Below are 144,179 nucleotides of genomic sequence, written 5' to 3' on the forward strand. Positions count from 1 at the left end.
GATACGACTGAAGACTTTCAGGCCAACATTGCCACTGAGAACCTCCAGGACCTATCACTTCAAATTACTTTTTAAAGAATGAGAACATGGACTGGAGGAGAGTAGCAGATGCAAAGTTTTAAACTTTTGATTCAAGCAAGCAGAAGAAAAGCTCACCATATGAAGAATCTGAGGAATACTTGGTCCTGTTTCTGTAGAAGAATTCAATTTTAAAGAAGCAAGTTTAGGAAAACTTAGTAGCGGTTCAGGTGAATGCTCATTGTCAACCCCAATGTCGAGAGACTTCTGCAGATGATCAGATCCACTCAGTCCATTGATGTCCAAACGTGGTGTCAAAGAAACCTCTGCATTTGGATGGTTATCTATTGCTGATAATCCCATATTATCACTGGAGATATTAGATGCATATTTTAAACTTTTGTAGTTTGAAGTTGTAAGATCAGCATTTGAGTTAGTCTCCAACAAATGATGATTCAAATTCTCCTGTGTATCATCAGATTTTTGGTTCCCCATAGAACCTGTGATTAAGGATGCATCTTGAACAGAGTTCCACTTCCTCCCACTATCACTGTCAATGGATCCAGAAGAATACCTACCAAACAACTGACTCTTCTTTGATGATCCATTATAGCCATCTTCAGAAGATGCTCCAACCATATCAGAAGGATCATATGAGAACTTGCCACGTCTCTCTTTCTTGCTTTGCAGAAAGTTCATGAGTTCTACCTCGATGCGAGGAGTATACTGCTTGAGGGCTCTTCTTAAGGAGTTCTGTTCTTGAACAGATAAGCTAAGAACGAAGTTCAATACCGCCACTGAATCAAAGTGAGTATAAACAGATATTATGCATGTTATAGCTGCTTCCTTCAGTTTTGTATTTTTGTCATGAACCAGTGGGGTTAATTTTGCAAGCCATAGCTTCAGGATGCCACTATTGACAGAACCTTCAGAATTTGAAGCATGCTTATTAAATGAGCCAATAGCAAACTCGATAACAGCCAATTTTGCCTTGGGAGACCGTTGTTCGTCCAATGAACGCAACAGAGCAGGTAGGAGAGAATCGGTACCATATGTTTTGCCAACAATATCCAGTGTAGTTGAGCAAGGTTGCCTCACTAATTCCTTAGGATCAATCAACCTAGAAAACACATGGGGTAGAATCCTCTCCATGTAACTTTCAAATGGCTTTCTGCAAGCTGGAATAAGATCTGCAAGAGTTGAAAGGGCTGCCTGTGCAACTTTGTGATGCGGGTCATCCAGGTGTTGGAAAAACAGCTTCATGACCTTCTCAAAACTCTGCATTACTTCTTGAATACCTCTTGGCCCTTGCTGCAGAAGAGAACGAATATAACTGAATGCAGCCACCCGTGCATTCCAATCTGAACTAGAACTGAGCCCTTCACTTAGAGCATCAGTAAGAGAAGCTGGGCTGTCTGAATAACTTGAGAGATCGCCCAGTGGGAGCTGACTGTCATCAAAGCTTCTCCTCCTGCCAGCAGACATTCGCCCAGCAGTATTCTTCCTTAGAAGTGGACGCTGGAAATTTGGTACGTGATTACTATGTGACTCCCTATAACTAGCATCTCTGTATTGTGTCTCTAAGTACTGCCTATCATGAAAATTCATATATCGCCTTGATTCTCTAAAATCCGAATTTTCTTCAGCAAATCCTCTATCATGTACCTTTTCTGGAGCTCTCTTGGCCAAGTAAGAAGAATGTGAAGACTGAAGCTCACTTCCCATGCTGTTATAATGTGATAGTTTACTTGACTCCTTAGAAGCCTGTATTTGTGTAATGATATCAGAAAGCACCAACCCTCCATTGCGATTGTTTCCTTTAGACATACCAGATACTGGATCTGTTAAAGAATTTGCAAGACTAGTTGATGCTGGAACAGCGAGGGGGAATGGTGGATCACGAGATGATGGAGGGTCAACTCCTGCACTAGGGGAAAGAAAATAAATAGCTAAACCATTCATAGTCATAGAAAGACTCTGGATAATTAGCATCAGCCATTCAAAAGGGACTAATATAATAGTACTGCAGGAGTGGAGCAATTTTTTTACAGTCAATATCGATACAAAAGAGGACCATATAAATTATAAGTCAAGATTGAGATAAGGGAACAAAACTAAGTACCTAGGTCCAAACTGGAGGATCGGCCTCTCTCTGATATATCCATGCCTCTCAGCATACTCTCTATGGCAGTAACCTTTTGTTTGCTTGAGTGCAACACACTTTCTAGGCTACGCTCTGCACCCTTGCCCATAGATTTTGCTTGAGATAGTAGTAGTCCAGAAGTAAGAGACGTCCCTGATGATTTACTACCACTTCTATCCATTGCAACTATTGCAGAAGTCCCGTAACCAGGTATAGTTGAAGGTGTGGATGTATGAGAGGAGAGTGACATGTTAGAACTTCTTTCACGAATGGAAGGTGAAGCATGTCTTCTATGCATTCCTCCATCTTCGTCGTTTATTACCTAGAACCAGATATTATTTCTCAGCTAATGGTTTCACAATAACTGAAGGGTTCAAATAAAAGCAGGAATACATGTGTACCCTTTGAACAACAGGATCGAAGGACATGAACAGACGCCGGGAGCGATCGGGCCAAGTTTTACCAAACATTCTGTAACAGGTCCTTGCAGTAGATCGCACCTATTATAGAAATGTAGCCCGTGAGATTAAAGTAAAGCATGCCTGCAGCTATTGTAAACCTGTGATATGAATGCTGATGCATGCTGATGCAAAGACGTAGTTCGAGGACACAAACCTCACTCATTGCATCAGCCACACAACATTTGATAAGGTCTTCATAGAGGTCAGCCGAGCGTTGTATTTCAGGTGCATCAGCCCAATATTCAAGTATAAGAAGTGCATAATCACAACACCTATTATAAGAAATCGAGGGATCAGTACAACCTACAAAAAATAGTTTTCTAAGAAAATAAGAAACCAGTACCTTCATACTTTGTACTGTATACAGAGTATAAGACAGCAGACTAGAAACTTAGAGAACAGAATAATACCTTGCACGGAGTATAGCATTGCGGTCATTCTTTGCAGAGTCCACAATCCGGGGAAGTACACGAGGAACTTTGCAATTGCGTAACATCTATAGATCAAAATATATTTCAAATATCAGAAGGATATTAAAATTATTTAATTAAAAAAAAACTAAAGACAACCTCACTACAACATTAAAGCATTACCGTCTTTATGCAGTTATCAGCTGACTCTGCAATTACAAGCACTGTTATGACAACAAGCTTGAAAAGCACCTAAATACAGGAAGGATATTGTGAGGCAAGATTAATTGTATCAACCATCATAATGTGTACAAAGAGCTGTTCTCACCGGAATAAACATCTCAGCGCATCCCTCAAAATCCCCCAACAGATCTTTAGATAAGAAGTTTAACAAATGGCATGCCTAGCAAATGGAAATTACAAAAGTGAAAAGACCGAATGGATAAAACTTCAGTCAACATTTAAAAAAATACAAAAAATTTTCAGGTATGCATTGGGAAAAAAACCATTGACTGATCATCCATAGGATGCATGTATTTGCATCTCAGAAATTCCTCGGAAAAGCCAGTAGTGAACATTTTAAAATTGAATGTCATGTTAAATGATCAGTAATTCATCATAGTCTCATTTTTTTTTAATGTAAATGCCAACACTCTTATAGAAAGAATGTCTAAGTGATCACATAGGGTCAAACCTGCTTCACAATGCTAGAGCGCCGATCAGATAATTGTGTGCTCAAAGGACCAATCAGCTGCTTGAGAAGTCCCTGGAAACCAGGGTAATCAGCTGCACCTGCTCAGTTAAAAAAGAATGGTAACCATTTCTGTAAATCCTAATCAACAAAATGATTTTACTTTGTCAAAATCATAATTATATGACAGCATTACTACAGCAGGAACTATTCACTTCTGTATCATAACATGAAATTATCTATTCCACATATTACGAGGCTGTACTCGTAGCATAAAGAATAAAGTTTTATATCTGAGACAATACTGGTTTTGATATAAAAAAAAAAGAATTGGCACCAGGGCTTGGATTATGGATTAGAAACGAACAAACCTCCAAGCACAAGGCCTTCGATTCTCTGCATGGCAGCAATACGTATAGACCAATCTTTTTCAGGCACTAAGGTAGAAACTATCTTCTCAAACTCCCTTACAAGCTCTTTTTCTGAATATACTTTAATAGGTTCGACAGGCTTTTCTGTGATGTCACCATCTCCTGCTCAGTGTCAAAAGAGACAAAAAGTTATCAAAAGTTGAAGTAGATATATATGTTGTCATTTATGTAAAAATGTAAAGTATAAAGAGAATGACTATGTTTCCCATTCTTGTAAACAGGTTTTATGGATAGCAATTTGTCTATACATAACCTCAGACATTTTAAGGCATACCTTCATATACTAAGAAAAATAACTAGATTATATTATAACACGTGATCTAAAGCTATGACTTACCAAATATTAAATTCTTTAAAAATAACAAGGAAGAATAGCTAGATGACTATGCATTGAAAAAATATTCTGTAGGTAAGAACTGTCATGAGTACTAACCTCCAAAGAGAGAAATCTCACGTGAAGTGTTTTTGGCCTTTGGGCTGCTTTTCTTTGGATTATGCATTGTAGGCTTAGTCTCGGTAGATGAGTAATTGCTTACAATAGCATCCGAAAAGTGAACCTTGGGCTCAATTCTTTCCAATCTGGCATTAATATCTCTTAACTGCAGCCAATGTGTGACAACAAAGCATTTAAGAAACCATTCAACCCTCTGTTTTCTTTAAAAGGGCTAATCAGTTAAAAAGGGGTTAAGGGTAACAAAAATGTTCTGTTTCATTCTATTGATTTAAAAAAACTGACCAACACATACCATTGGTGTGGGTAGATGATGCCGATTCAATTCTTCAAGGAACTGAGGCCCAGCCTGAGTATACATCTCCTGAGATTGTTCAAAAAATAGGAAATGTGGCTCTATAGCTCAGAAACTATACCACTAGGTAAGCAGGCGGTCAAGAGCAACAATACCGAAGAAAGCATCTAGAAATAGAATGGTACATATATATTTTTAAATGCAACAAATTCCTGAAGCAAGAGCTTCACGAAATCACATCACCCTGAATAAAAGGACTTTTTGACATAAGATAATTAGATATGATTACTTTTACAGCATATCACAATTCACAAAGAGCAAATTAAACACCACTCAATTCAAGCTAACAACACATTTAGTGCCCTAAACTTCTCCAAATTTCTATGAATGGTAAAGTAGTAAAGTAGTGAATTACTGAAAGAGTCTATGGTCAAACCACCAAAACTGCCAGCTAAAAAGGAAAGATTGTTAAGCACAATCGAAATTCATAAAATGATCACTATATTCATAACAATGTTCAGCTCAGCATTTGATAATAAGACAGATTGAACAGCTTCTCTGACACCAATTGCATAAAAACAAACAAATCAATTTAAATCAATTTCAATTAAAACATAATATGCTCCCTCCTTTTTCACAGGATACCACCCACAATGTCGTTGGTGTCAAACCTCTAGAAACCCGTCTCCACTATACAAGGAGCATAAGCATCAGTTATTGATTTTAAAGTTGGAGCCTTTTGTCAGTCTTATCTTATCTAGAGAGTAGAGAAATACTGCCTCTGCCTAAATCAAGGATCAGAAACTTTTTATTTTTTCTTCCATCTTGATTAGTTTTAGTGAAGTTTAAAGCACTAAAATGCATGGCATAACAAGCAAGAAAAACGTCCCAGCTAAGATGTTTAAACCCTAATTCGACTATTATATAATATTACAGTTACTTTTTTTGTAACTTTGTTCACTAATACTCCAGCCGTCCCAACTAAGATGACACATTTCTTGGTCGGCTAAGGGTTTCAGGAGTTATTGGTTAATGTGTTTAATTGGAGAGAAAAAAGGTGGGTGAGAGTATTAAAATGGGAGAGAAAGAAAGATGAATATTTTCATTGGAGAGAAAAAAATTGGTTTGGTGCATTAATTGGACCTTTATTTGCAATTAAATCACATTTACTATGGAGACGACGTGATATGCTTCAAATGCCGATATCTTGGCAACACACTCCTGAGCATTCGCCTTCCACTTTGTATCAAATGGCGTGGTGAGCGTGGAATGCCCGAAGACAAAAACTGAAGGATCGGGGAAGGCGGATGAGGTTGATCTCTAGATGGGCGTGCAGTCCTCTAGTCTGATATCCTCGAGTGCCTTGAAGCACGACTTCTGCGCCAACGTTCGCAGCCCAGCCCTTTCCCATCAAGATTTTAGTTGACGAGGCAGTGAGCACTCCTTTAACCTAGTCTACCGACATGGAGCCAACATCTCTGTTGCAGTCCAGCCCTCCGCTACCACCACAACCACAATTTAAGACATCCCTGGTGTCTCCCAATGTGGCACCAACATCACCTCTGCTTTCCAGCACCATATCATCACCACAACCACATCTAGTAAACCCTTTAAGTGGAATCACCAAGGTCTAGAGCATGTCAGAAGTAAAGAAGGTATCGGCTCTAAAAAGGCTTACTAAACGCAATAATGTGTTATTCTCTCCAATCAACCACCAATTGGTTACGGCTAGCGTTGACAAAACTTGGAGATCATGAGATGCAGAGACAAGTGAAGAATTGCTTCTCCAATAAGGTAATAGTAGGAGTGTATATGAATTCACTCATGACAGTTTGATGTGCAGTCTTTGGAGTTTCAATGATTCTCCACAGTTGTTCATGTTCTCAAGCTTGAGTATGAGCCTCCTCCGGACAGTGCAACGGGTTTAATTTTCAATCCTAGCCTTGAGGGAAGGTTGTTTCGACAAAGGGCAATTGATAGCAATTTCAGGAGAACATGGGGTAGGAACCTACATATATTTAGTTGTTTATTTGAGCATGAGAATGTTGAGCAGTTGAATACATGAACGTAGTTAACTGCTTGTCATTTTATATATCTACCACATGTACTAGACTACTAGTCTATTAGAGAAGAGGGGAATCATAATAGAAGTACTTTGAAAAAGGTTCCGGCAAGTGTCGAATCAAAAAAAGTGTAAGGACTCTCTTTATAGTTTTTCATCTATTATGTGATGTAGTTAAAGAAGGAAGTCCCTCTGAATATTGTCATGAATTCAAAGTATTGTTGAACCTGTTAATAAACATTTCAATCTCTTACAATCATTCCGTTGTATACCTTATTTGCAATTCAACCACATTTATTATGCCGATGGTGTGATATGCTTCATATGCTGATATCTTGGCAACAGTCTCCCAAGCATCCTCCTTTCACTCCGTATTACAAGGTGAATGACTTAATCGTATTTGCAGTGTTAATAAAATGACACTCTCAGATGTAAATAAATCAGGAATACAGCTAAGTTTATTTCCAGATCCTTGTCAGAGGAACATGCAGAACCAGATGGCAACCATCAGATAGTAGCTAACTAACTTGTATATCCCGTGTTCATGAGACAGAATTCAAAAGTAAAAAACAAGACGATTCAAGGACATAGCAAAAAGAATAACAGTGTATTCTGAATGTACTACATAGCTCAGCAAGAAATTGATATGTTCACACCTAACTGGCCTAGATAATCCAAAATGGATACACTTGGATTACAATCTATGTTCCGAAGTCCGAACCATGCTGAATGATTTTAATCTGAATATGTAGACACATATGACCATCTATATCTAAACTTAAAAATACCTTTATGTGAAATTAAAAGGAGTAAAGGCAGGGAAGATGGATAATTGGCTGCAACAACTAAATTTATGGACACTTTGAACTGAGAAACATCACCCTATTTATAGACTATACTAAACACTCCAACTATACATACTGAAACTAGGAAAGATAAACTACTAACTCAAGTCTCCTAAATATACTTAAACTATGAAAAGATAAGTACACATACTAAGACATAAACTTCAATAAATTTGCAGGATAAAGGTGGAACAAGATGCATATCATAAATGGATTCACACCTAAACGGTCTAGATACTCCAAAATGGATCCACCCGAAATACTATCTAGTATCTATATTCCAAACCCAGTAACATTATTTACTCTGAATATGTAAAACACCTATAATGTAAATTTAAATGAAAAAACACCTATATGTGAAATTGATTGTCCACAACCAAACGGCCTAGATACTTCAAAGTTCAAAATGGATAATACAACCTATTTTCTGAACTCAACAGCACTATTTTACTCTAAATATGTAAGACATCTATAACCATGTACATTTAAACTAAACAAAAGATATCTGGATTTAATAAACATTCATGCTTCAAAGCTTATGTGGTTGTGTCAGCAGTAAAAAAAAGCTATCATTGTTGGGAGTACAGGAGAGAAACAATACACAACAACTTTCCTAACCTCAATACATGAAGTTGCTGTTTCCCTAACACCAGGGTTTGGATCATTCAACATCTGCAAAATCTGATCCAAGAAGCACATTAGGTGATTCATTCTTTTCAACATAATCATGCAAAAAAAAAATTTAACCATGAGTAAGCTTCATTTAAAATGTAAGCCTACACCACTTAACAATGAATAGAGTCAACATACAGGAGGAAGAATGGCACGCTGAAGCGGCAGTTCTGTAGATGCAAAGAGACTAATCGCTGATGTGACTGTACGAGCAAACTCTTCTCGAATTCTCCAACTTCTGTGCATCCAAGCATAAGATCCTGCCCTTTCAACAATTATTGTTGGTGAAGAAACCTGCAGCAGAGTTGACACTCTCAATCTCAGAATGAATCTCATACAATCTATTGTTGTACATAGAATTCCTTACTTTAGTTCATTCAGAATAAAAATTAAGATATTTGTATGATGTGAAGTCATATCAGCACATTTTAATAAAACAACTCAAGAGGCTTTAATGCGAGAAACAATGTATGAGTAAGGTTAGTGAAGAACAATTGGTGATTCAGGTTCCATTAATATTGCTAAAAAGATAGAGAGTGAAATTGACCTTTTGTTAATCAAATAGGAATCCAAATTAACCTAGTTTGTAAACACTAGATGCGGATAATTTCTGCAATAGGTAGCAGGGGGAAATTAAGAAGGTATAAATCACACGGAATTGCGATTTTATTAAAACCCTAAGCAACGGAACCAATTAAGAAGAACCAAAAACAACAATTAAAGCCATTACCAAATGCACAAAATTTGAAAAGCAAAGCATAAGTGCAGTAACAGCTGATACCTCCATGAGAGTGAGCAGCAGCCTCCTGGCGGCATCCCTAACCGGCTGCTTGGCGTCTCCGAGCCGCTCGACCACGGCGGGAACAAGCGCATTGAAATGGAGCTTGAAGTGCTCGCCGGAGAGCACGGCGGCGGAGGCGAGCGCCTGCAAACCGCCCTGCGAGACACGGAAGTTGTTGTCCTTCAAGAGATCTAGGGAGACGTCGACGAGTGACGTCACCTCGGAAGGGGAGAGCGGCTTTCTAGAAGCTTCGAGGAGTTGGTGGAGGCGCTCGACGCCGGCCATTCGCTCCTTAGTGTCCTTGGCACGCGCCAGCTCCAGCGCCTCCTCCATTGATGCGGCGGCAGGGGCAGTTCGGTGATTTCGCAGGGAGGGAGCGATCGGATCTGCTCGGAGTTGGGGCGATGGGAGAGAGAGAGATGGATAAAATTATGTGTGTAATGAAAATCAGAAAATAAGTCGATAAAATTACGGTGGCAGTGACATTGACTCTGTGGCTACTGAGTGGGAAAGTAGGAGTATTCAAGGTTTTTTTTTTTTTTAAGAATACAACTTAAATTTCGTGTTCGTAGAGAACTTTTTTTTTTCTGGGTTTGGGAGAGACGCATGACCCTCCTGCGTCTCCTTTTAATGAAACGCATGACGGAGATGCGTCTTTTATCGAGACGCATGAGGGACATGCGTCGTTAAATTTTTTTTTTTCTTATTTTTTTTGAAAGACGCATAAGCGTCATGCGTCTTTCATTTTTTATTTATTTTATTTTATTTATTTTTAAAAAATGAAAGACGCATGACGCTTATGCGTCTTTGCCTGTGACGCATAGCGCTTATGCGTCTTTCAGAAAAAATAAAGAAAAAAAAATAAAAATTTAACGAAGCATGTCTTTCATGCGTCTCTATAAAAGACGCATCTCCATCATGCGTTTCATTAAAAGGAGATGCATGAGGGTCATGCGTCTCTCCCAAATGCGGAATAAAAAAGTTCAGTACACTCGAGGAATGTTATCCGTGGTCTAGAACAAAAAAAGAAAAAACCCAAGTATTCAACTTGTATTTTTAAATTCTAGGATTAAATATTTTAAGCTGACACGTATTTATGCTGACTAATTATGTTTTATTTATAATTCATAAAATAGAAATAAATAAAGAGAGGATTGATTTTTGGTAACAAAACGATAAAAATGAGATGGGACTTGGGAGTTCTATGTTTCATTAAAATGCTCAAAAGTAGGAAATGAATGGAAACTGAAATTTAAATATTGTTTAATAAAGTTCTGTGTATTTATGTAACGAGTGACATGTTACCCAAGTTCTATGTTTTATAAAAATGCTCAAAAGTAGGAAATGAATTGAAACTGAAATTTAAATATTGTTTAATAAAGTTCTGTGTATTTATGTCACGAGTGACATGTTAATTTGGTATCTAGTGAATGTTTTGTGAAAATAAGAACTATTTGAATTCGCTTGGGTGGTGTTCGGTTTTCAAGATAAAATAATACTTCATCTGTTTCATAGTAGTACAGTCATTTTGTTATTTTTGTACGTTCAATAGTAGTGGAGTCATTTCCCATTTTAGTAAAAGTCAACACATTTCTTCTCACTTACTTTACTCTCTCACTTTATTCTCTCTTCATCTCTCTATTTTCTTAATCTACGTGCCGAAATAAAATGTTCCCACTACTTATGGACGGAGGGAATACCAAGATATACTCTAGGATTGAGTTGTGAGATTATTTTAGTCATAGGAGGTGGTTAGCTATGACTAATTATCCCATAATTATTCATCTAGGATTGAGTTGTGGGGTTGAATCTCATGAACCAAACACACTACAAATTTAACCTCGAATACAATCTTGCAAACCGAATACCCTTGAGATATTTTTTTTATCTTTTATGATTATTTTTTTCTACCAATTTAGGACAACTTTGACCATTTTTGTTTATTATATCTTAGTCTTCTCTTAATCCTCTTTTATCATACTAGTATCATTTATCTCTTAATTTTGTTTCATACTAAAAGTCAACTTGTTTTCCATTGCAATAATGTTTTTATGTTTAGTTCCATGTCCAAAGTGATGCTTTGTTTTTCTATTTTATTAATCTTTGGGAAACATATAAATGTAATCGTGTAGCTAATTTATTTTTATAAATTTTCATAATTTTATATACAGATATACGTAGGGTTGTGATCAATCGTTAAGAAATTAGCAATCTCAAACTAAAACCAATTCTTAGTTATTAGAATAGGAGATCTATTGGTTGAAATCATGTCAAGTAGATTATATTTTAAATTTTAAAAATTATTAAACAGGGGAGCATTAGGGTACCACCATAGTTAGAGTGACAACGTACCACCAACCTCATGCTTTCACGTGGCACGCTATCCAGCAATATCAGCAGCGTATCCAGCAATATCATAGTAAGCGTTTTAGATGGATTTCTACAGATTGCATGATAGTATTACGTGGATTGCAGTTTAGAGTGCTGAGTATTGCATTATTGTCTATAATGCAAAATAACGGTATAAAAAGGCAATATGTCTATATATATACTGCAACTGAAACATTCTATGCCTATACTGCAATACTCAACAATTTACACTGCAATCCACATATTACTATCATGTGTAAACGCATACTAAATGAATATTGCCGGATACGCCTCTAATATTGCTGGATAATGTGTCATGTGGCAACAAGAGATTGGTGGTACGTTGTCACTTTAAAGAAGGGTTGTCATCTTAACATAATCATGACCCGATATACATATATATTAATTTTAAATATGTAAAAACGTAGTATTCCATAAGAAATTTTAGTTTTATTTTATCAAATTTGAACTATATACAGATTTATATCATCTAACATTATATACAATTTTGAACCATATAAAATAGGGGTGCGTTAAGGTGACATCTAGAGATGCCCACGGTTCGAAAACCGGCGGTTCCGGTTCGGAACCGCCGGTTCCGGTTTTGGCGGAAGCGGAACCGGAACCGGACCGTGAGGCTATTTCACGGTTCCGGTTCCGGTTCGAAAACCGGGCGGTTCCGGTTCCGGTTCGGAACCGCCGGTTTTCCGGCGGTTTTGGCGGTTCCGGTTTTTGAACCGGCGGTTTCGCCGGTTCAATTTTTTTTTTTTTTTTTTTTTTTTTTAAATTTGAAATTTGGCTTTATACAACAAATCGGAACAAGACAATGCATAATTCAAGCACAAATAAGACGAATAAGGAGAAAATGAAATAAATTTTATTGATTTTGAGTTGTAACGGACAACGATACATTACAATTTACAATACATAAGTATACAATACAACAACATACAACAATGTAATATAATTTACAAGTGTCGTCGGGCGTCGGCTCGTCGCCTCGTCGGACTCGGAAGGTAAATTTAAAAAAAAATGAAATGGGGGGGAAAAAGGAAAAATTGAAAAGGGCTTGAGATCAACTTAAACTTTCAAAGTTAAACTTTTCAAATTTAAGTTGAGTTGCCTACGTATCCACAATTTTATTGAGGAATCAAAGCCCACGTAGTTCTCTTACCTTGGGATCAACCCTTTTTTCTTGCAAAATGTTGCCCATTTTCTAAGCAAACACATATCAACACGCTATATACACATTGCTACATTTCTAATAGGGGCAATTTGATCTTCCAAAGCAATCAATGCAGCAATGTGTATATAGCGTGCTGATATGTGTTTGCTTAGAAAATGGGCAACATTTTGCAAGAAAAAAAGGTTGATTCCAAGGTAAGATTTCATAGATCATTCAGGATGCGGCTAAGTTGTACTTGAAGATCATTAAAATATATTCCGCATTTGATATTTATCAAATGGGGAATATATTTTAATGATCTTCAAGTACAACATAGCCGCATCCTGAATGATCTATGAAATAGGGGAAAAAAAAAAATTGAAAAGGGCTTGAGCTCAACTTAAACTTTCGAAGTTAAACTTTTCAAATTTAAGTTGAGGTGCCTACGTATCCACAATTTTATTGAGGAATCAAAGCCCACGTAGTTCTCTTACCTTGCTTACCTTTTTGGTCGGCAGTGCTCGCCGTTCACCGCCCCCGTCGACTCATTGCTAATGTTGAGTGCTATCGCTTCTGACCTCGTCATCGCCATCGGAAGAAAATTCTTCACCATCACTCTCTACACGGGAAGTCGAAATCCGGCTCTTGTGCTCTCATGTCCGCCTTTGCCCAATCGTCAAGTAACATAGTGGCTTCCATGTTCTTGGCGGAGAGATTGCTCCTTTTGTCGTCTAGGACACAACCGCCGACACTAAAAGCTTGTTCAACGGCGACGGTGGAAGCGGGAACGGCGAATATCTCCTTAGCCATGATGGAGAGTATCGGAAACTCTTTGTCATGTGTTCCCCACCAATTAAGGACGTCAATTTGTTGAGTAGGAGGACCTGCATCTTGCGGGAACAAGTATAACTGTATAAGTGTATAACAATGCGTAATAAGAGTAGCAATTGCGTAATTAAATGGAAGCACAATAGCACAAATGAGAAATTGGAGACAAAGAGAGAGAATTGAGAGATTGAAGAGAGAAACTCTTATTAACACAAGAGTGGGGTGAATGTAAATGAGGATAGAGGGGGGTATTTATAGAAAAAAATGAGGGGGAAAATGGAAGAATTCGAATTTGAAATTTAAAAAAAAAAAAAAATTTGAATTTTCACAAAACCGGCGGTTTTGGCGGAAAACCGCCGGAACCGGCGGAACCGCCGGTTTCCGGGCCAAAACCGCCGGTTTCCGGGCCAAAACCGCCGGTTCGGTCAACGAACCGTCTGCAAAAGCTGCTCCATTGTCGCCTCGTGCTCCGCGCCGCCTCGAAAGTCACTAAACCGGCGGTTAACCGCCGGTTTTTCCGGTTAACCGCCGGTTAACCGCCGAAAAACCGGCGGTTTCGACCGTTTTTCAGCGCCGGAACCGGCCCTCATCCACCTGCCTCGATTTCAGCGCCGGAACCGGCGGTTCCACGGTTAACCGCCGGTTCCGAACCGTCCCGAACCGCCGGTTCGGTGACGGTTCCGGTTCGAAATATCTTGAACCTGAACCGGACCGCGAACCGAATTGCGCCGGTTCCGGTTCGGGAATATTGCGCCGGTTCCGGTTCCGGTTCCGGAACCGCCGGTTCCGGTTCGGCGGTTAACCGCCGGAACCGGAACCGGTGGGCATGTCTAGTGACATCACTCTTAAAGTGACAACATGACAACAAGTACCATGCAATCTGCAATACATATGCAAGTAATATGTGATACATAGACAAGCAATATAAGATACGAAATCAGAGTACTACGGTGACACCTGACATCATAGTTGAAATGACAATCTAGGCAAACAATCAGCAATACATAAGCAAGCAATACGACATATGGTTTCAAGCAATCTGCGATATGAAATCAAAGATAATCAAACAACCTACTATACATAGACAAGCAAGTCTGTCACGTAGCAGACTAAGGTTGAATCTGCTCCTAAATCTAACGTCTGTCTTGGTGTTACAGTGTCATCTTAAATAGTGTTGTCATTTTAACACAAACCATATAAAAATATGTATAAAAATATTTTGGAAACTATAATAAGAGGGAGAAAAGAGAGGAGAAAAGAGCAGTGAGTGAAGAGAGAGAAATAAGAATAAATATAAATGGTCAAATTTTTCCTTTGTGGTTGAAAGGGGTATAATGAAAACAAATAGTCACATAAGGTGAAAAAGTAATTAAAATGAATTAAAATCTTAATACATAGTTTAATTTATTTTTGTGAAATACTGAAATATGCATTATGCATTCTTTAAAATCAAATTTGCAGTTCACTCTTATTTACATTTACTAGGTCTTTCAATTAAAAAATATATTCCTTAATGTATTAGGAGATTTATAAAGATATAGTAATAAAGAGAATCTTTTAAGTGAAGGCATACTGATCTTAAAAAGTTACTTCCTCCGTCCAAAATTAAAAGGGCAAATTGCCTTAAAAGTTTCAACCTTTTTCTATTTTCTAGTTTTTTCCATGAAATAAAAAATTGATGTATAATGTCATAAGTTTTATATTCTGTCACCATTTTCTCATGACGGATTTTCCGGCCATGAAGTAAGCTGACGTGTCTTTTTAAGCTAACGTGCTTGTGAGTGTATAAGTTGACGTGGCTACTGACGTATCAAACTGCCATAAAAGCCACAAACTATTCCTATTTTCTAGTTTTTCCCACAAACTAATTTTTTTTTAGCTGACGTGTCCTTTTATGCTGACGTGGTTGTTGAGTGTGTACTGACGTGTTAAAATTATGCTTACTCTTATTTTAACGCACAAAATCCTCAAATTTACCCTAATTCACTCTCCATTCTTACTCTAAATTCGCACCCCCAAATTCCCTTCACTTCACTCACAAATCGTCTGATGACGATGAGCACGGCGGCAGCAAAGGAGTCAATTTCTTGATTCTTAAATGCCGCCACGCTGACTGACTGCGACTTTTTCATGCTCTGCTTCCTACACTGTATAAATAATACTCTCTCCTTCCCTGAAATTTTGTCACATTTTTCCGTTTTCGTCCGTCCCACGAAGTTTGTCACATTTCCCCTCTTACAAATTTTGGTAATAGACCCCACATTCCGCTAACTTATTCTCACTCACATTTTATTATAAAACTAATACTTTAAAAGTAGGACCCACATCCTACCAACTTTTCAACTCACTTTACATTACATTTCTTAATATCCGTGCCCGGTCAAACTGTGACAATATTTAAGAGATGGAGGGAGTAGTAACAGTAAGAGAAACAACCCTATAATAGATCTAATTGCAATTCCCGCTATGGCACTGCCAGAGAGCTTCTTCTTTCCCCCTCCGCCGCCACTTGTGGCTCCAACGGCGACAATAGCCAGAGTTTCGGGGCACATGATGTCAAGAGTCTTCCCACAAAGAGAAGTGCCGAGAAATGATTCCTTTGATTTTCCCACAAGGCCTTTTAAGATGGTGCCATTTAAATTGTTGAAAGATACATTGAATTGGTCAAGATTTGAGAGTTAAGTGATTATTTTAAAATTTTAAAATTGAAATCAAAACCACATATTCAAACCAGAAAATTGGCTGAATTCGAACAAACCTAAAAATCACACATTCAGTTTGACTAAAAATCGATGCTTTGAAACAGTAAATATCACAATTAGATTACGGAAGAAATCACGACAGAAGGGAAAAGTAATCACGACAACAGAAAATGGGAAAAGTTTGTGGGAATAACCAAAAAATGGAAAAAGTTTGTAACTTTTAGGTTAATGAATTTCCAGCGTTTTCCATGTCAGATTTTAGGCTTGCCATGTGCACAAGATTTTGACTGAAAAACTTTATGGTCAGGTCAAATGGGAAATTCCAACAACCCGGTAAAGTCCATATATTTCAATATATCATTCACTGCATTCACAAAGCACAAACACTATGCATTTTTCATACATAGAAGCCCTGCTGTCACCATCTTTCCATTCGTTAAAGCTCATTTACCAGCAATGCTGCTACAGCCGTAGCTGTTTTATCTTTAGGGACGCCTCACCTAAACAAAACTACCGACAACAGTTTTTACATTTTGTCAGCAACAAAGAAAGACATTTAAATATAAATAACTATAAAATTAGAACTAGAGTTGTCATTGAACAATTGGTCCGGCGCAAAACTACCAAATAAGGGAAAAGGAGATGGTTAAAAATGAAAATTGATTATCTTTTCCAGTCGAAATATAAGGCACTTAGTTTAAGTAATGGTGAGTCGCCGCAGCCACACACATCAAAACTCAGTTACTTATGCCAGGGGGGAGAGATAACACACTCAGAATCACTTGTATATCATGTGTCTATGTCGTCGGTGTCTGCGTCTACCCCTTGTGGTTGCTCGAGGATTATATTACAAATGTTCATTGTACGAGCATCCAGAAGACCATGATTCCAGAGTTTAATCATAAATAATCTCCAGCACCTGCAAACGGTCAAAGAAACAGACTTGAATACAACGACCGGCAAAGAATAATGCTAAATAGCAGCAGAGGTAAATCATTGTTGCTACAGATGACCAGGTGTCAGTCTCGTACCAGATATAGAAGGAATAAATAAGATGGGGAATACAACAAACAACTCTAAACAGTTTTCTCATAAAAACTCAGCACAGTAGAAGAAGCTACCAAAGTAGTGCTGGTATCAGAACAAGGTCCTGTTTGTGCAATTCGGAGAAAGCCTCGCACGCCCAAGAAATATGACCATCCGCCAATACCCTGCCATCATGACAGAAAATACAAATGAAGTAAGAACAAATATTATGCAAGTGACAAAATAATTGGACACATGCATTTTTTGACACAAAAGATAAATCATGATGATCTACATGCTGTTGTACATGAGAAGTTTAATATAATGCAGCTAAAAAGTTCTTTGAATATCGAATGCTTGCTTCACTCAGCAAAAGTCAGGGTCCCCCTATTAAGAATAAAACTAACTAAAAGCAAACTGAATTGAGCAGTCGACAGCCCATCTTTGTGACCAAGAAAATTATATTACACCCACCATGAATTGGTTATACTAATACTTATGAGCTATCTGGAGTATGATTCTTTAAAAGCTCACTCAACCTTATTCAGTGAGACTCATTATCATAAACACAGCTCAAGCTTTAGTGACAACTCTTGGCTCATTAAGTCGTGAACAAGTTTGTCAATATATAGACAAGCTAGGTTGAATTCATAAAACTATTAGTATACTACTCCATCAGTCCACGAGGAGTACATAACAATTGCCTTATTTGGTGTCCACAAAGAGTATTATCACTTTCCTTTTTTTTAGGACATGACCCCACACTCTACTTTATATTTCAGCATTAAATACACCTTATTTATCAAACCCACACTTTTCCTACATAGTGAAATCTTAGTAATACCCTTTAGCCACTAAAAACACATCCACCAACTATTTTTTAAAACTTGTGCCGGCCAAATGTTATGTCCTCTTCGTAGATGGAGGGAGTATAACTTATATTATCATACTTATAGTAGTGACCAAGTAGGCAATGATCTAATCATCCTGTTCCGTTATAGAATAACTATGAATTTTAGTTGTACATGGAGTAATATTTTTGTTTGAGAAAAAATAATTTTCCTAAAATTATAAAAAAAATTGAATTGGAATATATACATTTTTACAAGGCTTGCTGAGCCTCAATTAAGCTTAAATGAACTCATGCCACATAAGAAAAATTAAACACATCTACACTCCACGGGTAGCAGCTAGTAAAAGAACTTGAATATCCATTTCTAAACCTATAAAATAACTGAATGGTAAGCAGAAAAGGTGAAGATTTTCAGTTGTTTCTAACCAAGATGATTAATGCAACAGAACAATAGAAATGCTCTTTCTATGAAAGATAATTTATCATTACTACATGGCAGTACATTAGTGCAGAGTCAATTAAAACATGCAGACATGTAGTGCCATACGTTTTTTGAACATGAATTATATTTGAATGCATGAATTGCCTCAACAAATTTGTGTCTGCATGCGAGCATAACATGGTATATGAGCAGATTCTATCGGGATGGTAAAATGGAAGAGATTAAAAAAGGTGCTGACCTTTGCTTCCTAACAAAAGAGTTCCAAAGATGCATCAACCGCTTCTCATCTTTTGTGACATCCATAAAGTCATCCAGCATCTGCTCCACATGAGTAAATCATATGCAAACTCAATGTGATGAATCTCAAAAAGAATAAACATGATATTACTTATGTAATGAAATTGGTATATAACCCATCTGGTTCCCTAGAATATTTTGCATCATGATCTTAGCAAAAAGAGTTAAACTGACGAAATACTTTGACTAGGTTATAGGTACTAAAAGCCGCAAAGGAAAAACTGAGGGACTTAAACTAGAATCAAATAAGTAAAGAATACAATTTCTGAGAACAAAATTTATTGCGGGATTAAAGAACCACCAGGCTGTTTTTTATATCTAATTTGACGTAGATCAGTAGATGTATTAAACCCCCAAAAAAATTCTGACCTCTTCAGATGAGATTTTTTTTTACAAATTCAACCAAGTTTTATTTATCAAGAACATATTTTATAGGTAGTTTCTCCCCAGAAAAAGATTCCTTACTCTATCTGGTCAGAAAATTAAAGGGTATATGTTATGACAAATACATGTACCCATAGGCAATAGTATCATGTTGACAGTCAATTTCACTAAATTAATTTGGCCATAAATTATTTTAGCATGTATATAATTATAAAGTAGTTCAGAGAAATTATATGTATCATGTCATCCTGCTGAAAGGTGCTGCAACGTTCACACAGACCAGATTGCTATAGTATTGCAACAGATCTTATACTTCTAACGTGAAAAGAACATTGAATTACATCAAGTGCAATCAGCTACACAGTGAGCCCCATAAACACAATTAAATTGTACTCCATATAATATTAATATCAAATGTAGATGGGACTGTTTAATAAGCTACAGTTAAAGTGTTCATTGCATATTTGCAAGTTTGATATCTCTCCGCACAAGTTTGTACTTCCTCCATTCCGCAGTAATAGAGGCGTTTCTTTTCGGCACGCGATTAAAAAAACTTGTGTTAAGTGAGTTAAGTAAAAAAAGAATAAAGTAGGAAATGAAAAAGGTAGAGAGATGAAGAGAGAATAAAGTAAGAGAGAGTAAAGTGAAAATAAATGTGATAATTTTTACTAAAAAGGGAAATAACTCCACTATTATAGAACGTACCAAAATGTCAAAATGACTCTCCACTACTATGGAACGGAGGGAGTACAAAATACATGAGCAAACTCACCATACATAGTAGACAAAACTACATGTTTGAGCAATTCAAGCCATTGTTGATTATACTAACTCCGTCTTTAAAGAGTAGAAACTTTTGAATCGGCACGAGTTTTAATGCACAATTGGTAGAGTGATAGAGGAAAAAATGGATAAAGTAAGAGAGATGAGAAAAAAATGGATAAAATAAGAGAGGAGAGGAGAAAAAGTAGTAGAATCACAGTATAAATTTATATTGTAATCACGGTAGATTATATCCCGTAATTATATTTATACATAGATTTTAGAATATTATTTAGATTTTATAATTTAAAAGTATATTAAAACCCATGTCATCCAGAAATGACCTATTTCTATGGGACGGATGAAGTATATTTTTGGTACATACCATAATTTACGGTATTGCCGCATTTGCGGATGAAAATTAATATTGTACCGAAAATCATGGTAATCATAAAATTTGGTATTTTCCGTATTTTTTAGTACGATGAGTCGATATTTTTCCCACCCCTTCTCAGACGTTGGAGTATTGACACAACCGTACAATCAAACAAGAGCAAATTGAACCACAAATAACAGTTCAATGGCAAAATATTCCGAGTAAGAAATAAGTATTTGTCAAAGAGCCTACATACCCTTCGGTCTTCAAGATCTACAACATCATCATCAACTTCATCCTCACTGTCGCGATCTGATAGGACTTGCGCCATGGCCATGGGCTGTAAAATTACCAAATCATCACTTCCAGATTTATTAAATTAAACTCTTGAAATTCTCTTAGCATAGCATATCACACTAGCTTTTCAATGCATTCATTGCTTTCAAAATGCACCACTGGATACCTTGAAGACATGCATAACCCAGCCTCAAAGTATAGAATAACTTTACATAGTAAACTTATCAAGTGAAGTCATTTGAAGACAGGTACAGCAACAGTGGCGCAACACAAATTTTAAGACTAAAGGATACAAAATACAGAACTGTACTGCATTGCCTGTGGTTAGAAACTGAAAAATATGACATGCACATTCATGTAGAAAGTTGATAAGATATAGAAATGATCATTGAGCCACTCACTTGGGCTCTGTGAGAGTGAAAGAACTTCCGCTTCTGCAAAAGTGCACGACTGTATCCGGAAAAAAGATAGAAATAATAAAATAATCAGTCAACTCACTTCTCTAAGTAGGGTAAAAGATCTGTCTTTAACGACTATGAAATATGAACTCTTTTAGTTGGCTAAATTTCAAGGCTTGATTAAAGATATGTATAAAGACAAACAGCTAAACCTCCAAAGTCTGAACTAAACGTATTAAAACAATTCAAAGAAAATATCATCCAATGATCCAAGTCACATGAAGATTGAGGTCTAATTCCATTTTTGTCTGTCCACCAAGAGTGTAGTGTTTCCGTTTCAGGAAATGTTGTTAAAATCGAGCTTTAGGCGCTGCTGCCATCGCCCCAAGGTGGGTGGGGCGAGCGAGATGCATGGGGCGCAGATGGGGTGCGTGGTGCAAGACTGGGGCGCCCTCATTTATGCCTATGCATTTTTACCTCTTTAAAATAACTGCACTCCTTAATTCATTTAACTCCCATCTCCCTTGACCCTCTCAATATCTCTCTCTTTCTCCATCTCTAACCAGTCAACAATATTTAGACGCACTTATGGAGCTTTATTGCTTCATTTTGGCCATTAAATATGTAATTGGTATTCCCTATGCTGATTCACAACTCTTGCACTTATACCTATTATTTTTTCTAATTTTCATCTTCCTTCATCGTTTTAATATATCTCTCTCCTACTGTAACTGGTTAACAACATTTAGGCTCATTAATAGTGCTGTACTACTTCATATTTCGTGATTAATGTGTCACAGGGACTCCCTATTCTCATTTATATATCTACACTAATATGCTTATTTTGCCCATTTAATTTCTTTCACTTCTCATCTTTCTTATTTATACCTCCACACATTAGGGCGCCCCAACTCATGGGACGAGCGGCTCGTCTCCATGTACCCCAGACTTTTACCTCAGCACCCCGCACCCCTAACAACACTGGTTTCAGGACATAACCTCCTCTTATATTTTTCCCTCGTTCACATTCAATACTTACAAAAGACCCACCACTTAATTTTACTTTTTTGCGAACCCAAAAACAACCTAACGAATACTTGTCCAACACCAATACCCTCTTATGGGACCCATCTCCACTTAAAATACATCTCTCAACATCTTTCTTAGAAATGTGCCCTCCCCTCGATACCACCCTCTGTGGAAAGGCGGAGTAAAAATGTAAAAAGCTTGGTAGCAAAAAAAGATAAGCCAGTCGAATCAAGCTAAAGGTAGCAAAGCAAGTGAAAATTGTTATTTATGAGTTGTGTGAGAATCTTTAAACTAAATCTGAGGACTTCACTTACTTTCTAGGATCAGAGAGTTCAACTGATAATTTCCTTGTCTTCGCAAACTGTAGTAATGCTGGAGGCGCAATGTTATTTCCAGGTAATGACTGGACACATTCAGGGTCCGCATATGAATGAGCAGTGGCAGATGAAGCTCTGGGACTGGATGCGTTGCAGTCAGCACTCTGTTCTACACCAACAAAAAAATGAGATGTGAGTTTCTTTTCAAGTCTATTAACAGACATATTCACATAATATTTTAAACATGATTATCTTAAGTTAATTAGCAATGCGTGACAGCTAAAATAAATGGTTACACAAAAATTTATCCTCATGTACAGCAATTTTCACCTTCATCTAAAGGCTATAACAAATATAAGGAGGCCAATGGCCAACCAGCGCAACCTAGAAAATTTATACATTTGAAACCCCTGTGCAATTAGATTTACAAGGACCAAATGCAAGAAACTGATCATCTTTTTGTTAAGCAGAAACCAATGCGGTTAGTCTTACACAATTCTTTCATAATTACACTAGTGTTCAGAGCATCTGGGCTTAGGCGACCAAATACAAGAAACTGATCACTTGTGAAGTTTAGAGTACAACCAACTGCTTTACACTTCAGCATGAAAACAAATAAAGAAAAAGATTAGCAATGATTCAATAACAAGGCTAATTTGTTGGAATAAATTATCGATGCTGTTAGTGCTGCAACCAATGCTTGATATGGTTAAATCTCCAAAGAAATTATCGATATACAAGAAATGGAATAAAAAAAGAAAATGAATAAATAACCAAGAAATATATTGCGTAAGTTACCAACAGTTTTTTCTCTAAGCTCAATAACTGATCCTGGCATTTCTGAATCTAAGACAAGAGGATGCACAAACTTCAGATTTTGCCTCGGGCTCTTCATTTTTCTATGCCGTGGTGCCTTTGAACTGTGTTGCACCCAAATTATTTAACAAAATTGAACTTTTATAAATCCCAAAGAGATTATTCTGAAAATATTTAGTCCATAAGGCATACCGAAGGAAAAACGTTTGTTCCTTAGGATCAACACCAGCTGCAACAGTCTGCACAAAGCAAAGTACAGGTGTTAGTTGAGTTCATTAATGCAATTGAGAGACATAAATTATACATTAAGATCTATTTCTCAGACTTGGGAGCGTCAATGCCCAAGGCAGATCCATGCGTATTATTATCATTTACTGCACAGAATTATGTAAGCACAAAAGTTACTAACAAACATGTGAAGTCAAAGACAGAGAAAAAAATAAACATACTGACCTCAGATCTCCATGTATCAGTCTTTACAGATATATTGACAGTTTGAAATTCCTCTGTTACCTACACATTTTCTTCATGAATCAGTGTAGTTCTTTACTTATATTGTAAAATTAATGACCTCGATTAAGTTTACCAACCCAAAATTCGAAGTTGAAAAGGTCATGGCAGGCGGGCAGATGATATTTGAGACCCTATGAAATAATCTTCAGGAATCAATACATGGTCCGGAGAGCAATTTTCATTAGAAAAAATATAGACAATCATATTTTACAGTACCTTAAAGCTTGCACATTTGACCAAACATAAAGGGTATGCAAAGTCCTCTGTTACTGTATATACATTTATAATGTCAGCCTTTTCACATGCAAATGCTCACACAAAGGTACATGTCAGAAATACTCTGAAGAATAATACTCCCTATGTTCCATAGTAGTAGAGACATTTCTTTCCGGCAAGGAGATTAAGAAAAAATTGTAATGTATTAAATAAAAAGATAATAAAGTAGGAGAGAGGAAAAAGTAGAGATAATAAAGTAAGAGAGAGGGAAAAGGAAAATGTGTTACTTTTTACTAAAAAAGGAAATGACTCTACTACTATGGAACACCAAAAATGGAAAAATTACTCTACTACTATGGAACAGAGAGAGTATACAATTTAGAATAGTCACTGAAACCAAACATGAGTTTATGTTGGGATTTGGATCTTATGAACAAACAGATATTTCCTTGAAACAAAGGCAAATCATGCAGGTAGAGAATCCAGAGGCACTTTTACAAGAATGGGGAACAATAGGAAGAACCTAATACCTTCAGTCCTCTGCAACTTGTTGTTATAGTATCTGTAGTTGAAAACAACATTTCCAGTCCTCAACCTGGATGGCAACCAATAGGATAGGTGAACCACCAAATTACCAAAAAGTAAAAAACATCTTGACCAAATTTTGTAAGGCAATGAGATAAGGATATGGAATGATGAATTTTCTTCAGGAAGGAGAAAGAAATTCAAATGAACATTTTATTTGTATTGTTTTAAGTCATGTTCCTTGTTAACTTGCTCAATATTATAATTGCAAATATGTAGTTCTCAATCCCAAATATTGGGAGATATACCCAAAGTTCACATGCCAAAAAGTAAAGAGAATAGGCAATCACATTCTTATCAATAATTACATTAAGCATTAACTTTGGCAATAATACATTTTTCAGGATGCAGAATATTATGGGAAACAAGAATTCATGATATTAATCATCAATTCTTTTTCATGACGAAAGAGGTTGCCTCAGTCATGCTGACATGTAAAATACCAAAGGCTCAGTATAGCAGTAGAGCAATATCCAGAAACTTAATAAGATAAGGAGAGTCCATAGTTATTGGTTATTGCAAGATTTTATAGTGAGATATCGTTTACAGGTGGTAACATGAATCACAAGAAAGCAAGCTGCATTTTATAGTGTGGTTGCTTAGGTTTTGGTTAGCTCAATACGTCTAAACATTCAAGCATTTGCTAGGACAACCCAGCTAAATTTGCAACGCTGAGAATAGGACCCAGGCCCCTTAAACAACCCATCTGCCCACCACCCCTTAGGCTGACATTTTAACTCAGTTTTAGGTAGTCCATGTGACGAATTGAAGTCAGAAAAAGAAACACCACGAGATGTTTGTCATGGTATATGGTAACAATGAGGTAAATTACTAATTGCTTTATACTGAGATGAGTGATGCCCAGTGGCTATTTTTGTCAGACAATGTGGATGGTGAGCGTTATATATTTGCATTGCGGTTATGCAAAGAATCTACCTGATAATCTGAGGCAAAGTAGAGGAAGGAACATCATTGTATGAGAATGAATCATAAGGAGATCTCTCTTTAAGCCCAACTTCTTCTGCTGCAACACGGACTTGCAGTTGTTGAGACAAAGCCTTTGGTAAAGCAGACAAACAAGTAACAGTTAACAAAAATGTTAACTAGGGCTTCTCTGGATATAAGAAAGTTGTCTCTGTAAGATGGGAAGATACCATAGCTCCAGCATGGGTACTATGAAATGAGAAGCATTTATCTTCTCCGAAACAGCCAGTCTGTGGAAAAGAACTATTCAGAAAAGGTGAAGAGAATAAAAATGAGGAATATGATTAAGGATGAGGATGACTAATTTACGAAGTTAAACATATTCATCCTTCTTTTTAGCCTCAATGATCCTGGGAACTGGGAGTCAGAGACAATTATAGTGAACAGAAATAGTTAACTATAAAGCACATGGCTCATAACAGACTTGATATGAATTGAGTATAAAACTACAGGTCTGAAGACCTCAAGAAGACATCTGCATTACATCAACATTAATAGGAGAAAATGGCAAAATGGGACAATTAATAGGCACTGGAGGGAGTAAAATGTGCCAGTAGGTAATTAAGGTGAAGATGATGAACTGGGTTGAAATTAAATATGTACAAGGGAGGAACAGTCTGCATAGGGAACAAATACATGAGAGAAAGAGTTGGGAGAGTGGTCGGGATAGAGGGAAAAAGAGGGTCAAGAGAGAGATAGAAGAAAAGGACAAAAAGGGGCATTTTTGTCTGGAAAAAAGACTTTCAATTATACATCCCCAATAGTTTTGGGACCATTTATGTAGTTTACTCATAAAAAAATGATGAATTAAAACAATGGAGTTGTGAAAGAAATTTGAAATCCTGATGCAGCCAGCACAGCTAAAAAGTGGAGTTGTGGCTGAAAATTTGGGACTGAGTTGTGGATGGCCTTAAGACACCTCCAATGTTCTAACAGGCACTAAGGCTATGCAGCACGCATGCAGCAAATTGGGGCCTAGCATCATCCTAGGGCAATAAAATGCTTCTATTTTTCTTTAAGGGAATGGGGGATGGATGGCCAAGGGCCACCAGAGGCCTTGGCAAGACCTATAGAACAACTGGAGACAATAACGAAACAGCACAAAATAAAGCTACTATTACAACAGGAAAAAAATAAAACATATATGTGAGAAAAATCACAAAACAAACATAATAACCATCCCATTCATGCTATTTTATCAATAGAAAATAACATATCTTAGCTTAGAAAGTCATACACAAGACAAAGGCATCCCAAGTTTGAACAGGTGTCCAGAACTTAGCAGACTCAATTCCACAGATTGGAAAAAAAACATATTTACAAGTTTTAGAAACATCGAGAAGTATAGATCACCATATTTAGTTTCATTATTTTTCAATGACATATGATGCAACCAAAAGAACTATCACTATTGCATACCTTCAGGACGCAGGAATGCAAGTCAACAGTCAACAGCATCTCAGCTCTCTCCCCACTGCTCAAGTTCATAGACTTTTCCCACGACAACTGAAGCAAATCCATTGGAATCTTACCCATGAAGCAGTGACCTCCAACATTAGCTATCATCATTAAGGAACACTTAGGCATGAAACCGAAAAAAACAGAAGGAAGAAACCAGAGGTGAAAGAGAAGATAGAAGAAGGAGAGGGCAGAACCTAAAGCCTCAATAGTAAGTTGCAATATAAAAGAAAATATAATACATAGTTTCTCTACCTCCTAAGATTCTAGTAAAAAAATCAAATTTTGCATTTTCAGATCATACAATTTCTTAAAAATCTGAAAACCAACCAAATTAGAGTTTAAGAGGGACCAGATTAAACTTTGATACTCCATTTCCAGTTGATATACTTGTTTTGTTTTTTTGGAAGAAGCGAAAACAAACACTAATGGCATCTCTCTGAACTCAACAGCTATATTACTGAAGCAGCCTAATCTAATAGAATACACCTATCAAGTATATTCTAACTCACCTGGAAATAATGGCGCATCCAGGTGCTCCTTAAACAATTCAGCTACAAGATAGCAGCAAAACATGAAAATTTGCAAACTTGTATAAGTTAATGTAGACGTCAAGTATGGAAAAAAGCATACCACAACTAACAAACAAAATTGTATTAGAGCCCGATTTGACTTCTGCTGATAGTTTATTAATCTCGGGAAGAATAAATTTTGCTTCATCCTGGTACACTGCATCATCTCCAGTACATTTAGTCAATATACATTCTCGACTAAATCGGTAAACTGCAGAATCCTGCATCAATAAGAAGTCAGGGAGAGAGAGAGCAACTGAAGGACATACCAGAAAATCTAATAAGTTCTACAGAACTCAACACTACCTCTACAAGTGCAGGACTATAAACGGGTCTAGCCAACATTATACACAAAGGTAATAGATTTTGAATTTGAGATTCATCATTTACAGTTGATGGTAGTGATATTGTCATTTCAATCCTACAAACAAAGAAATGCACATGTAAACTACATCAGTATTGCAAAAGAACAAAAAAATATATTAGGAAGCAAATGGATCAGCAGTGGTAAGTAATATTTAAGGGAGGACCAATGGAAGATCTTGCAAATATGTTTAGATTGCCCATTCTGATGGACCTTCAGACCCAATCAGTATTTTGGGGTAAAAAAGACAAAACATTATAGGCCCAACCAGTCCAAGATTCAGAAAAAATAAAATTGGAGGACACCATACAAAGCTTGTTATAAGAATATTATCACTCGTGGATAAAAATATAAATGGTTGAGCGATACGTGGAAGCGCTGTAAACATTTCCTATTATCATGGCATACAAAACATATGGTACGAAAGACATGATAAATAATGAAGAAGGTGCCGGAACAGGAAACAAAACAAATAAATGATAAACATTGCTCCTATGACTAAGAGGTCATTATCCTAAAAGGCCACAACATAAATAGCAGAACTAAACTTTAACCTTAAAACCAGACTTTATAAAAGATTCCAACTTGAATAAAAATCTAAAAGATAAACCTATCTCAAAGACTCACCAATGATGAGACTTTTGCCAGCAAGATTTAACTAAGTAACAATTAATAAACTAAAATTTACTGCTGCAGATCATTATCAATACCCCCCTTGTCGAAATAGCTTTGCCCACAAGGCTGGAATTGAAACCGGCTAAGAGGGGCTCATATTCATGCTTGAAGAGATGAGCAAATGTGCAGACTCACATAAACTCCAAAAAAGGCAAAAAATGAAAATTGCATGACAAGCCGAAGTGCAGTGGGTGTGAACAATTGGATGGAAAGAATTGGATACAATGGAGGCAGCGACAGATAGTGGTTGTGGCTCAACGAGGCACGACTTTACCAGAAACAAACAAGGTTACGTCTGGGGCGGAGACATAGGCGTGGACAACAGCTTAAGAGCCATCACAAACTGTGGTCGTGGCGGTGGTGGAGGGTTGGACTTCAGCGAGACGCTGGCGCAACATCGAAAGGTGGAACCACAAGAAATGGAACTTCCTGATGTTGAGGTGGTTGCAGTGGGGTGCTGGCGCACTCACTTAACCCATTAACCTGCAACTCGGCTTATTTTCCCAAAATGGTTCAGCCTATTTGACAAAAATCCAACCATTTACATATTTGAAATATGGTTTTAATATTTTTCAACTTTCACATTTATCACATTCAGATTTAGAACGCGAACTCTCTCTCTCTCAGCCCCATCTCCACTGCCCTAGCCCCGCTACCGCCCGCCACCTAGCTCCCCGCCGGCTTCCTAGAGAGCTTTATAGTGAATTGTTTATTTAATTTCACATTTAAACTTGAGGCAGATAGGAGGAAAACATACAGTACATACTTCAGCAAAATAATACTTCCTCCGTCCCACTATGAGGCATTCCTTTTGAGCATGGGATTTTAGAAAATGATGTTAAGAGAGTTAAGTGGATAGAGAATAAAGTAGAAACATGGACAACTCAGAGTGCGAAAACCCATTAGTGACAGACGGTAAGATAAAAGACCTTATCTCTTATGAACATATATTTGGCGCATGATGTTAACTATATGGACTGTATACATTTGATTCATGATGTTAGCAATTCATGACTAACATCTCATGGCTGCTGAAAATTAAAAATTAGGTGTAGAAAAACAAATCAAAAAAAGATTTAATATATTTAAGGAGTTCTACCTTTTCTTTTCTTTTGCTTGTATTTTGTACCGTAAACATCTCTGAAGAAAGGATGGCTGCAAAAGAACCTGTCTTTAGTTAGATTTCATTATCCAAAATACACTTCCCAACAAGCATATACATGAAAGATTGGAATGAAATGAAACAAAATTCATTGTAGGTGGATAGTTTATCAACGATAACCAAAAAGTCAATAAATAAGTATTAATATGTATATCAGTATATGTACATATTAATTCACCATTCATGTGCTGCTACCAAATGAAGTAACTTCCCAAGAAATAGCATTGGATATTTCCATCATCATATTCAGAAAGCTACTTAAATACTCCCTTCATCCCATAAAATATGTGCACTTTCCATTTTCATCCGTCCCACAAAAATATGTGCATTCCATTTTTAGAAAGTTATATCATTTAAATAATGTAGGTCCCACTATCCACTAACTCTACTTTAACTACCATTCTACTCCTTTCTCTTACTTTACCATATCATTCTTCTCCTCTCTCTTACTTTACCAATTTTGTCTTAATTCACGTGTCATCCCCAATGCCCATATTTTTATGGGACGGAGGGAGTATTTTTTTGGAAAAAAGAAATAACATGAAAAACTAAGACTCTGAAGAGGGCGCAGGCGCGCAGCAAAATAGAAGAACCTTACGTTTCTGGCAGCACGGCGCTGAAGAATGTTGTACAGCTCAACTGGCTTGCAATAAATTGAGAGGCTTTCCTCAGCTGCAATTTGCTCTTCTGGAGACAAATGCGCACGGGGATCTTGTCGACACATATGGTCCACACCTCCGGAGTAACTGCAGTTGCAAAAACAATTCCTGTTCCAAGATAAGATTACACTGATGATTATTCTGGCCAACTGCAGATACAATTCATGTTCCACGAACTAAAATGCAGAGAATATCCTAGTTGGCCTCTAACAATGACATTTCAAATGCAGTCAACTTGGTTGAAATTTAAGATGCCAAAATCTTGAATCTAACTGACATTCATCAAATTAAAGACGGGGAAAACGTATTTCCCGGTTCATAACCAAGACTATTTTTCGGGAAAGGAGGTAGTATCTTAATCAATGTTATACCCCGGACAGAAAATATAAAAAAGGGCAAAGAATGTAAACGCCAATTACAGAATCAGCCACTCAATGCACACATCGGAATAAACACTAACGCAGTTTCACGAGCCACAAGAGGAATGCCCGGCATCCGTTGCTAGGGCTGTTATAAACTTTAATCAAGACGACCGGAAAAGAGGCTGGAGCTCGGCTTGTGTAGTCCAAACCATCAAATTCTTCTTCCTCTTGCAAATGCCAACACAGCCACTTAAATGAAAGCGGCACTAAGTTAGTGCCGCTGATTCGCTGAATAGATGCTATAGTCTAGTCATACTCGCCAACTCCTCATCCTCCTCGCAACGAAAACATGTGATCTAACGGGGCTAATTCATCCGATCTTTGTGTTCAAATTTGGATCGATGGAGAGCGAAGCTCCTTGCTCGTAACCTTCAGTGCGAAGAATGGTGGAATGCGGTAAAATTGGAGTTCGAATTTTAGGATTTAGGGTTTATTTGCACGGTAAGTAGGAAACTAAAGAGCATTAAAACATTTAAATTAATGCTTGACTGTGATAAGGCCTATTTCATGCATCGGTTTAGGGGTAAAATGTATGCTACTAGATCAGTTTATCGCACAAAACGTGTTAATTTTGCAGGAATGCCGCTTGATCAATGCAACATGACCAAGCTGATCAAGTTGGTACAAAAGGCGAAAAAGGCCAAAAATCGGGGGAATGATCAAAGGGGGTGATCAAGCAGTTAGGCGGGGACCACTGCGTTCTAGAAGAAGGACACGTGAGGCTAATGAGCTGGATGATGATCATTCTGTTATCAAGGATGACGTTCTAGAAGGGGACACGTGCTGAAACGCAAGACGCAGGACGGAGCTGAGTCATCATTTTGTTATTGAGGAGCGACGTCATTCTAGAAGGAAGACACGTATCAATCGATGAGACGCTCGATCATAGCGTGAGCGAATATCCTCTTCCGAGATTGTTATCCAGCTGAAGGTCATTGCGGCGAACATATAAATAGAGGATGTGCCACCATAATGAAGGATCTTCTTTTTCAGCATCTTCCTTTTAATTTCTTTTATTTTTCTTTTTTCCGTTCTAAGTTGAGTTTAGTTTCCAGTTCCAAAGTTAAGCTTAGTTAGAGAAAGGTTCAATTAGAGAGAGAGAGCGCGACAGAAAGGGAGCGCGACAGAATACTCAATATCTGTTCGGCGTCTTCTCGAAGTTTCCGACCGAGAACTTCTCGGCTTTACTCGCTTTCTTATTTTCAGAAGTTCGTAGCTTAGTTTAATTCGTAGTTAAAGAAACGATGTTTTTGTATTCCGCATGTTCACGGCACTATTATGAGCTTTGGGTATAAAAGTCGAAGTTGTTTTGTTTTCGTCATCTTGTTTACTGTTCCAGTTCAGTTTCGCTTTCAAGTCTTCGATCAAGTGTCCGAATATTTATTATGTTGAATGACAAAGTGTTTGTGTGTTTGCGTAGCGTGCCTAGGTAGTTAAGTCCTTATTTTAGCCTGTCGCTTACTTGATCCATTAAATTTTGTCAGCATGATGAGTAGTTTGATCAAGTAGTTAGTTTACATTCTGCCTAAGGTAAATCTAGTAGTTAAAAAACTCTCAAATTAAAGCGTGGCAGCAGCCGAACCCTGTTCACTACTCACACACTCGATACACCGGTTTCTCTGTGGGATCGACCTCGTACTTGCCGCTTTACTATTAAAGTAGTGCGAGTTTGGGAGTTATAAATTACATTGGTGGCGAGCGAGAGCGAGAACGCCTTGATCAAGTGGCAAAGACATTTGCTAACTGATCCATCCGATCGGTTATCTTCTATATAACTTGATCAATCCAAATCACTCCGCGTCCGTTCCACCAAAAATGGCGCTGTTGCTGGGGAAGCATGGTGTTATTTCATGGATGTGTTTAGTGCATAGGTGTAAATAGTTTTATTACTTTCTTTTCTAATATGTTTTTCTTTTGGTTCATAAGAAGGTACCACCACGGCGGACACTGGAATCATCCTCTTATGGGGTGCCACGAGCCATTATCTCTGATCAGGGAACTCACTTCGTCAACAGAACCATCAAAGCCTTAATGAGAACGTATGGAGTCCACCAACGCCTATCCACACCTTACCACCCGCAGTCCAATGGCCAAGCTGAAATATCGAACAGATAAATCAAGGCGTTCTTAGAAAAAACGGTTAACCCCACAAGAAAGGATTTGAGCCGTCGTCTAGAGGATGCGGTCTGGGCTTACAGGACCGCTTTTAAGACGCCGATCAGAATGTCCCCATACCGGCTGGTATTTGGGAAGATGTGCCATCTGCTGGTGGGAGTCAAGCATCAGGCTTTCTAGGCAATTAAAGAAATGAACCTAAATGCCGAGTCGGGTGCTGAAGAGAGGGGAATGCAACTGCAAGAGCTTGAAGAGCTCCACCTTGATACCTATGATTCGGCCATGTGGTATAAAGAGAAGACAAAGATGTGGCATGACAAGAACCTTCGCAAGAAGGAACTCAAGGTGGGCCAGAGAGTGCTTCTTTTCCAGTCAAGACTCAAATTGATGCCCGAGAAGTTGCGGTCAAGGTGGATAGGCCCTTATACCATCGTCTCCATCAGAGCTAATGGAGCAATCGAACTCCAGGGGAGCGATCCTGACTCGCCTTCCTTTATAGTGAATGGACACTGGGTGAATCCATGCAGAGATGGAATGGAGGCATCTGTGGTGGACGACATTCCACTACTCGTGCCTAACTCTCGTCAGTACGCAGGTAAAAGGAGTGACCGGGTACTCTTGGGTAGTCTGCTTGATCAAACAACAAATTTCTTAATCTATAAAACTGATCAAGTGACGTCCTAAGGGAACTCAGTCAAGTCCTTGGTAGTTAGTGTAAATATTTTTCATGTGTTAGTTTTTAAGCTTAGGTTTTAAACAGTTAAGAAGTGAGGAAGAAACTGATCAAGTGGTACTATTTGAGTTTTCATCTGGAATTTATTGTCCACTTGATCAGTTGAAATTTGAATTTAATTTGTGGGCTACAGTGGTTGAATTGATCAGGGTAGGGTGATGACAGGACGTGTACACTCATTGAAAGGGTGCCAGAGAGTACTAACTGCTGCATTAGAAAATATGTACTGGAGAAAAGAAGCGTATCGGGGAAGCTAGGCCAACTGTCACTCTGAAAAGGCGCGTATGTACGCGAAGCGTCGCAGGGATCTCAACCGTCGGGATCTCGGTATAAAAGGCAGCTTTCTGATCCGTATTTCACTTTTATCCAAACCGCCTACAGTACATTCTATTTGCTCTCATCCGTTTTCTCCTAAGATTCAAAACCCTCCCAAATTATCATCTTCTCCACGAAATCACCCACATCCATCACCGAAAATGCAGATCACTCAACTGAGCACTTCATCCTCATCCTCCAGTGCCGGCGCCAACAGTGGTGACTGGAGAACCTCACCCCAATCCCAAGTCCCAGAAGCCCCCCCCGGCCCTTCCACGCCGACCACCGCAGTCCCTCCACCACAAACTAGCGCCTTCGCTCCACTTCCTGAAGTGGACCCAGAGGCCATGAGGCTCCTAGAGAGAATCCTCCGTTGTGTACCTGCCGAGATGGACACCGCGGTGGTTTACGCCACCCTTAAGGCCCAGTTCGGAATTACCCGGTCTGCTAATCCCTCGCCGACTCTCGTACCTCAAAATCCTCCATCCTCTCTCCCCAAAACACCTACACCTACTCACTCTCCCGCTCCTACACCTGCTCCATTTTTCCCGCTGGTACAATACAGCGGAGACGACTCCGACAAAGAAGAAGGAGGAGCGCAACCTGACGTCGCTCCGGTCGAAGAAGCGGAGTTCGTACCGCCACCACCAGCAGAGGGCATACCTGCCCCCGACATCCCGTCACCAGCAAGCAGTGGCGGTTCAACTGCTGCCCACGGGCCACAACCGATAGAAGTCGTCGAAATAGACGACGATGATATGGAGGATTTTCAGCCGCTTCCTGGCGACATTCTACTTCAGCAGAGGGAGGCTGACTGGAATATCCTCCGAGGTGTGGAGGACGAACCAGAGGGGGTAGAGGAGCAGCCACTGCACCGCCGGACGCGACGAATGAATATGGAACGGCTGCTAGAGGAAATAGAGGCCAGTCGGCCGAGGTGGAGGAGGAGCCGGAGCAGAGGCCCCGCGTAGTGCGGCGGCTGGTGGACGAGGAAAAGCTAGTAAACCAAGGGGCAGGTAAGGCCGTTGATGACAGTGAGGATGTTGAGGACAGCCGCCTGAGAGCAGAGAGGAAGCGAAAGGGGAAGAAGAGTGTTCTTCCCCCTCCTAAGAAGATACGCCCTGCCAGCCAGGGTATTGCGATCACCGACGCCCATCAACCTGCCTCCCCACAAGAGGGAGATGAGGGCAACGATACTAAGGATAGGGAACTCCAATGGACGCGAACGCCCCACAGGCAACAAGGAAGGCCTGCAACACCCCCCACCGCCGACTACTCCAAATCAACCGTGGCATTGACCGCAGACCTCCTTCAGCAGATGCTGGAATTCGACAACCCTAAAGGGCAGGAGGAGGTCCACCAGAGAGTGACAGGCCAGAAGCGGCTAAAGGCCGGAAAGAAACTCCACCAACCAGCCATGGAGAAGATCTGGGTTGAGGAGAAATTTGCCGATTACATTACCGGCATTGGTTTTGACTGGTTGTTGGAGATTGATGAGACTTCCGTGCTAGAGGCCCTGGCCAAGGAGTTTTTTCACGACATTCCAGTTTACCGGAAATACAGACTTGGATGCCAGGAGTGTCTCCTTCACGGTGTTTGGCCGTGGGCAGAAGATGAGCTTGAACGAGTTCTCCGTGAGGATGAGAGACTCTACACAAACGCCCAGGTCGCCAGCGGGGAGTGGTTCGGGCGTGACATCGGCCTTCCTCACAGGAAGCCGGACTTCGATCAGCAGGCCGTCTGGCAGGCCTTATGCAATGGACGTGCCCCCACTTTCAAAGCCTCTGAATCCAGAGGACATCACATTGCTGAATCAGCCCTCCACCTCGCCCAAGTCTACCTCGGCTGCAACCTCCTTGGTCAAGCCAACATAATGGCAATCATAACTTTGGTCGAGCTCTACTTTATGTGGAGCATGAGGGAGCAGAGGAAGATGCACCTTGGCTTCTGGCTGGCTTACTCGATAAATCAAATTGCCACTTGCCCTGCACGCCACCTGAACGTCTGCCACCTTCTTGGAGCCTACCTACGGCGAAATTGGACCCTGGTGTTCCAGGAGCATGTAGAGCACCCCAGCCGCTGCCCTAAACCAGAATTATTTGACCTGGATTTCTTTGTAAGATTACATGTACTTGAACGGACGCGCGGGGGGAAACTTCGCTTCTACACTACAGCTCAGAAGGACCAGCAGAAGGAAAGGCAGGAGGAGAGGAGGAGGACAGCTGATCACCCGGCGAGCCCTGGTTGGCAACAGGGGCCTGGACTGGATTTGGTGCCCACTCCGAGGACGGAGCAAGAGGAGGCTGCACAAGGAGACAATGGATGGAAGCTCTGCGTGGAGCAAATGTTGCAGCAGCTGGTGGAGAATTCCCAAGCTCAACTGGTCTTGCTGACCAGGTTGCTGGAGGCAACCCTCAATCAGCAACCACCACCTCCCTCTACAGGCTCCCCTCCATTCCGACGCACCTCATCCTGGCATCCTTCGGCATCCCCCGGTCAACCATCACGTAAGCACTAGTATACTCCCCCCTGAACTCAACTCTTATTTTTGGTCTGTAAATATAACTGGTATTCTGTCCCACTTTCACACTTAGACCTTTGACGGGTCTAATTGTGAGAAGTTATGCATGTTTTTATTGGTTTTGACTGCCTATATGTTTTGGGTTATTGTTTTTTATGTTTTGATTGGCATGCTTTGATTGTTGGCACCATCTCCTACTTAGCCCAGTGTCTGGTCTAAGTGTGAGAAGTTTTTCTTGGCTTGTCTGTGTCGTTGCCTAACCCTTTTTTCACTGCATCAAGTCCCTCGAGGACGAGTTCATATGCAGTGGGGGGAAGGGTTAGCCTCAATTTAATCATTCATGCCGATTTATAAAAATGCAAAATAACAGTTAGTAATAATTAGGGCAGTATGCATGTAATTGGATAAATGAAAGACTTGATTGCTTTGGGAAGAGTAAGAAAAACGACTCAGTATGTTCACATGTAGAAACTTGATTGCTAAACTTGATCAGTTTGAACGATGCAAGTATGATGGAAATGCTCAATTCTAAAATCATCTGTGAAGTCTCTCTATATGTGAGTTATAAGCCAAAGTAGAAATTTTTTACTATTTTTACAATGAAAAAATTACGAGAGGCTGTTTTTTAATATTTAGATGAAAATTGCACAAGCAGTAAGGACTAAAGGCATTAGGACTTAACCATTTGAGCCTTTTCTTCGTTTCACAAACCCGCCTCATCAAATAAGGCACCCCCTAGTTAACCACGTTGAGACATATACACTCTTACCCGTTCTTTTGAAACCGAAACCCACATCCTTAAACTTTTTTTACAAACACGTGAGGAAAAGAGGTCGAGAGATGAATCATTTCAAAAGACAGGGGGATAACGATAGAAAATCGAAATAAAAGGGTAGCCAGGTTGATCAAGTCAAGAATCAAGTTGTTAAAAAAATGTTGGAAATATCAGAAAAAGAAAGTTTGAGAAAAAGAGGGCAGGAAAGAGTTATAACCTGACCCAGTAAGTCGAAAGTTAGGGAATAAGCCAAAAATTAAAGGCTAAAAGTCGCAACTTGACCCAGTGAGATATCCAGTGAAAAAATAAATAGTTCAACCTGATCCAGCAAGTTTATTCAGATCTTTGGTCCCTTGACTCATGTGTTTTCCTTTTTTCTTTTTACAGTTTATATCTTAAACTTAGAACCCCCATGACCCTACCCTAACACATTACTCCCCTTAAGCCACATTACAACCAAAACAAAGACCTTAAGGAACCATCTTGTGCAGTCCGATTCGAGGTATTAAACTTGTGGCAATACCGAGTGAACAGTCCTAACATCTCTGGTGAGAAATGAGTGACTGAGTGAATCCAACAGTTGGTTTTCAATTGAGAAATCTTGACAAACTGACACCTTGATCAAGTGATGCAAAAAGGGAAGAAACATAAGCTGCTGGCAAATGGATTGACCTCGACCTCGGGTATGATTGTTGAAAGTTTTTCGGTCTAATGCGTCTATGTGAATATGTGTTTTTGTTTTGAGTCTTGTTTTGTCTTTTCATTTTCTTTTACTTTCTTGGAATGAGTAAACCATGCCTGAAATTTGCCTTATCTTTTCTTTTTCTTTATACTTGGGGACAAATAAGTTTTAAGTGTGAGCAGTTTGATAAGGCCTATTTCATGCATCGGTTTAGGGGTAAAATGTATGCTACTTGATCAGTTTATCGCGCAAAGCAAGTGTTAATTGTGCAGGAATGCGGTTTGACCAAGGCAACAAGGAAAAGCTGATCAAGTTGGTACAAAAGGAGAAAAAGGCCAAAATCGGGGGGAATGATCAAAGGGGGTGATCAAGCAGTTAGGCGGGGATCACTGCGTTCTAGAAGAAGAACACGTGAGGCTAATGAGCTGGATGATGATCATTCTGTTATCAAGGACGACGTTCTAGAAGGGGACACGAGCTGAAACGCAAGACCCAAGGACGAAGCTGAGTCATCATTCTGTTATTGAGGAGCGACGTCATTCTAGAAGGAAGGCACGTATCAATCGATGAGACGCTCGATCATAGCGTGAGCGAATATCCTCTTCCGAGATCGTTATCCAGCTGGAGGTCATTGCGGCGAACTTATAAATAGAGGATGTGCCACCCTAATGAAGAATCTTCTTTTCCAGCATCTTCCTTTTAGTTTCTTTTATTTTCCTTTTTTCCGTTTTAAGTTGAGTTCCAGTTCCAAAGTTAAGCTTAGTTAGAGAAAGGTTCAACTAGAGAGAGAGAGCGCGACAGAATACTCAATATCTGTTCGGCACTATTATGAGCTTTGGGTATAAAAGTAAAGTTGTTTTGTTTTCGTCATCTTGTTTACTGTTCCAGTTCAGTTTCACTTTCAAGTCTTCGATCAAGTGTCCGAATATTTATTATGTTGAATGGCAAAGTGTTTGTGTTTTGCGTAGCGTACCTAGGTAGTTAATTCCTTATTTCAGCCCGTCACTTACTTGATCCATTAAATTGTGTCAGCATGATGAGTAGCTTGATCAAGTAGTTAGTTTACATTCTGCCTAAGGTAAATCCAGTAGTTAAAAAACTCCCAAATTAAAGCGTGGCAGCAGCCGAACCCTGTTCACTACTCACACACTCGATACACCGGTTTCTCTGTGGGATCGACCTCGTACTTGCCGCTTTACTATTAAAGTAGTGCGAGTTTGGGAGTTATAAATTACATTGGTGGCGAGCGAGAGCGAGAACGCCTTGATCAAGTGGCAAAGACATTTGCTAACTGATCCATCCGATCGATTATCTTCTATATAACTTGATCAATCCAAATCACTCCGCGTTCGTTCCACCACTAAGCCTTAATACTACTAATATTAACGGCCAATTTATCGAAGCATGATTTCAAAAAATAACTGGATTTCAAAAATAACTGAAAATATACTCCTAGATGAATCACTTCATTTTTACTTTATCCAAAATTACACTTTTTTTTGGTTTTATTAGTGTTGAGACATTTTTTAGAGCCAAAATTAATAAATAAATGTTTTAACTTGTTTTGAGTCTTAGTTTAAGTAGTCAATTTTATTTTGTTTGAAGTAGTTTGTGTTGGTTTTAGCTTTTGGTTTGGGTTTTACTTTAATAATCAGAAGGACCTAAAGAGCATGATACATAACATAGAACATAGAATTCATGTGTTTTAGGGGCTTAGACTGAATTGCTTATGATGTTAAAAAAATTTCATAGTAGTTCTTTTGGCTAATGATTTAAAAAGTTATTGTAAAAAAAATGTGCTACTAGTACATGAGTAATGAATTTATTGTTTGTTATGCTTAAGACCACACCTAACTATACATCAAATACCATTTTTTGGTGTAAAAAAGTTCTCCAACCATACACCATACCTAAATCTATTTTTGGTTTTTTAATGAATCAACACCAGATTTAGAGTAAACGCCAAAATTGAGTATCTAATAAAAAAAATTTGAGATATTACATAATAGTCCTTATTATTTTGAGATAGTTGATTTAGCCTGCCATAATTTGCACATATTGAGTAAGGTTAGGGTTGTACTAGGAAATCTATTTACACATAAATATTCATGGAATTTGCAAACATTTTTCCATTGAGAAATAATTAAGGAATTAGCAAGTAGAGGCTATCATAATATAATAAATTGTGTTTCTTTTTGCAAATAATAACTAATAAATTTATTAATATAGGAACGAATATTGTCTAAAAAATCATGTTATTATTGCTTACCGTTACAATTATGTATTGATAGTTTAGAAGTTGTTTGAGCTATTTTTTTATGTTTATCGTGATATGTTTTATATAATTACGATATCTTTAAATGTATTTCAATTTATATTTGAATTTTATTATAGTATGTTTAGTGTATTTTAATTTTAAAAGTAGTGTAATTTTTTTAATATAGAGTATATTTAATACATAAATATATTAATAAGAAAATTTTGTATAGATATTTAAGTTACATAAATTATTGATAAAATATTGTGGGATTAATATGTAATTTAAATAAGTATGTAGGTATAATTGAAAAGGTATAAAAAGTAGGTAAATATGAAATATTCTTTTGGGTTTGAGTTTTGAGTAAATGATTGGAGTAAAATTATTTTTTAGCGTAACTCATACTCAAAAATGGATTTGAGTTTAGTATAAATGGTTGGAGATCGTAATACCTTGTGAGATTTGAACCTTTAATTCTTTTTTGTGTTGCTGCATTTATGTACATTTTCAAAACATGCTCCTTGTATGCTTAAATCTACATACATATTTTAATGATAAAAGATGAAATTATGTCACCCTTCTTAGCTATGTTATATCCATAATAATGATTTTTATTTCATGAATTCCTTAGCTAACTACTTTGACCCTATTACATCTTATTATTTGCGAGTTACTTTTTCCGTCCCACATAAGTGGGCACGGAGTTTTAAGAAATGTGGCGTGGGCACGATTTAAATCTACATTTGGTGTGTGCACGAGTTTTAAGAAATGTAAAGAATAGTGAGTTGAAAAGGTTAGTGGAATATGGGGTCCACTTTTTACATTGATTTTATAATAGAATGTGAGATAAGTGAATTAGTGGAATTTGAGACCTATTTACCATATATGGTAAAAGTGAAGTGTGACTCTTAGTGGTACGGACCGAAATGACAAAATGTGACTCTTATCGTGGGACGAATGAGGGGGTAATTAAAGGGCATATTCAAACACTCTTGGGAAGTATAGATTACATCATGTTACATCATGTTATCAGAGTTGGCATATTCAAACACTCTTGGGAAGTATAGATTACATCATGTTACATCATGTTAACAGAGTTGGAGGGATAAAGTAAAAAAGGGAAAAAGAAAAGTAATGTTGTGTACTGTTGTAATTTTTAGAGTGTAAATTAAGTTCACAAAAAAAGTTATAAATCCCTAAAAAAACCACTTCTAAAAGTTTACAGACGTGCATGTATTACAAAAGGTGTCAAACCTACAGAAATGAGATTAATTGCTAAAACTAATTAAAACTACTAAAAAGCGGTATATTTATGGTTTTATAGGTTTAGACAAAGGACTCAAGCAAAAAAGATCGAGAAAGTAAACCTTGAGAATAACACAACAAAGAATAATAACTACTCCTAATTTGGTTCGGATTGATTTTACAATCGCTATCATATCTCCTAAGTTCTACTACTTTCTAACATATCACTCCTACAAGGCGAATATTAAGCATTAGATTAGCTTCTATTCTAGCGCGAAAAGTTCTTTATCTTTATTTGCTCCTTATTCTATGTTAAAGAGACTTTAGAATTAAGACAATTCCCAAATTAAATTTTATTGCTAAACTCAACACAGATAAAATAATCACCAAAGACAAGAACTATTAAGAAAAGAAAATCATAACTAAATTAAAGAAGTTCACGTTCAACAACCCTACTACAAATTAATAGTAATCCCAAACTCTAGCAACCCAGGGTTGACATCTTGACTCCAATTTTTGTGCCTTGTATTTTGAACCTATTTTATGTTTTTTTTGTTATAAAAACTATGGAATTGCAAATAATCAATTTATAGGAATATAGAAATATCAAGCTAAAATCAAACACTATTAAATCTTATTAAGTCTAACCCCTAAAATTGTATAGTGAAAATTGGCCAGAGGAAATTTGGACAAAAACGTAACTTTTCATTGTTAATCTACGAAATAATTTCGGCTGCCAAACACTTTTCTATTTTTATCTTGTTTTTATTCTTGCTGGCTTAACAACAAAACATAAACCAACAATAATAATCTTCATTTTAATTTTGCGGCCCATGACAATTTAATATTAACATTTATCTCATTCATATCTTAGTTAAAAACTTGGACAACAACACAGAGACAAGTAAAGACAAACAAGACATAAACTAAGGACTCGTTCAGTTAGCTATTTTTTTTATTGACCACAGGTGTTCTGAATCTGTCTTCGGCGGAATCGGATTAATCCTGCTCGGCCGGGCTTGCGGATTAAGGTGAAAGTCTCCCAGCGGGTGGTGGGGTTTGAACCCGTGACCTCAAGGTCACCACAGCTCTGCGCTGCCGACTGCGCTATAACCCGTTAGTCTGTTAGCCATTTTTTATTTTGGCAAGATATATAACTTGTGCAATTTTTTCGCAGAATTGGAGAGGGCATGGCCCACCATTGTTGAAACGAATCAGTTGTTCAGTGAGCCAGTTTTCCATCCTATTTGGGCCTCCTCAATGACGGTAAAAGACCATAAACCCCTCCTTTTTTTTCCTTATTCCAATTGCTACCCTCCGATTTGTAGTTGTCGGAGAATACGAAGGTGGAGTTCGGTTGCCATGACTAATATCATGAGACTATTCATTTAAGATTAAGTTGTGAGATTATTTTAGTTGGAGGGGGAGACTATGACTAATTATCATCCATCTAGGATTAAGTTGTGGGGTTCAATCTTATGAACCAAACATGATACATATTTAATCATGAGATTTAATCTTGTCAACCGAACACCCCAGAGTATATTTCTTAGAGTGTTTTGACTTGAATCTATCTCTATCCTATTCACCCCACAAAATACCACCGAAAAAGGCAATTTCATTTTCCACTTTCTTCATCCCTTCATAATTACCAACGACTACATTACAGCATCCGCAGTGGTGCAGATGTCCCGGCGGACATCCCCACGGACATCCCAAAAACACCTCCTGCCACGTCATACGGACTTCCCACTGCGGATGCCACGTCATACGGACATCCCACTGCACAGTGGCGGACATCCCGACAGACTTCCCACATTAAAAAAAATCACAAATTCACAAATTTAACAATTTACGGAATTAAGCAATTTACGGAAGAAAAATTCGTAACGAATACGGAATAAAAATTTCATTAATTAAAAAATAAGAAAAGTAGATTTCACCAAAATAAAAAAATACATTTCAACAATTAAAAACTCCATCAACGACGACCCCTCCGCTGCCATACTTCTTCAATTATATCGTTCTGGAGTCGAACATGAGCTTGTTTTTGGCGCATGTCGGCGAATGCACGGACTCGCTCGATATCGTCATGGGGTATCCCCATGCGTACATTGCCAGTGGCTACGCCGTGGCTTGGACCCGCAGCCGTAGCATCATCGTTGGCCCAATCGGTCAGCGCTAGGCCTTCATCTTCGACGATCATGTTGTGCATGATAATACATGCGTACATGCTGGCGGCGATGCTGTCAACATACCACAGCCGTGATGGATTCTTTACTGCCGCCCATTGAGACTAGAGCACACCAAATGCTCGCTCCACATCCTTGCGCGCTGCCTCCTGACGTTGCGCAAAATATATCTTCTTTTCATCCATTGGGCATCTGATCGTCTTCACAAAGACGGGCCACATCGGGTATATCCCATCCGCCAAATAATAGCCCATACTGCGCTGGTTGCCGTTGGCGACGAAACTGACGGCCGGACCGACGCCCATGCACTGGTCGTTGAAGAGGGGCGACGACTGGAGGACGTTGATGTCATTGTTAGACCCGACTACTCCAAAATAGGCATGCCAAATCCACAGCCGGTAGTCAGCTACTGCTTCAAGGATCATCGTAGGATTCTTGGCCTTGAAACCAGTAGTGTACATCCCTTTCCAGGCAGCGGGGCAGTTCTTCCATTCCCAGTGCATACAATCTATGCTGCCTAACATCCCCGGAAACCCGTGCTGATTCTCGTGCATATCCAGCAGAGCCTGACAATCTTCGGGGGTAGGCTTCCGAAGATACCTATCCCCGAACATCTCCCTAATGCCCTGACAAAAATACTTCAGGCAGTCGCGGGCAGTCGTCTCGCCGATGTGGAGGTACTCGTCGAACATGTCGTCCGCACCTCCGTATGCCAACCGCCTAATTGCGGCAGTGCACTTTTGAATCGGCGTGTGGCCGGTTTTACCAGCCGCATCCTCCCGCACCCAAAAATACCCGTATCGACGCTCCAAAGCGCCCACGATACGCAGAAAGAGCGAATGATGCATCCTAAACCGTCGCCGGAATAGGTTCTCCCCAAATCGTGGCTCTGGCGCAAAGTAATCCTCATACAACCGACTGTGGACAGCGAGGTGATCCCGTGGCACTATAGTGCGACGATGGATGGGTCGAGGCACCGCCTGCGCCGAGGCAGCTTGTTCCTCCATCTCCGCGGCCTCCCGCACACGTGCGTGTATCATCCGCATCATGTGTTCATAATGCCCACCACCACCACCACTACCAGACATTACGGAAATATAAAAGAAATTTAGAGAGAGAGAAACTTGTTAAAACAAGTGGTGCGAATGAAATGAAATGCAACGAGACGTATTTATAGAATTTTTTCAGAAAATAATAATGCAAAAATTGGAAATTCCGCACCGACGTCCGTGGGAGTCAACGCAATGGCGGACGTCCCGACGGATGCCAGCGAAAAGGCGCGGAGATGCGGTGTCCGTATCGGACGTCCGTATCCGCTGAACAGTTGCACAATGGCGGACGTCCCGCGCGGACGTCGCGTACGCCGGTCTGACATCCGCGCGGAAGTCCGCCATTGCGGATGCTCTTACACTAACTCAACTCTCTTTATCTCTCTCTGGTTGGAGAGAGCTCATTGAAAAGCAAAACCCAGCCTATTGATTTGTTTTTTCAATTTCCCAGCTAATCCAGACTGAGTTGATTGGATTCGAATAGTTTTTGGTCGTTAACTTCGTAAAGTTTATTCCCCCAAACATCGTCCTCGGCGCCATATGTCGGAGGATATCATGAATTCAACGGTGTTGTGGTGTAAGTTACCACTGAGATTGTCGAAATAGAGGTCGTCGTTCGTGTTCACGTTGATGTTGGTGTCTTGTATGTGAGAGAGTAGGGTTCTAGGTGTGTACAAAAAAAATGAATTGAATTTGGGGATGAATAATGGCAGAGATGAAGAGGTCATTTCGACTTAGAATCAGCCATTACTTGAGTTATCAGATTTGTATATCACCAATTATTCAAGAAATATATCTAGGCTTAAATGATCGAAACAGTGTGAGCCGGCACATTTTTCTTGGCTTTTCTGTTTTGAATCTCATAAACTGAACGTCTGATATTGAGCTGTTTAGAGTTCAACATATGTCTCACTGTATGCTATCGTTGCATCTTTTGGTGCATTGTGCATTTCTATTTTTACAGTAAAACCTCAAGTGATCTATCAACTGCATAAAGATCTCTTGTCTCCATCTCTTCTTGCAAAAGGTTAAACCCCAACCCCAAGAACCCCTCAAATCTCGGCAGTATTGTGAGGGGTGTTCAACCAGGGTAAGCAGTGGGCCGCTAAGTGGGAGGGTCGTAAACCTACTGTCCTGCCAGAAGCCCACCTCCCAAAACAACTACACAGCAATAGTGAGAATCGATTCGTGTCCTTTCTTGCAACTCTGCCCCTCCGCAACCAACTGCGCTGCCCGTGCGGACTCTTGTCTCCCTCTCATCATATTATAATAGGGGCATTGTAGAGGAATTTATCTAGAGATAGAGAGACTACGGTGAAGGATCCAAACTCACAACCAGTGACATTTATGCTTTATAACACATCATATTTCTACCAGTTATACAAATAATATACCCCTTCCGTCCCATAATAAGAGTCACATTTTACTTTTTACCATAAATAGTAAGTAGGTCTCACATTCCGCTAACTCACTTCACTCACATTTTATTATAAAACCAATATTAAAAAATGGGCACCATATACCACTAACCTTTTTAATTCACTATTCTTTACTTTTCTTAAAACCCGTGCCTACAATTCGACCATCCCTATCGGTGACTTTGAGACGGTGGGCAAACACATAAGACAAAATAGAAAGAAAAAAATTAAGTAAAAATTAAATAACCCAACCCAACCTCCAATTTGGGGTCTTGTCAGCCGGCCCAACATAAAGTGGAGGGCAAATGACACATATCTATTTTTTATTGGCTCAATGTATTATTATTTTTAATTTTTTTATTTACTATTAATTATTGATTAATCACTACTTTATTTATGTACATGTTTTAGAATTGTATACTATAAATATGAAATCTAAATATTTTAGATAATCACATTTTGAATATTTTGAACATTGTGAATTTATAATATTTTTATTACTTTTAGTTATTAATTTAATTTAGTATTATATTGTGATTTAATTATTTGAATATCTAACATTTTCTATTTTAAATTTGAATCATATACCTTTTTATTATAATTTTTAGACATTATTTAATATATTTAAATTAATTATAAATCAAAATATTAATATAAAATATATGAAAAAGAAAATATTTAATTGGGCTAGGTTGGAGTCACTGATGAAAGTAAAAAAGTTGATTAGGGTTGAATTGAGTGAGGGTTGTGTATGTGAAGGATAAATAAATGAATATTTCATTAAAAAGTTGATTGGGGTTAGGTTGGATGATGGTTACGGATGGAGATAGCCTTAGAGTGACTCAAGACCGAATGAGTAGGTCATATTATGGGATCATATGCATATAGGGGACAAGTTGCATCACTTAACTAAACAATTGGAGATGGGGTGGGGGGACCATTCTCGTTTGAAACAAATAATAATAATAATAATAATAATAATAATAATAATAATAATAATAATAATAATAATAATAATAATAATAATAATAATAATAAGTGCGCATAAATACATTGCTAAAAGAATAAAAACGCATCGTCACTCTCTACCTGTCAATTCAACCACTGCCTCCTGCACAATCTCTTCCAGCAACTCCACTTCAATTTCCTTACCCAAATTATCCATCTCCAATCTCAAATGATCTACCCACCCACTGTCCACCACCTCCTTCCTCATGACCCTATCAGCCACCATGTTGTTGCCCCCGTCACCGCACTCGACATCACCACTAAACCAGCCACTCATCCGAACCCACACCTCATCCAACACCGTTGGCGATGCACTGTCCAGCATGTTAGTGTTGGACTTGATGCTTGGAGTGGCTCGTTGGGTGGGACCAGGCCCGTATCCTGCTACGTCCACTAACACTGCATTTACGCAATCAAACACAAGCTTTTGCATTGATCTCTTTTGCCTCCTCTTGGCCTCTTGCAGTGTGTCCTTCTCGTTTAGATCAATGTACTTGTCTCTCAACGATGGATTCAGAGGGCTTTCCAGCGAGTGCCATCTTGCCAGAAATGATTCTGATTGCACCTCACCCTGCAACCCAGCTACAGAGAGTAATGTCTCAACTAGAAGAACCCATTCTCGCTCTCCTTCCTCAGTTCCTTGGGCAATTGAGGATTCCTTGACGGGGTATGATGAAGCTGTGTCCATGCACGAGTCGTCCCATGATAGGGTACGAGCAATAGAACCAATAGGTGGTGATTTATCAATTAAGTTTGAACTAATTGCATGTGGCAACTCATATCCTGAAAAAAGATGGTCGGATAAAACAATTAACAACCAATACTATCAAAGAAGGAAAACTGCAGCAATTGCAAAATTCAAGCAACATCGACTGTACCATGTTGATCGGGCTTGCCATAATGGGAGAACACTTTCTTCGTGTTATCACAATCCTCAAAGAGTGGATCTAAGACGGATACTGGACTAGGCTGGTCCTGATTTTCAGTGAAATTTGCAAATACAATTGGTTCTGATACAGACAACTCTGCCTGCAAATGTTGGAACGTATAATAAGTGTACAGTTGGCAGTTTAGAAAAAAAAAATCCTTAGTCAAAACCTATAAGATAATAAGAGTATATTCCTGCAATATAAAGTACTCGGTCACAAGAATAAAGCGCACAGCAATTATTTTGTCTGAAACAAACAAATTTGCATGTGTCCAATAAGCCAAAGCTCTAGGAAAACTTAATAAACAATCATCACAAGTTACTAATTCTGTGTATTTCTTTCCTCACTAGCTATATCTCTATTGCCTCTGTAAGCAATTTTCCACCTCATCGGTCCCCTACCCATGATCCTTTAGTTTCTCAATCATGATCAAACTTCATAATAGCAAAGCCAGTTGGAGTTTTGCAACAACACTATCTGTTCTCTCATAAAAACAGTACAATTATCATCTTGGTGGAAGCCATAAGAATTTCTTCAAGATTTTAGGAGAAATTCATAGAAAACAGGTGTAAAAAGTTTTAAGAAGCACTTAAGCATGATTGATGATACAACTGCATCTGCTAAAACTTTGAAACATATTTCATGTAACTAATCTTGCACCTGTAAACACACAGTAAGAATCACGTGGATAAACAGTTGAAGCAATCATGCATATTACATGATAAAATTACCTCCGGAGATATCAGGCCCTTCTTGAAGATAGGATTTGAAGAAGAAGCCTTAATTGATGACCCCAGCAGATCAGCTGGCTCAGAGTCATGCCCTTTGCCAACAAGACTTTCAGTTTTACCGCTGATAATGTCTGCAGGACAAGAGGGGCATTCATCTTTGGTGTCAGATACAAGGAAATTTTCTTTACTACTCTTTTTGTTCCTCGAGGAGAAAAAACTTGAAACTTTCCCTTTCAATGATGATTTCGAACTACTTATTTTCCTGTCCTCCGAAATTTCCAGTTTATCCTTCTGAGAAACTGAAACTAAGGCATGTAGCCTGGTTCCCAACTTATTAGATGATACAGGCAGAGACTTTGACCTGGTGAGATTTATTGTTGAACTATTCACATTTCTGTTTGTCCTCTGTTCACTGAGTAAGAGATAATTTGCATCCTTTGATTCTTGATTGGAACTGCCTCCTTCCTCAGGTGAAGCTACCTTCTTTGTCTCAGACAGAGCAAGCATTTCACCCAATGTACTCGAGCTTCTCCGTACATGTCTTTGTTCTTGACAGCTCCCACTAGATGCCATCATGACCCACCTTTCAGAAAGACGTTTCTTTGCTTCTCTGCAAACTGACGATTCTGGAGAATAAGATGCTCTACTAAAAGAGGAGGACGAGAATGGACTACCAAGCCTATTGATATAATCCCAGGAGTGCCTAGACAAAGGTGACACAGCTTCTGAATCACTACTATTACCAGCTGGATACTCAATTTCTGATCTATTGAATGAACTTTCATCAGCGACATAGCCATTAGAAAAAACTGACGAAATCAAGGTTTCATCTCGGTGGTGCCTACCAAGTTTTTCATGCATTTGCTGAGTAACTGCTTTTGCAATTTCTCTGGATTCCTGATTATCATTGTCTTCTTCTTCGCCAAAAAACTCTTCACCATGCACCCTTGCTGACTGGGATTGTAGAGAGCCCACAGCCTTATCATCAAGAATTTTTCCAAGACTTGGTTTTAGAACAACTATTCTAGTCGGTTGGGTAGGAGTTTCATAATTCTTCCAACTTGCAGAAGGGGAATTCCCCAGATGGCCTTTTTCCAAGCCATTCAGATGAACAAAGGCACACTTATCCGTTTGTTTTTCTTCTCTGTTCCCAGCAGCAACATCATGATTCCCAGCCATCTTTGAAGGTCTAAGAACAGTGATACGCTTTGTGTCAGGAGGAGGAATTGAATGCAAATCGTAAAGTTGATGTGAAATTGCAAAATTCGGTTCCTGCAGACACTTAAGAAATAAGTCTTTATTGGAATTCAAAACTTCTAACGCATCTTGGAATTGCTTAGACTGGCGAAGATTTCCATCCATGGAAAGGCATTTTGCTTCAACAAATTTCTGACGGACAAAAGCCAGCTTTGTGTCCTTTGTAGTTTCATCATGTCTTCCCTTCCGTGTTGATTTCTTTGATTGCTGCCATATTTCATAAACATCTTTGAATTCATCTGGCTCTACATAATGAGAAAGTCCATTCTGTTGTTCCCAGTTACTCATAGGTATCTCTGAATGACATCGAGGGTAACCTTTAGAGTGGTTTCTTTGCGTTGCTGCGCCAGGTTCATGTTGTGGAATGGGATCAAGCCCCATCAACTTTGCAACTAAATTAGGTGGCCTGTTTCTGGAGTCTACTTCTTTACACATCTCTTGCGCAATGAGCTTCTTCACAGGTGTCGTATTTGTTTTTTTGTTTGAAATTGTGTCCAGATATTCAGATACTATCTGCAATCCACACACAAGAATAAAATATATCGTCCATGTAAAATCTGGAAAACATTGCGAAGAAAATATTTTCCATATAATTACATAGTAATAGTCCTGTTACCACTTTTTCTTCAATTTGATCAAGAGAATGGCCCATGCTTGATACATCTGATCTGCTTCTTGAGACAGGTGAACCTGCAAATAGGTTGAAATTATGCAATTCAGCAAGATCAGATTATGGTCTGCTAAAGGAGAAATGCTACAAAATATGAAACTTCAATTCAATGGCCCCTTAATAAAAGAAGAAAAATTAAGTTAAGGGTGGCCCACGAAGAGAGGTGTATTATTAGAAATTTGTCTTCACCACTTATATAGATTTCTTCACCAAGTCGATGTGGGACAAGATTTAAGAGTTTTAACATGCCCCCTCACGTGTGGGCCGGAATGACACATCAGACTTCCATCACGTGGGTAGGCAAGAGAAGAGATAAAGAGATATAATCCATCATCTACTTGGGCCCGCTCTAATACCATATTAGAAATGGGCCACTCACCCCTTAAAAGGCCTTATAAGGGGGATGGTTATCCACACTTATACAGATTAGATGATGTATCGCCCAGAAAATTAGATCGGCAGATTGTGCAGAGCAAATAAGAATTAGGTATTCAAATTATGAGATTCAACCAGCAACAAATTTAAAACCCAGCAACCATTTATAAAATACTAGGTAGACCAAAAGAAAAGTAACAGACAACCACATTTAGAGGCTAATAAAAGATAACTCTGCAATAGATATAATCCATCTAGTTATTTTAATCATATATAATGGCCTCTTAGAATGTATATATCACATGCATGAGAACTCTAGAATTCAGTATAAAACATAACAGAACTTTCAAGTAGATAGAGTGTGCACCATCTCCATGTGGTTTATCAGTTAGAAGTCTGTCTGCAGATACACCAATGTTCAACTCGAACAGGTTCACCATTCTCCCTAAGTATCCTGGATGTGTCTTTTCAAAGTTTCTAGTTTTGCCATTGTTTGAAATACTATTCATGTCAATACCTGGTAAAAATAATATCTAAACCATATAACATAGACTGAAACGGTGGACCTCCCTGCTAAATACATAAAGCAAGAAAGTAATACCCAGAAAAAGGTAGATGTCCAGCAAGGGAAGGACTTCAGAATCTGCAGTTTTTAATCTGAAAACAGAAAAGCAACTTTAGAAAAATATAACCACCGCCGCAACAGAAACCCCCCATCACCCAGAAAATTAAAAAAAAAGCATAAGAAAAAAAAATTGGCTGACAAATTAAACTGTAATTGAATGATTTCCCTAAAAAATTGGCAATGTTAAAGAGAAAGGGAAGAGGGCAAATTGAGGGTAATAAAGAAAAAAGTAAGGCTTATTGCTCTGAAACAGAAAACTACGAAATGTTAACATTACCACACTTTTTCACCCACACAAAAAGATAAGAAAAAGAGTTAACCAAAAAAACTTGAAATACAACTAAGAATACCAATTTCCCTTACTTTAACTGATCAATATTTTTAGAAAGCTCACATTTGAGCTTAATTCATAAGCTTTCCATAACAAATTTAGGCAAAAGGCAAACTCGGATGCAAAAAGTAAGCCCGAGGAACACCACATTCAGTGGTAAAGCAAGTTAATTATTCAGGGGAAAGGTAAATTGAAGAAATTGAACATTACTTCAAAAAAACAGAAGTCCATGAATTTATTCATAAATCATAGGAGAAAGCTGCACCAAGAGAAAAAAAACAGAACAAAACGATAGAATCGGATTCGGCTCATTTCTTCACCTCCGGGAATCAAGATCCGACAAGTACAAAACCGTAAATGAAGCACCGGAGAGACTCCGATAACGATAAACGTGAACGCCTCAAACTACAACTCTTCCAACGCCAAGCTCCAACAATGCGAAAAATCAATCACGCAAATTAAAGTAGCGGTTTTAGATGTGAACAGAAGCAGGACACTCTAAATAAGAGACACGCCACGATGGAAGAAATCGGTGAAATCGCCGGATTTTTACATACCGGAAAAATGTCGCCGGAGAAAGAGAGAGCGAGTTTTGTTTGTATGTGTTCAGTAAGGTTCGCTTTTTTTGTTCTCCCCCGACTCGACCCGCTTATGTTTACTGACGCAACTAATCAAAATGCTAAACTTGAGTGATAAAATAGGTTAAATTTGTAATTAATTCCAAACTATTTGCTAATTACTAGCTACCACCAATCTTATATCACCAGCTTTCAGCGTCTAATGGTCTATAATCTGCCAATAGAATTTTACAGCTAATTTTTTTAATATGTACATTACATACTTCATTTTGTAATATTATAAGTAGGGATATCAATCGGGCCAGCCCATCGGGTTTCGGGCCAACCTTATTCAGGTTGCGGGTCAATCGAGTGCGTGCTAATCGGGTTGTGATTTTTCCGGGTTATAAAAGTTCAACCTTAACCCTAAAAGCTCGGGTTTCGGGTTAGCCCATCGAGTTAATCGGGTTGCTACCAATAAAATTAACATGCGATCAATCCAATAAATAATGGTAGAAATTAGTTATATTTATAAAATGTAAAATATTTAATTATGATAAATTTGAGATATATGCTTAAACTCAAACATAAATATGATCAAATACTAATATTTGAGATTTATGCAAAATAAAACATAAATATCAAGAAATTTTAAAGCATGTTTCGAAATTTAAATATATTTTTTAGTGAATTTGAAGTTTCTAATTCATTTATCTATTATTATTTTAATAATAACTTAATATATAATTTATATATTTAATATATAAAATGATTCAGTTATCTATTATTATATTAATAAAAACTTAATATATAATTTATATATTTAATATATAAAATGGAAAGTTATTTTTTCAGTAATCTATATTATAAAATAATCAATGAAGTGTCGAATTAGAGTCAAACAAATAGAACAATAGAAATTTTATCGGGTTTCCGGGCCAGCCCATCGGATTTTCGGGTCTGGCCCTAATGAGTTGCGATTTAATCGGGTGCGGGCTAATCGGGCTGCAATTTTATCGGGTTGAAAATTTTCAGCCCTATCCCTATAAATTTGGCGGACTATTCGGCCAATCCATGTGTTGCGGGCTAAATTGACATCGTTAATTATAAGTAACTATGTAATCTCTCCCATAATCTACGATCAATTTCTCCCATAACTTTTTATCTTTATTTTATTTTATTTTATTTTATTTTATTTTATTTTATTTTATTTTATTTTATTAGCTTGTAATAAAATTCTTATCGTCTATGATAAGATAACTTTTCATGGACGGAAATAGTAATTGAGAAGGAATAACAAGAGAGGGGAGTGGGAATAATTGAAGGGAAAAATGAGGTCAGTGCTCCATTTACATATTAATTCTGTACTTTTGGTATAGTTTTAGAAATCTTTCAGTGATTCAGCATTGCCAAATTTATTAGTAGTATTTCTGAATTAGACAATTTAATCAGTATTAAGTGCTTAAGAGCATCCACAATAGTGGATGAGCGATCAGCGAGCCGCTCGTCCGTCGCGCTCGTTCACTATTGTGACCGGCGAGCGGTCGGCGGACGACCCCTCATACGTCGGATAAGGCGCTCGTCCGTCCCGCTGTCCGTCGGCTCGTCCGCTATTGTGGGCACCCGACGGATGACCGAATTTTTCAATTTTTTTTAAAACTCTATATATACAGCTCGTTCCAGTTCATTTTCATTCGCACCACTTGTATTAATGAGTTTCTCTTCTTTCTCTCTACATTTCTCGAAATCTCGAAATGGCTAGTGGTAGTGGTAGTGGTGGGGTGGCAGTGGCCGGGATGATGAAGTATCGCGACGCATCCGCGAAGAGATACGAGCCTATACGTCCACTGAGATAAATCGTCTGATGAGGGAGGCCTTGCAGCAGCAGCAGCCGACGGTACCTCGCCCTATCCAGCATCGAGTTGTAGTACACCGCGACCACGTCGCTGCATACCAACAGTTGTTTGACGACTATTTCGCTGAGCAGCCGCACTTTGGGGACAACTTCTTCCGGCGGCGTTTTAGGATGCACCGGGATCTATTTATGCGTATCGTGAACGCTTTAGGCGTCGGTACAAGTACTTCCGATTCATGGAGGATGCGAGTGGCAGACCCGGTCACTCGCCTATACAGAAGTGCACTGCTGCAATTAGGCAGTTGGCCTACGGAGGCGCAGCCGACATGTTCGACGAGTACCTCCACATCGGTGAGACGACTGCCCGCGAATGTCTCAAGTATTTTTGTCAGGGCGTCATTCAAATATTAAGGGAGAGGTACATGCGGAAGCCTAACCCCCAAGACTGCCAGGATCTGATGGATATGCACGGGACGGTGCATGGGTTTCCCTGGATTTTGGGCAGTATAGATTGCATGCATTGGAAGTGCAAAAACTGCCCCACCGCCTAGAAGGGGGCACTACACAACCGACTTCAAAGGCAAGAATCCCACGACGATCCTCGAAGCCGTAGCCGACTACCGGTTGTGGATTTGACATGCATATTTTGGGGTAGCCGGGTCGGACAACGACATCAACGTCCTCCAGTCGTCTCCCCTTTTCAATGAGCAGTGCATGGGCATTGGTCCGGCCATCAGTTTTGTCGCCAACGGCAACCAGCATGATATGAGCTACTATTTGTCGGATGAGATATACCCTAGGTTGCCCGTCTTTGTGAAGAAGATCAGATGTCTAATCGAAGAAAAGAAGGTCTACTTTGCGAGCCGACAGGAGGTAGCGTGCAAGGATGTGGAGTGGACATTTGGTGTGCTCCAGGTTCGATGGGCGGCGGTGAAGGGTCCAACCCGTTTGTGGTATGACGACTGCATTGCTGATGTCATATACGCATGTATCATCATGCACAACATGATCGTTGAACAAGAAGGTCCAGAACTGACTGATTGGACCAATGAAGATGACGTCGGGCCAAGCCACGGCGTGACCACCGCCAGTGTATGAATGGGGATACCTCATGATGACGTCGGACGACTCCAAACACATGCCGACATGCGTCAACAAGAAGCCCATATTCAACTCCAACAAGATATAATTGAAGAGTTGTGGGCGCGGAGGAGTGCACGTTGATATTTATAATGTAATTTATTGAAATTATTTTTTTTAATTGTACTTTTTTATGTTTTTAGTTTAATGAAATTATGATTGCAATTTCTCCGTATTCGTGTCGAAATTTTAATTCCGTATTATTAAAATGTGAATTTATTTGTTGGGATGTCCTAGTGCTTGTCCACTATTGTGCAGTGGGATGTCCTAGTGATGTGACAGTGGGATGGGAAGTCCTAGTGACATGATAGAAGGTGTTTTTAGGAAGTCCTAGTGCTAGTCCGTGGGGAAGTCATTCCTATGGTGGATACTCTAACCAATGGAGTACATGAGAGTATAGTAGTATGACAAATACAGGTAACTTGGTTGTGGGCACCACCTGCCCATCATGTGGGACCTTGTCACAGCGTCACCTTATATAAATTAAATTAAGAAATCCATATTATACTCTTAATTTTTTTTTCAGGTCGATTGGGCTTTACTTCATCAAACTTATTTAGGAAATATATTGGGCCCAACCCAATCACTATCACAACTCTATTATCACAATGCACTAAGGGTGAATGAACATCGACGGAGGTATTTTATAATGCTAATTTTTTTAAAAATAGTTTATCAATGCAATGTATTAAAAATGTCGACACGATCATATTAAATGTTAACATAAAAGAAAATTTATGTTGATATTTTAATATGATCGTGTTGATATTTTTAGAGTAAAAGTAAAAAATGGTCTCAAACATATGATGATTTTATATGTTCACCCCCTAGCTTCGTGTAGCCGACTTCGTGTAGCCGACTTCGAGTAGCCGACTTCGTGCCCTAGCTTCACCCCCTTCTCTCGAGCAACTTGAGCGGCGACGCTCATGGACGCCACTCGTCGTGGCTGCGTGTATCCGACCATTCCTCGCTGCTTGTATCTCCCGGAGCCGGTTTCTCCCAAATCTACTTGAGTTCTTCAAAAAAAGATGAACTAAGAAAGAAGAAGAATCAACAGACAATATGTTCCTTTTAATTTAATTTGATTTTTTAGTATAATAGCTTTTTATTATTTTAGAAAAAAATAAAAATTTCTAATCTAAATCCATAATTTGGTCAAATTGACTAAACAACCGTTGACTGTTAATGTTAAACTGCACTGTCCAAAAAGGACTAAATCCGACTCATTTTCAATAGTGGTGGACGAAATAATTCAAAAGATAATGTTCTGGGCCAAAATCGTAAAATCGTCATATGATCAGGACCACTTTTGACATTTACTCATATTTTTAATACACTGCGTTGATATGCTAACTTGTGTTGAAATTTTAAATATTAATGTCAACATAGTGTATTACAATATCAACTAAGTTAATGTTGACATTTCAATGTCATAGTGTTGACATTTTTAATACACTGCATTGACGAGTTAGCAAAGTTAGCAACTTAAAAAAGTTAGCAACATATCTCACCTCCATCGATTGATATTTGAAGAACAAATTATTTTGACGTCAAAATATCTATCGTGTTTCTTATATTAAATCAGAATAATCTTCCACTTGTTTTTTTTCTACATAATACTCCATTCGTCCCACAAGAGTATGCACTCTTTCTATTTTAATCCGTCTCACAAGAGTATGCATTTTCTAATTTTGTGGACTTTTTCTATCTATTGAGGCGAGATTCATTCTCTACTGGTCATACTTTAATTACTTTTTTCTTTGTATCTCTCTTTTATTACCAATTGTGTATTAAAACTCATGCTCAACCAAAAGTGCATACTCTTGTGGGATGGAGAGAGTAGAAATTAAAAAAAAATTATTTATATATTGTATCTCTACAAATTCTGTAAGCATGATGGACACCTGAGAGGTGTTTCCCTTGTGTAATTGTACTCCCTAGTTTACATTGAGAGCATTCACAATAAATGTGTCGATCGTCAGCCCAATTGATCGGTGGTCCGATTAGCGCCCATTGTGACCAATCCGCCAATCGGCGACCTCCTCCGCCTGGCCCGAAACTCGATCAGTGCCTAGACCGGCGGTCAATCGGCGCCCATTGTGGCGCACAACCGTCGATCGCAATGTCGAAATTTTTTCAACCCATTATAAACTTAGATGTTCCATTCGCTGCACCAAAGATTGTGATCTTAAACCTCATTATATAATCACCCACGTCCTATACAAAAAGGCCATTTAAGATTGACACGCGTTTAATGCATGATTGATAAAGTAAGAGAGAATGAGAAAAAGTAGTTGAAATTATGTAGTGGGTGGTGGGACGCATAAATGATAAAGTAAAAGAGTAGGATAAAAAGGTTTCCATAAATGAATATTTTCTATTGGACGTACGAAAAAAAAGAAATATGGTCAAAATGCATATTCTTTGGAGACGGAGGGAGTATGTTTTAGACGATAGTACGACCAAAACTACAACTTACTCGGAATGAAATTATTCCAACATAGTTTATCTATGTGCGTACAGTTGGCAAAATCTAAAATTGGACGAACTAACTCTCACATAGGTTAAAAAAAAAAAACTTTCACATAGGTTGGTCCAATTCTTGCATTAGTTTAGTATCAGCCTCAAGAAGCAAAATCTCAACCTAACTTCACTTAAAAACAAAAGATGAAGATCAAAACAACATATAATCCCATTATATACTCCTTCTATCCCATTAAAAATGAAACATTTTTCTTTTTGGATTATCTCATTAAAAATGAAATGTTTCCTAAAATGGAAACAACTCTATCTCTACTTTTTCATATCTCTTACTTTACTTTCTCTTCATTAACTTACAAAACAACACTACATAAAATCCCGTGTCGATTCCCAAATATTTCATATTTAATGGGACGAAGGGAGTATATAAAATGAAAAGGTGAATTTGAGATATTTTTACACAAACAATGAGTAACTCCAATTTCTATAGGATCTACTACCATGTACCATGTTAAAGCTTGTGTTCAATTTATACTCACTCCGCCGTTATTCCATACATCACACTAGATAGATATCATATTCATAGAATAGGATGCACTTTCAAGATGCCTTGGTGGTGAAATGGTAGACACGCGAGACTCAAAATCTCGTGCTAAAGAGCGTGGAGGTTCGAGTCCTCTTCAAGGCATAATATTGAGAATGCTCATTGAATAAGCAATTCAATAAGAGACCTCGGATCAAATCGGTATTGATATACCGACCTGCACCCACCCCAGAGTATATGCTTCAACAGGAATCACACAAGGGTAGATTAGAAACCTCGGGTAAAATATCTACCTTTAACCCAGCGGATAAATTACATTACATAGTCCATGGATTGACGACTTACCTATTCAGTGGCTTTGGCACCAGACATTCGCAAAATAAGTACTATCATTTCGGGTCAATTCAATAATAGACGCCTGTTGGCATTCCACCCTTCCTTCTCCTTTAGAGCATCCGCAGTGGTGAGCAGCGGGTCGTCCGTCCGTCCGTGCCAGCGACACGACACCGCCTGCTCGCCGCTGCACTCTTGCCGCTGGCGCGGCGCATCTCTTATCTAAGAGCACGTCCGTGCCAGCGAGCAGCTGACGTGGCGCTCTTGATTGGCCAACGGAATTTCCATTGGAAATTCATTTTTTAAAATAAAAAATAATACCAAAAATTAAAAAAAAAAATTCAGATTCCCAAAAATATGGCCGTTTTTTTACCGTTTTTCTAGTATTTTTTTGCTTTTTTTTATTCCCAAAATCATCTATAAATACACACATTCATCATCCATTATTCACATCAAATCATCTCCCATTCATCTCTCATTCATATTTTTTCATACAACTTATCTGCATCTTCCTCTCTCACTCAAACCCTCTCAAATAGATTTCACTCATCTCATTGCGGAAGCGGGGCGCGAAGAACAAGAATACTATGAACAATATCGTGCTGCCTATGAAGCATAAGTCGCCGCGAATACCCCGCCCCTCCTCCTCGACCAACTAGATCAACTCGCTGCTACATCCACCGTGACCGGGAGGGAGCCAAGGAAAGGCTCGTTGCCGACTATTTTTCCGACCAGCCGCGGTTTCCGAAAGATTACTTTCTGCACCTTTTTAGCATGTCAAAATGCTTGTTTATGTGTATTGTCAACACATTATCCCCCGTGTTGAATACTTTCAAACAAGTACAGACGCAACCGGTCGGGAAAGTCTCTCAGCGTTGCAGAAGTGTACGTGTGCCATCCGACAACTTGCTAATGGGCAAACGACTGACCTCTTCGACGAGTATTTGCATGTCGGTGAGTCAACTGGAATCATTTGTCTTAAAAAATTTTGCGACGGCGTTCGTTCAGCTTTCGGTGAGGAATTCCTTCGGGCACCCACCACCGATGATTGTCAACGGTTGCTCCGTCTTCACGAAACAGTCCATGGTTTTCCCGGTATGCTTGGCAGCATTGAATGCATGCATTGGAGGTGGAAGAATTGTCGGACTGCTTGGAGGGGGCAACACCTAAGCGGCCACAAAGGCGGCGACCCAACACTCATCCTTAAAGCGGTCGCCGACTATCGCCTATGGATTTGGCATGCATATTTTGGTATTGCCGGATCCAACAACGACTTGAACGTGCTCTATTCTTCACCATTGTTCAATGATGTTTTGAATGGTGTAGCACCGGCGATCGACTTCACCGTCAACGGAAATGCATACCACATGGGCTACTATCTCGACGATGGTATCTACCCAAGATGGTCGACTTTCGTGAAGACGCTCAGCAACCCGCAAGACCCGAGACGGGTTCTTTTTGCGCAGCGTCAAGAGTCCGCTCGGAAAGACATCGAAAGAGCTTTTTGGGTCCTTCAAGCCCGATTCAACATTGTGAAGGCCCCGTCTCGGCTGTGGTACGTGAAAAATATCGCCGACATCATGTACACGTGTATTATCTTGCACAACATGATTATAGCTGACGAAGGACCGATGACGGCTAGCTTTTACGACGAGGATGAAGCCGGAAGCTCAACCGCGAGGTCTCCCCCACACCGAGGTGTGCATACGACGGTGGGCGAGAGGATCGAAACAAGGAACACAATGCGCGATACCCGATCCCACATTGTGTTACAAGAAAACCTAATCAAACACATTTTGTAATTTGTAATAGTATTCCGGATATTTTTAATACATTTTAATTTTATGGAAATGTTTTTATTTAAATTGAATAATAGAATGGTAGGACCCTTGAGCTTGTCTTTGCGGAAGAGCACGGATGTGAGTGTTGTGCTCTTGCCTAAGAGTATGGAGTAAAAGTGGGTTCGGACCCACATCCGTGCTCATTGGCAAGAGCACGAATGGGGATGCTCTTAGGGCCTAATCATGTTACTTGAAGCATTTCTTTAGAGCATGGATTTAAGAAAGTTGTGCTTAGTAAGTTAAATAGAGATAAAATATCATGTTACTTGAAGCATTTATTTGGAGCATGGATTTGAGAAAGTTGAGTATAGTAAGTCAATCTAGATAATGCAAGAGAATCCATGAAAATGACTCTAGGAACTTAGAATAATATGCAAATGAAAAGTAACTTGGAATAGAAGAACTACAAGTATTTTCCACTCAAGTGACTTCAAAGTAACTTGGAATAGAAGAACTAAAGTAACTTGGAATAGAAGAACTACAAGTATTTTCCACTCAAGTGTATAAAGTCAAATACAATCAAACTGCGTACAACCTATCAACATTCCTTTTCACTATATATTTATAAAGCATGAACGACTTACAATTACACGAGGATGGTAATCCTCAACCACCTCGGATAAGGCATATATTACTAATCTAAAAAAAAGAATTTGGCCAGACAAAAACCATACAAAAGCACCAAGGCATTTTGTTACAGATTGAATGAATTTCCCTGCCCCTAATGCGGAGAAACTTTGAACAAACTAAAAAACAACAAATAAAGAATAACTTTTTGTAATTTGTAGAAACAAAATTTGAAAATGAATTTACAGTATGTGATATCCAACCCACCGTCATGTTGCCTCAGTTGTGTAAAAATTGAAAGGCGGGATGCTCAAGAAGTTCCGGTGCTGGGTTCACATCTATGAAATCCTTCACTTCAATTGAGTTGGAAAGATCGTCAACCGAGAACGGGATGCTGCATTAAACATACATAGCCAGTTGGTTTAATTAGCACACAAGGAAAACAAAAGTTAACCAGAGCAGCATAACAACTTTATCTGAAAGAACCCTCATCCAAAACCACAGTATATATATATAAAATGTCAGCGATTAATTTCATTATTTTGTCAATTAGCAGCAATGACAAATTTTTTGGCAACTTTATTTTTAAAAGTTCATAGATTTCAGGACAAGGCTCATCATATTTTCTTTAATCCTTTGGCTTAATGAATAATGGATAATATTAAGAGTTTATCTGGATAACCATCACCAGATTCTATTAAAAGTTTTATGTACAGAACCTGAATCAAGTAATGAATAACCAACCACTAATTTTTCATAAAAACAAACTGTGAGATATATGTACATTTTAACTTTTAGAAACACATGGCCCTTGATTATCAAGCTAATAAAATAATAGGAAATACCTGGAACTATCATCCAACAGAAATGAGCTGCTACTTGCAGAGCTCGACTCCTCTGTCATTAGCACCCTCATACTGGCTATAACCTGTTGTTGGAGTCAGGAAACAAATTTACTCAATAAATTTATTTTTAATCAGAATGACAGCAAGATAATAGAGCATATAGTAGAGATTGAAAATTTACTTACTTCAGGGGACACACTACGAGTGTTATAGTTGTCATCCCAGTATAATGTACATATTCTGTGGAGCTGTTGAACACTCAAAATCTGAGATACCAATGACATTCGATGTGAGATAATATTGATGATATTTCCTATATCATAATAGTATTAATTCAAAGTAAAATTATCAGGAGGAATTTTTTGTTAAGAACCAATGGCAGTCCAATTTAGTTAAGGTTCATTTTGTTCGGTTCATTTTATTGTATACTGAAATAGAAGCAGATGCTGATGACTTACAGGACATAAATCATTAGTGATTTCATCATAAGATATTCTGTACTTCTGATGTATAACCTGCAGATAGGATTGAACAGAAAGGTTGGATAAGCAAATTTCAAAAGTGGTACACATTAAAAGATTAATAGACCTAACAAAAAACATATTCCTTCCGCACAAATAAACTTACCAGGAACCCAACAGCTTGTCTTATGTGTTTTAGTTCATCCCAAGCTGAACCTGCATACTGAGAAGCAGGAACAGTTCAGCAAGGTAATAGGATAGCAAATTGTTACTTTTAGCCCAAAAACTAGACGTTATTAATTTCACATCCATGTGGAGTACCTCTTCTTTAGCTTGGCAGCACCATAACTCTAGCTCTGCCAGTCCAGCTTTAACATATTCCCCATTGCTGAATGTACAACACTCACGGCGTAGTAGAAGGCTACGGGTAATATATATTCGGACAAAATTCGTGATTCATAGTAACAAAAGAAGTATACAAGGGGTTAAGTAATAAAGGACTCCATAATCACCTGTTAAACAATTGGACATTTATGGATGAAAATGTTTGAGCATATATCTTCTGGATGAGAACAGGAGGAACCTGTAATGGTAAATAATTGTCAGCATAACAAATTTTGCATAAAATAAGTGTTCAAATTCAATAAAACTGAAGACGTACAAAATTTTCTTTCAGGATTATCAAAAGGGAGTTTAGGCAATCGATAATCCCCTGCCAGTGATTTGTTTGGGAATCTTTGCCAAAGGATCGCCCAGATCTTAGTGCATTTCCCTTAGAGGTTCTTGGAGCCTGAGTAAGAAGAGAGAACAATGAAAGACACTAAATATTGCATTATCAACTTTCAAGTAAACCTCAAACATTATTCGATGCTCTAAATATACCTGAATGCATAAAGCAAGCAGTGAACTTAACTCCTTCTTCAAGTTGTCTCGAATAATTCCATATATCTTCTCAACATATGCAGTGAGCTGCTGCTTGAACAGGAGAGCAGGATACTTGGCTTCAACTTGGCGCACTGTTTCCAGTGCTGCTGCAGCACCAGCAAGGCTGACAGTTGAAGGTGAAGAACGGAAACCCTGTAAACAAACACATTTATATTATTCATGGCATCCCACAGAAGAATCACTTATAAGGCAAACTAAAAAAGAATATGAATACCATGGCCATCCTCCCAAACAGAGAGGTGGGCTTAACAGGAGTTGCAGCAACTGAACCAGCAGGTTTTAGACTTTTTTGGAGTAAGAACAGCAAAGTTGAGGTGTTTGACAACCAGTAAGCCATATGGTCATTGCTGTCTTGATCCTGCAGTCAGTTCTTGCTGAATTATTTCATAACTGAAAGAAGCTAATGATACTAGAAGAAACTATTTTCAAAAAAATTTCTAATAATTTTCATGAAGCTAGTCAAATTTGCTTCTTAATAAAGCAGACAGTTAACAGCCAGGTCATCCACACCCCTCTTGAGGACAAGAGAATACCATTAATATTATCAAATCTACAATTCCTTACACAATACTATAGAAAGCTAGAAGTTAAACCATTTCTCTAATTGATACATGTAACAGAACAACAGAACGAACATAAAACTTTAATCCAAATAACACCCCACTGCATCAGTGCATTGGAGCCTGTCTTGACTACTACATATTTATGCCAAATTCAAGCAAAATGATCACCCCCATTCAAATGAATATATCACGGAAAACAAGATCAATTACCTCAATAGCTGAACCGATCATCTGAATGAGACGATCAAACACACTAGTCCGGTCTGCTTCAAATGATCTCCAGTGTAAAAGAGATTTGTATATAGTGAAAGCAGCAACAGGTTTTCCTTGACTGAACCCAACATCTTTTGTTACACATTCCATGAGAGTATCAGCATCCTCCTGCATCAATTTTTGCAATTATTTAAACCCATCAACATTTTAAAATGGATGAAGTTAAGAAGAACATCTCAAAGTTCTAGTAGCAGTAGCACACACATGCTGTTGACGATCAGTTGGTGGTCTCCTTGGTTTGCTGTCAGGGGTTTCATATGCTTTTACTGGGGTATGTGGTATATCCTGCAACAAATTATGTTACATTCAAGATAAAGTACACATAACAACATAGGCACAGGGTGAGCTCATGCTCTATCAAATTCCATATTATTTTTCAGAAAAGGAACAGTACATTGGTTCTAATTGTTTCGCTGGCATGGTGCCCATTTTCCAATACCTGCACATAAGTTAATGAAACAGTCTGAGATTAAGCATGCAGAACAGAGAAATCCAACTAGCCCAAAAAATCAACCAACCTTGTCACCAAATTCTGATTGAAGTCCAGGCTTGGAAGTGGTCAACAAGGTTTGATGCCGAAGAATTTTGGTCTCAGTTTCCATGTCAGAGATTTTCTCTTGAAGACTGCACAGGTAAGTAAAAAACATAATTTTGCAACTAATTTATGTGTGCAAATATGAGTACAGGGCAATTTGCAGCAAAAGAATACAAAAATGAACCAAATAATATCTAACTTAGACACAAATATAACCTTTAAAAGATATTTAAAAAAATACTAACATGTGCATATTAGTCTTCAATTTCACTATCATTGATTCTGCATCCATGGCTTGCTTCAACCTCTCCTCACTAAGTTTGTTTGTCTCTTCATATTTCTTCTCTGTTTCAACTATTTTGGTTTCCAGGGAGCTAACCAGGGCCTACAAGAGATACAACCATAAAACAGTACATCACCTCAAGATTCATCAGTTATGACTGAACAGCACAAGGTTAATCCAGCTTACCTTAAGCTTTTCATTTTCAGCACTGAGTTTATCCATCATTTCATGGTCAATGATCGGAATCTCCTGAATTACAGGGATTTTCTCAGCAGCCCTTTTTGAAACTTCTTTTTCCTTCAACAACATGTCTTTAGTTTCTTTGAACTGTAGCTGAAGATCTTTCAGAGCTGTTTGCAATTTTGTATTCTCTTGTGTTTTTGCCTCTTCTAGGTCAGTCTACAGACATAGAATGCATATGAAAAAAAATCATTAAATGGGTTGACCTTCAAATTTTCAAAAGAAAAAAAAGAAAACATGTCATACAAGTATAACATACTCTCATTCGTTTCTCTAGCTGCAGTCTCCAAGTCAATTCTTCAACTTGCTTCTCTAATTTGTTCTTGGCAGCTTGCAGAGCACCAGTTTCTCTTGCAGCCTGTGTATAAGATTAATTAAGAAATAAAAATACAGCACATACATGGAGATTACAATTAGCACATTTATGATTATTGTGGTTTTTTTGTTATCACTATCACCGTATCACGGTTCTAGGAAAACAAAACCACACGTCGCAATTTATCAATGTAAAAGGGAGCAAGTTCCTCAACATTAGTTTCATTTTCTCTTTCAGTTTTATCATATGTTTAAGTTTAATTTTTGGTAAAGGGGTTACTGATTACCATCTTCAGTTTACGCAGTTCACCACGAGCAACCTTTGACCTCCATGCACATTGCGTGGTGATTGCAGCTTTTTTCAGCTTCGTATATTCTAAACGAGCTAAGAGCTTGCGACAATGACTCTGCAGTCATTCATATAATCCATCATAACCAAATTTGGAATGAACAAATAGCTTTACCCAAACAAATTGAAAATAACAAGAACAAAGTCATCTCAGGTGATTTATCATGAATTAAGATACCTGGATCATAATTGCAGCTCTCGTCTTCCATCTAAACCGGAGCTCATTACGAGCAGCCATGCCACGCATCCCAGTTTGAATGCAAACAGCAGACGAGCATAGCTCTAGGTATGTTTTCCTGGCAAGATGCATACGCAAATCTCTCTGAATCCTAAGACAAGCCACTTCTTGACGCATGCTTTCATATATTTTCCGAGTAAGTTCTCCTGGGGTAATAAATATAGAATTTCACAATTACGATATCAGATATCATGATTTTCTATACTTGTGTCAACTTAGAAAGCAAAAATAAAAGGTTACCTCGGCATACAGATTGAATAAGTATTGCAGATCGACGAACTAATGTGAAACTTTTTCGAGCCATATAAGAACGGACTTTCCGCTGTATTATGCTTGCTGATCTTCCCAACACCTCAGTCCTTCGAGCGTCCAGCTCGGCCATCTGCCCAGCTCTCAGAAACACTTTTGTTTTACCAATCTACAAGAGCAAGCTGAATTAGATATGCTTGCATTCCAAATTGAGAATTACATTTAACAATAATAAAAGCAATTGCAGATGCCAGAGGTATTTATCATGTGTCCTAAAAACCGGAAATGAGCATGCAAGAATGAGATATGTTGAAGTCCATATGGCACATTTTTATAGAAGCTCCACTCAAAAACATAAGAACAAGAGCTAGATATACACATTTGTTACAAATTGGGTGCATACTAAAAAATAGCGGTGTGCATGATAAATCAGAGATATTTCCATATGACACAATTTTATGGTCAAATAACTTAATAGAGACATGTTTTCATGGATAGTGCATACTCCAATGTGACATTATGGTACATGTTTTATGCTCAAGGTGATGCTAACACAAGAGGCTTAATTACAGGTGCAGAAGCAGGCATCAAAAATAAGAAGGGCACTTGAGTGCAGCGCTGACAATAATATTTTTGGTTGGAGATTATTTACATTTACGTCTCTTTTTATATTGCCCTACTTATCAAGATGGCTTTATATGATTGGTAGAATTTTATCATTAGAATTGGACTGAACCTAGTATCAACTCCCTTTCTGTGTAGTGGAGTCTTTGTACTTGCGTTGTACTGATAGGGTCTCATGCCTTTTCCCCAAGTTTCTCCACATCTATTAATATTATTTGATTTAGCATATCTTTTATTTTAGTGAGCTATATTTAGGCAATAAAGTATTAAACTTATTCGCATTACTGTTTTGGGCGGAAATTACCCCTAGAACTCCAACTAGGGTGTATCTTCTTCGTCTTCTTCTTCTCACTACAAATCGTTGGTGCTCTACAACCTCTTTTATATTGAGTTAGGAGTTACACAAGCTGAAGCCAAAAGGAACTACAAAAAATTAAATTTTTTCTAAGGCATACATAATGGACAATAAAGGATCCACAAAAAAATCTTCTTAGTCATTTTCTTGCTAAAATAACCAAGTTATACAGCATAATATATATTATCAAACAAAAACTGATCAATCAAAAATGCTGCTTACTGCCTTACAAGTTTTCATCAGGTGAATGGGATATTAATGAGTATAAGTACCCAAGATCTAGAGCAAAACTAAAACATGATAAGATACTAGCAGAAAAGTGAAGAACTTTTCAACCCAAAAAGTTTATAAAACTCTATATTGGAGAAACGGTTCATCACCTGATATCCTTCAAGTCCTACTTTCCCAAGAAGCTTCTTGCAAACAGCAACCTCATCAGTACTATCATAAATCCAATGTAAGTGAAAAGACCAACATCCCAGGCTATGATGGGGCAAAGGAAAAATCAAGGAAACACCTATAATACCTTCCATTTAGAACTTCAGGCGCAAGGATGCCAAAACGGTCTATAAATTCGTAGAATGGTCGTTTAGTAGGATATCCAGCACAGCTGATCCTAATTGCTTCCATAACACCCTGGATAAAGAGCAAGTATATTATATACATATATTAAACCATGTTTGCACGAGCCAAGAAACCAACAAATAGAACGAAAATAAGCATTACCCCACAGCGCAGTTGTTGCAGGACATTATGATTCTCAAATATTGCAGGCTTAAGAAGATTGTTTGGCTTCACACAGCGAATATAATGAGGTTCAGTTGAACTCAGAGTTTCTAGAAGAGATTGCAGTTGTTGCTGCAAGAAGAAGCAACAGAAGAAAACTTAGCACCTTTGTGTAACAACTAACAAACAGAAAGGATGAGACAAAAAATTGAAAAAGTAAAATAAAAATTAAAGCAATTCTATACTTTGAATCTTGAGCCAATGGAAGAGAATTTGGACTGTTTAGAGGACTCCTCATCTGATACTGGGAACAGACCAGAAACAAAGGAGCATTCAGAAGCATTCAGGAGTGCCTGATGCTCCCCAATTACATAATCCTTGTTTTTGTCCAGAAACAACTCAGTTTGATAAGTTACCTGATAAAAGAAACTTTTTCGTAAACCAAAAGTGCAGCAGTCTCACTTAGTAAATCCACACACATTTTCATGCAAAATGCATAGGAACATATAACTGAAACTCACGTCACCAGCGTAATGGCAAATGGTAAAATCAGAACGAGCCAGCTTGGGCTTGCTGAAGCGTTTATGGTTCTTAAACTCCCGGTAAAGACTTTCGGCAAATGTTTCATGGGTTGAACGCGGAAGCATGCTGCAGGACAAAGAAGGAATTATTAGTACCTGTAGTAGGAAGCCAATGGATTTAATAGAATCCCTACAAGATGAGAAGCATACCAGGCTTGATCAAGAAGAGCGATAATACCACCCCGCTTCTGCAAAATTCAAAGAATATTTATGCATATTAGAGAGAGCGAGTTTAGGTAAACAGGGTCAACAAGGGGAAAGTGTATAGATTAGAGTTGGCATCAGTAATATCACAATTGCTATTTTAAATGGAAGAGATTTCCAAACAATAGAAACCATTGTAGACATTCCCTTTCAAGCCTTGTGAAATACTTTTATAGTTTCTTTTTATATATAAAACATCGTTCTAACTCGCCGCAATAGTCCAGCATCAATAACAACATATTTAACAACTTCCTGGAGAAAACCACAAGGAAGAACAGTTAGTTGTAGCAAAATCAACTCAACCTTCTCAATCATATCTAAAATATCTTGATTGTCAATGAACTCAATGTAGCTCCAATCAATTTCTTCTCTTGTATACTCTTCTTGCTCCATTTTGAAAACATGCTGAAAAGTAAGATGGTTAAACACTTACACAAAAAATAGGTACCAGTGTTGTAAAAAACGCGCCCGGGGCGCGCTCGGGGCGCGGGTCGCCATGATCGAGGCCGGCTTCGCCCCAACATGGGTGAGCCGAGCGAGATACGTGGGGCGCCGTCGGGGCGCGCTCTGGGCGGTCGGGGCGACTGGAGCGAGAGACGGAACTAGCGACGGGGGCTTACCTGTTTACCGTCCGCCCTGCAGATTTTTTGTTTTACACAGAAAAAAGAAGAGGGAGGGGAGACGGAGACAGGATAGAGAGAGAGAGTTTACATTGGGAAACGAAATTGCTTTTTGACTTATTCATGTAGTACTCCATCAATTATTGTTTATTTTTATTTTTATTATTTGTATAAGTAACATATTTTATTAATTCCTTATATTTTAGGTTTATATAAAGCTAATTAAGTAATCTTTAGAACATCACAATCTCTATTTATGGAGCTTTTCATTTTACCTAATTTTGTTTTATGAATTAAATGAAGAGAAATAAAATAATAATTATATGTTTATTTGATAATTTGTTTTATGATTAAATGAAGAGATTTAAAATAATAATTATGTTTATTTAAATGAAGATAAATAAAATAATAATTTATTATTTCTTCCAATCTTTCATCTTTTTCCAACATGACTCTATTATAAAATCCATTAATTAAATATTATAATAAGTAAATTGATTATAATTCCTCCAATAATTCTTTTCTACCCAATGTCAAAATTGAACTTTAAAAATATTTTTTTCATTTTATGTAAATATAAGTATTTATATTATAGTGAATTATCTTTAATCATTATTATTACTAATATATAAATAATAAATAATGCGCCCCGATTCGTGGGTCCCTCGCCCCGGCGCCCCATCGCCCCGCTGGGGTCCAGCCTCATCGCCCCGGACCGACCCGCGACCCTAACAACACTTATAGGTACTAACAGATAAATAGTAAATGAAATAGTAAAAAACAAGCAAGATTAAAAGGATTAAGTACCTGATTAAAGTGCTGCTGAAGCTTCTCATTAGTCAAGTTTATGCAAAATTGTTCAAAGCTGAGGAGGTACAAAAGTTTATATTTAGAATTCAATGCAGAGAAAATGGTTGTACTTAATCATATTATTGGTCAGAGAAACACTACATTTAAGCAATTATTTAAAGGTTCTAAAGTCTAGACTAGGCATCATCTAATCAACATATTGTGGTCTTCACCACTACCTGGTAAAGCCTACAAGAAAACACAAGTAAATTCTCACCAAACAACTTACTGACTAATACATACTTTAATGAGATAAAATGAGTCCAGAACACACTTTCTGCAGACACTCACGAGTAGTATATTCAGTTTGGCTTATAGATTAAGTTAGGAGTTGAAAAATTGCAACCCAGCTACAAGTAATACAAGGAAACAGTTCATACTGCTGGATTACGGGTTCCATATTTTCAGTAGAAACTGGGAGTTCAAATAAATAAGTTAGAAACAAAGGCCTTGTTTGATTTCGGTTGAAAATACTTACTCTAACTGAAAATACTCCCAAATGTCTCAACCCACTCTTACTCAAAAGTTAAAACAAATGCTACTTCAATTTCGGACCCCCCATTAAAATCCTATATCACATTATCATTCATGTTTCATCATAGCTCAAACATATCGCATCACTCTATTGAATCCACCACTAACACCTTTATTCTTTATTTCTTACCACAAAGTTAAAATGAGGCCCACATAGAAAGAAAAGAAAAGATATAACAAAGTCTTGTTTTCAAAAGCTGAAAATGAAAACAGCAAGGCTACAAATTACAAAGGCACTTCAGTCGGTACTCAACTTAAAAACTATGGTATTCGGCTAGTGAGTAAACCTTAGTGCAGCTGAACAAATGGAACCGACCAGATCAATAATGAATACACAGCGTACCGGTTAAGCACCTGTTAGTCTTGAAACTCTCAAATCCATAGATATCCAGGACCCCTATTAAATACTTCGAATTTGGATCTTGACCAATTGAATTATTAATGTTGTCCACAAGCCTGCAAATAATCATGGTCAACAAAATCTGAGTAAGAAGGACAACCCCATTCATGTAAGGATTCTTATTGATGCTCGTCTCGTTAATAAACAGAGGCGGCACTTACCAGTCAAATAGCCTTGAGTAGACAACTTTGGCTAGAGCATCCCTCCTAGAAGCAGCAGTTTTTGGATCCACATCCGTGATTATGGACTCATCACGAGTCGTAATAACCTTTTTGCAGAGCGAGCCCTCCAAGGATTTTGCATCACACCTACAAAATGCCGATGCTTAAAAGAAGAAAATTTCTAACGGACAATAAAGATCAAAGTGACAACTCATCCTGTCAGTTAAAGCAGCTGCTGGCTAAAGGAAATTACATGAAAAGCTCAGCAGCTGTTCTTAAATGAAACCAAGATTTTTCATCTTTAGGCATGGATGAGTCAATTTCTTTTCCTTTTGCAAATTCAATGTTTCCAAGGTGGAGAATTGCAGCAATGACTCGAAATATGGCATCCTGTAATATTAATTTATGAGAATAAGGAAATAACAGAGTTAAAAATAGAAGACCTTAAATGGTATGTCATCTTAAAACACTCAAGTTAGTACCTGCTCCTGAACACTGATTCCCACAGTATCCATTGCTTTCCTTGTTGCTATATATTCTTTGGCATCATCAACTCCGTCAAGCTCATAGCAATTCGTCTGGTTCAAATAATGAAATGTTCTTGAGTTTCCCAACTTGTACTTTTGAACTTCCTACAATGATTGGAAGCAAATGGTATCCAAACATTAAAAATTTTGAACTCCAAGTGATTGTCAATAACATATACGTACAACTTATTGAGAAATACAAGCTTTGCAAGCTTTACATTTTAGTACAAAATCATGAAACATGGCAAGGGGAACTAACAGCAATCATAATGCAGAAGTGCAGATTTCCACTATCTGAAATAAAATGGGCCAGTTACCTCTTGGGGTGCAGCACAGAGCATATAGAAGCAGTGATAGTTTCTTTCAGGATCTGACAGTTGACAAACACGAGATCTTTCAAGCAAGTATGTTCTGACGGCAGCCCCAGAGATCCTACCCCTTTGATCAAACTGAAGCTCGACAAACTTACCGAAACGACTACATTTAACATCATGGGTGCATTAGCTGCATTGATGCATGAAATAGAGTACCAAATAAATTGCGCATAATATGCACACAATAGAGGCCAATAGAATCTTAGTACCTTGAATTATTATTTCTCACTGTCTTTGCATTACCAAATGCCTCAAGAACAGGATTTGACTGCAAGAAAGAGAAAAATATATAAAACAATCATAAGGTGATATGCTCAGACACCAAAACCAGAATCAACACCATTATTGGTTCATCGAACATGATGAAGCAGTTATTACCTCAAGAACTTGTTGCTCGACTGACCTTCCTTCTCCTGCAGATCTTCCTCCCATGTAAGCAAGGTATCTCATAAGCAACTTTGTGCTTTCTGTTTTACCTGCCCCACTCTCACCGCTAACCAAAATTGCCTGACTCTTTCCGTCATTCATCATAAGCCTGTTAAAAAAAGGGTCTCTTTAATAACAAAATACATCTATGGAAAAGTTTTAATCAATTGAAGCATTGCACACCTGTAAGCAGCATCTGCAACAGCGAATGGATGTGGACTCAGCTCACCAAAGGCTGCTCCTTTATATTGTTCCATCATATGACTATCATAGAGATGAGGCAATCTTTGAAAAGGATTGACAGCAATCAATATACTACCAGTGTAAGTCTGATGAGTGAGAAAATTAGTTAGAGTTATATTGGGCAAGGATTGCCAAAGATACAATTAAAGTGCAAAAATGTATCATAAGGTGAACAAATAGACTAAACTCACATATATCTCGTTAATATCATATCTAGATTTTAAATTCTGTAGAACTCCAGGTTCATGCAAATATGCTAACTTGGTCATATCATCCACCCCACAAGATGGAGCATCAGCATCCTTGGGATAGACATTAGAACACCTAGCAACAACCTGCAGAAAAAGTAAACAATGACCTTTTATAAAAATCATTAATTGGTTGATAGAGAAAAACCCAGTGTTATAATAAAAACAAGACGAGTTTATATGCGCTACTGCACAAAAAAGCAATATGGACAGAAATAATGTGTCTTCAAACAAAAAGAAAAATGGTTGGTAATAGAAACTGAAAAGCATGATAAAAAAATTTCCAGACACCAACATTTTTAGATGAAAAAAATTCTAATGATGGCTGACCGTGTTCCCTGATGTACAAAGGACTGTGATGTCTTCACCATTGACTGCAACAACTTCTCCATCTACCCAGGCTTCATTAGGATCCTCCACCCAAACAAGAGAGCCAACAACTGTAGCAGATGAAGCAACCTACAGCATTGAGCAGCATTCAGCCTTCACAATGACTCTCACATGACACACCAGAACAGGAGTCCTTTGACTTATTTAGAATTTTAGTATACAGTTGAAACATCACAGCAAGCTATGAAAGTCCATGTTTTATTTCGATAGGCTGTTACCGGACTCCTTAATTTCTGATTTACTAGTTGCTAGAGCACAAATATAGACCATGAAGTCCATATGTAATTTTAAATCACCTGTTCTAGACTCATGAAAAAATTTAGGTTACAAGCTGCGTGCAGCATAAACATCTTGCTCTAAAATGGACAATGTTTCATTCTAGTCAACTACATATTGTATAAGTGCTTATTTAGGGTAATATGAATGTCAATCTTCGAAGAGTTGACAAGTCAATTTACAAAACGAAGCTGTTTCTAGAGAATATAAATTAACAAATACTTTTGATTGCTTAACAAACAAAAACTTCTTTCAGTTGGCTGTAAAATTACTCAGAATTGGAAAGAGAAGCATTCCCACCTTTAGAATTAAGGTGAGCAGCAAAAATGTTCAAAAGATGAAACTAATTACGAAATTTCAAAAATAAACAAAAATCAGTGGGGATCACACACATTCATTCCATCTTCACTTGGCTATCTGCAAAAGATTCAAGCTTACACTACTAAATCATAAATTATAATCAAACACAAATGCAACAATAAGGCAGCATACAGACTGGCATTATGAGCATGAACAACGGATCATCCGTCGCATTCAGTTAACTAGCCAAGTCCATCAACAGGAAAACCAAACACAAAAGGAAACAAAAAGATCACATAAACACCAGATCAAGTAAAATTCTAAGAACAAGAGGTATCCACCAAAAAAAAACCCAACAAATCAGAAAAGATCAACAAAACAAAAAAGATATTGACTCATTACCATTGTGCTGCAACAACTTCAACCAGATCAGAAACTCCAGTTCCACCTCAATCAGCGCAGCCAATCCTCAACCAAAACTCAATAATAAAAATTAAACAACACTGCACAAAAACAGATCAACCCCACCGCTGCACTCACAACTCAATCAAATGCAGAAATGTAACACCAAATCACTTCAATCTACAAAACTCTATCCAACAAATTTTCGCTGCAATCGTATGCACAAGCTCTTCAATTCATTCACATATGCCAACAAAAAATACTAATGTAGAAGAAATCTAGCATATGACAGCAAAATGAGCTCTGTTTAATCGCCGCTCCGATTTTGAAGTTGAAATGTAGAAAATCGGAAGAGGCGTTCAGCTTGGAATGTGAACGATTAAACGACAAAGAGAGAGAATGATATAACCAGTAAAACTTTAATTAAACCCTTGTTTTTACATTGCGTAGTAAACGTAAAGTAATTTTTTTTATTTTTCCTTTTTTTTCAGAGGAAAGTCTTTCTCCTCTAGCGCTCGTTGCGGGATTTGGTCTTTTTCTTTTTATTCTTTTATTTTCTTTTAATTACTGATTTATTAACAGCAGTAAGCTTAGTTAATTTAAGGGGAGAATTATGTAAATGCCCTCGCTTATATTAATATATTTCTGTGGGGTCAACCCTTTGGAATGACACCGTCTATGTTTTTCTTTTTTCATTTCTCGGACTTTCGATTTAAATTGCAATAAATAAACGTTCAAAGTTCATAAGTTTACAAATTATCAATTCACAAAAAATACACCTAATCTAGTAAAGGGTAGAAAATTAATTTAATTTTTCGTATTGTAAAATTTTGTTTTCTTGCTTTTTATTGTTTTTTCAAAAAGTGAACTGAAAAACTAATACCCAGAAAATAGGATTTTACACATTTTTGGTACCTAATATTTATAAAATCACATTTTCAGTAAAAAATTCCAAATTCAGTCCTGGTTATTACTATTCTCTCTTTCAGCCCGTGAGGAGTATATTTGTCCATTAGCTTGATTTGAGTGAGTTAGTTAGAGCACCAAACTTGTAATTTTTGAATATTTTTGTACTTTTATTGTGATTTTTTAAGGACCAAAAAACTTCATGGTATTTATAAATCTTTGTATATTATCTCAAAATAAATTATTTAAATCTTTGTAATGTTATCTAAAAATGAATTGTTAATTTTTTAATATTATTTAAATTATTGCATTATAATCGGAAAATTAATATTTATTTGTATTGTTATTTAGAAAATACTGAATGGTTTATTTTGAAAGCATTCATTTTAGTTTAATGTTTGATTGCAACAACAATTTAAATAAAGTATATGAATTAAATAAACTACAACTCAATTCAATTTAAGTCAAAATAAACTAAAAATGAATGCTTTCAAAATAAATCATTCAATATTTACTAAATAGTAATACTACAAATACATTAATTTTCCGATTGTAATGCAATAATTTAAATAATGCTACAAATATTTTTAAATAACACTACAAAGATTTTATCACTATGCTTATTTAATTTTACAAATAGTTGGAATTACAATGTCCAAGTTTATAACAATTCAACAGCGTATCCAATAATGTAAAACCTCCCCTCCTCTTCTCCACCCAACCTTCTTGTTACATCATCTGTCTCCTTCCACTACATCCCCTCCTCTTTATTATAGACAACTACCACTTAGGTTTTCTATTTGGCTTGCTAGTTTTGGAAGAGTTGTGGCAGATGAGCGATGAAGCTAGAATGTGCATGGCGGTAGGTGACTAAGCATTTTCTTCTAAAACCTTTTAGGCGATGAAATGATAATACTCCTATTAAGTAGACGTATCTCAAACTCGTATAGACCGATGAACTTGACGCCGAGTCGAACCAAGCAAAATAATGCTAAAATGCAAGCACTATTAAACAATAGTTAAGCTAATGGTGGTTAAAAATAATGACAAGTCAAAAGAAATGGAATGCCAAAAAGGTGAGTACATTGAAATTAGAAATGGTTTACATAAATGTTAAATAAAAAAAGATTAAATTCATAAAAAAAACCTTCGTTGTAAAATTCAAAGAAGATTATGGATTCCATTAACGTTTTTTTATATTGTTTATAAAACCTTTTCACTCTTCTAATTTTATTAAAAAATCCATAATGATACTCTTATTATTTTAAAAAATATTTTCACTTCCACCCTCCTTAATTATTATTATAAAATAAACAAAAATCATTTCCTTAATTTTATTAAAAAAAATACATAATGATTTTCTTGTTATTTTCTTCAAACCTCTATTTATTTTATGTATAGATGGAGAAATGATCCAAACAAAAATGCATCTAAATCTAGAATTGCAACCCAAAGTGGCCTAGGATTAGAACTAATGGTCAATAATTGACTAAAAACACGAAAGTTCTGATTAATCAGTTTTAGGTTATTTTACAAAATCTAGGTTAGATGTAATTTTTAGTTCATTTTAGGTCATCCATTATTAAAATGACCTAGAAATACACTAACATGACTTAAACATGTCCTCCGTATGAATTTGTTATGCGTTTTTGTATTAAGATCTGGTTTTGCATAAATCAAAACCTATACAGATGTATAGATCTGGATGAACAAAGTGAGACATCCAAAATAAATTGTATGCTAGCCTAAAAATCCGATTGTTAGTTAATTAGATTTTCAATAAACAAAATATAACTAATAAACATTAGATATTCCATCCATTTCTATTTTTGGTAACTTTCTTTCACCAATTAATACACTTAACCATTTTCTTTTTCTCTCCAATTGGATATTCAACTATCTTTTTCTCTTCATTTGGTGTCCCATCTCCGGAGCTGTAACATCCACCTTTTCCACTTATCTTTTAAACCAATAGGGAGAAATTGAAATGTAAACGCATGTCGTTCTAAGATTTTCTTTTGGAGCTTAATTAGATGATTGTTCACCCTGTCTTCTTATGCTTGACCTAATATTTAAGTATCGATATACCAACAACTATGATTTAAAGATTTGTCTAAGGACGTATACATGATAAAGGAATATCTTTAACAAATGAATGAAGTACATGATTAAGGAGCAGCGAGCTACTTTATGAACAAATAGAACCAATGTGTTATTCATAAGTTGCTACATATATGTAAGCTTATGGAGTAGAATCGTTTAAGTTACAAATATACTTTTGGACTTCTTCCTCGCAACTCAAAAGAGCCCACTGCTTCGGCCATCCACACCTGGCCTGTTAGGCCCACGGGCAGACAGCCCCTCACAAATAATTCGTCACCACCCCAACCCATTCTATAAGCAGACCTGGAAAATGAAAACAAATATCATCAATTCCCTTAAGGGTTTGAGTTGTTTTTGGGGATTTCATTTTTTGGAAAGAAAAGAAGAGTAGGCCGACGGATAGGAATATAAGTGAATTGGGCCTCTTCTTTTAAAATTTGACTTGGGCTTTCCTTCTTTTCAACAAAAAAAAGAATTTGGGCCACTGCACATATTTAGCTGGGCCGGGATTTAATTCTTTCGGGCCATCAAATCAAATTCATGTGGGCCACTAATTTTAATTCATTTGGGAACTTTGACTTTTAATTCATTTGGACCATACTATATATTGGTCATGGTAGGATTGAACCAACAATTAATTTAATTGGACCTTACTAATTTAATCCCATTTTATATTTAAGAGAATTAATTAAGGATGGACTAATGATAAAATAAATCATAGAATGGGCTACCAATTAAAATACAAGCATGACTAAAAGCCTAATTTAGTCGATAAGTTTCCCTAATGAAGTCGATTAAATAATGGATAGCCGCTACGTAACTTCGCGACGTTAAAATTTATTTCCGGAATTTAACTAATGTTCGCAAGAATTAGAAATTCCCAATTAAACTAAATCGCTTGTTTTAATTAATACTTAAGGACTTTTTTATGGAATTAGAAAAAAAAGAAAGAAAGATGATCACACGCTTAGGAATGCATGTACGCTAAGTAAATAATTTCTTAAGTCTAATTTAAGTAAACTTATTGTTTCTAAAGGGGCGTCGTCGCACGTCAAGTGAGACCAAGTCGAGGGAAGCTCATTTGAGAGTTAAAGCAAACGAGGTGAACTTTTCTTTCAAAACGTGATTTTATGTGAAAACGTGAATATATTTTAATGAGTTGTCATGCCACGTTTTGTTTTATGATTACCTATCTGCTTGGCTACGCCAAACATGTTAAATCGAATTCGGGTCCTAGTAGGGCCGCAAACCCTAGTTAAAGTGGAAGGAGGGTAAAGTAAGAGAGAGAATAATGTAGAGAAAAGTCTTAACTAAATTATTCTCTCATCTCTTACTTTACACTCTCTCCACTCTAACTATTTATTATTTTTACAAAACGAGTACATAAAAGAAGTGTGACAAACTTTCAGGGACGAATGGAGTAGTAATTAAAATTAAAAAGTAAAATTAATAATTGAACAAGATGGAGCCTCACACATCCTATACATTTTTAGCTATTCAATGAAATATTTTTCCTATTTTTTCACTTTTTTAGAAAGTATGTATATGTACGTTTTTAATAATTTAATCAATTCATATTATTTATGAGAAAAATAATCTGAAAAATGTAAAAATGTCTTCATTCTGAAAAATTCGTATAACTCGACCTCATAATCCGAAAGGTCAGTAAATTTAATCTCAAATTCTAAAAGATGAACAAATTTAATCATTTTTTTTCTAAAATCTCAATATGGAGTAATGAATTTCATCTCCCATTCTATTCAAGATGTCAGATTTTTTTTAGTTTGTCAAAATTAAGACGTCTTTTCCCTCCTTTTAATAAAACGTGTTTCTATCCACACATTAGAATATTCAACTACATATTTCTATATATTATGAAAATAGTGCAATCTTGAAGTAGCTAAACTTAGAAAAGATTAGTTGCGTTGTAATAAATGTAAGGCTGGCCCTTGATAGTGTGAGGATTGAAGGCCTGTGCTAATTGTTATTTGTTGCAAGTGTTCAAGTCATTGAAGTGAAATACTTCATCTGCTGGCTACTATCGACTTAGTTTATGGCTTTGATTTAGTTATCCAATGACACAAGGTGTCAATTGTCAAGTATGTTCTCTTGATTCTTTCGATTTATAGTCATTTAAACTTTGTTGAGGATTTTAGGTGTGGCTTAGATTCGCTTTTGTTATTTGGTTATGTTGTGCGATTGTGGGAGGTCCTCTTGCCATGGGCGGACCCATGTGAATTTAGGGTGGGGCTAAAATCCTTAATAAAAATATTTTTTATACATTCTTCTTTTATTAATTTTTGAAATTCATTACACATGATCTAAAACCCCCAAAAATATAACTTTAGAACAAAGTTTAGAAATCACAGCTCTTATTCATATTTTTTCTTGCGCCTGCCCCTGCCTCTTGCTATGATGGATTTATTCGGTTTTTCTTTTATTCATGCATAGATAGTGTTATGTACATGTACCTTCGTCATTCTTTATTGTTGTATTTTGTCAGATTTGCAATTTATTATCGTTGGATCATTGTATCGCTATAAATATATGACTTTTAGCAATTTTTTGTTAAATTAAAAAACTCTTCGCCATAGACATATAACTTATGCATCTTAAAATGAGAATATTTATTAAACCATTTTCTTTTTTTACTGCATTCAAATCTATATTCATTGGAGTATCTGTAAGCACAGGATCTATATTGCACCGGCTATCGATTTAGGGAGATAACATAATACTAGTATGAAAATGGTTGAAAACTACTACTCCTACTATTAGAAAATGATAGTAATTATTTTTCGTTCGACTTCAAAATTTAAGAAAATGAAACTGAGTTCAGATAGGTGTGTTTAGTTGAATCATTGTTTTGAATTTGTTTCAAATCAAGACCTCTTTTGATGTGTACCAATAGTCACAGTCTCCCTGTGGTCACAAAAGCCATTTAATCCCCCGTTAATAATAAATTAATAATAATAATAATTTATTTAATCACCTCCAAATATTATATGCTTTGATATAATTACATTCATTGTGTTAATATACGAACAAAAGGGCCCCACCATGCATGTGCAACAGCCCTCATCCATATATGATACCCTCCCTCCTTATATATTTGTGTTTAATTAATTGCCATTGTAAATGCTATTATCATGATTTCACAAAAATAATGTTATTGTCATAATAATTACCACTAGATTAAACATCGATCATTAATATGAACCTACGAAAGTTAGTGGCTGCCATATGAAGTTATTTCGTAATCATATGTCAATTTTTGTCCCAGCCCTTTTCATCCTCAACATTTAACAATGTCTATTTTTGACAAATAAAATATGTAGATAAATGAGATAGTCACAATAGATGACATATTCCCTTCGTCCCATCCCATTAAATCATAACTTTAGGATGATACGAGTTTTAATGCAAAATTATTAAAGTAAGATAGAAAAAAATTAAAATATTATTAATGATAAAAATAATTCATCTCACAAGAGATAAATATTTACTAAAAAATAAAAGTAAACTAATTTTATAACAAAAGAAGATTATTATTTAAAGATGGAGGGTAATAGTAAAACATAAGAACTAGAGAGAGAATTGATTAGACTCAATTCTCCAACCTTTCTCTCTCTCAAACACATATAGTGAACAATAATAGTGAGGAGGGGATGTAATTTCACATGGTATCCATGATTCTCCCACTTTGGTTAGCCAAATTAGTGACACTCCACTCTTTTTATTTTAATCTCTTCTCACATGTTTGCATGTGAAATTCAGGAATTTTATGCTTTTATTCCAACTTGATCAATAACCAACCTTCATTTCTTCTTTTTTATTGGGGAAAATTTGTTCTTCTTGTCTGCATTTAAGTAGGATCTTTGTCATTCTTGGAAGCTGCATCATCTGCACAAATGATTTTTACATATGTTCCATTTGCCATTCCTTAATTACCATCAAAATATGAGACACACACATCTATGCATTACGGCAATTATATACTCCGTCTGTCTCATATTATTTGCACTTTTCTGTTTCGGCTCGTCCCAAATTACTTACACTATTTATATTTTAAGTAAAAATTAGGATATTTAATTAATAAATTATTGTTTATTAAGTACTTTCTTATTAAATGATTTTTCATTGAACTTAAAATACTAATTCAATTATACTAAAAAATCAATCCCAAATTTAAGACCTAGAAAGAAAAATGTGAATAACATAAGATAAGATGGAGAGAGTGCTTAGCATTTTGATTAACAAAGTCTGATTAAAAGATCCCATGTCAAAATTATGGAATCTTGATTGAAATTCTAATTAACCTGTTCGTTAACTATAATCATGATTAGTATATACTGTATATTTATCTCTATCCTAAACTTAAAATACAACATTCATATATTATTGACCTATGAATTATAGTAATAATAATTATGTCACAAAACCACTCCTAACTGAAAGTTAAATTAAACACACAACTTCATGCCTTTACTGGACTTGATTTTGTGTCATAATCTTGCAGTGAAAAAGTTACCTAGATTGTGTCATAATCTTGCAGTGAAAAAGTTACTAAATCTAGGTAAATTCGTCCACGTTAATTGTACTTTACACTATAAAATGAAGAAACAGCAAGTTTGACTGCCAATAATTAATATCCCCAAAAAAACACTAGAAGTTACAGCAAGAACAACACATTCTTTCCATGTTTCATGTAGGAAGAAAAGCCAAAATTTCTTGTCACTTTTAACAGCCTGTTGCAGAACCCAAGATCTCACGAGGTTGTAACAAAACTAAATAAAAAATTAAATAATCCCATGTTACATAAAGTGATGAAGAAGATGAGAAATTCAATGATTTGATCACTCTCTTGTTCATATAGAGCAAGTGCAACAAAATGATGAAAAAGTGATTCAAATCAAAATCAAAATCAAAATCAAAATCAACATGATCAAATCAAAACACAAGCTCTTGCTACCACTCTTTCTCTTCTTCTCTTTTAACTATATCTCCTCCTTCTCCACCAACAATGAAGCATCCCTTCTTCTCGACATTAAATCTACTCTCATTGATCCACTGGATAATCTAAGAGACTGGAAATTACCCGAAAACGACGTCGTCTCATCCCACTGCAGATGGAGTGGAGTGGGTTGCAGCAGCTACAATGGCATTGTTGAGAGTCTCAATCTCTCCAACATGAATCTCTCCGGTAATCTCCCTGACTCAATCCAGGGACTAACCGGCTTACGACATCTCACTCTCAGCTGCAACGACTTCGCGTTGCCATTGCAAATTTCATTCTCCAATCTTAGTGCTCTCGAGACCATCGACCTGAGCCAGAACTACTTCACTGGCGCATTTCCGCCCGGCCTTGGGCTGGCGCGGAGGCTGGCGTCCGTGAATGCCTCGGGGAACAACTTCTCGGGCCCTCTCCCGGACGACATTGGCAATTCCACGTCGCTGGTGAGCCTCGACCTCAGAGGGAACTTCTTCCAGGGCTCCATTCCTCGAAGCTACGGGAAGCTGGCGAGCTTGACGTTCCTCGGCCTGTCCGGGAATAATCTCACCGGGATGATACCAGCCGAGCTAGGACAGCTGCCCTGGCTCGAAACCATGATCCTTGGCTACAACGCTTTTGATGGCACAATTCCTCCAGAATTCGGAAATCTGACTAGTCTCAGATATTTAGACGTCGCCATTGCCAACTTAAGCGGCTCGATTCCACCGGAACTCGGGCGGTTGATCAACCTCACCACAGCATTCCTGTACCAGAACAATCTGGAAGGGGAGATTCCAGTTGAGCTGGCTAGATTGGGAGGAATTCAGTTGCTAGACATGTCTGAGAACATGTTGTCAGGAGAGATTCCGGACGAGATCGCGCAGCTGAAGAATCTGCAGCTGCTGAATCTGATGGGGAACGAGCTATCCGGCCCTGTTCCACCCGGCATGGCCAGGTTGGATCAGCTCCAAGTGCTTGAGCTCTGGAACAACTCACTCTCTGGTGCTCTTCCACCAAATCTCGGGGAAAGGGCACCTCTCGAGTGGCTCGACCTCTCGTCTAATATGTTCTCGGGTCCAATCCCGGCCTCCCTATGCAATGCAGGCAAACTGAGGAAGCTCATTCTGTTCAACAACGAATTCTCGGGTCCCATCCCCGACACTCTGGCCAGGTGCGCGTCGCTGGTTCGTGTCAGGATGCATAACAACCGCTTCAATGGATCCATCCCGGCTGGCTTCGGGAGACTAGCCAGGCTGCAGAGGCTGGAGCTTGCCAACAACAGCCTCATCGGCCTGATTCCGCCCGATCTCTCTGCTTCCTCTTCGCTCTCCTTCATTGATCTCTCCAGAAACCAACTCCGATCCCCTGTTCAATCTTCCATTCTCGCAATCCCAACGCTCCAAAGCTTTATCGCGTCGCGCAACAGCTTGTTTGGAGAGATCCCGAATCTGTTCCAAGACTGCCATGAATTATCAGTCCTGGATCTTTCCTTCAACGGTTTCACCGGGGACATTCCCATAAGCATTGCCTCGTGCGAGAAGCTGGTGACTCTGAACCTCCGGAACAATCGCCTCACGGGCCCCATCCCGCACCAGATTGCATCCATGCCTACCTTATCAGTGCTCGATCTATCAAACAATTCTCTCACCGGAGGAATCCCCGATAATCTCGGGAACTCACCGGCTCTAGAGTCGATGAATCTGTCCTACAACAAGCTCGAGGGCGTTGTTCCATCCAGTGGCATGCTCAGAACGATCAGCCCTGGCGATCTGGCAGGCAACCCCGGCCTTTGCGGTGGCGTGCTCCCTCCCTGCTCGCACGCCATGGCGAGCAGGGAGCGAGGCGTTCGTGCAAAGCATATTGTCGGAGGATGGATGATTGGAATTTCGACGTTTTTCCTGTTGGTAATGGCAGGAGTGGGAGCTCGGTATTCGTATCGAAAATGGCGGGAAGGGAACTGTTTTTATGATGAGGAGGAGAAAAGAAGCAGTGGGGAATGGCCTTGGAGGCTGATGGCATTCCAGAGGGTGGGATTCAACAGCAGCGACATCCTCTCCTGCATCCGCGAGTGCAATGTGGTAGGGATGGGGGCGGCGGGGACGGTGTACAGGGCCGAGATACCGAGGCTGAGCACGACGGTGGCGGTGAAGAAGCTGTGGATGGGAGGGGGGGAGGGCGTGGTCGGGGAGGTGAGCGTGCTGGCGAGGCTGAGGCACAGGAACATCGTGAGGCTGGTGGGGTTCCTCCACAACGACAGCGACGCGATGATAATCTGCGAGTTTGCGAAGAATGGGAGCCTGGGGGAGGCGTTGCACGGGAAGCAGGCGGGGATGCTGGTGGATTGGGTGGCGAGGTACAACGTGGCGCTTGGGGTGGCCCAGGGGCTGGCGTACCTCCACCACGACTGCCGCCCGCCCTTGATCCACCGCGATGTGAAGTCGAGCAACATCCTTCTGGACGAGCACCTGGAGGCCAGGGTGGCTGACTTCGGGCTGGCTAAGATGGTCTTGGCAAAGAATGAGACGGTCTCCATGGTCGCAGGGTCGTACGGTTACATCGCCCCAGGTTGGTTAGTTAGTTTGATCACGGATTCTATGTGATATGATAAGTTGATAACTGACAACTATGTCAACAATTTACGTATATATGTCAACACGAAGACATTTGTATGTCAACTATATGTATTTGACATACATACGTCTTTTTCTGTTGACATCTATACTTACATGTCAACAAAAGATATACATGTTGACAACTATAACGTAGATTGTTAACATAGTTGTCAGGTATTAACACTCTAGATTCTAGTATATAACTGATTGAAGCTAACTTTGTCATGTGTGTGTTAGAATATGGATGCACGTTGAAAGTGGACGAGAAGAGCGATGTGTACAGCTACGGAGTGGTTCTGATGGAGCTGGTGACGGGGAAGAGGCCGTTAGAGGCGGAGTTTGGAGAAGCGGTGGATATTGTGGGATGGATGAGAGGGAAGCAGAGGTTAGAGGAGGCTCTGGATCCGAGCGTGGGGAATACGAAGCACGTTCAAGAGGAGATGATGTTAGTGCTACGAATCGCTCTTCTTTGCACGGCAAAGCTTCCCAAGGACAGGCCTACCATGAGAGATGTGGTGAGCATGCTGGCAGAGGCCAAGCCTCGGAGGAAAAGCTCAGGGGGTAACAAGGAAAATCCAATCTTCACCACCACATCACCTCACCTGTAGATGGACTGGACTGTACTGTTTCACCTTTTCACTTAGTACTAGTATTTTTTATTTTTTTTAATTCTACTCGTCTATATCTTTATGGTGGAAGGAAAGGAAGGGGGGAATGACAATGACAAGAATCATGTATGTTTTTCTCAAAATAGGAATTAGCCTCCCGAAATTGAGGCTTTTAAAAAACTTACTACAAAATTGGATAAATGCAAATTCCAAATGCAATTTTGGAACAAAGTATATTTCATCTTCTCTTCATTCGATTTTCGCTGCTTTTTTTTTTATCTTCGGTGAATTGATTTGTTTAAATTAATTTTCAAATTATTGATTAAAATAATGATAAGATTTATGTACACGATGACCTATAGATTTTACTATAGTAATTTATAAAGAAAGTCAGTTGTCAGTTAAAATTCTACTCCCTCCATCCAATAAATATGAAACATGTGATTTCCACAAATGTGATTTTATATGTAATGTTATTTAATGAGTTAATGAAAAGAGAGAAAAAGTAAAGACACTATTATTTCTATTTTAGAAAACATTTCATTTTTAATGGAAAAACAAAAAAAAAACATTTTACTTTTAATTGGACAAAAGGAATATATTACTATTTTAAATGCCTCTACGAAATAGCATATCAATTGGAGGAGATAAGATGGGAAATGGTAGCAAGCGCATATAATGGAGCAATCAATTTGTGTGTGAACTATTACCACTGGTTTTCATGTTAAATATAACGAAAAAGATGAGGTAGATAGAAAACTTGGAGCTTTCAGGTAACTTACAAATACTGATAAAAACGTACCTAAGGCGCACCGGTGCATCCGTCTCAATTCCTACACCGGGGAACATTTTCTTACTCTGGCACTGATTAGATCATCTCGATCAATATTTCTCATTACTGGTACAAAATGGACACACACCCGCCCAAAATTGGAAGATGAAAAGCAACCAAGGGACGAAAACAAACCCATAAATATGAGAAAATTTGAACCCGAAGGCCACTCATAGATCTCTTAAAATAAGTTCACTTGAAAAAAACAGGACACCAACCAAAAGGAAGCATTTGCTTCAGCAATAAAACTGGAAGTCATGTCAACACACAATCACTGCTACATCATGTGCACCGGAGCCACCAGTTCCAACTCTTCTCTTTTAATATCGGTGGCACTTTGCTCACCTACCAGAACTCCTTCCCCCACGCCCACCTCTTCCTCGTAGCCCGCTCCCTGAATAAGAAAATTTTAATCCAGGAATAGTGTCAGCAAGGGACAAGTTGAAGAGGGAAAATGGAGGAAGAAGGAAAGACTGGGAACACGATTATAAAATAAAAGCAATTAGGGGCATATCAACTTTGTAGTTAAAAGTAGCAGGGAGAGATGTATACTTCCACCACGAGCAGCGCCACTGTTTGGTCTTCTCTCCTCAACATATACTTTCCTTCCACCCAATTGAATAGGAGAAGCCTGCCAAAAATAATTTCAAAAGACAAGATACACAGTTAATTCAAACTAATCGGAAACAGAGTGTTAACCACATTTCTATTTTTTTATTAGGTTACAGAAAAGTCAGGCTCATGTAAGGATACCAGCATAATAAAGTTATGCTACAACCAGAAACAGATTATATTTTTATTTGAAGTTGCAAATTTTAACCAAATTAAATTTCAAACACATCCAAAAGCAAAACACCTCCTAACAGTAATAATGACAGTTATAGCATGGTAACAGTCTACATGCCTTTGGTACTTCTTTAAGCCCCACGTTCCCCATATATATAGCTTAAAAAATCTAATTTGTCAAACACTGATTGCTAAGTAGGGGGGCGCTTGCTAAAATGCCCTCAAATTGCATGATTGAAAAAATTTGCACCTTGATCGCCATATACTGGATGAATGAGTTTGTTCTATTATTCTTCTTCAAAATTCAAAAGTAATAAATTATATACCTTGAGAGCATTTCGAACACTCTGAATATCTTCAAACTCAACAAACGCATAGCACACACCAGTATCCTGTACACCAAGATATCTTCAGGGATTCCACAACTAAATTAAGTTAAATACAATATTATAGGAAAGGAAGAATACCATGCGGTTCCTCAAGAAGATTCCATCATGCTTGATTCTCCCAAAATTCTCAAACTCTTGCTGAAGATCAAGACTTGTTACTGAAGATGGCAAATTTCTGACATATACAGATTTTGGTTCTTCTGACAAAGTAAATGACATCAAATTGGATGAGCTAGGGAATCAATTCAAAAGATAAACAGTCCAAACATTCATAATGAATTTTTTTTAGCAAATATTATAAGCCATATTGCCTGGTCGATCATCCATCAATGCACCTCCTAGTTTAGATATTTAGGCTTTTGGTATGTACGTATGGTTTTATTAGCGCTAATAAAACGAAATTTCCAGCTCTGACCTTCTTGTACCGGTAAGGATTCTTCTGTTACGTCCACACCAGATGAAGGAGGAGTTGAGATTCGCTGCTGCACCACAGGCTGTGAAATATGGTTCCAGTCTGCAACAGGTGGTCTTGGTGTGTAAGCTGGTTGCAAAATTGATGGTGGTTGAGCTCTTCCTTTAACCCGTAACTTATAATCCAAATAATGGTCAACAATTAGAAAGAGTTAATACAAGAAACTGAATTAAAAGATGGAAGCAGGAAAATTTTGAACAAGAACATTTACTAGAAAAAATAATTACACTGTAAATGGATGTATATGTTAAGCCTCAATTCGAAAAATGAGAAAACCGCCAGAAGGTGAAGAAGATTGACATATACTCCCTCCGTCCCACTCAAGATGGCCACATTCTCGAGTGGCACGGGATTTTAGGAAGTGTTTTAGGTAGAATAAAGTAGAGAGAAAAAAAGGTAGTTGAATATTTTAATGAGGAGAGGGGAGAGAGGAGATTATTTCCAAAATTGGAAGTGACCATCTTGATTGGGACAAAAAAAAAGGAAAGGTGGTCATCTTGAATGGGAAGGATGGAGTATCAAATTTATAAGCTTAAAATAAGCAAAGATTAGTGTCACCTGACTGAGATACAAAAAGTGCTCAAGTGTACAATTGTAAAGTTGTTCTTATTAGACACGCAGGAACAGTAAGTGTGGAACACAGCCACATAAACCAAGTGTAAGCTGATCTTACTCAATGCTCGACTAATGCCTAGTTTTCGTGGTCAATAAACGTGTAGCAATTTCACATTAAAGATTTGTGTCCAAGTTTCTATCAGGTAGGACAACTCAGTCACATTCTTGGACCGTTGATGCTAAGGAAATTTAAGATGGCTTAAATATAGCATTTGACTATGATTTAGATGTATCTAAGCAACAACAGAACGTACTATAGAAGCATAGGTGAGTTTCTCTGGTTCTCCAATAGGATCCTCCACAGAAAGCTGAGGTTCTTGCACAGTAGTTAGTGGATTTTGAAGAACATGACGTGTTTCTTCAAAATGAGATTCCTCTTCAAGTCTGTCAACTTCAAGCTCTGGCCCCTGCTCCAGCTCTGGCTCCAGTTCTTGAGCAGTATCCTGTCGAAGATGCTCCTCGTAACTGTACTCTAGAGCTGGCTCAACTCCTTCAACATGAACAGAGTTGCCGTAATCGCCTATCTCCTCCTCCAATGCATAATCAGAAACTGTTGTAGTTGTTGAACACATTGTATCAGACTATTGATAACACATCTAGACTTTCTCATCATGAAGTCCAGAAGTTTCCATATACTGTATAATCAATGTAATGAGAAACAAGACCACATGGAGTAACTGATTTAAAAAGCTTACTGATTTTCAGAATTAAGACTTTTACGTCATGTATCAAATCTAACACCTACTTCAGGGAGAGAACTGCGAGTACATGTGAACATCAATCTTTGGGCCAATGTAGCATTAGTCTAGGCTAAAATTGAACATGCATCTGCATCTAATTCAAATAATGTATTGAGTTTCAGTTCGAACACCAACTATACAAATTTAACAAACAAAAGAACCTCTGCTTGTGCCACTTAGTGATAAGGATGATATTTAAAAAATTAAAAGACCATGTGCAGTCAATTATACCAGGTGGGTCAGGAAGATGAGATGAAATAGTTGGGTGATAATCAACATGATGTTCCTGTACTGGAGCTGAAGGTTGGTGCGTCACCTCATCATCGGCAAAATGGAACATATCATTCAAAACAAAGTAACCTTTCTCTTGAGGAGCAAGGAAAAAAGTCTGCACAAACTTTCTCCAGTAATTGAAGTCTCTTGACTTCACAGAGCCAGTAACAACTACAAGAACACCTCCATTCCATGATTCAAGTGACTTTATTGTCTTTATCTCAATTCCAGAAAAATTAAGAGACATAAGCACTTCATGAATTGTCTGCAGGAAGAGAGACACACTTTTGCATTAGTAATTAATAAACTAGACACAGATCATGTAATCATTGATTGACATCCAGAAAAGCTCCAGCTAGGGCTGCAAATTCGGGTAGTGACACGAATAAAAAGGGTAGCCGAACCCAAAAACTCCAAAATATACCACCTGATACCCGACCCGCATATGATCCGGGTACCCTAATACCAGATGTGGGCGCCCAAACCCGACTAATCATGTAACAGTATAACCTTAATTAATTTTTTTTCATTTTTTTTGTTATATAAGCTAAATTGTGATGAGTATAATACTTATGAAAATTAACAAAATACTTGTGGAGCAAACTTCAATATTAATTAGTGCTTTAATTTTCTCAATTGTATGATAGTATTGACCAAACATATATACTAACAACAGACACTCGATAATATTCAAATAAAGAGGTTAAGTTTTTTTTTATATTACTAGTATTTGTTATGATTATGTACTGATTAATTACATTTGAACATGAAAAAAATACAAGCTTCTATCGTTACCCAATAAAACAGAACGAAACAATTCTTCGTGCACCCTAGATAAAACACACTTATAAGCACAAGCCCATAGTCGGGTACCCGAAACCCAAAAATCTCTCGCACCAATTACCCAAACACGTAATTTAGGGTTTTGGATCCGACGAGCATTGGGTCGGGATCGGGTAAACCCAAAACCCGACAACCGAATTTGCAGCCCTAGCTCCAAGAGACAAATCCAAAGCATAAATATTAAAAAGAGTGAAACAAATAGTCAACAGCAAAGAGTGAAAATGTTTTTTTTTCTCTCAAAATAGAAGAAACTTAAAAATAGGGCAGAGAAAACGTTCAATTGCTTTTCACATAACAAATTGCACCAAGCGGCTTAAGCCACAGCGAAGAAGCACATAAGAATGAAGAACCACTGGATCTGTTTCAGCCTGATGCTTCGAAATAAAAAATCAATGATCTTATGGAATGAGATCCACATCACAGTATCATGATAGAAATGTATAACGGAAAGGAGAAAAATTACTTTTGTAGCTAATAAACAATTAAGCAGATTTAATCGCTCGCAAAATAGATTGAGATCTTGCGTGGCGTAAAAACGGCGCATACCATCACATCAGAAGCAGACTCGCTGATTTCTCCATCAACTCGCATCATGGAGCTCGAATCATTGTAAAACTGGTGCACACACTCCCGCTGGTGCTGAAACACCTGATAGTACTGCTGAACGAAGTACGAACCGACCTGAGGAATTCCGGAAAAAGCGATTAAATCAAAAGGCTAAAAAAAAGTGAAGAGACGAAGTCACAATTACTCGCGAAGCATGCAAAAAGAAATTCGAAAAGCGAAAGTTGGAAGTACCTGCGATGCAGTAACCTGAGCTGAGTACTGGTTCACCATTCTCCGATTGAATCGGCCGACGGCGATGCTAAACCCTAGATCGAGGTTTTACGATTAGAGGTGCTAGCGTTTATTTGAATAAATAAAAGGAATTTATCCCGCTGCTTCTGTCTGTAGGAGAACGGCTTTTCGGAAAAGTGACGATAAATTCTTTTATATGTACATTTTTATTTTTATTTCTATTTCTCGAAGTATTTTGTTTTTTGTTTTTTTTTTTAAAATTTTTCTTTGTGGTAGTTTAGACAAATTTGTGTAAAATATTAAAATTTGGCCAAAGTTTATTGTCTTAGAAACCAATATCTCTATTTAAAACTATAATATTTGATGCATTCAAGGTTATTATTATTGATTATTTCATTTATAGTACTCATAAAATTCTTTTGTGTGTAGGTATTGCATTGATGTCTATTCAAGATTCAACAAATTAATCAATCTCCATTATTTGTTGAAATTTAGAAGATATTGAAGACTTGTCATGGGACTTCATTTTGGATTTACTATAATATGATGAAACTATTGAATACTTACATTGGATTTATTTTGCTATAATATGTTGTGGATTTAGTAACTATCATAAAACTTCATTAGTTCATTTTGGTTGACATTTTTTTTATGAATCAATGAATGGAATATAAACACGAAAAGTAAAGTACAAGCAAGACACGGGCATACCCGAGGGATACATGCCTAAGAGCCGAAGCTAAGTAGGCCGATGGGGGTGGGAGTAGACTCAAGGGAAAAGGTACCCATAAAGTCGGTATTACAATCTATAGAACATACATAACAGTACACATGTAAGATCAAACAAGTAACTTCACATCGGTTAGAGTCTTGACGGTGTCGTCTACTCGAAATGCTGCGGTACTTCCTTCCATCACTATGTGCTTGTACTCGTTGCTATCGTCCACGTTACCCCAATGGAGGTAGGGGTAGGGCCTCGTTAAAACCTCCAAGAGATAAAACCCAGTGGGAAAAAGAGTACCCCCGTAACTTCATTTTGGTTGACATTTGTTATTGTGGAATGTGGACTGAATATTTGTTTTTGTTGGTTGATGGATCATGAATATGCTTATAGGGGTGCGTTAGGGTGTCACCACTCTTAAAGTGCCAACGTGACAACAACGCAGCATGCATCGCATACATAGGTAAGCAATCTGCGATACATAAGGAAGCAACTCCACATAAGATTTCAAGCAACAACGATACAAAATCATAGCACTATGGCGATACCATAGTTCAAATGACAACCTACCTAAGCAAGCAATATATGATACATAAGCAAGCAATTTGTGATACATAGACAAACAACTCGGCATATAGTTCCAAGACAATACGAAATCACATATAATCAAGCAATCTGCGATACATAGGGAAGCAAACCTACCACGTGGCAAGCTAAGGTTGTATCTGCTCCTAAATCTAAGGGTCTTAATTGGTGGTAGATAATCATTTTAATTTGGGTTGTCATTTTAGTATAACCCTATAATCATGTTATGTTATGGTTTGTACTTTGTTAGTTGTAACTTTGAATGATTTTATTCAATTTTTTTGTTTTAGTTTTTTTGATTTTTCGGTTTCGTTCGGTTCAATTTTGGCCTAAATTCGGTTATTCGGGTTCGGTTTGATTTGGGCAAAAAGTTGAACCGAAATCTGAATGCTCACCCCTATTCTGGGAGGGGTGGGAATCACCAATGGTGGAGAAATCACTTCTTTATATCGTACATTCTTGTGTGTGTGAGTGTGGTGTTTTTGCTAACTCCTAGGACTAGATCGTAGTGTTTGTTATTATTTGTAGGTACTATTGATGCCTCATTATACTAGATCCAATATGATGGGGGATACACATCCTTAAGGAGTTGATAGGTGTGTGGGTACAAGTAATCTTATGCCCGGAGATGACTTGGCAAGCATGGTGTCTAACATGATGGCGGACATGAGGAAGGAATTTAAGGAGAGCCAATTGTCAATGCATGCCACCCAAAGTGCCCTAGTTGGAGACTTGAGGAGAGAGCTAAAGGAGAACCAAATGTCAATGCATGCTAAACGAAATGACTTATTCGGAGACTTGAAGGAGATAAAGGAAAACCAAGCAGCCACGCAAGACAAACAAAACGGTCTCCACAAGGAGATCGTCGCTTTGAAAGAAACGCGACCATAAAGTCGTCACTCCAACAAGTGACTCATATCGTCATCATGTCTTTGCGGGAAACAATGAGGAGGTGGAGAACTGAGTGACATGACTATGGGGGATGCGATGGTCGTGAATGATGATGTTATAGTAATAGGAATGGGGTGAATGAACGAAATGAGAATAGGGGACTGGAGAACCATGGGGACTGGATGGAATGATAGGTATGGGTAGGGTAGACATTATGAGAAGTTGCTGAGGGCTAGGTATGATGATCCCGACAAGTCTATCAAGTACACTTTCCCTGAGTTTCATGACAAGTTTAATCTTAAGCCTACTTAGAGTGGGAGTCTCAAGTAGACAAGGTTTTCTCTCTCCATAATTACTCCAATAGAGACAAAGTGAAGATAGCAATTGTCGAATTTCACAGATACGCGAATACATGGTGAAATGACAAGATGAGGGGAAGAAGAATGGATAAAGTAGGAGAAGCGGGCTCTTGGAAGGAGTTATGTGAACTTATGAAAAACACCTTTACACCCAAGGCTTATTATCTCAAACTTATGGCATGTTCAATTTATTGGAAATGCCAATAAAAAGGTCCATATCTGAGGTAAATCCAATGTTTAGTTTGACTCCACCCGAAGGCATAATTGAGTCAGTTGAGTCCACCCGGCAGGTGGCTCTTGGATGGCTAGGCCACCCGGGCGGGTGATCACCCGAAGGCACTGTTGAGGCAGCGACGTCCACCTGGGCGGGTGACTCTTGGACGGCTAGGCCACCCGGGCGGGTGGCTCACGCAGAGGCTAGATTTTGTGGGCATTTTCTTGGAATTTTGGCCTAAACTATAAGGCCATCCACTATGCGGCGCGCCACCGTCCCGCATTCAGTCGCGGAGAGACAGAACGCTCGCGCGACGCGTTGCGGCACACCGGCCCGTCCCGCGCCCGTCACGATCACGTCCCGCGACCCGTCCCTGCGAGACAAGAGACGGGCTGTGTCGCCACGTGCCATGGCACGTGGCGCGCCCTTGCGCCATGCGTGACGCCCACTCGCCGACCCGCGAGTAGGCGTCGTCACGCGCTGACGCAATAAATCTTTTTTAAAAAAAAAATTCAAAATTTTAAAAAAAATTAAAAAAATAAATTTGTAAACGGTAATATTACCGTTTATATCCGTTTTTTCTTTTTTTTTTTTATTTTTTAATTAATTTTTTTACTCTATAAATACTCCTAATTCATCCTCATTTCACACACAACACACATCTATTCTTCCTAAATCATCTCAATTTCCTATCCAATTTTCATCTAACAACTCATCACAAAATGTCCGGCGACGGCAACTCCGGCGGTGAAGGTTCCGGCGGGTGGGATCTCAACGCGTTCGGCGATTGGGAGACCATGTACAACACACTGGGTGGTTCCGGTTCGTCGACGCCGGGCACCCAGGGTTCGGCGACGCCGGGGGATACCAACTACCCAATTTTGACATGGATGCATATGCCCGTCCCTCCGCCCCGCGGTATTCGCAGGGATTATCCCAGATTCGAGAGGATTTTCACGTTGAACCCACGCCGGGAGTAGGCCGAGGCGGTGGAGGAGGCCGAGGCGGTGGAAGCTCCAGGGCGGAAGCCCAGGCGGGCGAGGAGGAGGAGGAGGAGGAGGAGGAGGAGGAAGAGGAAGAGGATGAAGATCTAGGCCGACATCCGTACATCAACAATGAAACAATGGCGGTGTACAATGCCTTGATTTCCGTCTCGTACGATCCCATCGTCGGGAATCAACAACCCCAGAAGTGCTTCTGGGAAAAGGTCATCGAGACCTACCACCAGATCAAGCCGAAAGGGTCCCGCAAGCGCACATATAAAATGCTCCGCTCTCACTTTGACCGAGTCGACAGACAGGTCAAAATATTCTGCGATATCTACTCGACCGAAGCGGCGCACTACCAAAGCGGCGCCACGGGAGCCAACATTATGAGGGCGGCTTTGCGCGTCTACAACCAGGACACTGACAAATAATTCAAATTTGTTGATGTTTGGCAGGTCGTCAAGGACGAGGAACGGTGGGCCGGCGGTGTCCGCTCCAGCTCGGGCTCAACCTCGAAGCACACAACGAGTGGCCAATACTCGTCTGGTGACACCGGTGAGGGCAGCGACGCACAAGAGACTGCCTCGCATGAGTTTGCGGGTACGGCCGGTGATGAGGGGGGATCCAGCTGTGGGCACCGTCGGCCGCAAGGGACGAAGGCGGCGAAAGCGGCTAGAGCGAGGAAGGGCTGAGGCGAATCAAGCCAGGCGGCCTCGGGATCAGGCTCGGGGGAGGCTCGAACTCCCTTATGGCCATGTACATGACCGCCACAATGGCGGACACTTCCCGCTTCTCTCCCGCCCAATACCAAGCCTGGTGGAACGGAATTGTGTATATGGTAGGACAACTTGGCCTTCCGCCTCCTATTGCACCTCCACCGCCTTCGGGGGATGATTCGCCGGCGAAATAGTTTTTTTATTTTCTTTAAATTTATATTTTAAATTATGCAACGTTTAATTTTTTAGGATTTTAATTGTGTATTTTTTTATTTTTTTAAATTTTAAGTTGTAATTTTTTATGTTGTGTGTTTTTTAATGAAGTGTGTTTGTTTTAATTGAATTGGGTTGGAAATAAAATTAAAAAATGAAATTGAATGAATAGTAATTTAAGGGACGATTTAAGGGACGGTTAAGGGACGGAAGTGATGGAGTAAAAAGGTACAGTGGGGCCCTCAAATAGTAGTTTAAGGGACGGTATAGAGACAGCGTAGTGGATGGCCTAAATAGGACATTTTTCTCATTTTTCTAGTTGGTTGATTGATGAATTAAGATATCTCCTTTGTGAGTTTTTCCTCTTTGAGGATCGTATCCAATTCCTTCATTGAAGGTTGGTTGTTTCTTTCTTTAGATTGATTCAAGTAGATGTATGCATCAATGATAGTGTATCCATTGAGTAGTGGAGCCAATGGGTGATTAGAGTTGATGAAAGTTGCCTAGGGTTGTTTCCATCTTTTTGGTCAAGGTCCTATGGTTGTAATTCTAATGTCTCATCTTATACACATGCTTTCATTTCTTATCTACCATGTTTCTCTATTTTGTATCTAGTTTTTTTTGCTAGGTCCAATCTATCTTTGCTTGTTTTTGTGTTTTGTTATTAGATCTACACTTTGGGCATAATCTTGGGTAATTACATGGATCTAATCAATCAAAAATCCTTATCATTCATCTTATTCCAATCCCCCAAATATTTTTCAAACTTCACCTTCATTGCTTTTGCAATATCTGACAGAATCGGATCTGAATAATCACTGCACTTTTTCTCAATCTCAATTTGTATAGCAAACATTGAAACTGCAATCAAATGAGATGTAGGGGTTTTTGATGTACTTAACTCTAAAGTCGCAATATAAAAATTCCCGAGAAAATATACAAATGCACATGCATTATCCCAATCATCTTTAAGTGGAGGCCTCATTCTTTTACTACTATTGTCATCTTTGTCATGGAAGTATGCTGCAAAAGGGTGTCATTCTTCATACATCCTCTCAAACACCCTTCTAAACTTCAATGCAACATCAAGCATCTTATAGGTTGAATTCCACCTAGTTTTCACATCCATGGGTACTGTTGATGTACTTGAAAACTTGGCGAGTACAACAAACTCCCTAAATTTGTTCAATCTAGAAGGGGATGAATGTAGGAAGACATCTGCATTCCTGATAGCCTTAATTGAAGAATTGAGCTTTTTCAATCTATCCTTTACAATTAAGTTAAGTATATAACATGCGCATCTCAAATGTAAATACTTTCCATCAAAAAGCAATATTGTTTCAATTCTCATTCTCTTTTTCAAATAGTCAATTGCACTATCATTAGAAGATGCATTGTCAACTACAATCGAGAATATTTTTTCTATCCCTTACTCTCTTAAGCAAAACTTAATCACCTTGCTTATTTCCTCCCTTACATGACTAGTGATTTTTGTGAAGTTAATTATTCTTTTATGCAACTTCCAATCACTATCTAGAAAATGCGCAGTGATAAACATATACTCCCTCCGTTCCACAATAATTGTCACTCTTTTCCATTTCGGTCCGTCCCATAATAATTGCCACACTTTATTTTTGTCTTATATGGTAAGTAGGTCCACATTTCACTAATTCACTTTACTCATTTTATAATAAAACCAATATAAAAAGTGCGTCCCACATTCAACTAACTTTTCCTACCAACTTTTCTTTACATTTCTTAAAACTCGTGCCCACAATAAGAGTGACAATTATTGTGGGACGGAGGGAATAGTTTATATTTTGGATCAATGTCCAATTATCTGCAGTAATGCTCACTCTTTGTCTCCTAATCACATTCTTAAATTCCTTCTTATGCTCTAAGTACAAATCATCAACCATACCTGCAACTTTCTTTCGATCAGGAATTCAAAATCTTAGTTCTAGTTCATGCGGGAGAACAACAAATCCCTTCCCTTCAACGGCCAGGAAAGACACGTCATCAATGATCACACATATTCAGTTACCTTCATTTCACACCTTTTTCTGATTAAAATTGTGTGCAACCAATTGATTTCCTTGTCCCATGGTCTCATTCATCAACACCGTTTGACCTTTCTCATGACCATGATTCTCATACAGTGGAGATAATGTGCATCTCTTCACTAAATGATTTATAAACCCACTTGTACTTCCACCCGAACATGGTATTTCAGCCTTGCAGTAATTGCATATCCCAGTTATTTGTTCACTGCCATTCTTTAATTTCTCTACTTTTTTTCCGCAATGATACCGACATGGGCTACGCTACGCTTCTTCTTTTTAGGAGCTAGGGGAGGCTTTTCTGTCGAATCTTCTACTGCTCGTTTTCGACTAGTACCACCATCAACTGTTGATGTGTCAACTATTTTTTATGGTTCATGAATAGGGGGATTAGGAAGCGCATGAGAAGATAAATATGTATTGTTAATTATGGAGCCTAATTTATCTCCTACCATGTTTAGTATTTGTTTCCTTGAAGTATTTTTTCCTTGTGATATATGTTTCCTAATTTGACTAGAATTAGGGCTCTCTAGTTGCTTATAAATAGAGGTGCTCCCTCATTGTTAAATTATGCTTATTCTGAAATTATATAGTGAAATCCCTGGCTTGGCATCGCCCCCAGACGTAGATACACATTGTATCGAACTGGGTAAACAATTTCTTGTGTTCATTCTCTTTCATATTCGTGATTGCATGTGTTTATTTCCCAACAACTGGTATCAGAGCCTAGGGTTTAAGAGGCAGAAATCACGATGGGGATCAACGAGAAAATTGCTGTAGAGAAGTTCGACGGATCTGATTTCAGATTTTGGAAGATGCAGGATTACCTGTACGGTAAAGATCTCTAGAAGCCTTTAAAAACCAAACCCGAAAAGATGGAACAGGAGGAGTGGGAGCTGCTGGACAGAAAAGCGATGAGCGCGATTAGGCTATCGTTGTCCAAGGATGTGGCATGAATAATAAATAAGTAACCGAGCGCGAGCTGCAAGGACCTCTCACTCACCGGAAATCGGATTTGAGAAAGTGAATATACTACATTTATCTACGTAAAATGTAGATCGACGCTATATCATTTAATTTCACAAAATTAGATGTCTCGTCACATTTATTATTTGGTCAAAATCCATTGAGCGGGCATATTTATTCCATGATTTCTACAATCCCCCACATGAGTGGAAATAGCCAAATGCATATGCATGCAGACACAAGCTCAACCCTCGAGAGGTATAAAAGCATAAGGATATGTAGTTGTTGGCTTTGAACCATCCATAGTCGACACCATCGGATACACAGGCAGCTTAGTAGCGCGATGCTTTGAACTAATCCCCCACGGCGTGCACCGAGACAATGGTGTTAACGCTTAAACACCTCAACCTCATCCGTTCTCACGTTTTGTGTCCATTGCGGTCTTGGACACCACTTTGGATTCATAAGTGCGTTTTATGAAGCGACCACACTTCGCACTTACATAGGTGATTCTTAGTCAAGTACCTTGCCATACTTGGTCTCTTTGAGAACTCCATCTCTTTGAGATCCTTAAGAACCATTAAAAGTCATAGACTTATCCTTTACCACTAGGCAAGTCTCCAACACTCTATTGCTCTTTAGGGAATAGATATAGTTGAGTGTTTCTCATGAACTCTCATAGCTTAGTTTTCCCATTGAACCAAGTTCTTGGGATCTCCAGTCATCATGGTTGGGTTACCACTATGACAATTCTTTAATTTGTGGGTTTCAAACCCATTCCCTCTAGCAACTTATTCATTTGATCAAGGTTTAACCCTTTGGTTAGCGGATCTGCTAGATTATCTATTGACTTCACATAGTCAATTGTAATCACTCCTGTTGTGATCAAATGTCTCACGGTGTTATGTCATCGACGTATATGTCGAGACTTACCATTATAGAAATCATTGTTTGCCCTTCCAATAGCGGCTTGGCTATCGTAGTGGATCAGCACTGGTGACACTGGCTTAGACCAATATGGAATATCTTCAAGGAAGTTCTTAAGCCACTCGGCTTCCTCACCAACCTTATCTAAGGCAATGAACTCCGATTCCATTGTTGATCGGGCTATACATGTCTGTTTTGTGGATTTCCACGATACAGCACCACCCCCAATAGTAAAGACGTATCCACTTGTTGAAAGTGAGTCTCTATTGTCGGATATCCAATTTGCATCACAGTACCCTTCAAGTACCGGGGGTATCTCGAGAAGTGTATCTCATGATTTGAGTATGTTTTAAATATCTCAAAACCCTCACAAGAGCTTTCCAATGCTCCTTGCTTGGATTGCTCGTGTAACGAATCAACTTGTTCACGGCACAAGGAATGTCAGGTCGAGTGCAATTAGTCAAGTACATAATGCATCCGATGACCCATGCATACTCTTCTTGTGCAACGGGCTCGCCTTTGTTCTTGCTCAAGTGAACGTCGAGTTCAATTGGAGTCTTAACCGGCGCGCCATCATTGGCTTTGAATTTATTCAATATCTTCTCAACATAATGTGATTGTGTTAAGATGATTCCATCAGACGTTCTTAGAATCTTCATTCCAAGAATTACATCGGCTAGACCCATGTCTTTCATGTCAAAGTTTCTCTTTAACATGGCCTTTGTATCGTTAATTACTTGAGTGTTGCTACCCAAGATTAACATATCATCAACGTATAGACACACTATAACATGACCGTTATTAGTGCTCTTGATGTAGACACATTTGTCGCACTCGTTGATTTTGAACCCATTTGATAACATCATATTATCAAACTTCAAGTGCCATTGCAATGGCGCTTGTTTCAATCCATATAGAGACTTTACAAGCTTGCATACCTTTTTCTCTTGTCCAGGTACTACAAACCCTTCGGGTTGCTCCATATAAATTTCATCTTCTAATTCACCATTTAGAAACACTGTCTTTACATCCATTTGATGAATCTCAAGATTGTGCAATGCAGCAATAGCGAGAAGCACTCGGATAGATGTAATCCTTGTTACAGGTGAATAGGTATCGAAGAAGTCATGTCCTTCCTTTTGTTTAAAACCCTTTAATACTAGTCCTTTACTACTAGTCGGGCTTTATACTTATCCACTGTTCCATCGACCTTAAATTTCCTTTTAAGTACCCATTTGCAACCTAGAGGTTTCGCACCTTCAGGTAGATCTACCAACACCCAAGTGTGGTTTAGCAAAATTGAGTCAATTTCGCTTTGAACAGCTTCTCTCCAATGTAGCCCGTTTGGGCCATTGAAGGCTACTTTTATAGATGTTGGTTCTTCATCTAACATAAAAACAATGTAGTCAGGACCAAATGTTTTTGGTGTTCTGACTCTAGTTCCACGTCTTAGTACTGTATCCTTTGGATCGGGCCTTGCACGCTTGCGCGATTCAGGTTCCTCATCCGCTGATTTAGAACTAGTGGCTTCCTCTTCAATTCTTGTCTCAGAATTGGTTAAGACTTTTTCCTTGTCTTTGCAAGGAAATGTATTTTCGAGAAATACAACATTCCTTGACTCAATCGTTGTTCCTACTGTAATAGTCGATATTTCATACTTGTGAACAACAAATCGATATGCACTAATATTAAGTGCATATCCAATGAAGATGCAATCAACCGTCTTAGGTCCGATTGTAACTTCTTTGGGCGGAGAAACCATCACCTTTGCCAAATACCCCCACACTTTGAGATATTTGTAGGATGGCTTCATTTCCTTCCACAACTCATAAGGAGTAACATCTTTTCCTTTGAGAGGGATTTTATTCAAGATATAGTTGGCTGTCAATGCAGCTTCCCCCCACATGTTATGTGGTAATCCTGAAGTCAGAAACAGTGCATTCATCATCTCTTTTAGAGTTCGATTCTTGCGTTCTGCGACACCATTAGATTGTGGTGAATATGGAGCAGTTGTTTGATGAATTATACCACTTGCGTTGCATAACTCCTCAAACGGGGCTACATATTCGCCTCCTCTATCGCTTCGAATCGTTTTGATTTTACAACCAAGTTGATTCTCGACTTCGTTCTTATAATTTTTGAACGCTTCTATTGCTTCATCTTTACTTCTTAAAAGATAAATATAGCAATAGTTTGTGCAATCATCTATGAAAGTGATAAAGTACTTTTTACCACCTCTAGTTTGCACCATCTTTAAATCACATACGTCCAAATGAATTAATTCAAGGGGTTTTGTGCTTCGTTCAACCGAGTGAAACGACAACTTAGTCATTTTTGCTTCAAGACAAATTTCACATTTATCTTGGGTATCCACTTCATTAGTCTTTAGTAAATCTAAATTCACTAATCTTTTAATGGCTTTTGAATTTACATGTCCCAATCTACAATGCCACAAATTTGAACACTCAGTCAAGTAAGAGGAAGTAGATGCTTTATTATTATTAGCCAACGGCTTTGCAACACTGCGAGTTGCTACACTAAGCTTGAAAAGCCCATTGGTTACATAACCTTTTCCGAGGGATTTTCCAAACTTGTACAATGCAAACTTATCAGACTCAAATACAAGTTTAAACCCCTTATTAACTACTATTGATCCTGACACTAGGTTCTTGCGGATGTCCGGGACATGCAGCACATCCTTCAAAGTGATAGTGACGCCAGACGTCATCATGAGAATCACATTGCCAATGCCGAGGACTTCGGACGATGCTTGATTCCCCATGTTGATCTTCCTCCCTTCAACAGCAGTGTAGGAGGCAAACTTGCTTCTATCTGAGCAGACATGAGCAGTAGCGCCGGTGTCGATGTACCAGCCACCCTTGTTGTCAACAAGGTTAACTTCTTCAGTGACCACAACAATGAGGTCGTTTTCATCCCAGTCCTTAAAACTCCTTCTCAACGACATGGGCAGCCGACCTCTTCTTCTTGCTGCGGTAGTCCTTTGCAAAGTGGCCCGGTTTGCCACATTTGTAGCAATCGCCTTCAAACTTCTTTGTAGGCTGCTTTCCCTTCTCTTTGTCACTTGGACGATTTGGGCGAGGGCGTTTGTTGGAGGGACTGCCCCGCTCTAACAGATTGGCTTTGGCTTCAAGTGGGGTGAAGCCCTTAGCCTTTTGGTCGCTTTTGCGCACATCAGCCTCAATGCGCAATTTCACGATCAAGTCTTCAAGGGTCATCTGCTTTCGCTTGTGCTTGAGATAGCTCTTGAAGTCCTTCCAACTAGGAGGAAGCTTGTCGATGATCGTACACCTTAGGAATTTATCGGGCAAGGTCATCCCTTCAGCCACTAATGCGTGGATGATCATTTGGAGCTCTTGGACTTGCTCCATGATGGGTCGAGAGTCGACCATCTTGTAGTCCATAAACTTGGATGCTACAACTTGTTCATTACCTGCAGCATTATCTATGCTATACTTCTTTTCTAGGCTTTCCCACATTTGTTTAGATGTGGTTACATTGGAGTATACATTGTAGAGGCTATCATCTAATGCACTTAAAATAAATTTTTTACATAGATAATCCCCTTTTCTCAAAGCATCATAGTCCGCCATGACTTCGAGCCTAGTCTCTTGATCGCTTGGCGAGGGCGGTTCGTTTTCCGTGAGGAAGTTGGCGACGCCCAATGTTGTTAAGTAGAACAACATCTTTTGGTACCACCTTTTGAAGTCAGATCCTCCAAACTTTGGTGGCTTCTCGGCAGGTGGCATCATTCTTAGTGCCAAAGGTGCCGAACTTGGTCCATGGAAGGAACCAATTCCGTTGCCCCCGAAGGAGCCAACAAAGTGGTTGGGCATAGAGCCCCCACCATTCATGTTGGGCATAGAGCCCGCCATGATCGTACTATCCCCAAAAGAACTAGCACCCGCGTGATACCCGAAGGCCCCAACATTCGTGTGAGACCCGAAGGCCCCAGCACTCGATCCATTAAAGGATCCGAAGGAACCACTAAAAGTGGAACCAACCGATCCACTCGAGGTGGATCCACCAGTGGGCCCAAGGGGGTTAACACAGTCTATACTCATACAATATTATATTTAATTATAACTTAAACCTAGTTTAATAACGATTGTCGTAGTATATACTCCTTTCTTTAAATATATTTTGTGTAATCACATATTGATTTCATATGTGTTCTTTTATTTGTTGTTTGTGGTATTTTCTTGTTCAAATTCTATTAAAAATATTCTAAACTAAATCATCGGGGAAAACAAACACAGACTATCTATCTTCTACTAAAACTCGATTACTATTTAGAGAACCGAAAGTTTTGGGAATTTTTGAAAACCAAGAACAATAAACAGTGCCATTTTAAAGGAAGAAACAAACCCTTAAAAAGTCCTCAGTCTCAATTAACAGTGTCGTTTTAAAGGAAGCTAATTGTAGTGTCTATTAAGTGGATCTAACTCGCCAACCTCCTCTCACGATTATGTAGCAAGTTATATTAAATCATAACCGAATGTGTCACTCAAACGTGAAGTATTATGGAACAACTTAAGAAAGAAACAAAGTAAGAACAAAACGTATGTTAAATAGAAATAGGAATTGTATAAACCAATAAAAGTTACTAACACATCCTTAGAATCATATGAGTTTAGTTACACATGATAGAATAATCTAAAAACATAGATTGAAGGGAAGACGGATAAGGCTCATTTCATGCATCGGTTTAAGGATAAAATGTGTACTACTTGATCGGTTTATCGCGCAAAACAAGTGTTAATTGTGCAGAAATGCCGCTTGACCAAGGCAGCAAGGCCGAACTGATCAAGCATGTACAAAAGGCGATAAAAGGCCAAAAATCGGGGAAGTTGATCAAGGGGAGTAGTCAAGCAGTTAAGGAGGAGACCACTGGGTATCAGAAGAAGGACATGCGAGGCTATGAGCTGGATGGTGCGCAACAATCTGTTATCAAGGACAACGTTCTAGAAGGGGACACGTGCTGATACATGAGACGCAAAGACGAAGCTGAGTCACGTATTTGTTACTGAAAAGCATCATAGATTCTAGAAGAAGAACCAGTAGCAATCCATGAGTCGATCATTCTCAACATGAGTGAATATTCCCTGTCAAGATCGTTATCCAGCTGGAGGCCGAGTCGAGCTTATAAATAGAGGATGTGCACCACATAAAGAAAAACGGATCCTTTACTTTCCGTCTAGTTTAGCTTAGTTTAGCTTAGTCCAGTTCTCTAGAATAGCTTAGCTTAGATAAAGTAGTGCATAGTTAGAAAGGGCAATCAAAGAAGCGCTGCAGAATACTTGTTATCTGTCGGCGTATTCCTAAATTACCCGCCGAGATTCTTCTCGGTTTTACTTGCTTTCTTATTTTCCGAAGATTTAACTTAGTTTCAAATTTACGTTGTACTTAGTTTAATTTTAATCGAAGTGTTTTATTTTAATCCGCACATTTACTTTTCCGCTGTCACGTGTAATTCACTTGACCCAGTAGTTAAAGTTCATTTGATCAAGTTAGCAAAATTTAATTATGTCTAGAGTACAAATAGTAGTTAAAAACTCTCAAGTTAAAGCGTGGCAGCAGTCAACCCCCCTGTTCACTACTCACACACTCGACACACCAACTTCTCTGGGGGATCAACCCTGAACTTGCCGCTTTACTGTTAAAGTAGTGCAAAATTGGGAGTTTACAAATTACATTGGTAGGAAACGAGCGAGAGCGAGTTCGAATCAATCAAGTGGCAATGATATTTGCTAACTGATCCAATCGGTTCGGTTATCTTCAATATAACTTGGTCCGAATTCGCGCCCCTCTCGAGGCCTTCCAAAATGGCGCCGTTGACGGGGAAGCATGGTGGTACTTTATGTTTGTGCGTAGTGCGTGGGTGTATATAATCTTATTTCTTTGTTTTCTCATACAACGCAGTGGACACTGGAATCATCTCTTTCTATACAGAGTGACTAATGCTCATTGGAGGGTCCAGGAAGCCGGCGTCGTCACCACTCGTTACACAGCAGCATTAGAAGCCTCAGCAGCCGCTGAACAGAACAAACAACCACCACCACTCGAACAAGCAGAGATGGCCCTCATCGTTGACGACTCATGAATTGGCTCTCTGCACGCTCATGATGAGAAGGAGCCCACATATGCCATTGCCGCTACTCCTGGGATGCGGACCATCGCGATCTAATCGGGAGTACTGGCCGTTTTGTCCCACTTTTACGGTCTTTCGAAGGAGTGTCTATACGCTTTTCTGGAGCAATTCTGCCGATACTGTGATATTCAGCCCGTGCCGGCTGGATCCACATCCGAAGATTATAGGCTCAAGGCTATTCCCTTCGTTTTGAAGGGCGATGCGGGTGTCTGGCTGTCAAGGTGGCCAGAAGGATCCATCAGTACCTGGGCTGAATTCCGCATGATATTCCTAGATCGATTTTTCCCAGCATCGAAAACAAGTGCCCTGAAAAGGGAGATTACAGAGGCTAGGCAGGAGTACGATGAGCCTCTCGGCCAGTACTGGGACAGATTCCAAGGTTTGCTTCAAGCATGCCCCAATCACAAGCTGGGGGAGCGGGAGATCTACTCGATCTTTTATGGCGGACTCACTGTGGATAGCAAGAATGATCTCAACCTCGCAGCTCAAGGAGATTTCTCAAAGACCGCATTCAGCCAAGCCAAAAATATACTGGAGAGGCTGATCGAGGCTAAGCTGTCGTATGAGACGTCTCGAGGGCAGTATAGGAGAGGGGCAGTGCATGAAGCAGAGGCGCGCAATGATGAAAAGTTGGAGACTCGATTTGAGCAGATGGAAAAGAAACTGCTGGAGGCAGTAGAGAAAGCCAAACCACCTCCACCACCTGCACCAAAGGAAACGTAGTATGTGCCGCAACCGTCCCCACCAGAAGAGCATCATTACTACTATTGTGAGTTTCCCCTGAGGTAGAACCGCAAGCTCAGGTGAATGTCGTTGGCCACTGGAACGCAAATGGCAACTGGATCCAGGGGAAGCAGAGAGATGCTCCATGGAGGGACCACCCCAATTTTTGATGGACTGATCAGAATCAAAGCCAACCGTTCCAGTTATCAACCCAGCAAGTACAACCCTCCGAAGGACGACCCAACTGGCCTGCACGGATCCAGGATAGACCAAACACTGGAGGGAACAGAATACAGAACGTACCTCAAGGAAACTGGTCCAGTGGAGGACAACCTAACTGGTCAAGCAGACAACCGGAGGGAAACTGAGGGTACAAACAGCAAGGCCCTCAGTTTAGCAACCAGGGAAGGCAGCCAAACAACCTGATGGTCAGCTACATCCCACCTCACCTACGGGGAAAACAGCACCCTGGAAATCAACAGTACAACCAGCCGAGATATCAGCAAGAACATTACGGGCAATCTGACTACCCGCAGGCCAACTATAGTGGGGGACCACCGAATCAAAGATACAACCGACACCCCAACGATGGCCACGGAGATATGTTGGTACCGCACCATCCACATGATGCGATGCGGGAAATCCAGGAGGCTCAGAAGGAGCAGCGGGCGACGTTGGAGATGCTGACAAAACAACTCTCCCAAGTTGCAGTGTCGGTGGGCGAGTTGAAGGGAAATGAAACCACTACGCAACCACCTGGTCGTGTGAATATTAGTGAAGTATCCCTGAGGTCGGGGAAAGTCTACCAAGGCCACATCCATCCTGCGATATCTCCAGCAACTGGTTCTGGACCAAGCCGTGAGGAAGAGGAAGAATCCAGTAGAGTGGATCAAGTGAGAGAAAAGGGCAAGGAGAAGGTGGGAGGTGAAGCCTCGGAAGAAAGTCAGAAAGCGGAAACTGAAAGGGTTAAGCCTTATCCGTACCGTGGAATGGTGACAAGGAAGAGGGATGCCACAATCGATGTGGCAAGTATGTTCAAGGGCGTGGAGATGAAGGTACCGCTCTTGACGGCGTTAAAAATGCCCCCGATCAGCAAGTTCATTAAGGACTACCTGGCAGGGAAGGTCAATGAGGAAGGGAGACTAATTACAGATGAGAACGTCTCTGCCGTGATCCAGAGAAGCGACCTTCCCTCCAAGAAGACTGATCCTGGAATGTTCACACTCCCTATTTCTATCAGAGATATCCAGGTGGAGCACGCTATGTGCGACTTAGGGGCATCAATCAACGTTCTACCATACTCCATCTATCAGAAGTTGGAAGCGACCAAGCTCATCGATACAGACATAATGATACAGTTGGCCGACAGATCGTGTATTCACCCAGAGGGAATCCTAGAAGACGTGATTGTTAAGGTGAATAACTTTCTATACCCAGCTGATTTTTTTGTAATCAAGATGACGGAACCCGCAGCAAAGGAGTCGAGTGGAGTCCTATTAGGACGACCGTTCCTGTCCACAACCAACACTATTATAGACGTCCGAAATGGGATGATAAGCCTGGATTTCAAAGGAGAGCAGTACACGTTCAATATTGATGAAGCCATGAAGAAGCCAGCTGACGGCGAGAACGTATACTCCATAGATGTCACTGAGCCCTTGGTACAGGAGTATTTGGAAGAAGAATTCTTAAAGAGACAGTTCACTGACTCCGCTGCAGATAAGGAGGTCGAAAAAGAAGTAGAAGAGTGGTATGATACCATGAAAGTTGGAGAGATGGACGACCAGGCCATCGTAAAAGTGATAACGGATTTTTGCGAGCGCCCGAGGCCAGCTGGGTCAAGTGGGACAACCAAGTGTCTAGCTTAGCGAAACAGCTTGATCAAGGCAAGCCACTGGAAAAAGAAGCAGCAGAGAACCCTCTACCCAATGAAGAGCCAAAGCCCGCAAAGGAATTGAAACCCCTTCCAGCACATCTAAAGTACGCCTACCTAGGTGAGGGCGAAGCACTGCCCGTTATCATCAACAGCCACTTGACCCAGGGGCAGGAAGACAAATTGCTGGAAGTATTAAGAAGAAATCAGAAGGCTATTGGCTGGAAGCTGAAAGATTTGGTGGGCATCAGCCCAGACTTATGTATGCATCACATACGACTGGAGGAAGGAGTCAAGCCATACCGCGACCAACAACGGAAACTCAACCCCAACATGAGGGAAGAGGTGCTGAAGGAAATTGTCAAGTTGGTTTCGATCGGGATTATCTATTCCATTCCTGACAGTAACTGAGTCAGCCCAGTAAAAAACGAAAAAAACAAATTAATCCCGACAAGGCCAGTGACTGGGTGGAGAATGTGCATAGATTATAGGAAGCTGAATCAAGCTACGAAGAATGATCACTTCCCTCTACCGTTCATTGATCAAATGTTGGAGAAATTGGAAGGGAAACAGTACTTCAACTTTCTGGATGGTTATAGTGGTTATTTCCAGATTGCTGTAAATCCAGATGACCAAGAGAAGACGACGTTCACCTGCCCCTTTGGCACTTACACTTACAGGAGGATGCCATTTGGCCTCTGTAATGCCCCGGGCACTTTCCAGAGATGCATGATGAGCATTTTCTCCGACCTGTTGGAAGACTGCATTGAGATATTCATGGACGACTTTACTGTCTATGGGACAATTTCGATCAAGGGCTGTATAGCCTAAACAGGGTTTTAGAAAGATGCCGCCAGAAGGACTTGGTTCTGAATTTCGAGAAATGTCATTTTATGGTTACTGAAGGAATAGTCTTGGGACATGTAGTGTCAAGCAGGGGAATCGAGGTCGACCTATCAAAAGTAGCGATCATTGCAAAGCTCCCATACCCCACCAACCAGAAGGAGATCAGAGCCTTTTTGGGGCATGCTGGGTTCTATAGAAGATTCATCATAGATTTCGGGAAAATAGCCCAGCCTCTGACGAGACTTCTCCAGAACGATGTGGAGTTTGAATTCTCAGATGACTGCAAAGCCGCGTTCCAATTTCTGAAAGACCGATTGATAGGCTCTCCTAGGGGTGGGTCGGTACGGTATACCGTACCGACTGTGCCATACCGCATACCGTACCGGAAAGTACGGTATGACAAAATTCAATACCGATACCGTACCGAATTTTCGGTATACCGAAATTCCGGTATACCGGAAATTCGGTATGATATTTTTTGATACCGTTACCATACCGTTATTACGGTATACCGTACCGTGTTTCGGTATACTGTAAAAATACGGTATACCGTAATAACGGTATGGTAACGGTAACGGTATACCGAAAAATAATTGGTTTCTTGATTTGTTCATTTACTAATTGGTTTCTCGATTGTTCATTATTTTTTGCTATCGGTAATTCGTCCATCACTCTATTCAATTTTATATTTTGGTTAGCATGTTATCAAGTATCATATTATATTTGTTGTTGCCGATGAAGTTGATCTTTAAGTATCTTTTAATATATATTTATGAATTATTTTGATTACATATATTCAAAATTTTATCCCATAATCGTGGTTAATGATAAAATGAAGGTACTTATTGATTATTTTTGGCTATTTAGACCGATAGTAGTAATAATTGGTCTTATAAATAAAATCTCCAAATAGATTTACAAGTGTAATGAAATAAAGATTCAATTTTTTCCCCCTAGGCTTTAATTTCAATCTATCATTATAAACATGCATACAAATTCTCAAAAATATTAACAAGGCACGGTCTTCCTTTGATTTGAATAAATTTTTAAAATACTAGCAAATAATATTTTTTTAATGTGAAAATACTAAAATTCAACATATATCAAAATTTGGCTCATTTGTTGGTTATGATGAGTATATTTTAAAGTTAAGGGTTTAGGATTTAGGTTTCAAGGTTTGGGTTTTTAGTGTATAGGGTCGCTATATTGCAATGAAATGAATCTCGACTAGAAAGTGTCTCACCAGTGCAATATTAAATTATTGCAACGTAAACTTGCTCCTACAGTTATAACTGAACAGTTAATTCATATTTTCACAGATTTAAAATGCTTTTTAATTTTAAGTCTGATATTTAAATGTCAAGACAGTTTATTAAAATGTCAACACAAATATGTGTTGAAATTTTAATGTGATCGTATTGACATTTTTAAGAAAAAGTAGCATTTAAACACACTCTTGTGTCTATGTGGGGTTAATGTGATTGAAAACGTATAATCCAAAGTAAGAGGATGTCGAATATTCTTTTGTTTATCATTTCACAACTTTTATTTCGCAAAATGAAATAAATATGAAGAAATTAAAATGACCCGTGCATCGCACGGGCGTGACACTAGTTAGTAATTTAAATTGGACATTTATTTCTCTTTAAGATTAAGAATGACTGATCAGTATCCTATTTATTCATCCTTCAATTTAAGTAGTATATAAAATAAGATAACATACAATGAATTAAACACTAATTAAACGATTTGATTCTTTTTCAGCTGCACATTTTTTAATTGACATTTTATGAAGTGGGACGAAGAATAAAACAAAATTTTTAATTACTTTGTATATTTGGAATATGACATTACACAAAGAATCATATACTAAATGGTGTGAGTTAATACAAATTCTTTCAAATGTGCTCTGTTGAAACATATTCCCGATATCGTATTTCCAATCTTCTTTCGGTGTTATGTGCTATTGTGTTTATTATATTTAATAGGATGAGTTGATAAAAAAATAATTCAGGTTAATTTTGAATTTGTTTGAATAAATTATCATTTGAATGTTTAATTTTATTGTATTAATTGATGTATTAAATTTTTTTATTATAATATATATATAAATGTAATATATATATATATATATATTACAACATATTTAATATATATATATATATATATATATATATATATATATATATATATATATAGGGATGTATTCATTTCCTTTTCCTATATTTCCTCCGTTTTCCTTCTTAATATCAGCCATTAGATTAGAGAAATGGACGGTCAAGATCAACATTGGGTAATTAATCCCGTGTTGCATTATTTGTCCTATTTTGTGCATTATGAGGGTACAATAGTAATCTAATAATGGCTGGAAACCGCTACGAATAATGGACCACATGTTCACGAGTAATGCATATAATTGCCTATATAATGCACAATATGTGAACTGCAATGTATACGAAAAAAATGTGCTGTGTTATGATGTTTGACACACGTTTCTTGTTTCCCCTAAGGGTTTAATAAGCTTAGGGGCTAGGGTATAGTACGTAGACATGTATGTAATCTTCACATGGTAACGAGTAATGGATATAATTGACTATATAATGCACAGTTTGTGAACTGCAATGCATACGAACAAGATGTGCTGTGTTATGATGTTTGACACACATTTCTTGTTTCCCCTAAGGGTTTAATAAGCTTAGGGGCTAGGGTATAGTACGTACGCATTAATAACAAATTATAAAACGATACGAATAATTCACCAAATTGTCACGAGTAATGGATGTTATTAACTATATAATGCACAATATGTGAACTGCAATGCATACGAATAAGATGTACCATGTTATGATGTTTGACACACGTTTCTTGTTTCCCCTAAGGGTTTAATAAGCTTAGGGGCTAGGGTATAGTACGTAGACATTACTAAATGCACGTATGTAATCTTCAATCCGTTGATTAACCCATATACACAATACCTCTAATAATGCATAATATACTGAGATAATGACAATTAACAGCTACATAATGCACTACCTAAACCAAATAATGCACATACGTATATTCCAATAACAACAATTTGTTAGTAATGTCTACGTACTATACCCTAGCCCCTAAGCTTATTAAACCCTTAGGGGAAACAAGAAACGTGTGTCAAACATCATAACATGGTACATCTTATTCGTATGCATTGCAGTTCACATATTGTGCATTATATAGTTAATAACATCCATTACTCGTGACAATTTGGTGAATTATTCGTATCGTTTTATAATTTGTTATTAATGCGTACGTACTATACCCTAGCCCCTAAGCTTATTAACCCTTAGGGGAAACAAGAAACGTGTGTCAAACATCATAACACAGCACATCTTGTTCGTATGCATTGCAGTTCACAAATTGTGCATTACATAGTCAATTATATCCATTACTCGTTACCATGTGAAGATTACATACGTGTCTACGTACTATACCCTAGCCCCTAAGCTTATTAAACCCTTAGGGGAAACAAGAAACGTGTGTCCAAACATCATAACATGGTACATCTTATTCGTATGCATTGCAGTTCACATATTGTGCATTATATAGTCAATTATATGCATTACTCGTGACCATGTGGTGCTTTATTCGCAGATACCAAAATGTGGCAGTTACTTTTCCGTCAAATGTCAATAATAACCCTGTAATGCATACAGCCACCTTCTATAATGCAACACGGAACCAGTTTTATAGAATCAATCTGATCCGTTGATGCCTTAGATCTAATGCGTAATATTAAGAAGGAAAAATGATCTAAGATGTGAAAAGGAGAATAACGCTCCCCTATATATATATATATATATATATATATATATATATATAATAATCTATCGGTATACCGGTATACCACGGTATACCGGTATACCGTGGATTCAGTATATACCGAAGTTTCGGTATACCATAGTATACCGGCATACCGCGGTATAGAAAAATTGATACCGTTACCGTACCGAAACACTGCGGTACGATATCATACCGTACCGGAAACTGCGGTATACCGAAAAATTGGTATTTTCGGTATTTTTCCGGTACGGTAAGTCCGGTATTATGGTATTTCGGTATAATTTCCCACCCCTAGGCTCTCCAATAATACGTGCCCCCGACGGGAATCACCCCTTTGAGGTGATGTGCGATGCTAGTGACTATGTTGTGGGGGCAGTATTAGGTCAGAAGATCGAAGGAAAGAGTTACGTCATTTTCTATGCTTCCAAAACTCTAAATCAGGAACAAAGGAACTATGACGTGACCGAGAAGATGATGCTATCGGTGGTCTTCGCATTCGAGAAGTTCAGACCTTACCTGTTAGGGTCTAAAGTGATAGTGTATACGGACCATGCAGCCATCAAATACCTCTTGACGAAGAAGGAATCGAAGCCGCGATTGATCACATGGGTACTCCTCTTACAGGAGTTTGATTGGGAAGCAGTGGATAAAAAGGGATGCGAGAACAAAGTGGCTGATCACCTAAGCCAAATTTTGCAAGACGATAACGGAGAGGCCATTTCAGATGCCTTCCTTGAGGAACACCTATATCTGGTCAAGACAACGTCTGAATGTCAGTGGGTCAACCAAGTGGAAGGGGTTGATCAAGCTGAGCAAGGAAGCAAGGAACAACACACGCAGAAGGAGCCATGGTTTGCTGACATGGCCAACTACTTGGTAACAGGAGAGCTGCCTGGGGGTGATGAGATTACAAGGGCGTAAAAGTTGAAGCTTAAAAGCGATTCCCGGTACTTCTATTGGGACGATCCTTACCTATGGAAAATGGGGGCAGATCAAGTAATCCGACGCTGTATACCCGAATGGGAGCAGGAAGATGTGATAATCCACTGCCACGCACTAGCTTGCGGTGGCCACTTTGGACCGAAGAAGACAGCAAGGAAAATACTTGATAGTGGGTTTTACTGGCCTTCCATCCATAAAGATGCTTACGAATTCTGCAAAAGGTGCCCTCGATGCCAGCTTACTGGAGGGATATCTACAAGAGATGAGATGCCTCATATCCCCATTATTGTCTGTGAAATATTTGATGTATGGGGAATCGACTTCATCGGACCCTTTCCTGCGTCTGAAGGCAATCTCTACATACTGGTGGCAGTGGACTATGTGTCCAAATGGATCGAGGCGAAGGCAACTAGGATGTGTGAGTCCAGAGAAGTGGCAAAGTTCTTGAAATGGAACATATTTGCCCGATACGGGGTGCCACGGGCTATTATCTCTGATCAAGGAACTCATTTCGTCAACAGAACTATCGAAGCCTTGATGCGAAAGTATGGAGTCCACCACCGCCTATCCACACCTTCCCACCCGCAGTCCAATGGACAGGCTGAAGTTTCTAATAGAGAAATCAAGGCAATTCTAGAAAAGACAGTCAATCCCACCAGGAAAGACTGGAGCCACTGACTGGAGGACGCACTCTGGGCCAACAGGACTGCATTCAAAACGCCTATCGGAATGTCCCCATACCAATTGGTATTTGGGAAAATGTGCCATTTACCTGTGGGAGTGGAACATCAAGCCTACTGGGCGGTCGAAGAAATGAATATGAACACAGAGGCTGGAGCTGCAGAGAGGAGAATGCAGCTACAGGAGCTTGAAGAGCTCCGTCTGGATGCCTATGATCTGCCATGTGGTACAAGGAAAAGACTAAGATGTGGCACGATAAGAACCTTCGCAAGAAGGAACTCAAGGTGGGCCAGAGGGTACTGCTGTTCCAATCCAGACTGAAATTGATGCCAGGGAAGCTCAGATCAAGGTGGATAGGTCCTTATACCATTATCGCCCTCCGAAAGAATGGAGCAATTGAACTCCAAGGAAGCAATCCAGATTCGCCTTCCTTCATGGTGAATGGCCATAGGGTGAAGCCATACAGAGAAGGAATGGAGGCATTTTTGGTGGACGACATTCCACTACTCATGCCTAACTCTCTCCAGTGATCAGGTAAAGGGGATGATCGGGTACTCATGGGTAGTCTGCTTGATCAAGCGACAAAGTCTTAATCTTTTAAACTGATCAAGTGACATCCTAGGGGAACCCGGTCAAGTCCTTAGTAGTTAGTGTAAATAGTTTTTAGTATGTTAGTTTTATTTTCTTAGTTAATTAAAAGTCGGAAGAAAGGAAGGAAACTGATCAAGTGGAGCAAATTGAGTTTCATCGAAAATTAATTGTCCACTTGATCAGTACAATTTGAATATAATGGTGATGCAGTGATTGAGTTGATCAGGGCAGGTGATGAAAGGACGTGCGCAGTCACTGAAAAGGTGTCAGGAAACGCCAACTGCTGCATTGAAAGGACGCCTTAGGGAGAAGGAGGAAGCGTATCAGAGAAGCTAAGCCAGCTGGCACTCTGAAAAGGCGCGCCCGTACGTGAAAGAGTCGCAAAGATCTGAATAGCCGCAGGGATCTCAACAGTCGAGAATCCCAACAACCGCGATATCATTATAAAAAGCAGCTTTCAGATCCGTATACCACTTTTACCCAAACCGTCTAACTTTCATTCCTTTTGCTCTCGTCAAGAATTCTCCCAAGATCTAATCCTTTTCCAGAACATCATCTTCTTTACCAAGACCTACCCACATTATCTGTAACAATGTTGATCCAACAAATCCCAACTTCATCCTCGTCTTCCAGTACCCGGGCCGATAGTGGTAACCAAGAAGCATCCTCTCAAGCGCAAATAGAAAACACTAGCCCACCTGCACCAACCAACGTTTCACTACCCGAAGTGGATGAAGAAGCTCAACGGCGCTTGACTAAAATCCTCCGGAGTATGCCCTCCGATTTGGATGTCCCCATTGCTTATGCCACCCTGAAGGCTCGACTGGGAATTTCCCTGTCAAAGGACAGAGCCACAACCTCCACACCACAAAACTTTCCATCTTCCCAAACACAAGCCCCCATTCGTATCCCTGAGCCTACACCCTTCGTTCTCTTGGTACCATACGGTGGGGACGATTCTGAAGAAGAGGGAGGGGTGCAGCCCGCCACCACCCCGGCCAAAGAAGTACCGTCCGTGCCGCCGCCACATGAACACGGCACCGCTGCTCCCAACGCTCCGACACCACCTAGTGGTGGAGGCTCCAACTCCCCTACTCTCCTAGAGCCGACACAACCAATCGAGGTTGTAAACATCGACGACGATTCTACGGAGGACCTTCTGCCCCCCTCCCCCAGCGAAATGTTACAACAAAGGGAGGCGGAATGGAACTTCATTCCTCATGCAAAGGATGAATCGGTCCCGGAGGGGGAGGAGGAGCTGTTGCACCGTCGGGCGAGCAGGGTGGAAGTCAACAAGCTGGTGGAGGAGGTAGGGGCTAGAATGGCCAGCATGCAGAGGGCAGAGGAAGGGCAGGATGAAAGACTCCATGTAGCGCGTCAGCTGTTGAATGAGCCGGATGAGCCGGAGAACTTAGGAGCCGTTGGGGCGATAAACCAGGTGGCCGGAGAGGCCGAGAAAGACAGGAGGGCTGTTGAGGACAGCCGTCACAAAGCTGAGAAGAAAAAGAAAGGGAATGAGACTGTCCCTCTTCCCCCCGAAGAGGATGCGCCCCGCAACCCGGGGCATTGTTATTGCCGACCAGCCTGCCCCTCTAAGAGAAGGAGATGGGGGCAGTGACGCTGAGGAATGGGAACTCCGGTGGGCCCGAACGTCCCGCATGCGACAGGGAAGGCCTGTATCACCCCTGCTGCCGAATATGCCAAACAAACTGTGGTGTTGACTACGGACCTCCTCCGGCAGATTCTGGTATTTGAAAACCCCAAGTGGAATGAGGAGGTCCACCAGAGGGTGACGGCTACGAAGCAGATGAAGGCAGGCAAGAGGTTCCACCAACCAGCCCTGGAGACGATCCGGGTTGTGGAGAGATTTACCCAGTATATTACTGGGATTGGTTTTCACTGGCTGCTGGAGATCGAGGATACCTTCGTGCCCGCGGACCTGGCCAAAGAATTCTTCACATCCTTCCGGTTTACTGGAAGTACAAACTTGGAAGCCAGGAGCGTCTCCTTCCGGGTGTTCGGGCGTAAGTAAAAGATGGGCCTGAACGAGTTCTCTGTGAGGATTGGACTCCATACAGAGACCCAGGTAGCTAGTGGAGAGTGGTTCGGGCGCGACATTGTCCTTCCTTAGAGGAGGCCGGATTTTGATCAGCAGGCAGTCTGGCAAACCTTATGCAACGGACGTGCCCCCGAGTTTAAAGCTTCTGAGTCTAGAGGGGACCATATTGCTGATCCGGCCCTCCGCCTTGCCCAAGTCTATCTAGCCTGCAATCTCCTTGGCCAAGCTAATACATTAGCACTCATTACTCTGGCTGAGCTCTACTTTATGTGGTGCATGAAGGAGCAAAGGAGGGTGCACCTGGGCTACTGGATTGCCTACTCGATAAGTCAGATTGCCAGCAGCCCTGCCCGCCACCTCAACGTTTGCCACCTTCTCGGAGCATACCTAAAGCGAAATTGGACCCTGGAATTCCAGCAAGGTGTGGATCTCCCCAGTCGCTTCCCAAAACCTGAACTGTTTAACATTGATTTCTTTGTAAGAATTCAGGTGCATGAAAGACTACGCGACGGGAGACTTCACTTCATCTCGAAGGCTCGGAAGAAGAAGCAGGCAGAGCAACATGAGACTAGGCAAGAAGAGCTGGAGTAAGCCAGAAGCGAGAAACAGAGGAGGATGACGGACCGCCCAGAAAGCTCAGCGAGGCCACCAAGGCAGAGGTTGGAGCTAATGACCGTCACAGAGCCAGAGGAGGCTGCCCGCGCTAGGGTTGGAACGGTACGGTATACCGCGCCAAAATGGCCATACCGTATACCGTACCGTACCGTGCGGTATGACCAAAAACCATACCTTTACCGTACCGCTTTTGTCGGTATACCTCAATTGCGGTATACTGAAAAGTCGGTATACCAAAATTTAGATATCGTTACCGTACCACTTTTATCGGTATACCGTACTGTGATTTCGGTATATCGCAATATGCGGTATACCGCGATATACCGTGATTTGCGGTATATACCGCAATTGCGGTATATAGCGTATTTGCGGTATATACCGCAAATTTACGGTATGATGCGGTATATACAAAATGCATACCTTTACCGTACCTAAAACTGTCGGTACGGTATGATACCGTACCGAAAAGTACGGTATACCCAAAATTCAGTATTTTCGGTATTTTGTCGGTATGGTAAGTGCGGTATTTCGGTATATTTTGCCAGCCCTAGCCCGCGCTAATAATGAATGGAGGCTCCGCATGGAGCAAATGCTGACGCAGCTAGTGGAGAATTCACAAGCCCAGTTGATCGCTCAAGCTAAGGTTCTGGAGGCTATCCGCCAACTGACTTTTGCTATGCGACCACCACCTCCCTCTGAAAGCTCTCCTCTACCTCGGCGCCAAACATCCTCCAGGCCACCTTCAACATCCCCAAGTCAGACTCACAGGAAACCCTAAGTACAACCCCCCATCTCAGCTCACGTTAATTTCAAAACAATTTTAGTTTTAATTTGTTTTAGGTATGTATAACTGTTATTCTATTCCGCATCACACTTAGACCTGTGATTGGGTCTAAGTGTGAGAAGTATGCATGCCATTTTTCTTTGTTTGCCTGCCTTATGTGTCTTTTGTTATTGTTTTTCTATATTTGTTAGCATGTTTTGATTGTCGGCACTGTCTCACACTTAGCCCAGTGTCTGGTCTAAGTGTGAGAAGTTTCCCTTGTTTATTATTGTGTCGTTGCCTGTGCCTAACCCTTTTTTCCACTGCATCCAGTCCCTCGAGGACGAGTTCATATGCAGTGGGGAGGGGGGACGGGTTAGTTACAGTAGAATCATACATGCTAAAATATTTTAAAAAAAAATAACAAATTCCAGTTAGTAATGAAAATGGCAATATGCATGAAATTGGATAAATGGAAGACTTGATTACTTCTTGGAAGAGTTAGAAAAATGATTCAGTATGCTCACATGTAAAAACTTGATTGCAAAAACTTGATCAATTTGAACGACGCAAGTATGATGGAAACGCTCAATTTCTAAACCAACTGTGAAGCCTCTCTATATGTGAGTTATAAGCCAAAAGTAGAACACTTTCTACTATTTTTACAAAAAGAAAATTTTACGAGAGGCTGACTTTTAATATTGAGATGAAAATTTCATAAGTAGTAAGGACTAAAGGGTCCTAGCCTTTTGAGCCGTTTCTTTTCCTTCGTTCCACGAACCCGCCTCGTTAATCAGCCACCCCTTAGTTAATCACTTTGTGCCCATACACTCTTACCCGTTCTTTGAAGCCTAAAAACCGAACTCAAGTTTCATATCACATGAGGAAAGAGGGTCAAAGAACGGGTCTAATGCATACATGTAAATATGTGCTTTTGGTTTTGAGTCTTGTTTTTCTTTTCGTCTTTTGTTACTTGTGAAATGAGTAAACCATGCCTGAAATGAGTAGAGGTAGGAAGATTGAGTGGGTGGATTCATGCTTAGTGGAGATGTAAGTGGTAAGAATGGATACGAATGGTTGCATGCTGTGGAGCTGAACATATAATACTAGCATCAAGGGATATTAAATGAGGGTTACAATTTGGATTGACATGTATCTACCCACCTAGCATCATTGCAAAACCTGCAAACCACATTAACTTCACGTTGCATTTCCACTCTAATCACATAATTAATGCGGTATACCGCCATTTTTTGGTGTGGACAAACTAACTTCATTTTTGCTACAATACGTATCATTCTAATTTGAGCACTTATTTGAGATAAATATGTTGGTTTGAAGTCATACCAATTACTGATATGGATTAAGTTTGAGTGCAACATACACAACAATGATGTAAAATTGTCTCAAGCACCACACGACACAAGCCATGGGACGTGTGGTAAATTATATTTTATATGAATAATATTCACATAATATCATCAGATTTAGTTCTGTTTTTAGGAAATAATGTCATGACTAATTTATTCTAAAGTAGAGTTTTTTTTTATTATTGTTTTAACTATCAGAAATTGATTTGGATTATGAATTAATCTAAATAGTATTAATTAACACTCTCTATACTTATACAATATTATATTTAATTATAACTTAAACCTAGTTTAATAACGATTATCGTAGTATATACTCCTTTCTTTAAATATATTTTGTGTAATCACATATTGATTTCATATGTGTTCTTTTATTTGTTGTTTGTGGTATTTTCTTGTTCAAATTCTATTAAAAATATTCTAAACTAAATCATTGGGGAAAACAAACCTAGAGTATCTATCTTCTACTAAAACTCAATTACTATTTAGAGAACCGAAAGTTTTGGGAATTTTTGAAAATAAAGAACAATAAACAGTGCCGTTTTAAAGGTAGAAACAGACCCTTAAAAAGTCCTCACTCTCAATTAACAGTGACGTTTTAAAGGAAGCTAATTGTAGTGTCTATTAAGTTGATCTAACTTGCCAACCTCCTCTCACGATTATGTAGCAAGTTATATTAAATCATCACCGAATGTGTCTCTCAAACGTGAAGTATTATGGAACAACTTAAGGAAGAAACAAAGTAAGAACAAACAGATGTTAAATAGAAATAGGAATTGTATAAACCAAGAAAAGTTACTAACACATCCCTAGAATCATATGAGTTTAGTTACACATGATAGAATAATCTAAAAACATAGATTGAAGGGAAGACGGATAAGGCTCATTTTATGCATCGGTTTAAGGGTAAAATGTGTACTACTTGATCGGTTTATCGTGCAAAACAAGTGTTAATTGTGCAGAAATTCCGCTTGACCAAGGCAGCAAGGCCGAACTGATCAAGCAAGTACAAAAGGCGATAAAAGGCCAAAAATCGGGGAAGTTGATCAAGGGGAGTAGTCAAGCAGTTAAGGAGGGGACCACTGGGTATCAGAAGAAGGGCATGCGAGGCTATGAGCTGGATGGTGTGCAGCAATCTGTTATCAAGGACAACGTTCTAGAAGGGGACACGTGCTGATACATGAGACGCAAGGACGGAGCTGAGTCACGCATTTGTTACTGAAAAGCGTCGTAGATTCTAGAAGAAGAACACGTAGCAATCCATGAGTCGCTCATTCTCAACATGAGTGAATATTCCCTGTCAAGATCGTTTTCCAGCTGGAGGCCGAGTCGAGCTTATAAATAAAGGATGTGCCACCACATAAAGAAAAACAGATCCTTTACTTCCCGTCTAGTTTAGCTTAGTTTAGCTTAGTCCAGTTCTCTAGAATAGCTTAGCTTAGATAAAGTAATGCGTAGTTAGAAAGGACAATCAAAAAAGCGCTACAGAATACTTGTTATCTGTCGGCGTATTCCTAAATTTCCCGTCGAGATTCTTCTCGGTTTTACTTGCTTTTTTATTTTTTGAAGTATTAGCTTAGTTTCAAATTTACGCTGTACTTAGTTTAATTTTAATCGAAGTGTTTTATTTTAATCCGCGCATTTACTTTTCCGCTGTCACCTGCAATTCACTTGACCCAGTAGTTAAAGTTCCTTTGATTAAGTTAGCAAAATTTAATCCTGTCTAGAGTAAAAACAGTAGTTAAAAACTCCTAAGTTAAAGCGAGGCAGCAGCCAACTCCCCTGTTCACTACTCACACACTCGACACACCAACTTCTCTGTGGGATCGACCCTGAACTTATCGCTTTACTGTTAAAGTAGTGCAAAATTGGGAGTTTACAAATTACATTGGTAGGAAACGAGCGAGAGCGAGTTCGAATCGATCAAGTGGCAACGACATTTGCTAACTGATCCAATTGGTTCGGTTATCTTGAATATAACTTGGTCCGAATTCGCGCCCCTCTCGAGGCCTTCCAAAGACAATGAAAATACAAGAACTAAAACAATAAAACCCAAAGGTTGAATCCTTGTAGCCTTGATGATCTTGATTCCTTCTTCAACTTCTTGCACAATGAAGCACTCTAACTTTTAAGCTCTGGAAAATATTTTGCAATGACAAGATCTATCTTTGATGAAGCTTTGGGGGCTATTTTTAGGGGAGAAATCGCCCCTTCTCATATAAGGAAAAAGGTTGCAAAATATGGTAAATCTCGCCGCTTTTTCCTGGCGAGCAGCTGCACCTTGGCCAGCGGTCGCCATTAGGCATGCACAAGGGTCGGGAACCGCCGGTTCCGGGCCCGAACCGGTGGGTCAAGGGTCGAGAAATCCATGAACCTGAACCGGCCCGCCTAGCTCCCGGCGGTTCCGGTTCCGGTTCAAAAAACCGGCGGTTTACACGGCGGTTCAAAACCGCCGGTTCCGGGCCAGTTCGACGGTTCGACGATTTTTTTTTTTTGCATTTTTCAACTTTTCAATTTTAATCAAATTACATTACACTTTTCAAGTTTGTTTTTGTATGAAATGTGAGTAAATAAAATTGAAAAAAATACGGCTAAAGTTGCAATTTTATTGAAATTGCATGTTTACAAATTACACGTTACAAGTTACAACAATTACAAATTGAAAACATATGGCGGTCTTGAAGTCTTAAACAAAATTTAAATACAAATGAGACTACTAGTGAAGAACTAATTACAAATGACAAGAAACGACGTTGAAGTTCTTAAACGTATAAGTGTATTATATATATACTCTTAACCGGCGAAGAAGATCTTTCTACATAACTAAATTAAGGACACCTTTAGCAATTCAACTTTAAATGTTGAGTTTCGTCTAACAATCAACAATTATAGTAGAATTGTCAAAAGTTTCCCTCATTTAGACGTATAGAGAAATATACTTCATCGACTAGAGTATATACAAATACAATTATGTAATTGTATTTGCATATTTTTAAAGTAGGAATTAATGGGAAAAAAAGAAATAAAAGAAAAAGGACTTGAGCTCAACTTAAATTAAAAATTTAAGTTGAGGTGCCTACGTATCCCAATTGCTCATTTGCATTAGGGAATCAAAGTCCACGTAGTTCTCTTACCTTACATACCTATTTGGCTTGGCCGGCGGCGGTTGACGGTTGGCCTAATCTTCATCCCCGGTGAATTCATCTTGTGATCCCTCTTGACGATCATTCCAATCATTTTCTTGTTCTTGGACGTCAGCTTTGGCCCAATCATCAAGTAACATGCTTCCATATTTTTCGCCGAGAGCTTACTTCTTGATTCATCCAAAATGCGCGAGCCAACACTAAAAGCGGACTCGACGGCGACGGTGGAAGCCAGAACAGAAAAAATCTCCTTGGCCATTGAAGCAAGGATGGGAAAATCTTTCTCGTGGGTTCCTCACCAATCGAGGACGTCGATTTGGGCGGGAGGAGTAGGACCTTCATCACCAAAGGAAAAGAGTGATTCAAAATATAAATCTAATTCACTGACCATACCTGAGGACCTTCCGCCGGTGCTGTAGTTGTATAGGTCGGCTAGTTGGGATTGCGCGTCGGGGTCATCATAATCGGCTTGAAATGCAAAGCCATAGTTATGTTGTGGAGGAGGGGGTCTTCTGACTTGGTGAGTGGTGTTATACTTGGTTTCATATTCGGTGTAGAGAGAGCAAGTTATACTCGAGGTTTTGTTGCACAACTGACCGGTTCGGGATGTTTATTTGAAAGGTTTCTGAGAGGTCGACTCCAAATTCGTCACTGGTATCCGATTGGATTGCTTGAAGGGGACCAAGATCAATTGAACTCAAATTGTTATAATAAAAATCTAAAATTCTAGAGGTACCTGCTAATTTCCATTTTGGATCCAATACCTTTGCAATCAAAAACACGTTAGGAATCTCACTGAAATACTTGGGCCATTTTTCAATCATATAATACAAAACGCACATTAACTCGGGAGAAGAGGAAGCATTTTTCATTGCAGTTTTAAAACCAAGGGATATGTACATGCAATGCTCCAAAACACGAACAGCAGTGCAATAATAAAGACCCGACAATTCACCAATCCGTCCAAACATCTGAGCAAATGTTCACCCTGTGGCCCATGTTAACTAAATAACGTGATAATTCTACCTTTTTCTCCAAGCACTGCCGAACGGTAGATCGTTGCACGGTCATTCTACCTATTCTTTTGATTGCTACATTCAACCCACTTTGCATAGTAACCTCAAAACTTTTGTCATCAAAAACATTAAAGGGCATATGCTTCATAGCCGCCCATCTAGTCATTGTATCATCAAAATTCTTTTTATCATATTTAAATAGAGGTGCACCTGACGAACCCGAGCCGGCGGGTTGGAAGTTTAGTTGGCTTTGGGTAGAGGCAGTGCCGCATTCTACCGGATGCTTTGCCACTAAATGGCGACGGAGGGTGCCATATCCACCACCGGCGGACCATTTGTACACTTTATCGCAATAGTTGCAGTAAACATGAAAGTCCGAAGTCTCTTCTTGAGAGTTCGGATCGTGAGGACTTGGAATCACCGCCGGGACCTTCTTGTAGTGTTTGATAAAAACGTCCGATTTCAAAGCTTTTTCCGTGTTAGTGGGTGCAGGGGGATGCATCTCCTCATTTCCACCGGTGCTAGAAGGAATGCGAGAATGCGATCTATCCTCGTTGTTGTCCGAGTCCGACGATATAGTAACGTCGAACTCCTCATCTTGTTGGGAACGACCTCCCCTACCCCCACCTTGTTGCATTTCAGCAAGTAGCATGGCGGTCCTATGATCTTCTTCCATCTACAAATATTATGTACGTAGAAGTTAAAAGTATGAACGCAAAAAAAAATTAATGAAATTTTGTGCATGTGAATTGGAAAACAAATTTTTCATTACTTACTTGCATGCGTTCGGCTTCCAATCGGGAAACCTCTTCCATAACATTTCGACGACTAGGTCGTCGAGATTTTGAGGGACGCGTAGTGCTTTGATCTTGGGCTATTCCCTTGCCCCGATAACCACGTCCCGATCCACCACGAGAAGAAGACATATTGAATATATTGATAAATGAAAAGTAATATGAACTTGGAATGAAATATGTATGAAGTATAAAAGAAGTGGTAAATTATGAGCACAACAAATATAGTAGTGCGTAGAAAGTGTAGAATTAAACTTGCGCAATTAGAGAGAATAAGGAGAGAATAGAGAAATGGAGATTGAGAATGAAATTCCGAAAATTCAAGGAATGGGGCAAGGAATAATGAAGGAGAAGTGGGGTATTTATAGGAGTAAAATTGGATTAAAAAAAAATTTTGAAATTTTGAAATCTGCCGTGAACCGCCGGTTTACCGCCGAAATCGGCGGTTCAACCCTAAACCGGCGGGTTCGCCACGGTTTGCGTCAGAAAACCGCCGGTTTCTGACAGAAAACCGGCGGTTTATGACCGGTTTTGCAGGCCTAAACACTGACCCTACGACCTAGCCTCTGAAAAGTTGCCGGAACCGTCGGAAACCGGCTCCCGAACCGCCGGTTTACCCCGACAAACCGCCTGTTAACCCCTCAACCCGGCGGTTTACCCTGCAAACCGCCGGTTCCAACGGCTATCCTAAACCCCTACGCGAACCCTACGAACCCCTAACCTACGAAACACTGTTCGATCCTTTGAACCGGCGGTTCGAACCGCCGAACCGCCGGTTCACGGTTCAATATATTGCCGAACCTGAACCGGCCCTTCCGACCCTTCAACCCGCCTGCCGGTTCAAACCGCCGGTTCCAGGCCTGGTTCCGGTTCATGAACCGGCGGGCCCGAACCGGCGTTTAACCGGCGGGCTGGGCCGGTTTGTGCATGCCTAGTCGCCATGAGTTGATTTGAGACTTCTGACCTTTGGCTGGAGGTCGCTGCACTTGTTACAGCGGTCACCATCCATCATCCCGTAACTCTCTGGCCTCTTGGTAGCGGTTGTTGGGCGTGTCTTGACTTTATCCACAACTTTTTCGGAGCGCTACGGGCTTAGCCGTCGTTTGGCGCCAGCGGTCGCCGACAGTGTTGCAGCGGACCGCTGGACATGCAGAACAACTCCAGATTTCCAATTTCGCATTTTGACTCCCTTTTTAGGCTCAAATATGCACATTTCTCACAAAACATGTCAAAATACCAAAATAGATAAAATATGCAAATAATGGATATGTAATGCAACTTTGACATTAAAAACGGACCAAAAGATAGCCTTAAAACTGTGCAAAATCCGAGTGTATCAACTCCCCCAAACTTACATTTTTGTTTGTCCTCGAACAAAACATAGAAGACACAAGAATAGACGCACGGAATGCACAAGGACTAGACGTCATAATTGCCTCAAAGTATAGAAAAGATAGATCAAGCATGTATTAACGCAATCAAATCAAGCAAGGCTTATTAGTGCACTTTCATTACTAACTCGTGGAACACCTTGAATTCATCCACTCACATATGGCAAACTTCAAAATATGGGAAGTGTTCAGTCACTCTCAAAGTGTATAAGGTAATGTGTATAAGCACTCAAATCATGCATCATGCAAAGTTTACCATATGCTAGGTCAAAGTCTAATCCATCCTCTACTAGATGTGATTAAGCATCAAAAGTCCGAAAGGTCTTTATTTTTTGTTGTAATGTAGGCTTTTTGGTAGGTGAGGAATATTTGGCTAAAAATAAAATCTCAAGTAGAGTAAAATAAACTCCACATTTCTTATAAACCTAAGACACTTTTAACATTTATTCTCCTTCAACTCACATTCCTAAACCTTTGATATTTCTTTTCTTCACAACCTTTCTTTCTCTTTTTCTGTCCTTTCTTTCTTTTTCTTTTCTTACATAGGCATCCTTTCTAGATTAAGGACACTTTTGAATTTTTCTATTCACAACTTGCACTTTTACAATTAAGCACACTACTTTTCACTTTTCACAATTTCCCCATCTCTCTCCAATTCCTTTACACAAGATCACATAAAAATAACTATACTAACCCAAGGAATTGTCTCCATTGATTTAGCTTCCAAAGAATAGGCTTAAAGGCTCAAAATTGACTCCAAAGGGATAAAAGAGATTTTCGACAAGGGTCAAAATTTTGGATATAAAAGTAGGTATGAAAAGATGGCCCAACATCCTCCTAAATCAACTTAAATACTATGTAAACTTAGGCAGACTAGGAGCAAGTTCTAGAAACATATACATGAATACAAATAAATCACATATGAAAGACATTAAGGTTCAAATCTCACAAGGTATAAGCATGATTCAAGGCGAACAAACAATTCACTAATTATGCACCTTTTTACCAAACCATCAAATCAAAACGTCAAGCCATGCTTATCAAAGATGAAAGAACTTTATATCATAGGCAACTCGGTCTAATGTGTCCCTAAGCATGCGTGTTTCTAAGTTCTTCATGCTAAGTTCATGACAAGGATTCAACTTCAGAAATTTTCAAAAACAAAAACAAAAACAAAAACAAAAACCTAAGCTCATGGTCCACCACTTCATCCCCCCAAACTTATTTACAACAAAGTGTAAAATAAGTTTGTAGAATCGGTAGGGACGTGAGTAAACTAAGGAAAACAGTAAAGATACCTTGAAATTTTTCACGTAGAGGTTGGACGAGCAAAATTTTGAAAAATTCGCGGCTGGAATGTGACAAACTCATAGTTTAGGATGGTTTTAGAGGTGATTAACCCATATTTTTATTGGATTAAGGTGTTTATTATAGGTTTTCACCCATTTAGTCATTAATTAGATGAAGTAATGAGTTTTTTGGAGTTTTGAAGTAAAAATAGGTTAAAACGGGCAAAACGGAGCGAACGAGGCTGATTCCAGAGAGTTCGCTCAGTCAGGCATTTTTGCACTTACAAATCGCCCGATCGGGCAATTTCTACTGACGCCCATTTTCTCCTTCTTTTCACTCCGGATATAAAAGGGGACTTCACACATTTGAGCCCTAACTCCCACACGACGATTCTGAGCAAAAGAGCAAGGTTTTGAAGAGGATTTGAAGGCTTACGAGCTTCCCCTCTCAAGAGATTGAAGGAGAAGACTCCCCACTATCAATTCTACCATATGGAGTTCTAGTTTCTATTTTCTATCCATGTCTTCTTTCATTTGCTTTATTTTCCTTTTGTTTCATCTTTGAACATGAGTAGCTAGATTTTCCTTAGGGATGTGGTGATGTTTGTATGGAATCCATGGGTTGATCCTTGATTTATGCTATCTATCTCTTGTGTTGGTTTTTGTTGGTTATTGAGCTCTTATTATCCAATTGCCTAGCTAACAATTTGATATATCTTGTTCTAATTAATGACATTGAGAGATGCATGATTAGAAGGGTTAGGTAATCAACAACTACGTGAGTTATATGTAATCGAGAGATGCATGAGCTAGAGAGAAGACTTAGGTCTATTGTTCTAGGGAGTTAATCTTGAATTGTATGGAAGAGACTCATACAATAGGGATTAATCCACGAGTTAGATGTACCCGAGAGGGGGTCTAACCAAGTAACCCGACCTTCCTAGCCACACACGAGAATTAATAGATGAGAATGATCCCTAGGTGAAACCCGTGATCCATACTAACGGATCCATATCCCTACCTATCCAATTTGTGTGAAAAACCATCCTTTGTTTGTCTTGCTTATTTATTTATCCTTACTTGATTAATTGTTCTTTTATCTTAGTTATAGAAAACCAAAAACCCCTCTTAGTAGTCTAAATAGTGTTCAAAGTTGCATTGTAATACTCAAACCGGCTTTTAGTCTTCGATGATCGATAATTTTAGCTTGTCATATGCTACTTATCCCGTACACTTGTGGGTGACGCTTTTTAATGTAAAATTAGCATGAGTCAGAGTGCGGTGAATGGCCAGCGGACCGTTGGACATCTTCAGCGGTCGCCGGGAAAGGGTCAGAACCGTTCCAGTGAGCAGCCAGCGGGCTGCTGCGCAAGGGCCAAAGGTCGCTGGCCGGAGTCCAGTGACTTTCTGTGCGTTCCCAGCGGGCTGCTGCGCAAGCGCCAGCGTTCGCTGGGAAGAGTCCAGTTAATGTGAATTTTAGGGATTCAAGACACATATGTTTGCCCCGAACTTGCTCTTGTAAATATTTCAATAACCCAAACAAACCCAACAAGAAATGAAACAGTAAAAATGGTGGAAAAGGGAGAAGGTGAAGGTGTTATGATTTAGATAGATGCTTGGAACCTATGGACCTTCTACAAAACAATGAAGACAACCCAAGGCAACTTTCACCAAAGCAAGAATCTAATGACTCCACAAAACTAGCAACACAAGAACTAGAATTGCATACCTTAACATTCAATCTAAGCCCGACAATAGATTAAAATGCAACCACAAGGGATTTTGATAAATCTTCAAAGATGAAGAGGAATGCTCACAATGGAGTCTTTGGTAGGTTTACAAAATGTTCAAAAGCTGCATAGAAAAAACCCTAACATGTCTATTTATACTATGAGTGAAAAGGAGCAAAATAAAACAAATCTTGGTCAAAAAGTCACATCCCGGACAAAACGCCCGACCGGGCGTTTCCCTAGAGGTTCATTTCGCCCGCCCGATCGAAGTTTCTGGACAAAAACTAATCTCTCGACAGAAACGCCCGACCAGGCGTTTTGCATGAGGAAAAACGCCCGCCCGCGCATTTTGTTCTGCACTGCGTGGCTTTCTTAAAACGATCATAACTTTCTTATCCGGGCTCCGATTGAGGCATGCAAGATACCCACGTGAAGCTCTTTCGACGATAAAGACAATGGTTGTCTTAAGAGAGGATTTGGACTTTATCTTCATAGGAAAATTCCGGTTTGAATCAGACCTCCCAATCCGGCTAGGCTCCTTGCCATGTCTCCACCCTCTTCTTGGACCCCAATCAACCCATGGCCCTCGACATCATTGCATTCTATGATTGTGAATACCTGGATTCACATCATCCTCTCCTTCTTTGTGAAAGGATTTGTCCTCAAATCCGGTTCTTCGATTCTTCTTTGTGACACCCGGATTCACATCATCCCCTCCTTCTTTTGAATGATTTGTCCTCAAATCCCGATCAAGTACACCAAGTATAGAATCAAGGTTGTCAACATGTTGCTTACTTAATTGCTCCAACACTTGGGAAATGAGTGATCCATCTTGACATTGCTTCCATGATCTTATTACCGGTAAGAAGTTACTCGATACATCCACGACTCGGGGTTCACATTCTAATCCTCCCAATTCTTGTCTCCTAAAATCATCAAAGAGAAAAGACAAGTCATAAGAGTTAGTAAAACAAGGGTCATTCTCCTCACCAATGGCAAAAGGAATAGGGTGATTTAGAGCCCTCCCAAGGTTGATATTAGAATCTAACAAGCAACTTTTTTTTCCTCACATGCTTGTAGTTTTTCTCTCTTGGTTTGTTTGATTCACACTCACCCCCACCACTCTCTCTTGGCTTTTGCATCTCACTTTTTAGCCTTTTCTCACACTCTATATTTTCTTTTCTCTCTTGCTGATTCCTCAAGTAGTCATTTACTTTAGCAATTTCATTGGGCTTCGTTTCAATGCTCAAGACTTGAAGGGATTTTAATGGCTCACATTCGTCTTCGACTTCCACTATGCTAGACACACCATAATTAAAAGTTAGGCGTGCGTCTAATTCATGCATGACCATGGACTCTTTTTTATCCTCACATTGCTCTTCATCATCATCGGTAACAAAATCCACTATATGCTTGACACGCTCTTTAACAATGTAGTTAACATTGTCACACTCACTTTGCATCAAGCTATTTGAAAGAGGAAAATTGGATGACAACCACGACGAAACCTTCGTGTGATAGCTAGGATGAGATAGGTCCACCTTCTTTGGGGAAATGCTCATTTGGCTCGTGTCACCACCACCAAGTCGGGGGTTAAAGCCTTTCCAACTCGAAGTAGTATTTCTTGGATGAACTTGCTTGTTTATAGAGACACTATCTTTAAGCATGGTAGATGTACTAGCTTGCATTGTGGACACACGTGTATCTATCTTGTCCACCTTATTTATCAAAGTGGCCAACATCTCCTCAATTGAGGACTCGACATACGAACCCATATTGATGTACCTACAAAACAAAATGTACAAAACTAGGGACAAGTCCCTTTTGTTAGTAACACAAATAACACACACACCCGAGAATTAAGAATTTAGTGAGGAGCTCACTTCCCATATTTTGTACCCCTTTTCCCCAAAACTCACACCCAATGTCACTCGGAGGGCTTAGAAATTTTGATGGCTAGGATACTCTCCCTCACTTGCTCTCAAGATGATAATCCACAAGGGTAGCACAATTCACAAACAAGATATGCAACTAGGCAAGTAATTACTAGTTCTAGAAGCTAAAAGATAAGTGAAAGTAAGGTGCTTGGCCAATGGGACAAATCAAAAAACACTTTGTGTGCACAATTTCACCCAACAACAATAGACCCAACAATTGATGTACTTTTGGTCTACAACTTTGGAACAATCACATTGACATACCCAAGAACATATATATCAATTTATAGCTAAAGCTCATGGATATATTTTGAAGTATCTCTTTTTTTTGATAATTTTCTAACAATTACAAGAACAAGAACCAATGGCTCTAGATACCAAATAATGTGAATCTTAGGGATTCAAGACACATATGTTTGCCCCGGACTTGCTCTTGTAAATATTTCAATAACCCAAACAAACCCAACAAGAAATGAAACAATAAAAATGGTGGAAAAGGGAGAAGGTGAAGGTGTTATGATTTAGATAGATGCTTGGAACCTATGGACCTTCTACAAAACAATGAAGACAACCCAAGGCAACTTTCACCAAAGCAAGAATCTAATGACTCCACAAAACTAGCAACACAAGAACTAGAATTGCATACCTTAACATTCAATCTAAGCCCGAATATAGATTAAAATGCAACCACAAGGGATTTTGATAAATCTTCAAAGATGAAGAGGAATGCTCACAATGGAGTCTTTGGTAGGTTTACAAAATGTTCAAAAGCTGCATAGAAAAAACCCTAACATGTCTATTTATACTATGGGTGAAAAGGAGCAAAATAAAACAAATCTTGGTCAAAAAGTCACATCCCGGACGAAACGCCCGACCGGGCGTTTCCCTAGGTTCATTTCGCCCGCCGGAGCGAAGTTTCTGGACAAAAACTAATCTCTCGACAGAAACGCCCGACCGGGCGTTTTGCATGAGGAAAAACGCCCGCCCGCGCATTTTGTTCTGCACTGCGCGGCTTTCTTAAAACGATCATAACTTCCTCATCCGGGCTCCGATTGAGGCATGCAAGATACCCACATGAAGCTCTTTCGACGATGAAGACAATGGTTGTCTTAAGAGAGGATTTGGAATTTATCTTCATAGGAAAATTCCGGTTTGAATCAGAACTCCCAATCCGGCTAGGCTCCTTGCCATGTCTCCACCCTCTTCTCGGACCCCAATCAACCCATGGCCCTCGACATCGTTGCATTCTATGATTGTGAATACCTGGATTCACATCACCAATACCTGCGAAAAAAATCATTACACTAAAACTAAAACTAAAACCAAAAACAACTTCAAAAAGATGTTCAAAAGCATAAAAAAATTGTCTAAAAAACAACTAATGATACAAGTGCTCATTTAAAGTCATGAGCTTGACTTCTTCATTCTTGAGGAGGAGGGAAGCAAGTATTGAGGTCGTCGAAGGCGCCGATGAGATAGGTGATGTCGCCACTCATGGTTTGGCGCTCCTCGCGAGCTTCGACAGCTATCCTTTGGAGCTCGGCGATTTGTTGACGTTGATGAGCATCCTCTAGCCTTTGTTGCTCCCAAAAGTCTTGTTCCGCCTTCCGCCAATCACCTTGTGCCGTCCATCCTTGGTGATTGAAGGCATTTTCTTGTTGTTGCTCTGTCCATCTATTGTCCTAAGTGCTGGACATGTTTTGCATATAGGAGAACATATCTCCTAATTGGGCGGAGGTGTTGGCTTGAAACTCCTCATTGACATTAGGCCTTTCGCGACGGCAGTTGGTTCTAGTGCAGCGGCGGAGGGCTTCAACTTCCTCCTCTTCTTCCTCTTCTTGTTGTGGCGGTGGCGGAGCCCCACTCCCTTGAGCTTGAGAATTCTCCGCCTCCTCTTAATAGTTTTCGATGGCGTCGAAGGCGGAGTCATCTTCGGGGTCGAAGGCGGGGATACGAGAAGGAATGTTCCTCATCCTAAACTCCCCATTGATGGGGTTGGCTTCGATGGCTCGTCGGTGGGCGACGGTGTCGAGCTTTCACATGGCTTGGTTGTCCCACGTGTCGACCTTGGTCAAGTGAGGAATGGGAACGGAAAAGTGATCCCGATCCACTTGCATGAAGAACGCTTGACCGCTAGAATCGATCTTCAATAGCCCAACCGAGAAGAGCATCTCATAAGTGATAAAACGCTCCCCCATATCCTCAGCGGTCGAGATGCCAATGTGTTCGGCAAGTGCCGTGATCAATCCTCCGCAACAAATATCACTCCCGTCCTTCTTGGAAATTCGGTCAACATAGAGAGTGAAGATGATCCCATAGTTGAACTCCCTTTTGGTGAGAAGGCACCACATAACATGAAGCTCGGTTTGGGAGACATTTCCACCATTGACTCTAGCGAATGGATGAGGACTTGGCATAGCCTGACTCATGATCGTCACCTTCGGTTGTCATCGCACCCCAAACATCAGAATATTCATACTCCACTTCTTCATCGGGATTGAGGTCGTAGCAATGGAACACCTCGCAAAGATCCTCCATGGAGAAAGGCTAACTCCGTAGCTCTTCGCATTCTCGGGCTATCCTCTTGTTGTCATTGTCCTACAAAAGAAAGTTCAAACTCTAAAAGAGCCCCAAATAATAGACAAGCAAACAAGGGTTCCCCCAAACTTGCACTCAACTAAGCATACATAGCAAATCAAATATGTGCAAGTTTGTATCAAATAAGCATCCTAAATTGTAGTATGTGATCATGTAAGACATAACCAACAATTTAGAACACTAAAAATCCATCCCCCAACGTGAATTCATCCTCATGCAGAGACATATCAACATTATCAACACAATTCAACAATCTCTTAAGACTACTCATGTATTGCAATGCATGGAAGTAATAATAGCCTCACAATGGTGTGAACATGATTGCAATATATAAACAACTATGAACAAGAGGGAATTCACCAACAAAGACCAACAATTCACCCCTATATGAAAAATCTAACCATGAAAAACAAGTAAAAGCATCATCACACTTATCCCCCATAATAGAACATGCTTTTCAACCGAACAATTCAACAAGATTGAAAAAAATCCATGGAAGAAATCAAACAAAACTAAGAAATTAGGTGTAAGATGCATACCTTGTGTTGAAGAGAATTGGACGATGAAAGCGTGAAATTTGGAATGGGATGAGAGAAAGAGAGTGTGGGTGTGTGAATTTGGTGATGTTGTGTAGTTGGGGTCGTGTGCTAGGAAGAATTGGAGAAAATGGTGGAAAGAAGGAGAGAAAACTCACCTTAAATAGGTGAAATCGCGTCTCTGACCTCTTCGTGGCGACCGCTACGAAAAGTGCAGTGACCGCTGCGCGTGTTATGAAAACGACGCATCTCCAACTGGCCGCTGTGGCCCGCACAACGACCGCTACAGCCCGCCGTAGGCCCGAACTGCTCCTGCACACTAAACACTTTGTGGCTACCGCTGTGGACTATGCAACGGTCGCTTCGATTAATTGTTTTTATAATTTTAATTTTTTTATGTGAACAGAAAATGCACGAAAATTAAAAGAAAAGCAGAAAACGAAAAATAAAAAATAAAGGGAAAAATAAATTGGGTTGTCTCCCAACAAGCGCCTTTGTTTTGAGTCGTTGGCTCGACTTGAAGTGGCCCAACTAAGTGGGTGGATCAGCGACTCTAGTGCTAAAAACCGCGAATTGGATCATTTTGTTACCAATTTTCTCCACCACTTGTATTTCCCGTTCGAGGTCTTGATCACGAAGACTTCGGGGTCGACTGGAACTTGAGGCTTCTTCTTGGCCTTCTTTTTCTTCTTGGCCTTCTCCTGAAAGGGAGATTTAGCTTGGTTAGGCGTATTTTTTTTAGGAGATTGGGAAGGAGTATGAACAATAAATATAGAAGGGTTAGAAGAATCTTCCCATTCAAATGGCTTATAAGGCTTAGATGTGCCAGTCATCATGACCGCCCTGCATTCGCGCTCCCTCCTTGCTTGTTGCGCCTCTTCATACTTAAGCCTTTCGCTCTCAATCTTGTAGGTGGAGCGACTGTAGTTGTCACAGATTGTGATCTCGCATCTACCTATATCAATAAGAGTTTTGCACGTGGCTAGAAAATCTCTGCCTAAGATTAGAGGTACATTTTTATCTACTTTCATGCCAAGGATAATGAAGTCGGCAGGGAAAAGGAAATCGTCTACCTTTACAAACACATCCTCAATCATGCCCACTGTCTTGATTTCCGAGTTGTCGGCCAACCTTATGATTACATCCGACGTCTTTAGAGGTCCGATGTTGAGCTTTTCATAGCACTTTAGTGGCATGATGTTGATGCTAACTCCCAAGTCACAAAAAGCCTTATCCACTTTTCTTTCTCCAATTGAGCACCTAATGATGAATTGACCGGGGTCCCTTTGCTTCACGGCCCTCTCCCGTTGAATGATCTCGCTGTAATGATGCGGCAACTTAACGTCAGCTTTGGTGGGTTTCTTCTTTCTCATCACGGTCTCCCTTAGTAGCTTCGCGTTCCTAGGTATCTCCTGCAACGATTCAACGAGAAGGATATTAGTATGGACCTTACAAACATATTTAAAAAAAATGCTTGAACTACTCTTCAAGCTTGAACTTTCTTCGGCTGGAAAGAGAGTACAATTCCGTTGTGCCGCATGAGCTCCTCCTTGGCGGGCGCCTCTGCCTCTTCAGTTGCGGGCCTCTGCGGTGTCTGTGGCGGTCCGCTAGGCATCGGGCAGATTCCACACTGTACCCCAGTAGCGGCCCGCTGTGGAGTGTGCGGTGGTCCGCTGGGCGTCGGGCAGTCCCCAGATTTCGTGCTGCCTTCATCCTTCTTCTGCTTGGCGGCCCACTTCTTGTTTATGTCTGCCACTCGTGCTGCTGCCTTTGGCTTGTCTTCCTCAATCTTCTTGTGGACTTGGTCCATTTGAGTCATAATGTTCGAGACGGCAGTGGCGATTGTGTTTATCCCTTGCACGAGATTGTTCAACCTTGCCTCAATGACCCCAATATTGGTGTCATTGGTCTTCCTGTCTTGCAGTAGCACTTCCAAAATTTTCATGATTCATTGGTCATACTTCTCCTCCTTTTTGATAAGCTCAACTACTCCACCTTTGTTAATATTAAATCCTGTGGGGGTTGCAAGAAATTATTATTAGAATAAGAAAGGTTAGGACGAGGACGGTTCCCATTATAATTATTGAAATTACCGCCCCCTGGTTGGGGCGATAATTGTTGTTGTAACCCCTATTGGGACCGCCTCCTTGTTGCACTTAGTTGATGTCTTCCATACGAGTGGGAGGAGCGTCGGGTTTGGTGACAGCTATGATGGAGGTCGGTGGAGCTGGATCCTCCCTTCTAGATGTGTCCATTTGGTCAACCCGAACTTTAAGCTCGACCAATTCCTTAGCAAAAGACCTCTCTTCAGCCTCCTCTATGGCCGCTACTCTCCTTGAGTTGTGCCTCTCTTTCGACCACCCTCTGTTGTTGGTGGCAAACTCCTCTATCACCGCCATGACATCCGGTCCACTCTTCCTTAAGAAACCCTCATTGGCCCTTGAATCCAACATAGCACAAATTTTTTCATTAAAGCCATTATATAGGATCCCTACCTGATGGTCCACGGTAAAACCGTGGTTAGGGAACTTGCGGAGTAGGCCTTTGAAATGAGAGACCGCCTCGTAGAGGGGCTCGTCGTGGCCTTGCATGAATTGGAAGATATCACTCTTGAGCTTCAAAATTGTGCCTGGCGGGTAGTACTTGTCGAGGAAGACAGCCACTATATCTTTCCACGTGGAGACTTGCTCTGTGGGTAAACACTCAAACCGCTCTTTAGCAGAATCAATTAAAGAAAAGGGAAATAGTCTTACCCTTATGGTGTCGTCGTTGACACCATTTAACTTTAAAGTGTTTGCAATCTCCACGAACGTCGAGAGGTGGCGGTTGCCATCTTCTGTGGCCCTGCCTGCAAAAGGAAACTGCTCAACCCTTTGAATAAGGGGCATTCATAGCTCAAAATTGTTAGCATCAATGTGAGGGCCTTCGGGAAAAGTAATCATATTCATGTGGTTGCATCACTGGCACTATTTCTTTATCCTTATTTTCTTGCACCTCGCGAGCAGCCCTTTCCGTCTCTCTCTCGTCCATCAACAGCTTGACTGTGGCTTGAAGCCTCTCTAACTCTGTTCTGTCTCCCATTGATCCTTGCTCACTTCTTATTTTCCTACGGGTCCTTTCAAGTTCGGGATCGAGTGGCTCTAAGATGTTCTTCCCAGAACGCATTCGCATACACAGCCTGAAAGGAATAAAACAAAAACAAATTAAACAAAAACTAAAAACAGAAAGTAATTAAAATCCCAAGTAGTAAAATTATCCGTTTGAAGGTATCACTTGATACACTTTTTATTAGCACTATAAATACCTGCAAGTATACAGAGTATGGATAGTATAGCTAAAGGTTAGTACCAGATATCGATCACGGGGAAAACAAACACAGACTTCCTATCTTCTACTAAAACTCAATTACCATTTGGAGAACCGAAAGTTTTGAGAATTTTTGAAAACAAAGAACAATAAAGAGCAAAGAAACAACTAATTGCAAATAAGTCACGAAGATAAAAGTATAGAGATAAGGGAATTCCAGGGATGTACTTTCACAATTATGGTTATACAAATTCCAACTACAACACCCTAGCACAGTTCTTAATTTGAGAGAACGAGACACCTAGTTTATGCTCATGCGATGCAAACGTTGATTACAAATATTAGGGTTGTCAATACTAAATACGTAACTCCTAGAAACTCCTAAGACCCTTATAAAGTCCTCACTCTCAATTAACAGTGCTGTTTTAAAGGAAGCTAATTGTAGTGTCTATTAAGTGGATCTAACTAGCCAACCTCCTCTCACGATTATGTAGCAAGTTATATTAAATCATCACCGAATGTGTCACTCAAACGTGAAGTATTATGGAACAACTTAAGGAAGAAACAAAGTAAGAACAAATAGATGTTAAATAGAAATAGGAATTGTATAAACCAAGAAAAGTTACTAACACATCCCTAGAATCCTATGAGTTTAGTTAGCATGCTTGTTTGGCTTAGCGGATGTGAAGGTGGAGCGGCAAAATGAGGTTGTCATACTTTCGGATAAAACTAAGAAGCTTCCTAGTTATGAGCCATACATAATCGAGACTACTGAGGTGAATGAAGAGGTGAACTCTCCGGCCATATTCCTCCTCCAACCGACAATGAGTCCACCACCGACCTAGGCATTTACTTCATAGACCTTGCTCCCGATGGACAACTCCGCACACGCTTCGAAAAGAGTCATTCCCTATCCCGCCTCATGCTATGAAAGCATCTTGCCATGGTGGTGCGCTAGGTGAAGCTGGCCCCTCAAGCAAGTTAACTCGTGCGCATCGAACTCACCAAGACCTTGGTATCCTCACAATATGGCATCCATAGGATGCTCAATAGGTAGGGCAGCAAGTCCAATAAGTTCACTGACAGTATAACGTGGATGAGGAGGACTGTTTCTTTTTGGTTTTGAATGCCCTGGAAATATAGGAACTATGGTACGTGGTTTAAAACTTTTGTTTTTGTTGGTCAGCGAATGATTCATCACATCGTGGTGTTAATTTTCAACCTTGTAATATATTATTCCATGAATGAATCATTCCTATCTTACTGGTATTAGTGGCTGCACTAACAAATATTTGAGCATTAATCTCAATGCTATGTGTGACTGTACATGACACAAAATAGTTCCACAAAAAAATCTTAATAACTACTGTATTTGCATTCACTAGCATCCGTAGGCAACAGAAAATAATAATATGGATCATTGATATATAGTTCGGGTACAAAATATGCTGGGGGCTTTCACAACCTGTTAACGTTCCACAAAATAAAACTTACCCCAAGCAGCTGGATGATCCAATGTATACCAAAATATTCACATATTTTAACGCACACTTGTTGCCACATTTGACATAATAATATAATACATATTATAGTAGACCACACAGCTTCACTTCAGTCGCTGAATCACCCAACGTTCCGGTTCTGTTAGATGAACCTTTTCACATATCCAAGATGAGCAGATGCTGGTATACCCATAAAAACCTCAAGACGTTGTGATTTCTCGCTAAAAATGTCACAAAGTTCATACCTTGTGAGTTTATCAATGGTGCTGAGTTTATCAAACACCTCCCTCTGCACCTTTCCCAAGTCAAACTCGTACCCAATCCTAGCAGCGATAACCTCAAAGCGGGAGTTAGTCTCCGCATGGAGGTTTGCAAGAAACTCCATACCCAATCCGTTTTTCATAGTAGAAGTGCGGCGCTGATCATCACCTGAGCTATGGTCTTGCAGCCCAGGCTGTTCCCCAAGTGCAGTGCTCTGTTCAGCCGGGATGTCGTCCATACAAGGGTGGTAATCATTTTCATTGCACTCACTTCCCAAAGTTTCTTGGGGACGCGCTCACGCAGCAGCATCCACGATGTCTTCAGTCATAGATCCGGTTGCTTGGTCCTTGCCAAAAATGCTCTTCCATGTCTCCCAAAAGGGCCAAAACTTCATCTGCATGAACTTGGCATGCTTGTCAGCCTACACACAGAGGGAATATACATTAAACTGTCCGCAAGCAAGTTAAACATAAATCGCATTCAAGTTCTCATTAGCAGCGAGTAAAGGAATAACACATTCACAATCTGCCCCTACGGTTCGTCATCACAATCAATTTTGAAATCCCCATGCGGATTGAAGCCAACCCCAGTTCGTGACAAGATCCCTCGCATACTGTTGTAGCTCTTTTTCCAAGCAGAAATTTTGGAAGTAACATGTAGGGTACCCTTGATGTCCGAGTTGGGGAATTCCTTGCGAATATTGTCTTCGATTTTCTGGAGATAACCAGCGTGAAACCCATTGTCTGATTTCCAACCCCGGGCAACGAGTTCAACTAAGGTTGTTGCGAATATCTCTTCCTCGCGTAAAGTCCATATCCTCCGTGAACGATCGTCTTTCCTGAACTTCACCATCGGCGACTCAGTTTTCCCTGCTCATTATACCATTTTAACATCAATCCTTCAACAGATCAAAACTTGAATAATCATGCTACAACTGAGTTTATTGTGGAGAGGTTGAGAGAGAACAAACCGTCACTGCCGGAACCAATCCCAGATCTAAGGCTACACGATTCGCGACAGACATTTTTTGCACAGAAATTTCATTTTCAAATTCCAACATAACACAAATAGAGACGTTCTACAAGTGTGTAATTCTACCACTTATTTGAACTCCTGCCCAGATTCACATATATCAAAATGTAGGGCATCTGTTGGAAAGAGAAACAACATTAATATGCCGCCCAACATTCATTATAGAGGGTTCAGTGATGCATAGTTCCTAAGCTTTGTAAAGTACCAATTTACATTTATTGATGTGCTAGAATATTCTCATTCACCCTATAAATACTAGGGTGATGAACATTAGGAATACACAAGAAAATACAAACTTTTTCCTCTCTACTCTCTACATAAACTATGTCTTACCAATCCTGCTATACCTCTCTCGATTACCATATTTAAGATGGTACCAGCGGCGAATCTGCCACCGACTCCAGCAGCTAATCTGCCACCGAGTCTGCCGCACACAGCCATAATCGAAGTGTAGAAAGTCATGGACTTTTGGCCGCTGCACAACCTATATCCGCCGCTTCCCGTGGCCCAACCGTCGACGGATGGAGCACGATTGCTAAAGCACTGGAGATTGTTGAAATCATGGAATTTGCGGTGTCGGAAAGCAACCAACAGATGCAGGCATGTTCAGCGTCGCCGGCGGAGGGTGAAGGAGCGTCGGCGTCGGAGGTTGTGTGGTTGGGAAGGAGGAAGAAGCGGAGGAGGCGCCAGGCCAGCGCACCGATGCACAGACGTCTTCCGGAAATCTCAGATACGGAAAGAGAAATGTAGTGGAGGCAACTACGGTTAAGAAGTTGCCAAAATGGGGGTTTTCTACAAACACTCCCTCCATTTTGCAAATAAGCCCTTCAAGTTTGAGAAAATCCCAAAATAAACCCCACCCCAAAAATCCCTACCAAAATCCCCCCAAGTCAATTCTGATATTACCAAATCCGCCCTAGTTGACCAAAAAATTGCAGAAAAAACTCCCTTTTGTCTGAATTTCCGAGAATACACCCTGAACTTTCGACAAACCATTGGATTTTTTACTGTGGGGCAACCGATACCATGTCCTTTGATGCATCGGACTTCCTTGATATTTCTCAATCCACAAAAATTTTTGTCCAAACAGCTAGTGGGGAGTTAGCACAAGTAGAGGGGGCGAGAACTGTCACTATCTCACCAACCCTTTGCCTCTCGAACTGCCTTTATGTTCCTTCATTGTTCCATAATCTTTTGTCTGTTAGTCATGTAACAAGAGATCTCAACTGCAAATTGCTAATGCAGCCTCATTTTTGTATGTTACAGGATATCAAGACGGGGACGATAGTTGGGCGTGACACTGAGTGACATGGATTGTACTACTTGGATGAGATAGCCCAACAGAGTACTGCGATGCTAACTCACGGACTAACTGACAGACAGATTTGGCTCTTGCATCTCCGGTTAGGGCACCCATCCATAAGTTATCTTCGCATACTCTTTCCTGAGTTAGTTTCTTCTATGCATGTTTTGAATTGCGAAACTTGTGTTTTAGCAAAAAGTCACAGACATTCCTTCAAATTAAACAACACTAGAGAAAAATCACCTTTTGCTTTGGTTCACTCTGATGTGTGGGGCCCTGCTCCGGTTACTGGAGGACAAGGTTTTCGATATTTTTTGTTGTTTATTGATGATTTTTAGCGTACGACTTGGATTTATTATTTGAAAACAAAATATAACTCTAGAATTCAAATCCTTAGATCTGATAATGGGAGGGAATACGTGAACTCTAAGATGATATCTTTCTTCACTGAAAATGACCTTGTCCACCAAACTTCATGTGCCTATACACCAGAACAAAATGGGGCAGCCGAGCTGAAAAATTGATATATCCTAGAAATCACCCGTGCCCTCCTCATTGAATCAAACATCCCAAAATCCTTCTGGCCAGAAGCCAACGCAACTTCAGTCTATCTCTTAAATCCTCTTCCCACAGGGATCCTTAACTTCAAAACTCCTCTAGAGGTCTTCTCTTCCCAAAACTTGGTACCATCGTCCCTCCATCTCGACCCCAAAATTTTTGGTTGTACCTTGTTTGTCCACATCCCCAAACATGACCGTGACAAATTCTCACCTTGTGCAGTTGAAGTGGTTAAATCTTCTCGCTCGACTCTAATGTCGAATGACTAGACTCAGGAGTAAGCAAGTGTGCACATATGAGAATTAATGCAAAGCTCGGTCCAGACACAACGCTCCTTAAATCCACTAGATCACTGGGTCCAGGAACTCAAGAGAACTACAGTGTTTTTGTCGTTGGACACACTCGACTCCCCTTCAAAAATAAATCCCTCAACCCGAATACTATTAATTAGTATAGGGAAGTGGGGTCGATCCCGCAGAGATGGATTCGCAAAGTAGTGCTAAGAGACTATGGAAACAAACGGCTGCTGCCACGCAAAAGGGTTGAGATTTTAACTATCACTAGATCTAGGCAAGAAATGTAAACTCTAAACCTAGGACACAGAAAACTTACTGGAATCAGACATCAAATCCGAAAGACACAATTACTCCCTAGACTAAGTAAACAATTACCTAATCTAGCTAAACAGAAAGCAACTAACAGTGGGGACC

General features: G+C 39.4%; 9 protein-coding genes and 1 non-coding gene across 21 annotated transcripts in view; 4 read left to right on the forward strand and 6 right to left on the reverse strand.

Moving 5' to 3' along the window:
- Positions 1 to 9,732, reverse strand: part of LOC121743483 (CLIP-associated protein-like) — a 12,975-nt gene extending 3,243 nt beyond the window's left edge. The window contains exons 1-14 of the mRNA XM_042136785.1: positions 9,261 to 9,732; positions 8,618 to 8,773; positions 8,426 to 8,488; positions 4,901 to 4,969; positions 4,588 to 4,753; positions 4,095 to 4,256; positions 3,727 to 3,824; positions 3,361 to 3,435; positions 3,216 to 3,284; positions 3,033 to 3,118; positions 2,777 to 2,894; positions 2,563 to 2,661; positions 2,141 to 2,483; positions 157 to 1,940 (exon numbers count right to left, since the gene is read on the reverse strand). Coding sequence (XP_041992719.1) covers positions 157 to 1,940; positions 2,141 to 2,483; positions 2,563 to 2,661; positions 2,777 to 2,894; positions 3,033 to 3,118; positions 3,216 to 3,284; positions 3,361 to 3,435; positions 3,727 to 3,824; positions 4,095 to 4,256; positions 4,588 to 4,753; positions 4,901 to 4,969; positions 8,426 to 8,488; positions 8,618 to 8,773; positions 9,261 to 9,593 — 3,621 coding nt within the window. The 5' untranslated portion in view covers positions 9,594 to 9,732. The remainder of the gene's footprint in view (positions 1 to 156; positions 1,941 to 2,140; positions 2,484 to 2,562; positions 2,662 to 2,776; positions 2,895 to 3,032; positions 3,119 to 3,215; positions 3,285 to 3,360; positions 3,436 to 3,726; positions 3,825 to 4,094; positions 4,257 to 4,587; positions 4,754 to 4,900; positions 4,970 to 8,425; positions 8,489 to 8,617; positions 8,774 to 9,260) is intronic.
- Positions 9,733 to 16,880: 7,148 nt separating this feature from the next.
- LOC121744808 (polycomb group protein EMBRYONIC FLOWER 2-like) lies at positions 16,881 to 31,361 on the reverse strand. 4 transcript variants are annotated; one of them, XM_042138461.1, is made up of 21 exons: positions 30,971 to 31,361; positions 30,450 to 30,597; positions 29,789 to 29,844; positions 27,957 to 28,071; positions 27,712 to 27,871; positions 27,591 to 27,632; positions 27,040 to 27,179; positions 25,791 to 25,850; positions 25,573 to 25,694; positions 24,582 to 24,646; positions 24,052 to 24,104; positions 23,913 to 23,966; positions 23,776 to 23,835; positions 23,515 to 23,561; positions 23,305 to 23,426; positions 22,504 to 22,675; positions 21,164 to 21,212; positions 20,722 to 20,805; positions 18,885 to 18,964; positions 17,447 to 17,536; positions 16,881 to 17,244 (listed from the first exon to the last, which is right to left on the reverse strand). In XM_042138461.1, the coding sequence occupies exons 1-21, from the start codon at positions 31,003 to 31,005 to the stop codon at positions 17,115 to 17,117; spliced, it is 1,884 nt and encodes a 627-aa protein (XP_041994395.1). In that variant the 5' UTR covers positions 31,006 to 31,361; the 3' UTR covers positions 16,881 to 17,114. The 4 variants fall into 4 exon arrangements, with proteins under 4 accessions (XP_041994395.1, XP_041994392.1, XP_041994394.1 ...); XM_042138458.1 differs by having other exon boundaries at positions 30,450 to 30,618; XM_042138460.1 differs by having other exon boundaries at positions 30,953 to 31,361.
- Positions 31,362 to 33,239: 1,878 nt separating this feature from the next.
- LOC121745956 lies at positions 33,240 to 33,818 on the forward strand. The gene is made up of 2 exons (XM_042139906.1): positions 33,240 to 33,642; positions 33,808 to 33,818. The coding sequence occupies exons 1-2, from the start codon at positions 33,240 to 33,242 to the stop codon at positions 33,816 to 33,818; spliced, it is 414 nt and encodes a 137-aa protein (XP_041995840.1).
- Positions 33,819 to 47,180: 13,362 nt separating this feature from the next.
- On the reverse strand, positions 47,181 to 52,831 carry LOC121744757. Of its 6 annotated transcripts, XM_042138380.1 has the most exons (8): positions 52,718 to 52,809; positions 52,481 to 52,587; positions 51,806 to 51,861; positions 51,572 to 51,721; positions 50,776 to 50,849; positions 48,903 to 50,672; positions 48,121 to 48,271; positions 47,181 to 48,025 (listed from the first exon to the last, which is right to left on the reverse strand). In XM_042138380.1, exons 4-8 carry the CDS (start codon positions 51,711 to 51,713, stop codon positions 47,313 to 47,315), a joined length of 2,850 nt encoding a protein of 949 aa, XP_041994314.1. In that variant the 5' UTR covers positions 51,714 to 51,721; positions 51,806 to 51,861; positions 52,481 to 52,587; positions 52,718 to 52,809; the 3' UTR covers positions 47,181 to 47,312. The 6 variants fall into 6 exon arrangements, with proteins under 6 accessions (XP_041994314.1, XP_041994317.1, XP_041994313.1 ...); XM_042138383.1 differs by having other exon boundaries at positions 51,572 to 51,681; positions 52,481 to 52,831; XM_042138379.1 differs by having other exon boundaries at positions 52,481 to 52,831.
- A 5,969-nt stretch (positions 52,832 to 58,800) lies between these two features.
- TRNAL-CAA lies at positions 58,801 to 58,881 on the forward strand. Its single transcript has one exon. It is a non-coding gene; the product is annotated as a tRNA-Leu (tRNA).
- Positions 58,882 to 61,381: 2,500 nt separating this feature from the next.
- Positions 61,382 to 75,413, reverse strand: LOC121746157 (myosin-6-like). Its single transcript, XM_042140065.1, has 39 exons — positions 75,015 to 75,413; positions 73,977 to 74,105; positions 73,590 to 73,733; positions 73,339 to 73,484; positions 73,108 to 73,264; positions 72,939 to 72,997; positions 72,673 to 72,832; positions 72,311 to 72,460; positions 72,082 to 72,218; positions 71,829 to 71,975; positions 71,622 to 71,723; positions 70,692 to 70,749; positions 69,568 to 69,669; positions 69,211 to 69,248; positions 69,001 to 69,127; positions 68,725 to 68,895; positions 68,480 to 68,611; positions 68,280 to 68,389; positions 68,134 to 68,194; positions 66,766 to 66,943; positions 66,466 to 66,671; positions 66,226 to 66,345; positions 65,883 to 65,981; positions 65,570 to 65,782; positions 65,346 to 65,485; positions 65,084 to 65,189; positions 64,960 to 65,004; positions 64,770 to 64,850; positions 64,503 to 64,673; positions 63,944 to 64,087; positions 63,667 to 63,861; positions 63,446 to 63,574; positions 63,297 to 63,367; positions 63,106 to 63,205; positions 62,951 to 63,007; positions 62,782 to 62,838; positions 62,509 to 62,589; positions 62,324 to 62,406; positions 61,382 to 61,872 (listed from the first exon to the last, which is right to left on the reverse strand). Exons 1-39 carry the CDS (start codon positions 75,015 to 75,017, stop codon positions 61,758 to 61,760), a joined length of 4,524 nt encoding a protein of 1,507 aa, XP_041995999.1. The 5' UTR covers positions 75,018 to 75,413; the 3' UTR covers positions 61,382 to 61,757.
- Positions 75,414 to 82,630: 7,217 nt separating this feature from the next.
- On the forward strand, positions 82,631 to 86,832 carry LOC121745496 (MDIS1-interacting receptor like kinase 1-like). Its single transcript, XM_042139431.1, has 2 exons — positions 82,631 to 85,581; positions 85,866 to 86,832. The coding sequence occupies exons 1-2, from the start codon at positions 82,965 to 82,967 to the stop codon at positions 86,234 to 86,236; spliced, it is 2,988 nt and encodes a 995-aa protein (XP_041995365.1). The 5' UTR covers positions 82,631 to 82,964; the 3' UTR covers positions 86,237 to 86,832.
- A 133-nt stretch (positions 86,833 to 86,965) lies between these two features.
- Positions 86,966 to 92,142, reverse strand: LOC121745497 (nuclear transport factor 2-like). The gene is made up of 9 exons (XM_042139432.1): positions 91,985 to 92,142; positions 91,733 to 91,867; positions 90,302 to 90,608; positions 89,585 to 89,880; positions 88,659 to 88,830; positions 88,322 to 88,443; positions 88,181 to 88,246; positions 87,621 to 87,699; positions 86,966 to 87,462 (listed from the first exon to the last, which is right to left on the reverse strand). The coding sequence occupies exons 1-9, from the start codon at positions 92,021 to 92,023 to the stop codon at positions 87,410 to 87,412; spliced, it is 1,269 nt and encodes a 422-aa protein (XP_041995366.1). The 5' UTR covers positions 92,024 to 92,142; the 3' UTR covers positions 86,966 to 87,409.
- Positions 92,143 to 107,939: 15,797 nt separating this feature from the next.
- Positions 107,940 to 109,382, forward strand: LOC121745957. Its single transcript, XM_042139907.1, has one exon. The coding sequence runs from the start codon at positions 107,940 to 107,942 to the stop codon at positions 109,380 to 109,382; it is 1,443 nt and encodes a 480-aa protein (XP_041995841.1).
- Positions 109,383 to 140,206: 30,824 nt separating this feature from the next.
- On the reverse strand, positions 140,207 to 142,355 carry LOC121745260. Of its 4 annotated transcripts, XM_042139088.1 has the most exons (3): positions 141,956 to 142,355; positions 141,112 to 141,445; positions 140,207 to 140,997 (listed from the first exon to the last, which is right to left on the reverse strand). In XM_042139088.1, the coding sequence occupies exons 1-3, from the start codon at positions 142,068 to 142,070 to the stop codon at positions 140,967 to 140,969; spliced, it is 480 nt and encodes a 159-aa protein (XP_041995022.1). In that variant the 5' UTR covers positions 142,071 to 142,355; the 3' UTR covers positions 140,207 to 140,966. The 4 variants fall into 4 exon arrangements, 1 of the variants encoding a protein (XP_041995022.1); XR_006038796.1 differs by having other exon boundaries at positions 140,207 to 141,724; XR_006038797.1 differs by having other exon boundaries at positions 140,207 to 141,445; positions 141,942 to 142,355.
- Between the last annotated feature and the right edge of the window lie 1,824 nt (positions 142,356 to 144,179).

This window comes from Salvia splendens, chromosome 8, assembly GCF_004379255.2.
Source record: "Salvia splendens isolate huo1 chromosome 8, SspV2, whole genome shotgun sequence".
Lineage (NCBI taxonomy): Eukaryota > Viridiplantae > Streptophyta > Magnoliopsida > Lamiales > Lamiaceae > Salvia > Salvia splendens.

Coding starts and splice junctions, on each gene's coding strand:
- LOC121744808 (XM_042138458.1), bottom strand. CDS start 31,005: ATGCCGGGCATTCCTCTTGTGGCTCGTGAAACTGC. Junction 28,072..29,788: donor CAAGCAAAAGAAAAGAAAAG/GTAGAACTCCTT, acceptor CTTTGTTTGTAG/GATTGAAATGACAATATCAC. Junction 17,245..17,446: donor CTGATACCAGCACTACTTTG/GTAGCTTCTTCT, acceptor GACCGTTTGCAG/GTGCTGGAGATTATTTATGA.
- LOC121745956 (XM_042139906.1), top strand. CDS start 33,240: ATGAACCTAAATGCCGAGTCGGGTGCTGAAGAGAGGGGAATGCAACTG.
- LOC121744757 (XM_042138379.1), bottom strand. CDS start 51,713: ATGAATAGTATTTCAAACAATGGCAAAACTAGAAACTTTGAAAAGACA. Junction 50,850..51,571: donor TGATAAACCACATGGAGATG/GTGCACACTCTA, acceptor ACCTATTTGCAG/GTTCACCTGTCTCAAGAAGC. Junction 48,026..48,120: donor TGGCAAGCCCGATCAACATG/GTACAGTCGATG, acceptor ATCTTTTTTCAG/GATATGAGTTGCCACATGCA.
- LOC121746157 (XM_042140065.1), bottom strand. Junction 66,346..66,465: donor GAGCTGCAATTATGATCCAG/GTATCTTAATTC, acceptor GAATGACTGCAG/AGTCATTGTCGCAAGCTCTT. Junction 64,674..64,769: donor CAACTGATCGTCAACAGCAT/GTGTGTGCTACT, acceptor AAATTGATGCAG/GAGGATGCTGATACTCTCAT.
- LOC121745496 (XM_042139431.1), top strand. CDS start 82,965: ATGATCAAATCAAAACACAAGCTCTTGCTACCACTCTTTCTCTTCTTC. Junction 85,582..85,865: donor GTACGGTTACATCGCCCCAG/GTTGGTTAGTTA, acceptor TGTGTGTGTTAG/AATATGGATGCACGTTGAAA.
- LOC121745497 (XM_042139432.1), bottom strand. CDS start 92,023: ATGGTGAACCAGTACTCAGCTCAGGTTACTGCATCGCAG. Junction 88,444..88,658: donor ATCCTTACCGGTACAAGAAG/GTCAGAGCTGGA, acceptor TTACTTTGTCAG/AAGAACCAAAATCTGTATAT. Junction 88,247..88,321: donor TCTTCTTGAGGAACCGCATG/GTATTCTTCCTT, acceptor CTTGGTGTACAG/GATACTGGTGTGTGCTATGC.
- LOC121745957 (XM_042139907.1), top strand. CDS start 107,940: ATGGTCAGCTACATCCCACCTCACCTACGGGGAAAACAGCACCCTGGA.
- LOC121745260 (XM_042139088.1), bottom strand. CDS start 142,070: ATGACTTTCTACACTTCGATTATGGCTGTGTGCGGCAGACTCGGTGGC. Junction 141,446..141,955: donor AAATATGGTAATCGAGAGAG/GTATAGCAGGAT, acceptor TATAATGAGCAG/GGAAAACTGAGTCGCCGATG. Junction 140,998..141,111: donor ATTGATTGTGATGACGAACC/GTAGGGGCAGAT, acceptor CTCTGTGTGTAG/GCTGACAAGCATGCCAAGTT.